This window comes from Oncorhynchus keta, chromosome 29 (assembly GCF_023373465.1).
Source record: "Oncorhynchus keta strain PuntledgeMale-10-30-2019 chromosome 29, Oket_V2, whole genome shotgun sequence".
In the NCBI taxonomy this organism is placed as follows: Eukaryota; Metazoa; Chordata; class Actinopteri; order Salmoniformes; family Salmonidae; genus Oncorhynchus; species Oncorhynchus keta.
This window is the reverse complement of record NC_068449.1, coordinates 14,859,186-15,003,364: the sequence shown is the minus strand read 5'-3', so window position 1 is coordinate 15,003,364 and position 144,179 is coordinate 14,859,186. Positions and strand designations below refer to the sequence as shown.

The window sequence follows — 144,179 nt, the reverse complement described above, 5'->3', positions numbered from 1 at the left end:
ATGTTTAACTTAAAAAAGTTCAAACTAAATAATAGGTTTATAAAATTGAATGCTCTATATAAGCATATAAAAGTTTTTCCAGGGACAAGATGACATTTTCCATGGTTTGCATACTCACCAACATTCATTTATCACAACAATTTTAAGTGCTCACACTTCACACGTTCCTCTTGATGTGCACAATCATTTTCCCTTTTCTGCCACAATCAACCACATACAATGTCACTCATTTGGAGATTGTAGGCATTTTAATGAAGTGCTTTGAATTTAAAATACACTGGGGAAACAGCACTGCCTGTGACCACATGTGACTTGGCATGGGTTGGTGGCTGTTTTTGGCCCAATTTAATCTGGAGAGCCAATCAATGATAGGCGCAGTGCTATTTATCTCCTGTGTGTTGTTTCACTCGTAGGCAACTCCTGGGTCTATTTTTGCTCTCGTCCCTCTTCACTTTTTCATGATAGAGGAGATGTCCAAGAATACACTCTGAAAGAGAGAGAACATGTGGGATTGAGAGAGGCTAGATAACACATTGACACTTGTCATCATGACTTTCTATCTGCAAGATTTCAAAAATATGTATGCAGTCTCTAAAAAGGTATCTATTGCAGCTTTACTGGGCAAATTTAGACAAAATATTCACAACGTTAGCATTCCCTGTCTCCCTTCTTCTCTCTTTCACTGTTTCTCCTAGTTACAGTGGTGAAATCTTCCCCCACCAGGTCAGATGCTGCCTGTCTCTTGGCTCTACTTGCCATTGACATTCTCCTTCCAGGGGGTGGCATCATTGGCATGTCCACCATGTCGCCCAGCTCGGAATCTGAGCTCCGTGGAGAGTTGCTACTGTAATCACTGATGGTGGACATGCTCTCAGAGGGCATACGAGATTTGAAGCTTTGCTTCCTTCCTGGGTTGGGGAAGATGAAGTCGCTGCCCATGGAGTCCCTCCTCTCCTCCTCCAGGTCTGTGTCCCTCAGAGCCAAGCTGGGTCTGTGTGTTGTCATGATGCTGGGTCTGTGCGTTGCCATAGACACTACTTCCATGTGGCTGGGCTGGTAGTGGTCTTGGGGGTGTAAGTTGGGGTCCTCATGGATCGACTGGCCCTGCAGGTTCCTGGGCCCACTATCCCCATTCAAGACAGCTCCTCTATTGGCTCGAGGGAGCTGGTCCACCATGACGTTGGTTTGTTTCTCTGGGGCTCCATGGAGGTGCAGGGTCTGGATCATCCCCTGGCTGGGCTCACATTGTTGAAGCTGCTGCTGGTGCTGCTGGTATTGCTGATGAGGCTGGAGGCCAGTGCAGTTGGCAAGATAATGGCCTGGAGCCATGCTGTTGTGCCTGGGCACCTCATGGTTAGGTATGTAGTGGGGAGGTGGGTCCGTTGGGTCCAGGTCCTTCTCAGGAATTACTTTGAAGATGGTCTGAGTCAGCGGCCCGTTGTGAGGAGACAGGTTCCTCATCACACACAGATGCTGTATCGTCGCATTCTTCCTCAGCTTGTAAATCAAATTGTCATTGTCTGCTGGGTACTTGTCTCCCTTCAGAGTCTGTTTGATTTTCCTGATGCCCAGGTGGGAAATCTCCATTAGGTTCAGGAAGAGAGACACCCCGGCTATGACGATCATGAACACCATGAACACTGTTTTCTCCGTGGGTCTGGACACATAACAGTCCACACTGTTGGGGCAAGGCATTCTCTCGCATTTATACAAAGGCTCCAGTCCAATGCCATACAGGATATACTGGCCCATGATGAAGCCCACCTCCACCACGGAGCGTGTTAGGATATGGATGACGTACGTCCGCAGCAGGGACCCTCTCAGTGGAGCCTTCTTCACCTTCCTCTGCTCCTCCAGCCTCTTCAACTCCTTCTCAATGCGCTTGTGCTCCTCCACCAGCGCCTCCATCTCCCCCAGCTCTGCCTTCAGCTGGACCTTCCGCCGGTGCCTCTCCTTCTCCAGGGCGCGCAGGCGGTAGAGCGCGTGGCCCATGTAGACGAGGGAAGGTGAGGACACGAAGATGACCTGCAGGACCCAAAATCGGATGAGGGAGATGGGGAAGGCCTGGTCGTAACAGACGGTCTTGCAGCCCGGCTGGTCCGTGTTGCAGATGAATTCGCTCTGCTCATCGTTCCACACGTCCTCAGCCGCCACTCCCAGCACCAGCATGCGGAAGATGAGGAGGATGGTGAGCCAGATCTTTCCTACGATGGTGGAGTGGACATGTACTTCCTCCAAGATGCTGCCCAGCAGGTTCCAGTCCCCCATGGTCTCACAGCTCACTGGTCTCTACTGCAACATGTCCTCACACTGGAGAGAGAGAGACCAGAGGGATTTATTATGCATTTATTTTCTGTTAACAGTTAGTTTATAACTACAATTGAAAACATACAATGTTTATAGTCATCATGCAATGGATGGCGGGCAGTGGAAGGATAGGGCAGTGGAAGGATAGGGCAGTGGAAGGATAGGGCAGTGGAAGGATAGGGCAGTGGAAGGATAGGGCAGTGGAAGGATAGGGCAGTGGAAGGATAGGGCAGTGGAAGGATAGGGCAGTGGAAGGATAGGGCAGTGGAAGGATAGGGCAGTGGAAGGATAGTGCAGTGGAAGGATAGGGCAGTGGAAGGATAGGGCAGTGGAAGGATAGTGCAGTGGAAGGATAGGGCAGTGGAAGGATAGGGCAGTGGAAGGATAGGGCAGTGGAAGGATAGGGCAGTGGAAGGATAGGGCAGTGGAAGGATAGGGCAGTGGAAGGATAGGGCAGTGGAAGGATAGGGCAGTGGAAGGATAGGGCAGTGGAAGGTCAGCACAGTGGAAGGATAGGGCAGTGGAAGGATAGGGCAGTGGAAGGATAGGGCAGTGGAAGGATAGGGCAGTGGAAGGATAGGGCAGTGGAAGGTCAGCACAGTGGAATGATAGGGCAGTGGAAGGATAGGGCAGTGGAAGGTCAGCACAGTGGAAGGTCAGCACAGTGGAAGGATAGGGCAGTGGAAGGTCAGCACAGTGGAAGGATAGGGCAGTGGAAGGATAGGGCAGTGGAAGGTGGGGGGTCAGTGGAATGTCAGGGTAGTGGAAGGTCAGGGCTTGGAAGATGGGGGCAGTGTAAGGTCATGGCAGTGTAAGGTAGGGGGCAGTGGAAGGTCAGGGCAGTGGAAAGTTAGCCGTTGAAGTTCAGGCAATGGAAGTTCGGGGCAGTGGAAGATGGGGGCAGTGGAAGGTAAGGACAGTGCAAGGTGGGGCAGTGGAAAGTGGGGGGCAGTGGAAGATCAGGGCAGTGGAAGGATAGGGCAGTGGAATGTCAGCAATGGAAGGTCGTGGAAGTGGAAGTTCGGGGCAGTGGAATGTCAGGGCAGTGAAAGGTGGGGGCAGTGGAAGGTAAGGACAGTCGAAGTTGGGCAGTGGAATGTCAGCCATGGAAGGTTGGGGCAGTGGAATGTCAGGGTATTGGAATGTTGGGGCAGTGGATGTTCGGGGCAGTGGAAGCTCAGGGAAGTGGAAGGTCAGGGCAGTGGACAGTTGGGGCAGTGGAAAGTCAGGGCAGTGGAAGGTGGGGGCAGTGGAAGGTCAAGGTAGTGGAAGGTCAAGGCAGTGGAAGGTCAAGGCAGTGGAAGATGGGGGCAGTGGAAGGTGGGGGCAGTGGAAGATCAGGACAGTGGAAGTTGAGGACAGTGGAAGATCAGGACAGTGGAAGGTGGGGGCAGTGGAAGTTGAGGGCAGTGGAAGGTGAGGGCAGTGGAAGATCCGGGCAGTGGAAGGTGAGGGCAGTGGAAGCTCAGGGCAGTGGAAAGTCAGGGCAGTTCAAGGCCAGGGCAGTGGAAGGTATGGGTAGTGGACGGTGGGGCTTTGGGAGGTGGGGGCAGTGGAAAGTCAGGGCAGTGGAAGGTCAAGGCAGTGGAAGTTGAGGACAGTGGAATATGGGGGCAGTGGAAGATGGGGGCAGTGGAAGTTGAGGACAGTCGAAGATCAGGACAGTGGAAGTTGAGGACAGTGGAAGATCAGGGCAGTGGAAGGTGGGGGCAGTGGAAGGTCAGGGCAGTGGAAGGTCAAGGCAGTGGATGATCAAGGCAGTGGACGATCAGGGCAGTGGAAGATCAGGGCAGTGGAAGTTGGGGCAGTGGAAGGTGGGGTAGTGGAAGATCAGGACAGTGGAAGGTGGGGGCAGTGGAAGTTGAGGACAGTGGAAGATCAGGGCAGTGGAAGTTGAGGACAGTGGAAGATCAGGGCAGTGGAAGGTGGGGGCAGTGGAAGGTGGGGGCAGTGGAAGGTCAAGGCAGTGGAAGGTCAGGGCAGTGGAAGGTCAGGGCAGTGGAAGTTCAGGGCAGTGGAAGGTGGGGAAAGTGGAAAATCAGAGCAGTGGAAGGTGGGGGAAGTTCAAGGCCAGGGCAGTGGAAGGTGGGGGCAGTGGAAGGTCAGGGCAGTGGAAGATGGGAGCAGTTGAAGTTAGGGACAGTGGAAGGTCAAGGCAGTGGAAGGTGGGGGCAGTGGAAGGTCAGGGCAGCGGAAGGTGGGGGCAGTGGAAGGTCAAGGCCGTGGAAGGTCGGGGCAGCAGAAGGTGAGGACAGTGGAAGGTCAAGGCAGTGGAAGTTGGGGGCAGTGGAAGGTGAGGACAGTGGAAAATCAGGGCAGTGGAAGGTGGGGGCAGTGGAAGATCAGGGCAGTGGAAGGTCAGGGAAGTGGAAAATCAAGACAGTGGAAAGTGGTGGCAGTGGAAGTTGAGGACAGTGGAAGGTGGGGGCAGTGGAAGGTCAGGGCAGCGGAAGGTGGGGGCAGTGGAATATCATGGCAGTGGAAGGTCAGGGAAGTGGAAAATCATGACAGTGGAAAGTGGTGGCAGTGGAAGTTGAGGACAGTGGAAGGACAGGGAAGTGGAAGGTCGGGGCAGTGGAAGATCAGAGTAGTGGAAGTTGGGGGCAGTGAAAGGTCAGGGTAGTGGAAGGTGGAGGCAGTGAAAGGTCAGGGTAGTGGAAGGTCGGGCAGTGGAAGGTCAGAGCAGGGGAAGGTGGGGGCAGTGAAAGGTGGGGGCAGTGAAAGGTGGGGGCAGTGAAAGGTCAGGGTAGTGAAAGGTCAGGGTAGTGGAAGGTCAGGGTAGTGGAAGGTCAGGGAAGTGGAAGGTGGGGGCAGTGGAAGGTCAGATCAGTGGAAGGTCAGGGCAGTGGAAGGTGAGGGCAGTGGAAGGTCGGGGCAGGGAAAGGTCAGGCAGTGGAAGGTGGGGGCAGTGAAAGGTGGGGGCAGTGAAAGGTCAGGGTCGTGGAAGGTCAGGGAAGTGGAAGGTGGGGGCAGTGAAAGGTCAGGGTAGTGGAGGTGGGGGCAGTGAAAGGTCATGGTAGTGGAAGGTGGGGGCAGTGAAAAGTCAGGGTAGTGGAAGGTGAGGGCAGTGAAAGGTCAGGGTAGTGGAAGGTGAGGGCAGTGAAAGGTCAAGGTAGTGGAAAGTGAGGGCAGTGAAAGGTCAGGGTAGTGGAATGTCAGGGTGGAATGTTGGGGCAGTGGATGTTGGGGCAGTGGAAGCTCAGGGAAGTGGAAGGTCAGGGCAGTGGACGGTGGGGGCAGTGGAAAGTCAGGGCAGTGGAAGGTGGGGGCAGTGGAAGGTCAAGGTAGTGGAAGGTCAAGGCAGTGGAAGTTGAGGACAGTGGAAGATGGGGGCAGTGGAAGGTGGGGGCAGTGGAAGATCAGGACAGTGGAAGTTGAGGACAGTGGAAGATCAGGACAGTGGAAGGTGGGGGCAGTGGAAGTTGAGGGCAGTGGAAGTTGAGGGCAGTGGAAGGTGAGGGCAGTGGAAGATCCGGGCAGTGGAAGGTGAGGGCAGTGGAAAATCGGGGCAGTGGACGGTGGGGGCAGTTCAAGGCCAGGGCAGTGGAAGGTATGGGTAGTGGACGGTGGGGCTTTGGGAGGTGGGGGCAGTGGAAAGTCAGGGCAGTGGAAGGTCAAGGCAGTGGAAGTTGAGGACAGTGGAAGATGGGGGCAGTGGAAGGTGGGGGCAGTGGAAGGAGGACAGTCGAAGATCAGGACAGTGGAAGTTGAGGACAGTGGAAGATCAGGGCAGTGGAAGATCAGGGCAGTGGAAGGTGGGGGCAGTGTGGAAAGGTCAAGGCAGTGGATGATCAAGGCAGTGGACGATCAGGGCAGTGGAAGATCAGGGCAGTGGAAGTTGGGGCAGTGGAAGGTGGGGTAGTGGAAGATCAGGACAGTGGAAGGTGGGGGCAGTGGAAGGAGGACAGTGGAAGATCAGGGCAGTGGAAGTTGAGGACAGTGGAAGATCAGGGCAGTGGAAGGTGGGGGCAGTGGAAGATCAGGGCAGTGGAAGGTCAAGGCAGTGGAAGGTCAGGGCAGTGGAAGGTCAGGGCAGTGGAAGTTCAGGGCAGTGGAAGGTGGGGAAAGTGGAAAATCAGAGCAGTGGAAGGTGGGGGAAGTTCAAGGCCAGGGCAGTGGAAGGTGGGGGCAGGGAAGGTCAGGGCAGGAAGGTGGGGGCAGTGGAAGGTCAAGGCCGTGGAAGGTCGGGGCAGCAGAAGGTGAGGACAGTGGAAGGTCAAGGCAGTGGAAGTTGGGGGCAGTGGAAGGTGAGGACAGTGGAAAATCAGGGCAGTGGAAGGTGGGGGCAGTGGAAGATCAGGGCAGTGGAAGGTCAGGGAAGTGGAAAATCACGTCAGTGGAAGGTAGGGTCAGTGGAAGGTCAGAGCAGTGGAAGGTCAGGGAAGTGGAATATCAAGACAGTGGAAAGTGGTGGCAGTGGAAGTTGAGGACAGTGGAAGGTGGGGGCAGTGGAAGGTCAGGGCAGCGGAAGGTGGGGGCAGTGGAATATCATGGCAGTGGAAGGTCAGGGAAGTGGAAAATCATGACAGTGGAAAGTGGTGGCAGTGGAAGTTGAGGACAGTGGAAGGTCAGATCAGTGGAAGGTCAGGGCAGTGGAAGGTAAGGGCAGTGGAAGGTCAGGGCAGTGGAAGGTCAGGGCAGTGGAAGGTGGGGAAAGTGGAAAATCAGAGCAGTGGAAGGTGGGGGAAGTTCAAGGCCAGGGCAGTGGAAGGTGGGGGCAGTGGAAGGTCAGGGCAGCGGAAGGTGGGGGCAGTGGAAGGTCAAGGCCGTGGAAGGTCGGGCAGCAGAAGGTGAGGACAGTGGAAGGTCAAGGCAGTGGAAGTTGGGGGCAGTGGAAGGTGAGGACAGTGGAAAATCAGGGCAGTGGAAGGTGGGGGCAGTGGAAGATCAGGGCAGTGGAAGGTCAGGGAAGTGGAAAATCACGTCAGTGGAAGGTAGGGTCAGTGGAAGGTCAGAGCAGTGGAAGGTCAGGGAAGTGGAATATCAAGACAGTGGAAAGTGGTGGCAGTGGAAGTTGAGGACAGTGGAAGGTGGGGGCAGTGGAAGGTCAGGGCAGCGGAAGGTGGGGGCAGTGGAATATCATGGCAGTGGAAGGTCAGGGAAGTGGAAAATCATGACAGTGGAAAGTGGTGGCAGTGGAAGTTGAGGACAGTGGAAGGACAGGGAAGTGGAAGGTCGGGGCAGTGGAAGATCAGAGTAGTGGAAGTTGGGGGCAGTGAAAGGTCAGGGTAGTGGAAGGTGGAGGCAGTGAAAGGTCAGGGTAGTGGAAGGTCGGGCAGTGGAAGGTCAGAGCAGTGGAAGGTGGGGGCAGTGAAAGGTGGGGGCAGTGAAAGGTCAGGGTAGTGGAAGGTCAGGGTAGTGGAAGGTCAGGGAAGTGGAAGGTGGGGGCAGTGGAAGGTCAGGGCAGTGGAAGGTCGGGGGGCAGTGGAAGGTCGGGGCAGGGAAAGGTCAGAGCAGTGGAAGGTGGGGGCAGTGGGGGCAAAAGGTGGGGGCAGTGAAAGGTGGGGGCAGTGAAAGGTCAGGGTAGTGGAGGTGGGGGCAGTGAAAGGTCATGGTAGTGGAAGGTGGGGGCAGTGAAAAGTCAGGGTAGTGGAAGGTGAGGGCAGTGAAAGGTCAGGGTAGTGGAAGGTGAGGGCAGTGAAAGGTCAGGGTAGTGGAAGGTGAGGGCAGTGAAAGGTCAAGGTAGTGGAAAGTGAGGGCAGTGAAAGGTCAGCGTAGTGGAAGGTCAGGGAAGTGGAAGGTGGGGGCAGTGAAAGGTCAGGGTAGTGGAGGTGGGGGCAGTGAAAGGTCAGGGTAGTGGAAGGTGGGGGCAGTGAAAGGTCAGGGTAGTGGAAGGTGGGGGCAGTGAAAGGTCAGGGTAGTGGAAGGTGGGGGCAGTGAAAGGTCAGGGTAGTGGAAGGTGGGGGCAGTGAAAGGTCAGGGTAGTGGAAGGTGGGGGCAGTGAAAGGTCAGGGTAGTGGAGGTGGGGGCAGGAAAGATCAGGGTAGTGGATTGGTGGGGGCAGGAAAGATCAGGGTAGTGGAAGGTGGGGGCAGTGAAAGATCAGGGTAGTGGAAAGTGAGGGCAGTGAAAGGTCAGGGTAGTGGAAGGTGGGTAGGGCAGTGAAAGGTCAGGGTAGTGGAAAGGTCAGGGTTGTGGAAGGGGGGCAGTGAAAGGTCAGGTAGTGGTCAGGGTAGTGGAAGGTGGGGGCAGTGAAAGGTCAGGGTAGTGGACGGTGGGGGCAGTGAAAGGTCAGGGTAGTGGACGGTTGGGGCAGTGAAAGGTCAGGGAAGGGGGGCAGTGAAAGGTTAGTGGGAAGGTGGGGGCAGTGAAAGGTCAGTGGAAGGTCAGGGAAGTGGAAGGTGGGTTAGTGTAATGTCAGGGAAGTGGAAGGTGGGGGCAGTGAAAGGTCAGGGTAGTGGAAGGTCAGGGGGAAAGGTCAGGGCAGTGAAAGGTCAGGGAATCAGGAAGTGGAAGTGGGGGGCAAAAGGTCAGGGTAGGGGCAGTGAAAGGTCAGGGTAGTGGAAGGTGGGGGCAGTGAAAGGTCAGGGTAGTGGAAGTGAAAGGTCAGGGTGGGGGCAGTGAAAGGTCAGGGTAGTGGAAGGTGGGGGCAGTGAAAGGTCAGGGTAGTGGAAGGTGGGGGCAGTGAAAGATCAGGGTAGTGGATTGTGGAAGATCAGGGTAGTGGGGCAGTCAGGGTAAAGTGTCAGGGTAGTGGAAGATGGGGGCAGTGAAAGGTCAGGGGTGGACAGTGAAAGGTCAGGGAAGTGGACGGTGGGGGCAGTGAAAGGTCAGGGTAGTGGAAGGTGGGGGCAGTGAAAGATCAGGGTAGTGGAAGGTGGGGGCAGTGAAAGATCAGGGTAGTGGAAAGTGAGGGTAGTGGTCAGGGTAGTGGAAGGTGGGGGCAGTGAAAGGTCAGGGTAGTGGACGGTTGGGGCAGTGAAAGGTCAGGGAAGTGGAAGGTGGGGGCAGTGAAAGGTCAGGGGTAGTGGAAGGTCAGGGAAGTGGAAGGTGGGGTTAGTGTAATGTCAGGGAAGTGGAAGGTGGGGGCAGTGAAAGGTCAGGGTAGTGGAAGGTCAGGGCAGTGAAAGGTCAGGGCAGTGAAAGGTCAGGGAAGTGAAAGGTCAGGAAGTGAAAGGTCATGGAAGTGGAAGGTCGGGGTAGTGGAAGGTCGAGGTAGTGGTAGGTCAGGGAAGTGGAAGGCCAGGGTAGTGGAAGGTCAGGGTAGTGGAAGGTCGGGGCAGTCAAAGGTCAGGGTAGTTGGCAGTTTTCTACATCGTACTGGCTGCCTACTTTTTTGTTTACAGAATCAGAATTTAACATATTTTATTTTGATAAGACAACTGCTTCAGAAATCAGCATCATGATGCAGCCAGTAAGAGCAGTATATATATAAATATATACAGTGGCAAGAAAAAGTATTTGAACCCTTTGGAATTACCTGGATTTCTGCATAAATTGGTATTCAAAGTTTTATCTGATCTTCATTTAAGTCACAACAACAGACAAACATAGTGTGCTTAAACTAATAACACAGAAATTATTGTATTTTTCTTGTCTATATTGAATACATTATTTAAACATTCACAGTGTAGGTTGGAAAAGGTATGTGAACCCCGAGGCTAATGACTTCTCCAAAAGATCATTGGAGTCAGGAGTCAGCTAACCTGGAGTCCAATCAATGAGACGAGATTGGAGATGTTGGTTAGAGCTGCCTTGCCCTACAAAAAACACTCACAAAATTTGAGTTTGCTATTCACAAGAAGAATTGCCTGATGTGAACCATGCCTCGAACAAAATAAATCTCAGAAGACCTACGATTAAGAATTGTTGACTTGCATAAAGCTGGAAAGGTTTACAAAAGCATCTCTAAAAGCTTTGATGTTCATCAGTCCACGGAAAGACAACTTGTCTATAAATGGAGAAAGTTAAGCACTGTTGCCTAGGAGTAGCCGTCCTGCAAAGATGTTCAATGAGGTTAAGAAGAATCCTAGAGTGTCAGCTAAAGACTTACAGAAATCTCTGGAACATGCAAATGTCTCTGTTGACGAGTCTACGATGCGTAAAACACTAAACAAGAATGGTGTTCATGGGAGGACACCACGGAAGAAGCCACTGCTGTCCAAAAAAACCATTGCTGCATATCTGAAGTTTGCAAAAGTGCACCTGGATGTTCCACAGCGCTACTGACAAAATATTATGTGGAGAGATGAAACTACAGTTGAGTTGTTTGGAAGGAACACACAACACTACGTGTGGAGAAAAAAAGGCACAGCACACCAACATCAAAACCTCATCCCAACTGTGAAGTATGGTGGAGGGAGCATCATGGTTTGGGGCTGCTTTGCTGCCTCAGGGCATAGACAGCTTGCTACCGTCAACAGAAAAATGAATTACCAAATTTATTAAGACATTTTGCAGGAGGATATTAGGCTATCTGTCCGCCAAGCTCAACAGAATCTGGGTGAATCAACAGGACAACGACCCAAAACACAGAAGTAAATCAACAACAGAATGGCTACAACAGAAGAAAATAAGTCTTCTGGAGTTCTGACCTCAACCTGATTGAGACGCTGTGGCATGACCTCAAGAGAGCAGTTCACACCAGACATCCAAAGAATATTGCTGAACTGAAACAGTTTTGTAAAGAAGAATGGTCCAAAATTACTCCTGACCGTTGGGCAGGTCTGATCCGCAACTACAGAAAATGTTTGGTTGAGGTTATTGCTGCAAAAGGAGGGTCAACCAGTTATTACATCCAAGGGTTCACAGACTTTTTCCACCCTGCACTGTGAATGTTTACACAGCGTGTTCAATAAAGACATGAAAACGCATCATTGTTTGTGTGTTATTAGTTTAAGCAGACTGTGTTTGTCTATTGTTGTGACTTAGATGAAGATCAGATCGAATTCTATGACTAATTTATGCAGAAATCCATGTTTTTCCAAAGGGTTCACATACTTTTTCTTGCCAATGTATATATATATATTTTTTTTTCAATTTCAAAGCAAAGAAAAACAAGCACTTACATATTAATGGTATGGGGTACTTTCTTTGCCTCTCGATGCGAATCATGTTTCCCAAATGGATTGGGACCCTATGGAGTTTGAGTCCTTTGCACCGGTCCCAAAAGCACATCTCTCTCTGTCAGTCAGTCCGGCACACAGAGTGACTGTTCTGTGTTTTCCTGTGCTGCAGTTGCACACAGGGTTCACAGGATGTGAGGATTGATCTGCCACCGATGGGAGGGACAATGCCCCATGGCACATCTTGCCAGGCAATTGTAAAGTGTTGCCTGCACCGCCATCCCCCTCCCCCGCCAGCTCCCACACCAACCAACAGTGCCAACCCAGCTAGTGCCCTCTAACCACAAACAATACCCCGTTCACTGGCAGAGATGATATATTTGTGAATAGTTTTTCTTTCCCACTTCGCCACTTTAGGTATAACAGCAACCCTCCTAATTAGGAGCTTCAGGTATTGCCATTTTGAGTCAAAGTTATGTAAGAGCAGCTATCCCTCATATCTGATTATGAGGGATGTATAATCTATCATAATCTAGAATAATCTTTAACGCCAGACACACTAGTTAAATTATTCATGTCTGGTTTCATATACTGAACAACAATATAAATGATACATGTAAAGTGTTGGTCCCATGTTTCATAAACTGGAATAAAAGATCCCAGAATTTTTTCAGACGCACAAAAAGCTTATTTCTCTCAATTTCTGTGCACAAATTTGTTTACATCCCTGTTAGTGAGCATTTATCCTTTGCCAAGATAACCCATCCACCTGACAGGTGTGGTATTTCAAGAAGCTGATTAAAAAGCATGATCATTACACAGGTGCACCTTGTTAGGGGGAAAATTAAATGCCACTCTAAAATGTGCAGTTTTGTCACACAACACAATGCCACAGATGTCTCATGGTTTGAGGGGGTGTGCAATTGGCATGCAGACTGCAGGAATGTCCTCCAGAGCTGTTGCCAAATAATTTAATGTAAATGGATCTACAATATACAGCCTCCAAAGTCATTTTAGAGAATTTGACCATGTGTACGGTGTTTGTGAGAGGTTTTCTGATGTCAACAATGTGAACAGAGCGCCCCATGGTAGCAGTGGGGTCATGGTATGGGCAGGCATAAGCTACAGACAACAAAATACAATTTTATCAATGTCAATTTGAATGCACAGAGATACTGCGACGACATCCTGAGGACCATTGTCGTGCCATTCATCCTCTGCCATCACCTCATGTTTCAGCATGATAATGCACTGCACCATGACGCAAGGACAAAATTCTGTACACGATTCCAGGAAGCTGAAAATGTCCCAGTTCTTCCATGGCCTGCATACTCACCAGACATGTCACCAATTGAGCATGTTTGGGATACTCTGAATCGACGTGTACGGCAGCGTGTTCCAGTTCCCGCCAATATCCTGCAACTTCGCACAGCCATTGAAGTGGAGTGGGACAACAGTCCACAGGCCACAATCAACAGCCTGATCAACTCTATGTGAAGGACGCTGCATGAGGCAAATGGTGGTCACACCAGATACGGAGTGTTTTCTGATCCACACCCATAACTTTTTTTTAAGGTATCTGTGACCAACAAATGCATCTCTGTATTCCCAGTCATGTGATATCCATAGATTAGGGCCTAATGAATGCATTTACATTGACTGATTTTCTGATAGGAACTGTAGCTCATGGAAATCTTTGAAATTGTTGCATGCTGCGTTTATACTTATTTTTCAGTCTCAGTTAGCTGCTTGGGGAGTTATTAGTTTTTGGAGTGTGTGTGTTCAACCCCCTTGATGGTTTGTATGTCGACAGAGAATACCATGGTGCAACATATTCTCAATCTATTCAATCCAACTCCTGAATACTTTTGTAGGCTTAGGTTATAGTATAATGAGTTAGTGGAATTTGTTCTGATTTGGTTGGTGTGATCTCTATATTGCTCTGCATTTCAAAGTATTGGTTTTGTGCCGTTGAGGTATTGTCTACCAAAAACAACACACCATGCAAACTGATTTGTATACAAATTTTGGGTTGCAGAGCAATATTTCTAAACTGGTTTTATCCACTGAAAATACACTACCGTTCAAAAGAAGGCCAGCCTCCCGGAGTCGCTCCTCACTTTTGACGTTGAGACTGGTGTTTTGCGGAGACTATTTAATGAAGCTGCCAGTTGAGGACTTGTAAGGCGTCTGTTTCTCAAACTAGACATTCTAATGTACTTGCTCAGTTGTGCACCGGGGCCTCCCACTCCTCTTTCTATTCTGTTTAGAGCCAGTTTGCGCTGTCCTGTGAATGGAGCAGTACACAGCGTTGTACGAGATCTTCAGTTTCTAGGAAATTTCTCGCATGGAATAGCCTTAATTTGTCAGAACAATAATATACTGATGAGTTTCAGAAGAAAGGTTTTTGTTTCTGGCCATTTTGAGCCTGTAATCAAACCCACAGATGCTGATGCTCCAGGTACTCAACTAATCTAAATAAGTCCAGTTTAATTGCTTCTTTAATCAGAACATGCTACCATAATTGCAAAAGGGTTTTCTAATGATCAATTAGCCTTTTAAAATGATAACTTGGATTAGCCTACACAATGTGCCATTGCAACACAGGAGTGATGGTTGCTCATAATGGGCCTCCTTGCACCTGTGTAGATATTCCATTCAAAATCAGCCATTTCCAGCTACAATAGTCATTTACAACAGTAACAATGTCTACACTGTATTTCTGATCAATTTGATGTAATTGTAATGGACACATTTTTTTGCTTTTCTTTCAAGAGCAAGGGCATTTCTAAGTGACCCCAAACTTTTGAATGGTATTGTAAATATATTTAACTCCCCTTCTATATTTTTGGGACTAATGGTGTTCTATACCACACAGCATAACCATGAAGACAAGCAGAGGATCACATACCCTTGTTCTGGAGTTGAACTGTGTAGTTCTGAATACCAAGCCATACCCATGCTAAGTAACAGTAGGCTACACAATAGTAGTTGAGTTGCTGCTAATGCTACTGCTGCTACTACTGCTGCTGCTGCTACTACAGCTGCTGCTACTGTTACTACTGCTGCTGCTACTACTGTTACTACTACTGCTGCTGCTACTACTGTTACTACTACTGCTGCTGCTACTACTGCTGCTGCTACTACTGTTACTACTACTGCTGCTACTACTGCTGCTGCTACTACAACTACTACTGCTGCTGCTGCTACTACTGCTACTCCTGCTGCTGCTGCTGCGGCTACTGCATAAAAAGACCAGCCAAGCCTCAAGGCTTTAATTAGCTTTCCATCGCACGCTGACAGAGTCAATGGTAGATTGATTTGGTTTTTACCTCGCAGAAGCTTCAACAGCAAATGCCAGATGTCACATCAGGGACCTTGCATTACATAACGGGTTTATCCAGTGCTTAACTAGCGATCCATAGTGGCTGAGCCTGGATCTGTTGTTGTCTATCTGTGTTGCCGATGCCCAGACCTGCACTCATGTTTTGATCTGATTAGCCTCTTCTCCGTGATTGGGGGGAGACTGATGGAACGACATGCGTTTAGACATTTGTTCTATTGTTCACTGTTAATGTTATTGACCCAACATAGATGTCAATATCGTGTGTTCATCATTAATTTTCAGATTGGTCAGAAAGTTATTAGACAAGGGTATTTGGCTATGGAGTTCATGATATGATTGTTGCAGTTCACGGGTACAGGTTGACCTTTAAACTTAAACAAGGTGATACATTTGGATGGTGACATTCAATATGTTACATCATACACTTACTTGCCTTAGAGAGGCAATCAGCAGTCGCTACATCAATTTTTGGACTTGTGATTGTGTAATATTGATTCTTGAAGAATATAACTTGTAAATTACTAATTTACTTAGTTTAACTATCGTACCCCATCAGAACCCAAAATATGAGCTTGTTTATCTCCAATGTTTCGTAAACAAAATAAACAAACACTGTATAGCCTCAAAACATGGTTAAAACTATCATTTTAATATCATGTATGGTCTGCCCTTACATCCGTAGCTGTCTATGAATTTGAGAGTGATTACATTTCTCCAGCCCCAACCCTCAGATGTTTTACCAAAACAGTGGTGGGGAGTGGCTCTGTTATTGTTTCAACTGTTGGTTGGCCCTTGAAGCAAAATTACATTGAAAATATGGATTCTATAAGTATTTTTCAGACGTTAACATCACATGCATTTGAGGTGCTGAATGAAAGGTAAAAATACGTATTTTCCGGACGTGGAAAATACATGTTTTCTGACATTGAAAATACGTATTTTTCGGTCATTGATTCTATGGCCAAATTTCAGCTACTATGTATTCTCAATGAGGTAAGCATTATATCACAATAATAATTGTCCACGCCTCTTAATAGGAAAGGAGTCAACTGGAGATTGCAACAAAATATGTATTATGTATTATTGCTCCCAACATGCACTTATGTTAGCTTTTCAAAAGCTTTAAAACTGGCAGCGACGATGTTCAACGTAGTCGAAACATTCAGAATAAACCAACAGACCACTTAAACTACAATAACATACTAAGTAGCAGTTATATATATTTTTTCAAGGTATGACTGTGATATGTTGTTGTTTATCTACCTTAGTTGAATGCACTGACTGTAAGTCACTCTACATAAGAGCTTCGGCTGAATGACCAAAATGTAAATGTGAAAAGCATGCTGGGTATTATTCGAATGAGCTCCGCTCCCAAACTAATTTGGTCGGTGCGGACCAGATACAAATCTGAACAAATCATAGAAATGTAGGCTATTTTACACAAGTTTGAAAATCACAGTACATTATGACACAGTTTAGTACAGTAGAGCACAGAGTACAGCAAAGTACAATATGGTACAGGACAGTAGAGTTTTATTCAGTAGAGTACAGTACGCTACAGTACAATACAGTAGAATTTAATTCAGTAGAGTACAGTACAGTATAGTTTAATTCAGTAGAGTACAGTTCAGTTTAGTTCAGTAAAGTAAATTAAGAGTAAAGTAGGGTACAATACAGCACACTATAATTTACTGTGCTGTAGTGGGCTCTACTGTATTGTACTGCACTGTGTACTGTAATGTACTGTACTCTGCTGCGCTCTACTGTGCTGCACTGTGCTGTACAAACTTGCGAAACAGAGATGTCTATGATTATAGACATCTATGTTTGGGCTAAATCAAGGCCAGTCCTGAACAGATGTCTGTGGACGTCTATGATTGATTCAGATTGTGTCTGGACCAGACCAAAACTCTACGTCCATGGATTCTGAAATCAAGGCCGGTCCGGACCACACACCAAAAAAAGACCCCAAAAAAGGAGGAGGACCCCAAAAAGTTGTCCAAAAGATATCGCCTGACATCAAATACTTAGTGGGAACACTCAGAAAGAACATTCACACGAACACTAGTTAGTGCCACTCAATATATTAAGCTAATTACCTCTTAAATCTCTGCCCCTACTAAGGTACTACAATAGACCTCTTTTATACTTACAATCTCCCTACTGCAACTTTTGTACTCACACATAGGATCTGGGCCATCCTAGTAGAATTGTGTATAATAGTGTTTGCTTAAAGGAAAACTCCACCCAAAAACTATCATTTGGCATTTGTTTCATTAGTCCATTGTTGATATAGTCACTAAATATTTTCCATGTCAGCAATCTTTTTTTTTAAGGTATATAACTTTCCGAATACAGAAATACAGCCGGGAAGATGCATTTTGCATCACATGATGCTGCCCTTTGTATCGTATGATATAGGTTCTGGGTCAAAGTCTTGATTAGGTGACCCCATACACTACAAAATGTTGTTACAAAACCCTCCACCACCATTTTGCTACCTTTAGGAATCATACATACACTAGCCCCTAATAGGGCTGACTATCTCTGACAGCGGCATTCCTAAAGGTCACGTGAGGATATTCTATGTTGTACCGTGGCGATCCGTCAATACTTGTAGAGAACACATGATGTACTGTAGGATCCCACAGAGTGGTTTATAAAACGTTAACGATACCCAGGGCCGTAGCAGCCCTCATTGAACCCTGTAATCAAAGACAGGATCAATAAAGAAAACACACAGGCAGGCAGCACTCACAGATAGACATGTACTCTACAGGAAAACATTAAAAAAGTAACAGCTTTCAGCAATTGACCTACACCTTAATTACCAATTGATTACTGGTTATTTTCTTACCCATACTTCCAGAAAACACAATTCAAAGAGAGAGAGAGAGAGCGAGAGACACAGAGAGACACAGAGAGAGGGACCACAGTGCATTCACTGCACATTAAATCATTACCGATATAGACAGATCATTATAGATCCATACCACATTGTACAGTACGATCTCATTTGCTGCTTACTGGCATGAGTGGCCTGTGCTCTGGCACGAGATAACAGCCTTTAGGCTTTAGGTGTTTGTCCGCTGGATGGCTGGGTGGCAGGTTGTACTCCCTGAATCAAGTAACTGTCACAACTCATGTTGTCAACCACAGTTGGCATCAAATCTCTGTGCTCCCATTGGTCCTGAGCAGTTTCAATTCCTCTTCCTGGCTGGTGATTCGCTGCAGGAGTTTGTTCCTATCCTGCTGTGCACTGACCTCCGACCGCATGACACTTGGCCCCCTGGGTCTTTCGTCTCGTACCAGCACTCCTACTGGCTGGAAACCATTGGGAACCTAGAAGAGAAGTGCATTTGATGGGCATGGTTTTTTCCTGTTCATTCTTCTACTTTTTATCTTCATCTAAATGAAGTTATATTATTTGATATGGGCAGTTTCTGTTGTTTTTTCATCTACTGTGTTCACATGGTACCCACATGGTATTTCAATTAAGTTCACCTGGTATGAGAGAACATGTACACATTACTATAACCCCAAAATTATTATTTTTTTTATTTATTTTATTTAACCTTTATTTAACCAGGTAGGTCAGTTGAGAACAAGTTCTCATTTACAAAGGCGACCTGGCCAAGATAGAGCAAAGCAGTACGACACAAACAACACAGAGTTACACATGGAATAAACAAACATACAATCAATAACACAACAGAAATGTTCATATACGGTGTATGCAAATGTAGTAAGATTAGGGAGGTAAATAGGCCATAGTGGCGAAAAATTTACAATTTAGTAATTAAAAACTGGAGTGATAGATGTGCAGAAGATTAAGAATGTGCAAGTAGAGATACTGGGGTGCAAAGGAGAAAAATAAAAAAAATAACAACATGGGGATTAGGTAGTTGGGTGGGCTATTTACAGATGGGCTATGTACAGGTGCAATGATCAGTAAGCTGCTCTGACAGCTGATGCTTAAAGTTAGTGAGGGAGATATGTCTCCAGCTTCAGTGATTTTTGCAATTCGTTCCAGTCATTGGCAGCAGAGAACTGGACGGAAAGGCGGCCAAAGGAGGAGTTGGCTTTGGGGGATGACCAGTGAAATATACCTGCTGGAGAGTGTTCTACGGGTGGGTGCTGCTATGGTGATCAGTTAGCTGAGATAAGGCGATACTTTACCTAGCATAGACTTATAGATGACCTGGAGCCAGTGGGTCTGGCGACGAATATGAAGCGAGGGCCAGCCAACGAGAGCATACAGGTCGCAGTGGTGGGTAGTATATGGGGCTTTGGTGACAAAACAGATGGCACTGTGATAGACTACATCCAATTTGCTGAGTAGAGTGTTGGAGGCTATTTTGTAAATGACATCGGTGAAGTCAAGGATCAGTAGGATAGTCAGTTTTACGAGAGTATGTTTGGCAGCATGAGTGAAGGATGCTTTGTTGCGAAATAGGAAGTAAATAGGAAGATTCTAGATTTAATTTTGGATTGGAGATGCTTAATGTGAGTCTGTAAGGAGAGTTTACAGTCTAGCCAGACACCTACAGTGAGGGGGGAAAGTATTTCATCCCCTGCTGATTTTGTACGTTTGCCCACTGAAAAGAAATGATCAATCTATCATTTTAATGGTAGGTTTATTTGAACAGTGAGAGACAGAATAACAACAAAAAAAATCCAGAACATGGGGGTGGAAACACTATGCTTTGGGGGTGTTTTTCTGCTAAGGGAACAGGACAACTTCACCGCATCAAAGGGACGATGGACGGGCCATGTACCGTCAAATCTTGGGTGAGAACATCCTTCCCTCAGCCAGGGCATTGAAAATGGGTCGTGGATGGGTATTCCAGCATAACAATGACCCAAACACACACGGCCAAGGCAACAAAGGAGTGGCTCAAGAAGAAGCACATTAAGGTGCTGGAGTGGCCTAGCCAGTCTCCAGACCTTTATCCCATAGAACATCTGTGAAGGGAGCTGAAGGTTCGATTTGCCAAATGTCAGCCTCAAAACCTTAATGACTTGGAGAAGATCTGCAAAGAGGAGTGGGACAAAATCCCTCCTGAGATGTGTGCAAACCTGGTGGCCAACTACAAGAAACGTCTGACCTCTGTGATTCCCAACAGGGGTTCTGCCACCAAGTACTAAGTCATGTTTTGCAGAGGGGTCAAATACTTAATTCCCCCATTAAAATGCAAATCAATTAATAACATTTTTGACATGCGTTTTTCTGGATTATTTTGTTGTTATTCTGTCTCTCACTGTTCAAATAAACCTACCATTAAAATTATAGACTGATCATTTCTTTGTCAGTGGGAAAATGTACAAAATCAGCGGGGGATCAAATAATTTTTTCACTCACTGTAGGTATTTATAGTTGTCCACATATTCTAAGTCAGAACCATCCAGACTAGTGATGCTAGACGGGTGGGCGGATGTGGGCAGCGATTGAGCATGCATTTAGTTTTGCTTGCATTTAGGAGCATTTGGAGGCTATGGAAGGAGTGTTGTATGTCATTGAAGCTCGTCTGAAGGGCATCTATCTGAGATTGTAGGACGGCTGGGGTGTTAAGCATATCCCAGCTTAGGTCACCTAACAGTACAAACTCTGAAGATAAATGGGGGGCAATTAATTCACATATGGTGTCCAGGGCACAGCTGAGGGGGGTCTATAACAAGCGGCAACAGTGAGAGACTTTCTGGAAAGGTGGATTTTTAAAAGTAGAAGCTCAAACTGTTTGGGCACTGACCTGGATAACATGACAGAACTTTGCAGGCTATCTCTGCAGTAGATTGCAACTTCAACCCCTTTGGCAGTTCTATCTTGGTGGGAAATGTAGTTGGGAATGGAAATTTCAGAATTTTTGGTGGCCTTCCTAAGCCAGGATTCAGACACGTCGAGGACATCATGGTTGGCAGAGTGTGCTAAAGCAGTGAATAAAACATAAAATATCAGGCTTCTGATATTAACATGCATGAAACCAAGGCTTTTGCGGTTACAGAAGTCAACAAATGATAGCGCCTGGGGAATAGGAGTGGAACTAGGGTCTACAGGGCCTGGGTTAACCTCTACATCACCAGAGGAACAGAGGAGGACTAGGATAAGGGTACGGCTAAAGGCTATAAGAACTGGTCGTCTAGTACGTTGGGGACAGAGAATAAAAGGAGGAGATTTCTGGGCGTGGTAGAATAGATTCAAGGCATAATGTACAGACAAGGAAGGGTATGGTAGGATGTGAGTGCAGTGTAGGTAAACCTTGTCGTTGAGTGACGATGAGAGTGGTTTCTTCTCTGCAGGGACAAGTTAAGCCAGGTGAGGTCTCTGCATGTATGTGGGGTGGGACGAAAGAGCTAACTAAGGCCTTTTGAGCTAGACTGAAGGCTCTACATTGAAATAAAACAGTAAAAACTAGCCAAGACAGCAGTAGACAAGGCATATTGACATTAGAGAGAGGCATAAAGCAATCACAGGTGTTGATCAGGAGAGCGAAGACAACAACGGGTAAATGGTGATGAATGGGCAGAGCGGGTCAGTTAGGTACATACAGGGCCTGTGTTCGAGGCTGGGGCTGACAGGTAAACAAAATGAGGTACCATGTTATTGAAACAGTCCAGGGGGCATCAGCTGTGTAGCCAAGTGATCATAGGGTCAGAAGAGAAACAATAGGTGAGTCATCTCAACAGCATGTAAATTATTCCTCTTCATGCTGAATTCAGGCTCAGTACTGGTTCCAAGGATTGGTCTCCTGTGGCTTTGGCCCTAGTCCCAGTTGCTTGGGGGGGACACGCTGCTGATGAATGCTGGAGCAGTTCTCCCCACTCTGCCGCAGAATGGCAGCCGTCATGTTATTCTTATGCAGTTCTGGATGATGCCGCTGGATGTCATCAGAGCTCAGGAGCCCTGAGAATGGAGCCTCTCCATTGGTCTCCATTAATTTAGCAACTACTAGATGAGTGCCCTCTGCTGGCAGAATTCTCGGAAGAAAATGGATGAAAGAAATGGGAAACTGCTGAGCTGGAGCTGTCTTACAGTTAGGACGCAGTATTTAGTATTTTAACAAGTTAGGATCGCTCAGATATCGGAATACTCATATGCAGCTGGCGTAGGATACAATGAAGATATATATTTAAAATGTAGGTATGTGATCACACTGGCAATATATAATTTGTTGCAATACTTGTGAGGCACAGCCAAATGGGCATAATAATTTGCTTTTTTTCTGGATTGCCACAGGATGGCATGCATCTGATGGTCAGTCTGAGGGAAGGGAGAGAGCAGCGGTGAGGCTGCCTCTTACCTGACTCACGGTCCATCCGCCTTCCATCCTCTCCAACTGATGGCGAAATTCAAATCGTACTGCATTATTTCTGCCTCACCCACAAATACATGTTGTTACTCCTATGACCAGAAAAATTGATATTCCTCGATACTAAAAAATACACAGGGCGCTAATAATATCGCAAGCTTATTGAAACGCTTAACAATAGGCCTACTCATTCATGTGGCTTAAAAAGCTTATATATTTTATGGCTTATAAAGGTGGGTGTTGAACAAAGTGTTGACAGTGCTAAATAACAACTTAAAAATTAACGTACACATAAAAACAGAAGCTACAGTTTTTAAATCTCAGTTTCAATCTTGCTGTGCGTTCGAGGCTTCTTTTTTACAGTCGGGCACCGTATTTTGAGCTATATGATTGGCCAGCGGTCAGTCGTGCAGGTGCACCTGATTTGCTCTCTGGGACTGGCGGGGAGGCGGAGTTCCACCTTCAGACACATGAAATGGTTCAAAATGGGAACACTTTTCCTTCACGGTGCTAGGGCTTCTGAATCAAATGCAACTACCGTCAACCGCGCGAAAAGAATAACAAATAGGACCGCAAGGCTTTATCTTTGGAGTTTTTAAAGAAATGTTTGGTGATCGACTAAGAATGCACTAGAGTGCGACCAGATGGTGACCACTGTCCTAAAGTAATACTCTGATGGGATAGAATTGGACTGGAAGTTAAATGTATACACAGAACACACACACCCCCAGGAATACTATCTACGGTCAGTGAGCAAACAACAGTGTACCATATCGCTACTGTCTGCAGCCATACCACAACACTGTTAAAGACTTGATATTGCAGACAGTTTCCTCATTCATCTCATATTTCCCCCTGGGCACAGACGTCAATTCAACGTCTATTCCACGTTGGTTCAATTAATTTTTATTGAAATTACGTGGAAAGAACATTGATTCAACCGGCGTGTGCCCAGTGGGTTGAATATAAATCATGCCATTATAAATCAGTAAGGTTCCTGAGACAGCTCGTGATGGCGACTCATTAATCTGCTGAGTGAAAAATGAACATCAAGTCAGTTTGGGTTACATTAACTTTATATTGCCATTGTTTGTGCAGCTACAGTGAAAATATTCCTCATTCAACATCATAGTTTTTCAGTGAGAGATTTGAACCCCCCTTGATTTTGCTCAGTTGACAACTACAACAGCTGGAACAGGTGTAGCCTGTTTTGGCCCTCTACCGCTTGTGCGCAGTGGGTGATATCTGTTTTGCAGAGTGCAAGACTGAATGAGGAAGTAACGTGAAAACTCCAAATACAAGGTTTGCTATGTAGGATCCTTAGGACGTTCCTACCCCATTGAAGTTGATATTTAAACGGGTTACGGTAAGGTTTAGGTTGTGAGTTAAGGTTTAGTGTTTATGGGCGTCCCAAGGATACCGGATTGCACTGACCATATATTTCTGCCAGGAAGAGAGACGGAATCAATGCGGAAGATAAAAGCGTGTGTCTTCGGTTAACACTGTCGACGAGATGTGAGCTAAGGAAAGGGGTTCCCCAAAACACCAGTCAGCAAATTGGACCGCCGATGACGACCGCCTGAAACGTCTCGTTTTTATCGGACAGTGGCCGAAACAGATGAAAACCTATTGCAGTATTGCACAATATTTAATACACTGAGACTTGGACTCAAAAATAGTAGGCCTACTGTATTGAGATGGCCACGTTTGATTAACAGCGGTTAAATTCAATCGTAGCGCCGTACAATTTTGATAACACCGCGTCGGTTGTGAACACGCTCACGTTCATCAGTCGAATGCCGAAGGAGAGAGAGAAGAGGAGAAAGGCCTCCAAGGAGGCAGGACTGTCTGGCGCTGGTATTAGTGATGGGTTCGTTAAAGAGCGCAGAACAAGCCGCAGAGCATCTGAGCTTCGCGATGAACTCTGCCAGGTGAAAGAAGTAAAGTTATCTGAGTTTAACACCACTCAAGTGCAAACTAGTATGATGGAGGCGCTCCGTGTACCGCAGGTGACAATAACCCCAGATGGAGGCTGCTCGCGGGAGATCCAGCAGGAGGATTGGGCTGATGTGGAAGGCTCTCTGCGACGGAAATTGTCAAACTCCTCGATCTCATCAACAGGTTCCTCCATCATGTTGGAAGAGTCAGAGGATGACATTCTGAGTGACAACGAGACAAAGAGCAAGGGCAATATCACTTTAGAACATTTGTGTGAGGACACGAGTGAAGTGAGTATAGACTATTCTTCATTCAAATACAGTAATATTGTTGTTACGTTGTAATTACACTCAATTACACCCAGAGCACTGTAACTCTGGGGGGAAATAGTTAGACTATTCTCTTATATTCTATTGGATTCTATTCTAACTGGGGGCAGACTGGATGGTCATTTGGGCTGGTCAATCTTTTGCTTAGTGGGCCTGTCTAACCTGTTATATTTTTTGTGCAAAATGATCATGATCTGGATAATAATGGGGGCCTCAAGGAAAAAATGGTCTGGTGCGTTAGAAATGCCAATACGGCCTGAGGCTACTATAAAACATGATTTACTGGTGAATGTTATACAAACTTTGTATTATTGGAGGACCGAAACAGCTGATACCGATTAATCGGCCAATTGGTTATTATTATTATTTTTTACATTTGTAATAATGACAATTACAACAATACTGAATTAACACTTATTTTAACTTAATATAAAACATCAGTAAAATCAATTTAGCCTCAAATAAATAATGAAACATGTTCAATTTGGTTTAAATAATGCTAAAACAAAGTGTTGGAGAAGAAAGTAAGATGTGCCATATAAAAATATGTGCCATATAAAAATATGTGCCATGTAAAAATATGTGCCATGTAAAAAAGCTAATGTTTAAGTTCCTTGCTCAGAACATGAGAACATATGAAAGTTGGTGGTTCCTTTTAACATGAGACTTCAATATTCCAAGGTAAGAGGTTTTAGGTTGTAGTTAATATTGTATTTATAGGACTATTTCTCTCTATACCATTTGTATTTCATATACCTTTGACTATTGGATGTTCTTATAGGCACTATAGTATTGCCAGTGTAACAGTATAGCTTCCGTCTCCCTCCTCGCCCCTCCCTGGGCTCGAACCAGGAACACATCGACAACAGCCACACTTGAAGCATCGTTACCCATCGCTCCACAAAAGCCGCGGACCTTGAAGCGCAAGGGGAATAACTACTCCAAATCTAAAAGCGAGTGACGTTTGAAACAGTATTAGCGCACACCCAGCTAACTAGCTAGCTATTTCACATTGGTTACACCAGCCATTAGGCTGATAGGCTTGAAGTCATAAACAGCGCTGTGCTTGCGAAGAGCTGCTGGCAAAACGCACGAAAGTGCTGTTTGAATGAATGATTACGGGCCTGCTGCTGCTCAGTCAGACTGCTCTATCAAATCAGACTTAATTATAACGTAATAACACACAGAAATATGAGCCTTTGGTCATTAATATGATCGAATCCGGAAACTATCATTTCGAAAACAAAACATTTATTATTTCAGTGAAATACGGAACCGTTCGGTATTTTATCTAACGGGTGGCATCCCTAAGTCTAAATATTCTTGTTACATTGCACAACCTTAAATCTATGTCATAATTATGTAAAAGTCTGGCAAATTAGTTCGCAATGAGCCAGGCAGCCCAAACTTGCATATACCCTGACTCTGCGTGCAATGAACGCAAGAGAAATGACACAATTTCACCTGGTTAATATTGCCTGCTAAACTGGATTAGTAGTTATAACTAGTGATTATGATTGATTGTTTTTTATAAGATCATTTTAATGCTAGCTAGCAATTTACCTTGGCTTCTACTGCCTTCGCGTAACAGGCAGATTACTCGTGGATTGCAATGGTTAGAGCATTGGACTTGTTAACTGTGCGGTTGCAAGATTGGAACCCCTGAGCTGACAAGGTGAAAATCTGTCGTTCTGCCCCTGAACAAGGCAGTTAACCCACAGTTCATAGGCAGTCATTGAAAACAAGAATGTGTTCTTAACTGACTTGTCTAGTTAAATAAAAGTTATAAAAAAATAACATTTAAATTTAAAAGATCATCGGAAATCAGCGCCCAAAAATACCAATTTCCGATTGTTATGAAAACTTGAAATTGGCCCTAATTAATCGGCCAATTTTGCACATTTTGCAATGGGATGGGGAGATTTTTTTGAGGTTTTACAAGCTAATTTTATGCAATTCTACACATTTTGTCATGACTTATGCCATGTTAATATGATATCTGAGTGAGAGTGACTAACAAAATGAATGGTGTCTCTCTGGAAGTCAGGGCCCCAGGGCAGGTGCCTAGTTGGTAATTACTACAAGTTTGGCAAGACTAAGTAGACTAATTAACCAATCTAACAAATGTTATCTGACATGGCCATGGGCTAATTGAGTGACTGTCATTGGGTGACATAACAAGAGGAAATCTGCTGATGCACTACCAAGTTTCAAAGTTGCACCTTGTGTATTCTACTATTCTAACTCTCAACAGTAAGTTGAGACCCGACTAAGTTCCCCAAAAAATAAATATATATATATTTATAAATTAAAATAATTACAGATGTCCGGACCTCGGTGTCCTTATACAGTTGAAGTCGGAAGTTTACATACACTTAGGTTGGAGTCATTAACTTCTTAGTGACAGGGGGGCAGTATTGAGTAGCTTGGATGAATAAGGTGCCCAGAGTAAACTGCCTGCTACTCTGTCCCAGATGCTAATATATGCATATTATTAGTAGTATTGGATCGAAAACACTCTGAAGTTTCTAAAACTGTCATATGGCAGGCGAAAACCTGAGACAAATCCAACCAGGAAGTAGGAAATCTGAGGTTTGTAGTTTCATTTAAGTGATTGCCTATCCAATATGCTGTGTCTATGGGGCCAGATTGCACTTCCCAAGGCTTCCAGCAGATGTCAACAGTCTTTAGAAAGTTGTTTGAGGCTTCTATTGTGGAAGGGTGTCGAATAAGAGCTGTTTCAACAAGTGGACTAGGCTGAGGCCAATCAGTTGTTTACTGCGCGGTCATGCGGGCACGCCATTCCTTCTTTTTCCTCTGTAATGAATACGCTATTGTCCGGTTGGAATATTATTGAAGATTTATTATAAAAAGATCCTAAGGATTGATTGTTAACATCGTTTGACATGTTTCTAAAAACTGTAATGGAACTCTTTTAACTGTTAGTCTGGATTTTGCGCTCTCGCATTGTGTCTTTAGAATTGTGAACTAAACTCGCGAACAAAACGGAGGTATATGGACATAAATATGGACGTAGTCGAACAAAACAAACATTTCTAGTGGAAGTGGGAGTCCTGGGAGTGCATTCTGACGAAGATCAGAAAAGGTAAGTGAAGATTTATAATGCTATTTATGACTTTTGTTGACTCCACAATTTGGCGGGTAACTTTATGGCTTGCTTTTGTGGCTGAACGCTGTTTTCAGATTATTGAATATTGTGCTTTTGCCGTAAAGCTTTTTTGAAATCTGACACATCGGTTGCATTAAGAACAAGTTTATTTTTAATTCTATGTGTAAACATGTATCTTTCATCAAAGTTTATGATGAGTATTTCTGTTATTTGATGTGGCTCTGCAATTTCTCCGGATGTTTTGGAGGAATTTCTGAACATGGCGCCAATGTAAACTGAGGTTTTGGGATATAAATATGAACTTGATCACACAAAACATACATGTATTGTGGAACATTGAGGCCTGGGAGTGTCATCTGATGAAGATCGTCAAAGGTTAGTGATTCATTTTATCTGTATTTATGCTTTTTGTGACACCTCTCTTTGGTTGGAAAATGGCTGAATGCTTTCTGTGACTAGTTGCTGACCTAACATAATGATATGTTCTGCTTTCGCCGAAAAGCCTTTTTGAAATCGGACACTGTGGTTGAATTAACGAGAAGTGTATCTTTAAAATGGTGTAAAATACTTGTATGGTTGAGGAATTTTAATTATGAGATTTCTGTTGTTTTGAATTTGGAGCCCTGCAATTTCACTGGCTGTTGGCGAGTTGGGACGCTAGCGTCCCGAAAAACTAGTTTTTCAACCACTCCACACATTTCTTGTTAACAAACTATAGTTTTGGCAAGTCGGTTAGGACATCTACTTCGTGCATGACACAAGTAATTTTTCCAACAATTGTTTACAGACAGATTATTTAACTTATAATTCACTGTATCACAATTCCAGTGGGTCAGAAGTTTACATACACTAAGTTGACTGTGCCTTTAAACAGCTTGGAAAGTTCCAGAAAATTATGTCATGGCTTAGAAGCTTCTGATAGGCTAATTGACATAATTTGATTGAATTGGAGGTGTACTTGTGGATGTATTTCAAGGACTACCTTCAAACCCAGTGCCCCTTTACTTGACATAATGAGAAAATCAAAAGAAATCAGCCAAGACCTCAAAAAGAAAATTGTAGACCTCCACAAGTCTGGTTCATCCTTCGGAGCAATTTCCAAACGCCTGAAGGTACCACGTTCATCTGTACAAACGATACTATGCAAGTATAAACACCATGGGACCTTGCAGCCATCATACCGCTCAGGAAGGAGATGTGTTCTGTCTCCTAGAGATGAACGTACTTTGGTGCGAAAAGTGCAAATCAATCCCAGAACAACAGCAAAGGACATTGTATAGATGCTGGAGGAAACAGGTACAAAAGTATCTATATCCACAGTAAAACGAGTCCTATATCGACATAACCTGAAAGGAAGCTCAGCAAGGTAGAAGCCACTGATCCAAAAACGCCATAAAAATGCCAGACTACGGTTTGCAATGGGGACAAAGATCATACTTTTTGGAGAAATGTCCTCTGCTCTGATGAAACAAAAATAGAATTGTTTGGTCATAATGACCATCGTTATGTTTGGAGGAAAAAGGGAGATACTTGCAAGCCGAAGAACACCATCCCAACCGTGAAGCACAGGGGTGGCAGCATCATGTTGCGGTGGTGCTTTGCTGCAGGAGGGACTGGAGCATTTCACAAAATAGATGGCATCATGAGGTAGGAAAATTATGTGGATATATTGAAGCAACATCTCAAGACATCAGTCAGGAAGTTAAAGCTTGGACGCAAATGGGTCTTCCAAATAGACAATGACCCCACGCATACTTCCAAAGTTGTTGCAAAATGGCTTAAGGACAACAACGTCAAGGTATTGGAGTGGCCATCACAAAGCCCTGACTGCAATCCCATAGAGAATTTGTGGGCAGAACTGAAAAAGCGTGTGCGAGCAAGGAGGCTTACAAACCTGACTCAGTTACACCAGCTCTGTCAGGAGGAATGAGCCAAAATTCCCCCAACTTATTGTGGGAAGCTTGTGGAAGGCTACCCGAAACGTTTGACCCAATTAAGCATTTTTAAAGGCATTTCTGCCAAATACTAATTGAGTGTATGTAAACTTCTGACCCACTGGGATTGTGATGAAAGAAATAAAAGCTGAAAGAAATAATTCTCTCTACTAATATTATTCTGACATTTTACATACTCTAATGGTTTATTTTGACTTGTTTGTGATCATGTCAGATAGCTAACTATTGGCCTATCTTAAAGGTAATCTTCAGACATGAATCGAGTTGTCTGTGAGACAACACAGAAGTGGAAAGGAATTAGATTACCCCCCATCTTAAATGAAAACTCCACCCAAAAACAATATTTTGGTATTTGTTCCATTAGTCCATTGTTGACATAGTCTCAAAATGTTTTCTTGTCGGTACTCAAGTTTTCAAGATATGTAACTTTCAAAATACAGAAATTAGCCCTGTATGATGGATTTTGCATCATGTGATGATTTTTTTTATTTTGAAAGTTACATATCTTGAAAACTTGAGTGCCAACAAGCAAAACATTTTGGGACAACAATGGACTAATGCAACTAATGAAACAAATGCCAAAAGTTAGTTTTTGGGTGGAATTTTCCTTTAATTGAGTATACCCCTTCATGTATGATGGTCTTCAAAAAGTTTGAAACCACCCTGGTCTCTCGTATGAGGCGGCCATCTTGTTTTAGCATTGTCTTTTAGCACAGAATACAGGTGCTGCTGTACACCTGACCTATGATTCAGGAGGACTGAGGGTGGTGCTGTATTTGACTTCAACACTTGACTGATGACTTGCATTGATAAAGTAGTGATACAGTTGTGATTTCAGGACAATACCATAGTTTTAAACCCTAGAACATAAAAGTAGCTGTGAATAACAACACAGCAAATTCTCCAGTGTTAAAAACAAACAAAAATGTGAGTGTTAAATCAACAGTATTGAGACACCGGAACATTTATTTTATTTTTTTGTATTTATTTAACCTTTATTTAACTAGGCAAGAGAGAGTCATGGTTGTTGCATTCATCCACTTTCAGTACTACGCACTTCACCAAGTGAGATCCTAAGCAAATATGTTGTCATAAAACATATTTTTTTAACACAGTACCATACGTATTTCATAAAGCCTTATTTTGAGGGCCTTGTTTTATCCTAATACAGGGGCCTGAAACTCATACATTACTTTGAACCAAAACCTTGACATCATTATCATATTTCCCGGCATGCTCTATTGTAGATAGATTTTTTGAATTGTTTGTATCAATATCTATGTTTTTGCATGTACATTGATTTATTAATCAATTAATCTTATGCTACTCAAATATAAATTACAACATTTTCTAAATGAATCAAATATGTTACTTAGAATTATTGCTGCACCCATTACTGAAATGGTTGTCCCAGTTTAGATGCTTTAGGTAGTCTCATAGCTTAGCCTTCCCAACCCTGGCAGTCATTTTGAATACAGGTTGTGTATGATACAAAATTCAAAAAGTTGGATATCCCCACACTGGCTGGATTCCTATAGGATTTTCACATCACCTTGCACCTTGCAATCTCTGATTCAGAAGGGTTGGGTTAAATGTGGAAGACACATTTCAGTTGAATGCATTCAGTTGTGCAACAGACTAGGTATCCCCTTTCCCTAAACCAGCATAATGTGACTTGCAGGCCTGATGTGGCCTATAAACCATGAATTTCAGGTCATTTTATTACACGCTCAGAAAAAAAGGTTCCGATTTTTTCCTAAAGGGGTACAAACACTTTTCACTGTAGTGGTACAAAGGTCAGTTATGAGTGCATAAAAGTTCATACCTCAGGCCGTACCTCAGGACTCGAAAGGTAAGGCACTCTGGGAAATATTTGGCTTTACACTAAGCAGTGTGTTAATTTAACATTGTTCCGATGTCTATAGGGGTCCACAGACTCAACACTTTCAGTGTTGATTTAACACACTCTGTGGGGTTTTTTAACACTGAAGATTTTGTTGTGTATATGATGATCCAACAAATTTTTCAAATAATGTCACTTGTGAACAGTAAAAACATGTACGACTTCTAAGGCCTCTGTATCTGCTTGTTGTCAGAAGCCATATTTGACTTTGTCTCCGACATCAGTGGCTTTGTACTAGAGGTCGACCGATTAATCGGAATGGCCAATTAATTAGGGCCGATTTCAAGTTTTCATAACAAACGGAAATCGGTATTTTTGTACGCCGATTTTGACAATTAAAAAAATATATGATATTTTTGTTACACCTTTATTTAACGAGGCAAGTCAGTTAAGAACACATTATTATTTTCAATGACGGCCTAGGAACGGTGGGGTAACTGCCTTGTTCAGGGGCAGAACGACAGATTTTTACCTTGTCAGCTCAGGGATTCAATCTTGCAAACTTTCGGATAACTAGTCCAACGCTCTAACCACCTGCCTCACAAGGAGCCCGCCTGTTACGCGAATGCAGTAAGAAGCCAAGGGAACTTGCTAGCAAGCATTAAACTTATCTTATAAAAAACAATCAATCAATCATAATCACTAGTTATAACTACACATGGTTGATGATATTACCAGTTTATCTAGCGTGTTCTGCGTTGCATATAATCGATGCGGTGCGCATTCGCGAAAAAGGACTGTCGTTGCTCCAACGTGTACCTAACCATAAACATCAATGCCTTTCTTAAAATCAATACACAGAAGTATATATTTGTTAACCTGCATTTTTAGCTAAAAAAAATCCAGGTTAGCAGGCAATATTAACCAGGTGAAATTGTGTCACTTCTCTTGCGTTCATTGCATGCAGAGTCAGGGTATATGCAACATTTTGGGCCGCCTGGCTCATTGCGGACAAATTTGCCAGAATTATGACATAACATTGAAGGTTGTGCAGTAACAGGAATATTTAGACTTATGGATGCCACCTACGGAACTGTTCCGTATTTCACTGAAAGAGTAAACGTTTTATTTTCGAGATAGTTTCCGGATTCGACCATATTAATGACCTAAGGCTCGTATTTCTGTGTGTTATTATGTTATAATTAAGTCTATGATTTAATAGAGCAGTCTGACTGAGCGATGGTAGGCACCAGCAGGCTCGTAAGCATTCATTCAAACAGCACTTTCGTGCGTTTTGCCAGCAGCTCTTCGCTGTGCTTCAAGCATTGCGCTGTTTATGACTTCAAGCCCATCAACTCCCGAGATTAGGCTGGTGTAACCGATGTGAAATGGCTAGCTAGTTAGCGGGTTGCACGCTAATAGCGTTTCAAAACCTGGAGTAGTTGTTCCCCTTGCTCTGCAAGAGCCGCGGCTTTTGTGGAGTGATGGGTAACGATGCTTCAAGGGTGGCTGTTGTCGATGTGTTCCTGGTTCGAGCCCAGGTAGCGGTGAGGAGAGGGATGGAAGCTATACTGTTACACTGGCAATACTAAAGTGCCTATAAGAACATCCAATAGTTAAAGGTATATGAAATACAAATCGTATAGAGAGAAATAGTCCTATAATTTCTATAATAACTACAACCTGAAACTTCTTACCTGAGAATATTGAAGACTCATGTTAAAAGGAACCACCAGCTTTCATATGTTCTCATGTTCTGAGCAAGGAACTTAAACGTTAGCTTTCTTACATGGCACATATTGCACTTTTACTTTCTTCTCCAACACTTTGTTTTTGCATTATTTAAACCAAATTGAACATGTTTCATTATTTATTTGAGACTAAATTGATTTCATTGATGTATTATATTAAGTTAAAATAAGTGTTCATTCAGTATTGTTGTAATTGTCATTATTACAAATTTTGGTCCTCCAATAATCGTTATTGGTATCGGCGTTGAAAAATCATAATCGGTCGACCTCTACTTTGTACCTCTGTGTAACTCTTCAGAACTATGCTCAGCCAGCTCCATAGAAGGCTCTAAGCTGTCAACTTCCTTTAAACACACTGAATACACATCGTCTGGCCCTGCTGGAAGGGAAGGTTGTGTACATTGTGGTGCTCACTGCTCAGTGGGGGCATGTCAGTATGACAGGCCACTTGAAAAGCTCTCAAACCCAACCCTTTTATTGATCTTTCTAGTCATTCAAAACAAACAATGGTAATGGAAAAAAGTGTCTCCCTGTTCTGAAAATAGAGTTTGCATTAACTCTCTACACCCTTTGTTTATAGCAGATAGAGTGTCCAGTCAGCCCCACACTTGCAGTACAAGCCACCCCCATTGTCCTATGAGTCTATGACAAATGGTTGTGTGCCAATTTCAGCCACATTGACATTTAGGATTTGACCTTTCATCACAGAAAGAATAGTCCTACTTTGTACACTAAGTTATCAGTTCTCTGTATTTCTAGTATGACAGTGACTTGTAGTGAAAAAGAGGCTTGAATTTTTATGACATCACATTTATCGATGCTAGCCATTTGTCAAATATGTGTATGCTAATGCTTGTTCATATTATAATGTGCCAGGTTGAGAAACCGAGTAAATCATACAGTATTGAGTGAATCAACAGCTTGAGTGAATCATACAGTATTGAGTGAATCAACAGCTTGAGCGAATCATACAGTATTGAGTGAATCAACAGCTTGAGTGAATCATACACAATTGTTACTCCCCTGTTCCTGTTCTTGTTACTGTTATGACATTGTAATTGGTCGAGTTCATTATGTAGTAGGCTCTATTTGCAGCTGATAGTAGACGCCTTATTTTCTGTCAGTCTGTCAACCACATTAGGCCCGGCTTTACAAAGTAAGGTGTGTCCCAGAACTAACCAGGAATGTATTATCTAGAGGGTTATAGAAATAAACATTTTTACAAACATTGCGTTGTATTGTAGTTTGTGAGAGAACACGCCTCATACAGTTAAAATGTAGCATTTATTTTCAGGAATTGAAACACGTTCCACAATGTTGAAATTCTACTTCATATTTTACACGACTTTTTTTAGAATAACTGTGTAGCCACAAATGGAGGGGCTATATGTTCATATTTCTTTCTCTTGACAGAGCACAGGGCTTTTTAAAAATACATGTTGATTAATAGGTTGTCACTATTATGTGTTTGAGAGAGTGTTGAAGGCCTGTGTGGAAATATGACACCCACACAGCCGACTATTATTACAATAACAATTCAACTTTATACACCACATCAACACCACCAGTGAGTGGAGCATACCACTTGACATTTCAGAGTGGCTGTGGGATCTGTTATTGGCTTTGAGTGTGTAGGCTCAACAGAATGAGTCGTTCTTTCATGAATCCAATGACCAGGGCTCTTCTTCCTTTTACTGTGATCTCAGCATACTGACATACCTCTGACCTCTGTCTTGGTCATAACCCTGAATCACTGTACATCTAGCTATGGTGAAATCTATCTCAAAAATAACATTATGTGTCATCTCTGTGTAATCAAGCACATGCTAAGTACTTTTCTGTCTGTGAAGCATGTCTGCTGTGAACATGATGTGTGACTCACTCAACATCTCATCACACATGGGGAAACAATGGCATCATTTCTATGCCTGAATCATCCAGATCTCGTTGAACAAGATCTCCATGACTGTGTCTTAATGCAAATGCACATGGCAACAGCAAGTCAGTCAAGTGCGACTATACACAGCGGCTGGTAGGGAAATGTGAGTTCCATAGAAATGACAACATGTAGCAAAGAGACTAATATGTTTGCGGATGAGGCCAGGGTTAAGGGTCAGGGTTAGATTTGAGGCTAGGATTCGAGTTGAGCCTGGATGAGGACATGAAGCTAGGGTTAATGACGTACAGTAACAAATGACCCAATTAACAGTGGCCAAGTGATTTAGACAGCTGTCTGTCATCAACTGAATTCAAAACATGATCATTATCGTTGTACAACTTCATTTACATACAGCCTACTGTTGAGCGCTGGCTTGAGGACAGTGTCTCTGCCTGGTTGATAATGACACAGATACTCCATAGAGGTAAAGCTGACTGTTCCTGTGCTTGGTCCTTCTTCAGCAGAGCAAACCCTGGTGGAAGATAAAGACTATTGTCAACTGGCCTTTTGTTTCCCCACAAAGAAGAAACCTGTCCTGGGTTCAACTAGCTGGACACAAAGGTAAAACACAGTCACCATGGACGTGATCCCTCACCTATCACAGCAGCATACCAAGAACCAAGCACTAATGTAAGATGATGTGTACTGTACATCTTCCACACAAAATAAAGCACATGACACAGACAGTACTGTATACTACTGGCCACTTTGATACAATACTAACCCATTACACACAATGTCAGATTCCATCGGAAAATGTCAGTCGTTAGTGGTTTGCTGTGGAATGTCAGTGCTTATCTTTTCCAGGTAATTTCAAAGCTGGCGGTGAAGGCACCATTCTGAAGAAGTTCTCTGAGAATGAGAAGCTGTGTTTTGAGAGGCTGCAGGGAGACGTTCTCCAGGACTTTGTACCAGGATATTATGGTGTGGTGGAGAGGGATGGTGATCCCTTCCTACATATGACTGATCTACTAGTCAACTTTGATAGACCCAGTGTCATGGACTGCAAGATGGGAGTGAGGTAAGAGAGCAGCAGTAGTGAGTAGGGAGCAGCAGTCGTGAGTAGAGAGCAGTAGTAAGTAGGGAGCAGCTAGGTGAGTAGGGATCAGCTAGGTGAGCAGGGAGCAGCTAGGTGAGTACGGAGCAGCAGTAGTGAGTAGGGAGCAGCTAGGTGAGTAGGGAGCAGCAGTAGTGAGCAGGGAGCAGCTAGGTGAGCAGGGAGCAGCTAGGTGAGTAGGGAGCAACTAGGTGAGCAGGGAGCAGCTAGGTGAGTATGGAGCAGCAGTAGTGAGTAGGGAGCAGCTAGGTGAGTAGGGAGCAGCTAGGTGAGCAGGGAGCAGCTAGGTGAGCAGGGAGCAGCAGTAGTGAGTAGAGAGCAGCAGTAGGGAGCAGCAGTAGTGAGTAGAGAGCAGCAGTAGTGAGCAGGAAGCAGCTAGGAGAATACGGAGCAGCAGTAGTGAGCAGGGAGCAGCTAGGTGAGCAGGGAGCAGCTAGGTGAGTACGGAGCAGCAGTAGTGAGTAGGGAGCAGCTAGGTGAGTAGGGAGCAGCAGTAGTGAGCAGAGAGCAGCTTGGTGAGCAGGGAGCAGCTAGGTGAGAAGGGAGCAGCAGTAGTGAGCAGGGAGCAGCTAGGTGAGTACGGAGCAGCAGTAGTGAGTAGGGAGCAGCTAGGTGAGCAGGGAGCAGCTAGGTGAGCAGGGAGCAGCTAGGTGAGTAGGGAGCAACTAGGTGAGCAGGGAGCAGCTAGGTGAGTATGGAGCAGCAGTAGTGAGTAGGGAGCAGCTAGGTGAGTACGGAGCAGCAGTAGTGAGTAGGGAGCAGCTAGGTGAGTAGGGAGCAGCAGTAGTGAGCAGAGAGCAGCTTGGTGAGCAGGGAGCAGCTAGGTGAGAAGGGAGCAGCAGTAGTGAGCAGGGAGCAGCTAGGTGAGTACGGAGCAGCAGTAGTGAGTAGGGAGCAGCTAGGTGAGCAGGGAGCAGCTAGGTGAGCAGGGAGCAGCTAGCTAGGCAGAGCAGCTAGGTGAGCAACTAGGGTGAGCAGGGAGCAGCTAGGTGAGTATGGAGCAGCAGTAGTGAGCAGGGGGGGGTAAGGAGCAGCTAGGTGAGTAGGTGTGAGTAGGGAGCAGCAGTAGTGAGTAGGGAGCAGCAGGTGAGCAGTGAGTAGGGAGCAGCAGTAGTGAGCAGCAGTAGTGAGTAGGGAGCAGCAGTAGTGAGTAGTGAGTAGGGAGCAGCAGCAGTCGTGAGTAGGGGAGCAGCAGTAGTGTAGAGTAGGGCAGCAGCTAGTGAGTATGGGCAGCAGTAGTGAGCAGGGAGCAGCTAGGTGTGAGCAGTAGTGAGGGGAGCAGCTAGGTGAGTAGGGAGCAGCTAGGTGAGCAGGAGCAGCTAGGTGAGTATGGAGCAGCAGTAGTGAGGAGCAGGGTGAGCAGCTAGGTGAGTAGGGAGCAGCAGTAGTGAGTAGGGAGCAGCTAGGTGAGTGAGTAGGAGCAGGAGCAGCTAGGTGAGTGGGAGCAGCTAGGTGAGGGAGCAGCAGTAGTGAGCAGGGAGCAGCAGTAGTGAGTAGTGAGTAGGGAGCAGCTAGGTGAGTAGGGAGCAGCAGGTGAGCAGGGAGCAGCAGTGAGCAGGGAGCAGCTAGGTGAGCAGGGAGCAGCAGTAGTGAGCAGGGAGCAGCTAGGTGAGCAGGGAGCAGCTAGGTGAGTATGGAGCAGCAGTAGTGAGTAGGGAGCAGCTAGGTGAGTAGGGAGCAGCTAGGTGAGTAGGGAGCAGCTAGGTGAGCAGTAGGGCAGCAGCAGTAGTGTGAGTAGTGAGCAGGAAGCAGCTAGGTGAATACGGGCAGGTAGTGAGGGGAGCAGCAGGTAGTGGGAGCAGCAGGTGAGTAGCAGCTAGGTGAGCAGCTAGGGAGCAGCAGTAGTGAGCAGGAGCAGCTTGGTAGGGAGCAGCTAGGTGAGAAGGGAGCAGGTGTGAGCAGGGAGCAGCTAGGTGAGTACGGAACAGCAGTAGTGAGTAGGGAGCAGCTAGGTGAGCAGGGAGCAGCTAGGTGAGCAGGGAGCAGCAGTGAGTAGGGAGCAACTAGGTGAGTAGGGAGCAGCTAGGGAGCAGCAGTGAGTAGGGAGCAGCTAGGTGAGGAGCAGCAGTAGGTGAGTAGGGAGCAGCGAGGTGAGCAGGGAGCAGGGAGCAGCTAGGTGAGTAGGAGCAGCAGTAGTGAGTAGGGATGGAGCAGCAGTAGTGAGTAGGGAGCAGCTAGGTGAGTAGGGACCAGCAATGAGCAGTGAGTAGGGAGCAGGGAGCAGCTAGGTGAGCAGGGAGCAGCAGTAGTGAGTCGGGACAGCTAGGTGAGTAGGGAGCAGCAGTAGTGAGTAGGGAGCAGCTAGGTGAGTAGGGAGTGAATAGGAGCAGCAGCAGTAGTGAGTAGGGAGCAGCAGTCGTGAGTAGGGAGCAGCAGTTGTGAGTAGGGAGCAGCTACGGGGGTAAGGAGCAGCAGTAGTGAGTAGAGAGCAGCTAGGTGAGCAGCAGTAGGAGCAGCAGCTAGGTGAGTATGGAGCAGCAGTAGTGAGCAGGAGCAGCTAGGTGAGTAGGGCAGCAGGTGAGTAGTGCAGCAGTAGTGAGTAGGGCAGCAGTAGTAGTGAGCAGGGAGCAGTAGTGAGTAGGGAGCAGCAGTAGTGAGGGAGCAGTAGTGAGTAGGGAGCAGCAGTAGTGAGCAGGGAGTAGGGAGCAGCAGTAGTGAGTAGCAGTGAGTCGGTAGTGACAGCAGCAGGTGAGTAGGGAGCAGCAGTTGTGAGTAGGGAGCAGCTACGGGGGGTAAGGAGCAGCAGTAGTGAGTAGGGAGCAGCTAGGTGAGTAGGGAGCAGCAGTAGTGAGTAGGGAGCAGCTCGGTGAGCAGGGAGCAGCTCGGTGAGTACGGAACAGCAGTTGTGAGTAGGGAGCAGCTACGGAGGGTAAGGAGCAGCAGTAGTGAGTAGGGAGCAGCTAGGTGAGTAGGGAGCAGCAGTAGTGAGTAGGGAGCAGCGAGGTGAGCAGGGAGAAGCTAGGTGAGTAGGGAGCAGCAGTAGTGAGTACGGATGGAGCAGCAATAGTGAGTAGGGACCAGCAATAGTGAGTAGGGAGCAGCAGTAGTGAGCAGGGAGCAGCAGTAGTGAGTCGGGACAGCTAGGTGAGTAGGGAGCAGCAGTAGTGAGTAGGGAGCAGCTAGGTGAGTAGGGAGCAGCAGTAGTGAGTACAGATGGAGCAGCAATAGTGCGTACGGAGAAGCAGTAGTGAGTAGGGAGCAGCAATAGTGAGTAGGGAGCAGCAGTAGTGAGTAGGGAGCAGCAGTAGTGAGTAGGGAGCAGCAGTAGTGAGTAGGGAGCAGCAGTATGTCTGTTCTATAATAATGTGTAGAACACTACATATGTCTGGCCCTATAGCAGGATTAAGCAATTTTGAGGAAATACTAACAAATCATTGTTGGACTACTGTAATTTATCTATATCCCTCTTACACGTCAGTGCTCCTGATAGTAGAACATACAGACTGTCAACCTGTTCTGTTTGCTCTTGATAAAACACCTGTTGTTACTGGTTCTCTGAGGACTTCCTGCCACACACAGCCGGTGGGGCGTCAAGGCACACAGAGAGGCCGTCACTACTGAGCCACATGTTTCCTGTACACAGCCAGAAAGAACCGCACGCACGCACGCACGCACGCACGCACGCACGCACCACGCGCACACACACACACACACACACACACACACACACACACACACACACACACACACACACACACACACACACACACACACACACACACACACACACACACACACACACACACACACACACACACACACACACACAGTGGGGAGATGGGGTGCAGGCACAGGGTGTCCCTGGTGACTCCCTTTTGACAAACACACACAACCACCCAAGCTCTCTCACCTACTGCTAACAAACACTCATACTATCAACCAGTTAAACAGTGATGCTGTGTACTTTGGAGTGTCCTCCTTGCTTCCTTTTTTTATACAGAGGAAGTTCAGAATGAAACTGAAATTCACTGAACATAGGACTCTACCAAGTAAGACGTAGGGTTCTATTGAATCCGCATAGCGGAAGTTCAGCGTTTCAGCATGATTTAAAAGTAAAGGCAATGTTCCCGCGTTAGCGGAGACTTCCATTACGGTAACCGCTGCATATGTCAGATCAATCCTACATTACCTTTACATTTCTATTGTGTAATCTGTAACACTTCAGTGATACAGGTTGAATAGAAACCTTAGAAAGTCAATTCTACCATCTAAAGCATACAAAGGTCACATTATAAACTGGGTGGTTCGAGCCCTGAATGCTGATTGGCTGACAGCCGTGGTATACCACTGGTATGACAAAACATTTATTTTTACTGCTCTAATTACGTTAGTAAGCAGTTTATAACAGCAATAAGGCACCTTACGGGTTTGTGGAATGTGGCCAATATACCAAGGCTAAGGGCTGTATCCAGGCACTCCTCTTTGCGTCAAGCAGAAGAACCACCCTTAGCCATGGTATATTGGCCATATACCACACCCCCCCGGGCCTTATTGCTTAAGTATAACATGCCATTGTCTGTAATGCCACTCAGCTATCATCATACACAACAAGACCAAATGAATTGTCACTTAGCCGTGATGGTGCTAAATAGTGTCATGGCCCCTCAGCGTGTCTCCCTGTTGTCCTCTCCTCAGGACGTATCTGGAGGAGGAGGTGGTGCGAGCCCGAGAGCGGCCTAAGCTCCGTAGGGACCTGTTTGACAAGATGCTGGAGGTGGACAGTGAGGCCCCCAGCCCCCAGGAGCAACTCCAGAGGGCCGTCACCAAACCCCGCTACATGCAGTGGAGAGAGACCCTCAGCTCCACACACACACTGGGCTTCCGCATCGAAGGAATCAAAGCAAGTACCCACGTATCAACCTGAGTGTCAACATGAAGGAAGCAATTCAGTCAGTGTTCACTCAAAACGCAACCACAGAGATCCCTTTTAAATTAAAACAGAACGTATACAAAAGGCTTATTCCTGGACTAAAACCTTTTTTCATGGTTCATTTGACAGTTTTTCATGTGAAGTTCATTACATACTGTATGCAATAAAGTAATGTCGGAGCCTTGACCCTGTTGCACGTGGACAGTGCTGCTTTTCAACATATTGACCGTTCCTTCTCTCAGAAAGCTGACGGGACGTGTCATACGGATTTCAAGAAGACCCGGTCTAAGGAGGATATCACTCAGATCTTCAGGGACTTTGCCACAAACAACACAAACATACTAGTAGGTTGACAGCTACTAGTCTTACCTGTTATTGTGTTGCATCCGCATTCATTTGCATGGTTTGCTGATTTTTGACAAGTAGAGACATACAGTACATATACCTGTCTTATGTCAAGTGAATACTTGAACAATCAAACAAATTGGTTTGACTTTACCTGTCTTTTGTAAAATCTCATGAAAAGTGATACACATTGGTAAATATTTGGATATGATGAGCAACCCAAATGGCATTATACACTACAGTAGATCCTGTTGGAATGACAGATAGCAAATAGAATTGAACGACCAAGACATATAACCTCTATTGGTTTAAGGAATTTATCAAGGGAGTTTCCCAAGTCTCAACTCTACAGCCAGAATAATCGTATTGCCTCTCTAATACAGAATTCCTACCTGAGTAAACTAGCAAAAATTCAACAAGCCCTGATGTCATCGGAGTTCTTCAAGAGACACGAGGTGAATATAGAAGCTTTAGTTCATCTGCACCTGTTTTCTGTTGACATTTGTTCATCCCACTAGATATATTAAACACATCTAAGAGCTTTTATGAGGTTTACCGGTAAATAATATAAATGATAATACACACTGGGCAAAAATGTCAATTCAACGTCTATTGCACATCCGTTCAATGTAATTTCATTGAAATGATGTGGAAACACTGATGATTCAACCAGTGTGTGCCCAGTGGTTATTGTAATGAGTACACATCTTCTCTCTCCAAGGTGATTGGGAGCTCCCTCCTCTTCATTCATGACCACACTGACCGAGCTGAGGTTTGGCTCATTGACTTCGGCAAGACTACAGCTTTACCAGAGGGACAGACTCTGGACCACTCCATACCCTGGCAGGAGGGCAACCGAGAGGACGGATACATGTGGGGACTGGACAACCTGATGAGGACACTGGGCTCTTTGACTAACAAAGGAACTAGTGAAGGAAGTAATGAGTACCTTTAAGCTATGACCACCTGGGAGGGATCGGACTACCCCATTCCAGTAGTTACAGGACCTTGGCAGTAATATACAGTCTCAAGGGTCCCCTCAATCACAAAGTATACATACTGTGTAAATCAAACTTCCAGCTTATTCAGCACAACAAATTGTATCTCAGCGTATTGTTGAAGCTATTGTAGCATGGAGATAAGGGATTGCGTTTTTTAAAGTATGTCTGTGCCTTGTGAACAAACTATACATTTTAGGGGAATTTTAATGAATGCAAATGAATGAACAGACACAAACCTGTGATTGTAATGCCTGTATATTCTAGAAAGCCATACAATACTATCGATGTAAGGGACAGTATTGCATAGAAATCCAACCCATTCCATATTCCAAGGTGTCATTAGATTTGATTGATTTCAGTTTTTGATAATCAAGCATGTTCTTATTTTATTTTTTTTGTTTTCAAACTTTATTGAAGACATTAGGCATACTGTATTCTAATACAGTTACTTACACCAGTGCGTCTTTAGGATCATCTCATTATCATGACGAAAGATGAATGAAAAATGAATCACGCAAGTATTGTAGCAAGTATTGTATTATGACAGTCCATGAGACTAACCTCAGAAAAACACTATTGCCTTGTCCCAATGAGTTAGAATATGGTTGTGTATTGGGAGTTTTTTCATATGTACAAGTAAAAATATGTCTTGCTGTATTATAAAACACTTATCAAAACACAAAGGAGAGAAATATTTAATTTATTTGGGGTAGAAGTATACAAGAACAAGTATATTGCATTGTTTCTAGCCTTTGTTCTTCTGTGTTGAGGCACTCAACTTTAGATCTGTGGAATTTAAGCCTTGACACAATATTCAAAGGAAACCATGTGAACTAAAATGCAATTGTTTACACAGACAAACATTTTTTTAGGAAATTTTACCTTACCAGGTAGAATCAGGATAGGGGGTTTTCTTCACTGTAATATATAGAGGATCCTAAAAGAAACACAATCCCTCAAGGTCTCAGCAGATTTACAAATCATGAGTAATAGTGAAGTTGTCAAGAGCATGACAAAACTTGTCCACCTTTAGGCTACAGTCAGAAATATCATCAGACTTTGAGGTGGCTACAAAGTGCATCATGGAACATTATCGTGACATACCATTATTGTAACCAGTGTGCTTTATTCCAGAGTAAAAAGCATACATGTATATCAGCAACCGTACTGCTTTAACAGCTCATAACAATAATAAATGTTATCTTGTGTCATAAATACTGAGAAATCAAAAAGTAAACAGCAAGCAAGCCCTCTAGTAGAAAACACACACAAACTGTTTGGTATTTCATGAGAGTGCTGCCCCCTATGGAGTGTAAGATGTACTGTAGAGTACTACATCACAAACACCAACTAGTGCTCTGGCAGACCCAATGGCAGTGATCAACTACAAGACACTTAAACATATACAAAAACACGTTATAAATTAAGTATAACTGCTACAAATGTAATGAGTTAGTACAGTTTAAATTCCAATGTCAAATAATAGCATTTCATCTTTTGGTGTAGCCAAGGTGAAAGTTAGTTGTATTAAAATGTTCTGTGTTGGAACAAGATGGACAAATGACAGAGGGGCTTCTACTATCACATTCTCTGCTCTTGGTGTCTCTAAAACCCTCTTCAGTAAGTATTAGTAGACAACGCGTATAATACGGTAGAACAGACTAAAGTATTAAGAAAATAAGTGTGGAATGACTAAATAAAATGTAAATGCTATCTACAAAATAACTATGACAATTCTAAACAAGAGATTAACTTTTGCTTATGAGCCAGATAGAGAACAGTAGATAGCACAAGTAATTATAATTGTGATCACAAGTTCATACACTCTCTCTGGTCTACTCAGTACCCATCACAGCACTTTCACACATACTTAAAATCTCCTTTCTGCTTTGTCCATCACCTGCATAGGCAACCATAGCTTCCTGTATGTTTTCACAGTATTGATTTAGCAGTCAATTCCAGTCATTCATTCCAGTGTAAACCTTACAAGGCAATGTTATAAACACAGAAAGGAATGGATTAACAAAAAATCCCCGAACCAGAGGAGCTTCAACAACATTTGAATGGATGCCAGACATTGCAGATGACTCCAGCTAGGGCCTATAAATCCTCTGAGGCTTGGATGTGCTTTTGTGCCAGTGACGACCTTCTTGGGCTGTGTCACATTCCACCTCAGGAATAGAACATGCTACCTGTCTCCTGGCAAAGCAGCATCTCCTTCTGTCTTTAACCTGTTGTGTTTTCTTGCTACTGTTGGACTTTCATATAAATCTCTCACCGTCTACACTAACTACAAAGCATCATCAGTAATACCAAAGCTACACAATAGTGTGTTCCTGTGCATGGCCAGTGAGGTGTGGGGTCTGTTCCAGTGTTCTGCTCCGCTCCCCCAGGGGCCAGGGTTAGACAGGGGTGACACTGAGGTCCTCAGACAGAGAGAAGCCTGAGTCTCTGTCCCGGGTGGGTTTCTCAGGCTTGGTGTGTCTCCTCACATCCTCGTGTCCGTAGCTGGCGTGGCGCTTCAGTAGCAGTTTGGGCATACAGGAAGAGGCCGCACCCAGGCCTGCCCCTGAGCAGGAGGAGAAGCAGGAGGAGAAAGAGGTGCTGGGGGCACAGCTGGTGCTGGCACTGGTGCTGGGGCATTGCTCTGGGCCTTTGGGCACCACCAGGGGCAGGCTCTCTGCCTCATAGCTCTGCTCATCGTAGGCATAGTTGACATTGCCACAGGGGAAGCTCTGCAGCTTAGCCAAGTCCATACCCAGGGCTTGGCCCCCACTGGCTCCCCCTGCTTGGCCCTTCCGGGAGGACGCCAGGCTGAGGCTGGGCGCACCCTGGGGCTGTGGAGCAGAGAGGGCCTGGCAGGCTGGGAAGGGGGACGAGGAGCACAGACTGCTGGGGACAGGGAGGCCGCTACTGCCATCGCACCCAGAGTCGGTGCAGTCAGAGGTAGGGGTACCTGCCTGGGGGGCGGAGTAGCTGCTGGACAGGGGCATGGACTTGGTATGAGATAGGGCTGCCTTCCCCCGACCAAAGCTCTCCAGCACCCAGGAGCCATAGGTTGGGTTCCACAGGTTCTTTGTCTTGTTTTTTAGCCTCTGGCTGCCTGCGAAGGAGCTGTCCCTGGAGCAGGGCCAGTTGAGGGGCTCGGGGTGGAGCCAGGCTCCAGGGCAGACACCTGGACCCGGAGCAGGAACAGGCTCGGCCCAGCAGGGCTCCAGGGCCTCTCGGTAGGAGGCTACCTCCTGAGGTAGCTGCTGGGGCCGCAGCAGACAGGGATTGTGGGGCTGGGGCAGCGACGTGGGACCCATGCCCAGGCCCAGACCCAGACTGCTCATTTGAGGAGAGAACTCCTGGGAGGCAGTGTGGCCCAGCAGCAGAGGGGTCAGACTGCCTGGGGTGTCAGGGCGGATCACAGTGCTCAACTCCTCCTCCACTGTAGGACCGTACTCCACAGGCAGGGGCGTGTTGATCACATCAGGGTCCTGGGCAAAAGAAAAGAGAGAGAATAGAAAACAGTGAATATGTATGGTGAGTCTTGTGAAGAAAATGCATCCCTGGCTGCCAGTGGGTCAGTACCTGAGTGCAGTAGTTGATCCTCTCCAGAATGGTGGAGAAATTGGGTCTGTGTTCAGGGCAGTGCTGCCAGCACTGAGTCATGATCCTGTACCTACAGAAGAGAGTTGGAGAAAAGCCAACTGAATCACGGATTTAAGTCTAAAACTGCATATTGGCCTTGCAACGGACCTAAATCCATTATAAACTCCCGTCAAGAGAATTAACTCTCCATTAGCTCAATCTGATTTACGCACACAGGCCCGGGACAGCTCTTAGGGGGGTTCATCCTCCCCCCACTTGTCACAAACTCCAGAACCTCCTGGTTGGTTTTGCAGGGATAAGGCATGTAGCCTAGAGAGAAAATCTCCCAGAGCAGTACACCAAACGACCTGCAGAGGGAGAGCAGAGGTCAGAAAAAATAGTTGATATGAGAAATCAGCTGCTTCAGAAAGTATTGATACCCCTCGACTTATTCCACATATTGTTATGTTACAGCCTGAATAAACAATGGATTTCCCATAATGACAAAGTGAAAACATGTTTTTAGACATTTTTCCAAATCTATTGAAAATGAAATACAGAAATATCTCATTTACATAAGTATTCACATCCCGAGTCAATACTTTCTAGAAGCATCTTTGGCGGCGATTACAGCTTTGAGTCGTCTTGGGTATGTCTGTATTGGCTTTGCACATCTGGATTTGGGGATTTTTTTGAAGGGAGAGGGGAGTCTTTCAATGGCATTGAAGTCTGGCCTTTGTGGCTGGGCCACTCAAGGTCTTTCACATTCTTGGTCTGAAGCAATTCCAGTGTTGCTTTGGATGTATGCTTGTGGTTATTATCCAGATGGAACCTAAATCATTGTATTCACTCTGTATTTGTCCGTATTTGTCTCCATGCATTGTTCCCTCTATCCTTACCAGTCTCCCGGTCCCTGCCTCTGAAAGGCATCCCCATAGCATGATGCTGCCACCACCATGCTTCAGGGTAGGGATGGTGTTAGACCGGAAATAAGCTGTGCCTTGTTTTCGCCAGACAAAGCACTTTGCATTCAGGCCAAAGAGTTCAATTTTTTTCTCATCAGAACACAGAATCTTTTGCCTTATGATCTCAGAGTCTTTCATGTACCTTTTTGCAAACTCCAGGCGTGTTGTCATGTGCTTCCGTCTGGCCAGTCTCCCATAAAGCACAGATTGGTGAAGTGCTGTAGAGACTGTTGTCCTTCTGGCAGGTTCTCCCATCTCAGCCAATGAACTCTGTAGTTCTGTCATAGTGGTCATTAGCTTCTTGGTCACCTCCCTGACCAAGGTCCTTCTTGCCCGGTTGCTCAGTTTTTTTGGACAGCCAGCTGTAGGCAGAGTCTGGGTAGTTCTATATTTCTTCCATTTCCCAATGATGGAGACCACTCTTCTCTTGGAAACTTTCAACACTAGACATTGTTTTATACCCTTTCCCAGATATTACTCATCACAATTATATCTCTGAGATCTACAGACAGTTATTGGACTTCATGGTATAGTTTCTGCTCTGACATGCACTGTCAACTGTGGGACCTTATATAAACAGGCGTGTTTCTTTCTAAATCATGTTCAAACAATTTGAGTTGGCCACAGGAAACGGGATGCACCTGAGCACCATTTGGAGTGTCATTGCAAATGGTTGTTAATACTTATGTCAATGAGATACATCTGTATTTCATTTTCAATCAATTAGAAAAAATGTCTAAAAACCTGTTTTCACTGTCATTGTGTGTAGATGGCTAAATAAACAAATTCTGTCTGTAACACAACAAAATGTGGAATACTTCAAGGGGTATGAATACTTTCTGAAGGAACTGTATGTACTGCTACTGGTCATTCAACTACAGTTTGGATACATCATGTAATAGAGTGAATGGGTTACCAGGTGTCAGTCTTGCAGGTGAAGATGCCCTCCATGAAGGCCTCTGGCGGCATCCACTTGACGGGCAGCATGGCACGGCCACCCTTTCTGTAGTAGCTGGCCCTGTGGAGGAGAATGAGTCATGGTTAGTGTCTGAAACGCCTCTATAACTAAATGTGAATAGTACGCTCAAGTCTTCACTGCGTGGAGACGAGACTGATCCAACAGATATGTTGAGATATTAGCTGGGAAAAACACAGAATGGAGAAATGAAACATCACAAGGCGTTAAGATCCTTTTTGGGGGATGCTGAACTGAAGCAACAAGCAGCATGGTACTGGGACAGAGAGAACTGGTGGTTAAGTATACCTGTATATGTCACGCGCCATTCCAAAGTCTCCTATCTTAGCCACTCGGTCTGGTCCAGGGCAGGTCAGCAAACAATTCCTGGCAGCTATATCTCTGAAACACATAACAAACAACATTGAATACCTCTTTATGTAGTATGAATACTGTATACAAAAGGCTAATGGTTTGGTAGGAGGACATGGTAACCTGTGGATGAAGTGGTTCTCTTCTAGGTAGCGGCAGCCGAAGGCGATGTCTCTGGCCACATGTAGCAGCTCCAGCATGGTGAGGGAGGAGCTCTGACTCTGAAAAAACACCACACACACAAAACCATTACTACTAACAGACCCATAGGGCTGTTGAACACTTCAGGCAGCTGAGAGACACTCTGCTACCGACCGTTTTGGGTCGGTTCTGTCTCAGGAAGCTCTTCATATCGCCTCCAGTCATCAGCTCCAGGAGGATACAACGGGGCAGGATCTGCAGACTCACCCCGATGCAGCGCACTATGTTCTGGTGGCTGAACTTACTGTGGACACACAAGAACAGTGGTGGTGAATACACTTCTGTACCTCAGGCTAGGAGAGTTGGCCAGACACCAGCTGTAATGGCTTTAGGGTACAGGACTGTTTTTTACAAGTTGTGTGTGATATGGTGTGGTGGCATCAACATATTAATGAATGTGTCTGTGTTTATGTCTAGGCTGTGTCTAGTATTATTAAATCACCAGGAAACACTCCAGGGCCCAATTTACCCCAGGCTACTCATTATATACTCTGTTGTGCCTGTCTTAGACCGACAGCGTCTGCTCGACAGAGATGCTTTTTAATGCTTTCAGCAGAGCTCCATTTGGAGGTGAGACAGATGAATTACCTGACTCTCTATGATAAACAACAGCTGGTAAGATTTTTGCCAAAATAAGCAGTGAATGAGGAGAGTCACAAAACAAAACATGGCATCAGATTAGACTGCCAAGAGCTAAGTGATGGTATGACAGTATGACAGTGTCTGGGTGTCGTCCGCCCCACTCATATGCTACACTATGTTACTGTGTGTGTGTGTGTGTGTGTGTGTGTGTGTGTGTGTGTGTGTGTGTGTGTGTGTGTGTGTGTGTGTGTGTGTGTGTGTGTGTGTGTGTGTGTGTGTGTGTGTGTGTGTGTGTGTGTGTGTGTGTGTGTGTGTGTGTGTGTGTGTGTGTGAGAGAGAGAGTGTGAGAGTGTGTGAGAGTGAGAGTGTGTGAGAGTGAGAGAGAGAGTGAGTGAGTGAGTGAGTGAGTGAGTGAGTGAGTGAGTGAGTGAGTGAGTGAGTGAGTGAGTGAGTGAGTGAGTGAGTGAGAGAGTAGAAGTGGATGAGGCCCTGTGTGTTCCAGCCTAGTCCACCTCATAATCAGCGCCTCCATCAGGAAATCCATTTCGTCCTGTTCGGAGCAGATCTCCGGAAGAGTCTGTGGAGCAGAAAGGTAATAACAGTCAGTCAGGCCCTATTCAGAACAGAACACATGCAGAGAGAGACACCCCATGGCATGCACTCATCAGCTGATTCACACAAGGAAATTACAGTTGATTTTCATAGCAGACTTTTCTAGAGAAATCTATGAATGAATGAATATATGCAGCAGAAAGACTAAAGAAATGAATTGTGTTCTGTTCAATGTTAATGTCTACAGTATGTATATACAGTGATGTTACATTTTAAACCTACTATTATATTATAATGTAATCAGTCATTGTTTGAGTTGCATCCTGCATTTTTCCCAGCAGAAGTGATACAAACTGACATGTCGTGTCAGAGTGAAACACAGAAGGACCTTTAGATCAGTGTTGGAGTCTTTTTAAAGGGCACCAGCGTGATCTCCTTTGTTAGGTTATAGGTCTGTACGTCACTGTTACTTACAACACAGAGCTAGAGCCTTTCTTAAGGCAGGTGTAAATACACCTGACCAGCAGTACACATAATGAAGGAAGTGCAGAGGGAAACTGCCATAGAGGAGGAACACTCTTAGTTACTCTTAGCATTTTAGTCAAAAGGTTATCAATATTAGTTTTTCCCAATTGTTTACACACTAAAACTGGCCCATGAGGCACAATGACCCAAACCTGTAACTAATTTATAGGTTTGGGTCATTGTGCCAGACACCACATCTGTAATACTAGTGGCACATGTTTTGCTTTACACCCAGACTACAATTTTATAACAAACATTTGGCAAAACACAACACACAATGCTCTACCTTTGGCACAACCTTCACAACTAAAATATCTTGTGTGCAAATGAAAAGCAACTCAGTTCAACAAGCTAAGCTCAATTACCAATTGATCACTTTCTCTCTTCACATGTGCAAACACTAATTGCATAAATGTTCCCTTTGCAATCAGACCTTTGGTATGGATAAAAAGCACACAGGTGAGAACTGTGTTTGGAGAACAATGGAAGCAAACTTGGCAGAGAGTGGTGGAGGAGAGGTTGAGGTGGGGGTGGAGGTAGAGATAGAGGTCGAGGTGGAGATAGAGGTAGAGATAGAGGTGGAGGTAGAGGTAGAGGTGGGGGTAGAGGTAGAGGTAGAGGTAGAGATAGAGGTGGAGGTGGAAGAGGTGGGGGTAGAGGTAGAGGTAGAGGTGGGGATAGAGGTAGAGGTAGAGGTAGAGGTAGAGATAGAGGTGGGGGTAGAGGTAGAGGTGGGGGTAGAGGTAGAGGTAGAGATAGAGGTGGAGGTGGGGGGTAGAGGTAGAGGTAGAGGTGGGGGTAGAGGTAGAGGTGGAGGTAGAGGAATATGTTATTTGTCTTATGCAGCTGTATGACCCAGTGGGTGAATAAACTTAGTTTGAGCATTACTAAGCATCCGTGAGTTCTACTCTTATTTAGAACCTTACAAAGGCGAAACAAGTAAATGTTTCATGTATTACTGTATGAAATTGGGAGCTATATTGCTTTGCAACATGTTTATCTTGTATACTGTATTACTGTAGTGTTTACTGTACTGCATGCTATTTTGTTTTTGTAGAACTGAAAGACGAACACCACGTACGTGATGGTAAAACGCATCTATTTACAGACGAACAGGAGGCTGCCATTGTGCAAATGGTAGTTGAAAATAATGCCATAAGACTGCGGGAAATCCAACACCAGATTATTGAAAACCCTGACATCTTCAATATCAGAGTGAGTTTATCATGAAAATCAGCCAAGACCTCAGAAAAGGAATTGTAGACCTCCACAAGTCTTGTTCATCCTTGGGAGCAATTTCCAAATGCCTGAAGGTATCACGTTCATCTATACAAACAATAGTATGCAAGTATAAACACCATGGGACCACGCAGCCGTCGTACTGCTCAGGAAGGAGATACGTTCTGTCTCCTAGAGATGAACGTACTTTGGTGCGAAAGGTGCAAATCAATCCCAGAACAACAGCAAAGGATGTTGTGAAGATGCTGGAGGAAACATGTGCAAAAGTATCTATATCCACACTAAAACGAGTCCTATATCGACATAACCTGAAAGGAAGCTCAGCAAGGAAGAAGCCACTGCTCCAAAACCACCATTAAAAATCAAGACTACGGTTTGCGACTGCACATGTGGACAAAGATCATACTTTTTGGAGAAATGCCCTCTGGTCTGATGAAACAAAAATAGAACTGTTTGGTCATAATGACCATTATTATTTTTGGAGGAAAAAGGGGGAGACTTGCAAGCCGAAGAACACCATCCCAACAATGAAGCACGGGGTGGCAGCATCATGTTGTTGGGGTGCTTTGCTGCAGGTGGGACTGGTGCACTTCACAAAATAGATGGCATCATGAGGAAGGGAAAATGATGTGGATATATTGAAGCAACATCTCAAGACATCAGTCAGGAAGTTAAAAGGCGTGCCGCTAGTGGGACACCTTGACAACATCCGGTGAAATTGCAGAGTGCCAAATTCAAATTAAATTACTATAAATATTTAGCATTCATGAAAATACAAGTGTAATACATGAAAATAAAGCTTAACTTGTTGTTAATCCAGCCAAGGTGTCAGATTTCAAAAAGGCTTTACGGTAAAAGCAAACCATGCGATTATCTGAGGACAGCGCCCCGCATACCAACACATGAAAAACATATTTCAACCAGACAGGTGCGACACAAAGTCAGAAATAGCAATATAAAAAACGCGTTACCTTTGATGATCTTCTTCGGTTGGCACTCCAAAAGGTCCCAGTTACATCACAAATGGTCCTTTTCTTCGATAATGTCCTTCTTTATATCCATAAAACTCCATTTAGCTAGCGCACTTCAGTCAATAATCCATCCAGTTTCCCTCCATCAAAATGCATACAAAATGAATCCCAAACATTACATATAAACTTTTCCAAACAAGTCAAACAACGTTTATAATCAAACCTTAGGTATCCTAATACGCAAATAAATGATAAAATTGAAGTTCATTACTGGAGATAAATAAGAAAGAACGCGCTTTCCTCCACGTGCTTGGAAACACTACAGCCAAAATGGGAGCCACCTAGAAGAACTACAATATTTGGGTCATTTTCCAAAAACCAGCCTGAAACTCTTTCTAAAGTCTGTTGACATCTTGTGGAAGCCCTAGGAACTGCAATTTGGGAGGACTTGGGCTTATAATTACAGTACTAGCCATTGAAAACAGTGGTAAGCTGAAAAAAATAAAACAATTAATTGGGATGGTTTGTCATCGGGGTTTCACCTGCCATATCAGTTCTGTTATACTCACAGACATCATTTTAACAGTTTTAGAAACTTTAGAGTGTTTTCTATCACTTATATGCATATCCTAGCTTCTGGGCCTGAGTGACAGGCAGTTTACTTTGGGCACGCTTTTCATCCGGACGTGAAAATACTGCCCCCTAGCTCAAAGAAGTGTTAATGCTTGGTCGCAAATGGGTTTTCCAAATGGACAATGACCCCAAGCATACTTAAATTGTGGCAAAATGGCTTAAGGACAACAAAGTCAAGGTATTGGAGTGGCCATCACAAAGCCCTGACCTCAATCCAACAGAAAATTTGTGGGCAGAACTGAAAAAGCATGTGCAAGCAAGGAGGCCTACACACCTGACTCAGTTACACGAGCTGTGTCGGGAGGAATGGGCCAAAGTTAACCCAACTTATTGTGGAAAGCTTGTGGAAGGCTACCCACAACGTTTGACCCAAGTTAAACTATTTAAAGGCAATGCTACCAAATACTAATTGAGTGTATGTTAACTTCTGACCCACTGGGAATGTGATGAAAGAAATAAAAGCTGAAATAAATAATTTTCTCTACTATTATTCTGACATGTCACTTTCTTAAAATAAAGTGGTGATCCTAACTGACCTAAAACAGGGATTTGTTACTAGGATTAAATGTCAGGAATTGTGAAAAACTGAGTTGAAATGTATTTGGCTAAGGTGTACATAAACTTCCCGACTTCAACTGTATGTGTGCTTACAGTATGCTGTTTGACATGTATTGAGTCATGTTGAAATATAAAACAAAACATGTTGCATTTGTGTTCCTTTCTTGTTTGAGTACACACAAACAATATACAGTATAACAACAAAATCTTAGTCTTTACACTGAAATAGGTTCTGATGGTAGTGTTTTGAATTTGTCACATTGGTGTGATCTCGGTTGTCACTAAGTTTGATTAATTTGATTTGTGTGTGTGTCTCATTTGTATGCAGAGTTTAATTTTGAGCAGGGAGTACATGATTTTGATTGCTGTGTTTTATTTTGCAAGATGTCTGTGGGGTTTCGGGAAATTGGCTAACTGTTTTGTGTTTTGTGCTTACAATTTTGAGTACATGAGATGTAGTTTCAGCAAACGTGTGTTAACAACTTGGAAAAACTGTAAACATCATCTTCTACTCTTTGTTTTTGGCTATTCATGTATATGCAATGCCCAAGAGGAATTATATAATTTAAACTGTTCTGTGCTGATATATTCTTAGTCATGGAGGAGCTATGGAGCCAAAAGAAGAGGAACTGACCTTTATGGCCACTTGCATGGCTGTGTTCTCTCCATTCATCCCTAGAACCTGGCCTTCATACACCTCCCCAAATGCTCCATGGCCCAATGCCCTGCAAACACACACCAAGCCAGACAGGTGACAAAGAGCTTCACTCCAGAGCTTCACACCATCATGTAATGCATGTTGTTACTTATAGTTCAGTGCTCAGTCAGCTGTACTGTGTGTGTGGACTACCTGAGGAGGGTGATGTTCTTGCGTGGTACTTCATTCAGCTCACTCAGCGAAGCAGCCTTGCCAGCAAAGCAGTAGTTTGGATTGTAATCTGTCATGATGGTGGATGACCGGATCTTACTCAGCTTGTATTCTGGGCTCTGGAGACGCAGCCTGACCGCGTGCAACTGGTTCTTCTTACGGTAGTATACTGCAGGAGAGAGAGACCAGGAAGACAGTGTTGGTTACTGTCATACAGTCCTTGGCTTCAAACTGTTGTTATACTGTACCTATCAGAGACATAACAACACACTATCCCTGCATCAGACACACTACCCTAATGTCTGTCTGTCCTCTAACCTCTGGCCTCTGACCTCTGGCCCTGGTCCAGTCAGTGACTAGCTGTGAGTCTGTGAGTTGAGGACCGAGGACTCACCCTCCGTGGAGGCGGCCCGCGGCCCCGATGCAGGTTGGTAGTCTGCCTGGGGGGCTGGGTGGGGGCCCTGGGGGGCGATGCGTGGTTGTGAGAGGTGCCCTCTGCCGTGACGTCGAGCTGCAGGTGCAGACAGACGCGACGCTCGGGGGGAGGAGTGGGGGGGCCGTGACAGACTACCAACCTACTTGGGGGAGAGCTCAGGTGAAGAGACAATGTTAACTGTCTGAGGTCTGTCTCCACCTGGATGGGCCCTCACCATGGACTACAGTGGGGCTGCTTGACCATCTGGCTTTTGGGTTCAGTTGAGTGTGTGTGTTGTATTGTTCCATTTGGCGTTTTACTACAGTATTGTGTTGTGTGTGTGTGTGTGTGTGTGTGTGTGTGTGTGTGTGTGTGTGTGTGTGTGTGTGTGTGTGTGTGTGTGTGTGTGTGTGTGTGTGTGTGTGTGTGTGTGTGTGTGTTGTGTTGAGTTGAGTGTGTGTATGTTGTGTTGTGTGTGTTATGCATGTTGTGTGTTAGGATATAGAGAAACTATATATTGATACTGTACAGTATGCCTTTTGAATTGACAGTGCTTAGAGACAGGAAGCAGCTCTGATATCACTTCCTCTGAGGCTTATGGGAAAGTTCTGTGGTCTTATGCAAAGAGACTTTCACTCCACAGTGAAGCTTTGTGTTAATGACAGGTTTTAATGATTTAGCATTGGAAAAAAGTACAGTTCCACTTCAGTCATAGCACAGTGTGTTACAGTTAGTGCACAAGTCAAACTCTAAATATGAGGATCTCATACCGACATAGAGGGAATGTTGATATTTGGTGATATCAGTTTGTCTGAAAAAATGATACCATCCCACTGGGCACACACTGGTTGAACCAATGTGGAATAGATGTTGAATTGACATTCTGTCATGGTAAGACACTCTATGATTAGACACTCCATAATCAGCACTGTCAAGGAAGTAAGAGTCCTACACTGCCAGAATCCCCTCCCCTCATACTGCAGCACACGGTCGTCAAAAAGGGAGCAATTAAAGAGAAACAGAAAATTATCCCTCACTGTTAAACATTTCTGTCCCAAAAATGAAAAAGACAATCAGTCAATTTTTGAGCACATATAAAGTACACATATAACACAGTAGCAGCATTCATTATGATATGAATCATTGATCGCTCATTGGCAAGACGAGGTTAGACACTAATATTAGTATAATAGATTATTATTCTTTTGTTCACTCCTCAATGTTTCCAAAGCAGAATAATCAGAGGTACAACTTAAAAGTTAATAGCAGTCATTTCCCTCATTCCCTAATCATTCCTTTTAACAGGCTTATTGTGCAATCATTAGCATTAAGCGATTAAACCATGTTTTACTTTGAATTCAAATAAACCCATGTGATTATAAAACAAGTATAGAAGGTAAGAATTGTTACTGGTGTGGTGATTTGTCCAATGTGCACTTTTAAGCATGACTAGATAAACAGTACATGTATGTTATTGCACATACTTGGGACCATCAATCCGAATGTGCCAGACCACTAAATGAATACTTAGCCAGCCCCTTCACTCTGATAGAAACATCTTAGGTTTTGTGGAAGTAAAGTGCAAGAGTGAAAGGTGGCTAGACAGTAATCCCTTCAGCCCCTCCTAAAGTATGTGTATCACAGTTCAAATCAGTTCAGTCTCTACCAGTCTTGATATCTGGAAGAAATATAATGCCCAAGGGCTGACAAGATAAAAACCCATTTTTGTCAATGTGGATTTCCCAAAAGAGGATTACAAGCAACAATTCCTAAAAGGCCGTTGGTACTATTTTCTACAAGTATCTTCCTGACTGTTAAATGCAGTGTTGAAGCGTGGACTTCCACCATTCACTCACATCCAGCGTCACATTTCCCTCAAAGAGAATACATTAAACCACAGCTTGGTTTACAATGCCAAGCTCCTGCCTTTTCATGATGCTTTCATTGTCAGAAAGTTAAATACAGTATCATTGGCATGGAAAGAAACAGCTCACAGACGGTGAAAGGTGGAGGGCACAGAATCAACACAGAATTGGAAGAGGCTCTTACTGAGGGTGAGGCTGGCGCAGGTCAGGACGATGACCGTCACCACGATGGTTGCCACCACAGCTAGGATGAGGGACAAGGACAGCTGGCCTTCTGGAGCGAGGCCCTGATGGGCTGCTGGGGGGTCACAGGTCAGGATTAACAGAGAAAGATGGAGATCCACTCAGATCATAACAATGCATCAAAGACAATAGGATTACTCGAGAGGTAGTTCCTTCCGTAACATTTATCAATTTCTCTCCTTTTATGAGTGTCCCATTCCAAGATAAACACAGTAGTAGATCTGTGAAATTCTAAAGGACAGAGTTTTAAATTTAGTATATATGATCCCAAAACACATCTAGTAAAATGAGGGTTTTTACTTGACTGTTACCTGTGCAGGTGACGTTGTCACTGGCCAGTACCTCCTCGTTGTGACAGAGGCAGATGATGAGTTGAGTGTCCTCGTCCCATTTGCAGCTCTGGGTCTGGCAGTGACCGCAGTTGAGCTGCACCTTGATCTCACATTCTCCATGGCTCTCCATGGCTGAGTGGGGAGGATGACAGAGGAAGTTCACCACATGAATCTCACAAGAATAATGCTGGAGCAGAAGCACTGGTCAACTTATATCTATGGCTAAAAAGAGAAGCTGTTTTGCAATCAGTTTTCTTTCTCTTCTTCATAACGTTGTCAAACACTGGACTTCAATTCTTAACTATGGTCAACTAAAACAAATCATGGTTTCACTGTAAAGTCGGTACTGCCTGGCCATGGGTCAGTTAACTGTTTTAGTTTGTGTCTTTTTCTTGTCTGTCACTACACAGAGAACTGCTTTGTATTCTATCCTGCATTGGCGGCACATGCATTGGACTCAAATGACATTGTCGTGCCGTAAAGAATTGAGGGGCTGTCTGTTCCTCTACATCATTGAAAAAAGAGAAGGTTGCATGGCGCCAGGATCAACAGGATCCGTGAGGCCCTGAATTAGTTAACTAGTGTCTGAGGGATGAGGAGCCCATCCCTTCTTCTCCCACTGAATCAGAATCAGGTGGTAGAGACACACAAACCTCTGTGTTACGGCCTTGGCTCGCTCTCTGCTCTCCCCCTCCTCTCTTCTGGCCCCCAGTGACACTGATGAAGGAGGAGAAAGCCTTACCTGCCAGCGGATGGAGAAATATTTCCCCCATGGGATTAACAAAGGAGATGCCATCCTGACCGCCCGCTGTGATGTCATCAATCAGCGCAGCATCGCCACCTTAATTTAGATGAAACACGATATCAAAGATAAGTGAATGTAGAGATATTGTAAAAGTCTATGTTTGAGCTAATAATAACAATGCTCACATATGCTCACATTATAAATGGCAATCTTTATTTTGATCAAAGACGGTCTGGGTAGAGGGAGTATGTGTGGTATATTAACGATGTTGAAAGAAATCACGTTTTTCTCAGTCTGTACACATCTCCTCCCAGTGTGTGCCATGTTTTTCAGAGGAGCCAAACGGACCTCCAATCTTATCAGTCAATTAAGTAGAACTTTCTTCCCCAGACAACACAAAAAGCAGGGTCTTTCATGATCTCAGTATGAGTTTAACCTGTATCATAATATCACAACAGTCAGAGAGGGATGTTTATTCTGTCACCAATCCAGACTAGTAAATCATACCAGATAAAGGAAGAAAAGCAGTGAATGTTATCAACCTTCCCCTTTCCTTGGGGCCAATAAAAATTCTCCAGCATAAATGTATTTGTCAGATTCATCACAGCTAGAAAAGAGCTGGAGGCTACAGAGGGAGGATCTTAAATCCTATTATAACACCCCTAGCAGTACAGTATGGCACATAAGGAAAGCAGTAAATATTATTATGAGTGTGTGTTAGATTACCTCTGTATCCGCCTCCTCCTCCTCCAGCAGTGCAGGCTCCCCCTCCCCCTCCAAACCCCCCGAAGGTGGCCCAGGACAGTTTGGATAAGGCTTGGGGGCAGGAAGAACCCCCCTCTGCTCCCTCCAGGAGAGACTTCCCTGCCCACAGGTGGCTGGAGGAGTCCTTCCAGCCTCCACCTCCCCCTGAAGCACACACACACACACACCTCATTTAGTCATCACTCTCTCCAAACACTTCTTCTATTGATGTTTGCATAAGATAGGTCGATAAATTCTCCATAAGAACTTGCTGGTCAAGGAGGATTTACAGGGAATGTTCCATGAGTCTTTTCCAAGTACATTAATACAGTATTGCCATATACACTATGTCTTTTCTTCCTTTTCAATGGTTGCATAAGTCAAAAGGCTGCAACCAAGATTATAAGCAGACCCATAGGATAACCAGGGGTCAGGGCCAGCTTCTTGATATAAACACATGCACTCCTGCCCTTTCTCTGACACCTTCTACTGAAGACGCTCAAGTAGGAGCTTTAGCAGTCAGAGAAATGAAAGCCATTTTTTTTTTTAAGGAGCAGATAGCTAGCTCTGTGAAGAGAATCTCAGAGGGAAGGGAAAAGTGGAGGGGGTGAAGTGAGGGGGGAAACCCAACCAACCTGCTGCTCCAGTCTTGCCATTAGAGCTGGAGGCCACTGTGTCGTTCTCATACTGCTCCAGAGGGATCTGGTCCAAGCTGCTCTCTGGGTCTTCCAGGTAGGCCTTCCCTCCACCACCAGCCGCTATCAGTAGAGGCACCAGCACCCCACCCTCCATCTGGCAGGGGTCACAGGGGTCACAGGGGTCACAGTCAAACACAAGAGCAGCTTAAAAGGTCCAATGCAGCCATTTTTATGTCAATGTCAAGTTATTTCTGCCCAACAATTAAGTATCTTACTGTGATTGTTTTCAATGGTAAAAAAAATAAACAAAAATAGCTTCTTAGCAAAGAGCAGTTTCTTAAGCAATCATTTTGCTAGGACTGTCTGGAAGTGGTCTGAGTGGGTTATTGGCAGAGAGGATTGGAACTGTAATTTATCGCCCGGTGACGTCACTAGGCAGACAAAAACTCCATCCCACCAAAACAGGCTGAAAAAAAAAGCTTACACTAGGGGGCTTTATTTTAACAAACCTAACACAATGGTAAATCTAAGCGCAGGCGGTAGAGCTATAGTTTCAGGAGGGTGTCAGAAATATTTTTGCTATTGTCACTATCACAATTATCAGCACATTTGCTGGCGTTGGCGTGAAAGGGCTGAGTTTTGATGAATAAAGAAGTTGTGGGTGTGTCTAGGCTTGGCCCCTCACTGGCCAATCAGAACGTGCTCCATAGTGAAATATTGTATGTGGTTGCTTCAAGTTGTGTATTTATGGTCTTTATGTACTGCCTTTGTATCAGTTCCAATGTTAGTCCATTATAGTTTGTTAAATAGCTTACAGAAACCCCCCAAAAATGTAGACCTATTTTTGATAAATACATTCACGTCAACCCATTTGCAGTCCATATTGTTCTAAGTAATTGCACGGCTTCAACAGCATTCTAGCAGGGGCTAGTCCTACTGTAAATTGCATTATGGCTTAGCATTGTGGCTTAGCATTGTGGCTTAGCATTGACATTATATTTATTATTGATAAGGCCTAAAAAGAGATTGAATAATTCAAATCAAATTCTAAACAAAACAACAACTTATTTTAATATTAAAACAAAGCAGATCCGGCAGCACATCCAAATCTTTTCACAGTGGCTGGACAAAGATCCTGAATAAATAGAAAGGGAGAATGTCCACTCACCGTTGTACTGCTCCCAAATAGGCCTATGTTTTATGAACATAGTCGGGACCATCTTACAGATCAGATCGCCTTCACACATCTCTACAAGTTGCATTATAAGTGTCCCATGTACATTGTCACCTTAAAACCAGGTAGGTTAATAATTCTAATAAGTTTGGTTGTAATACAATTTTATGAAAAACAAGCAATCAGTTTTTTTTTTAACAACAACAATAATAAATAAATGTCAAATGTAATGACATCATAAAATCTCCAGGATGAAAGACACTGTTGAACCAGCCTTCGTTATAGTAGAGGCCCGACGGAGGGCTTTCGGAAATTAGCACATTGGATTATGTTTTTAAGGACACACCTTAAATATTTCCAGCCACCCATCTGAGTGCAAGCAAAATGATATTAGACAGGTAAATAGCTGAACCTGGCGTTAGGGCTGGACATGCCAGTTTTTAAATGATGAAATTGCAAACTAACGTGCATTTGACACTAGCACCGCCTTAACACCAGCCAAAAATAGAATCCTAAAAGTCCATTATCATAATTTTCACAATTTCACAGTATTGTTCCAACCTCATAGTGTGGAAATATATATAAAACACAGGAAAATCCCATTTTTAACTGCACTCAGCTTTTACGAGGACCACTCTACCCTCTGCCATAGTCCATAGTGCAACTGAGGGTCCAGTCCAGCGTTTCAAAGAGATAAAACCTCTAGATTAAAGGGTTCTTGTCATACAAACCAGTTAACATAAACTCTGTCCTCTACTGCTTGTAACACTACATCTGTAGATAAAATACCATGATAAATAATATTTTAGAATGGCTTCAGAAGATCTTCTAAGCTCATCCATCGGTTCATATCTAACAGCTACATGTGCTTCCGATGGACACCATCATGGCTTTCAAGTTAGGTCTTACCTTGTAGATATAGGTGGCTCCTCCGCCTCCCCCTCCTCCTCCTGCCCACTCTTCACCAGTCAACTCATCTTCTATCACCGACGATTCCCCCAGGCAGATCTTCTGTGTCAGGGGATTTCTCTACAGAGAACATTTGAATGTGGTTAGATCAGAGAGAGAAGTGGCTGCAAGTCTGAGATGTTCTTTTCATACCATCAGGAGATACATACTTCAGAATGGCACCCAAGATAGCAGAAAGTTGAAAGGAAAGTAAACGCTCACTAAGATGAATCAGACATATTTGAACAGCAGGTTATCAGGTAACACTTTATTTGGATAGTCCATCTGTAGACGCTCTATAGACTATTTACAGACTCAGTAACATGTCGACTAACTATCTACTAACCCAAACCCTAGCTCTAACTCTAACCTTAAACCTTATTCTAACCCTAAACTTAACCCTTACCCTTACCCTAACCCTAACCCTAACTTTAAAATGTATCTTAACCTAACTCTAACCCTAACCGTAGCAATCAGTTGCTTTTCAACAAATAGTCTGTTGATAGTATGACCATCTGTAGAGCATCTACAGATGAAAAATCCGGACTATCCAAATAAAGTGTGACTGTTTATCCACCCATAATGTCACCCGAGGTAACCTAACTCTCCCCTCTACGACTCACCCCTGGACAGGCATCCTCCCCCTGATGTCCCACCAGTATATACATGATGTCTCCCTTCTCAAGAGGGAAGATGGCTGAGATGAAGACCCCGTGGGAGCGCTTGTTATGGTTCTTTGCTCCTTTGCCACCTGCGGCTCCATAGGCTGAGATCCTAAGGATTGCACAGTAAACCATAGAAATGAAATTAATAGAAAGTGTGTCTTCATTCAAGTCAATGTGGCATAATGGGTGGACTGGCAGCCATTTTGAGTGCACCCATGTCAGGAAATAAAAGCAAGAAGTGTACCCTTCAATCTGTGTTGTGATTTGTTGACATTACAAAAAATACACTCCATTGTTTGATCCACATAAGTTAGCATCATTTGAATGAACATTCTACATGACCATGGAAATCCAGCATCAGCTGATAGACCATTCCAAAATACAATGGAAATGATTGCATCACAATACCAGGCAGCAATTGCGAGTGTACCTATGAGTTACCAGATTGCCAGGGTTAGAGCTTCCAAGCCCATTCTATTCATTATATTTCTATGCAGTAAACTATGGTGGCAAAATGACAAATTTTGTTATGTACATGCTCTGTATGAGACTTAAAACCTGTACATTTCCACTGGCTGTTTCTCTCATGTAAGAAGAAGCACGTGTTTTTCCTCTATTTTCTGAGCAACTTGGTCACTCGGCCAAAGACAAAGAGCCTCTGAGAGTGACCACAGGTTTTGGTTCATCCAGTTCTTTTCGTATCTTTCAAGGGCACAGCTGTGTGGAGATAAGAGAACAGAGACTAGCTTGAGCATCAGCGACAATTCTATCAGCAGAAAGGAGTAACACAACTGGTGTTTTCACTTGTTTGTGCGCAATGTTCCCACCATGATCTCACACACCTGCTAAACTGCCACATAAACAGAGGTTGTAATGTCCTATAAAGGCTGAGACTCAACTCGTTTGTTGGGCTCTTAACTCTGATCTGTTGTTGAGTGGATTGATAACCAGCTCCAGATTTGCAAATCTTATAATAAAAAGTTGTTGTTTTGAAAAATCTGCCGTCTCTCTTCCTTTTGATGAGAAATTCCACAACAATTCTTGTCGATGAGAATGGGATGGCTCACTCCGTTCGCTGATCGCTCCTGGGACTCCAAGGTTAACTACACGCAGGGGCTGCATTAGATGTGGCTTGGGGAGCCCACACTCCGCCTGAGTGGAGCAGAAGGGACCCGCCTCGGACCCTCCAGTCAGCGTCAGTGGACAGATACGCCATTCCAAACAATAAAATTAAGGTTGAGACTGACGTCTCTAAAGTGCATGTTCAAATATAGATATTGTTATAGTCACAGAAGACTACTGTGTGTAGAGGAAAATTCACTGTGTGTGAGTTTCACTGTGTGTGAGTTTCACTGTGTGTGAAGAAGACCTTGTCTTAGTGACAAGTAGGGCTCTACTGTGTGTGGAGAAAACCTTGTCTTAGTGACAAGGAGGGCTCTAATGTGTGTGGAGAAAACCTTGTCTTAGTGACAAGGAGGGCTCTACTGTGTGTGGAGAAAACCTTGTCTTAGTGACAAGGAGGGCTCTACTGTGTGTGGAGAAAACCTTGTCTTAGTGACAAGGAGGGCTCTACTGTGTGTGGAGAAAACCTTGTCTTAGTGACAAGGAGGGCTCTACTGTGTATGAAGAAAACCTTGTCTTAGTGACAAGGAGGGCTCTAAAAAACCTTGTCTTAGTGACAAGTAGGGCTCTACTGTGTGTGGAGAAAACCTTGTCTTAGTGACAAGTAGGGCTCTACTGTGTGTGGAGAAAACCTTGTCTTAGTGACAAGGAGGGCTCTACTGTGTGTGAAGAAAACCTTGTCTTAGTGACAAGGAGGGCTCTACTGTGTGTGGAGAAAACCTTGTCTTAGTGACAAGGAGGGCTCTACTGTGTGTGGAGAAAACCTTGTCTTAGTGACAAGGAGGGCTCTACTGTGTGTGGAGAAAACCTTGTCTTAGTGACAAGGCGGGCTCTACTGTGTGTGGAGAAAACCTTGTCTTAGTGACAAGGAGGGCTCTACTGTGTGTGGAGAAAACCTTGTCTTAGTGACAAGGAGGGCTCTACTGTATGTGGAGAAAACCTTGTCTTAGTGACAAGGAGGGCTCTACTGTGTGTGGAGAAAACCTTGTCTTAGTGACAAGGAGGGCTCTACTGTGTGTGGAGAAAACCTTGTCTTAGTGACAAGGAGGGCTCTACTGTGTGTGGAGAAAACCTTGTCTTAGTGACAAGGAGGGCTCTACTGTGTGTGGAGAAGACCTTGTCTTAGTGACAAGGAGGGCTCTACTGTGTGTGGAGAAAACCTTGTCTTAGTGACAAGGAGGGCTCTACTGTGTGTGGAGAAAACCTTGTCTTAGTGACAAGGAGGGCTCTACTGTGTGTGGAGAAAACCTTGTCTTAGTGACAAGGAGGGCTCTACTGTGTGTGGAGAAAACCTTGTCTTAGTGACAAGGAGGGCTCTACTGTGTGTGGAGAAAACCTTGTCTTAGTGACAAGGAGGGCTCTACTGTGTGTGGAGAAAACCTTGTCTTAGTGACAAGGAGGGCTCTACTGTGTGTGGAGAAAACCTTGTCTTAGTGACAAGGAGGGTTCTACTGTGTGTGGAGAAAACCTTGTCTTAGTGACAAGGAGGGCTCTACTGTGTGTGGAGAAAACCTTGTCTTAGTGACAAGTAGGGCTCTACTGTGTGTGGAGAAAACCGTGTCTTAGTGACAAGGAGGGCTATACTGTGTGTGGAGAAAACCTTGTCTTAGTGACAAGGAGGGCTCTACTGTGTGTGGAGAAAACCTTGTCTTAGTGACAAGTAGGGCTCTACTGTGTGTGGAGAAAACCTTGTCTTAGTGACAAGTAGGGCTCTACTGTGTGTGAAGAAAACCTTGTCTTAGTGACAAGGAGGGCTCTACTGTGTGTGGAGAAAACCTTGTCTTAGTGACAAGGAGGGCTCTACTGTGTGTGGAGAAAACCTTGTCTTAGTGACAAGGCGGGCTCTACTGTGTGTGGAGAAAACCTTGTCTTAGTGACAAGGCGGGCTCTACTGTGTGTGAAGAAAACCTTGTCTTAGTGACAAGGAGGGCTCTACTGTGTGTGAAGAAAACCTTGTCTTAGTGACAAGGCGGGCTCTACTGTGTGTGGAGAAAACCTTGTCTTAGTGACAAGGAGGGCTCTACTGTGTGTGGAGAAAACCTTGTCTTAGTGACAAGGAGGGCTCTACTGTGTGTGGAGAAAACCTTGTCTTAGTGACAAGGAGGGCTCTACTGTGTGTGGAGAAAACCTTGTCTTAGTGACAAGTAGGGCTCTACTGTGTGTGGAGAAAACCTTGTCTTAGTGACAAGGAGGGCTATACTGTGTGTGGAGAAAACCTTGTCTTAGTGACAAGGAGGGCTCTACTGTGTGTGGAGAAAACCTTGTCTTAGTGACAAGGAGGGCTCTACTGTGTGTGAAGAAAACCTTGTCTTAGTGACAAGGAGGGCTCTACTGTGTGTGGAGAAAACCTTGTCTTAGTGACAAGGAGGGCTCTACTGTGTGTGGAGAAAACCTTGTCTTAGTGACAAGGAGGGCTCTACTGTGTGTGAAGAAAACCTTGTCTTAGTGACAAGGAGGGCTCTACTGTGTGTGGAGAAAACCTTGTCTTAGTGACAAGGAGGGCTCTACTGTGTGTGAAGAAAACCTTGTCTTAGTGACAAGGAGGCCTCTACTGTGTGTGGAGGAAACCTTGTCTTAGTGACAAGGCGGGCTCTACTGTGTGTGGAGAAAACCTTGTCTTAGTGACAAGGCGGGCTCTACTGTGTGTGAAGAAAACCTTGTCTTAGTGACAAGGAGGGCTCTACTGTGTGTGAAGAAAACCTTGTCTTAGTGACAAGGCGGGCTCTACTGTGTGTGGAGAAAACCTTGTCTTAGTGACAAGGAGGGCTCTACTGTGTGTGGAGAAAACCTTGTCTTAGTGACAAGGCGGGCTCTACTGTGTGTGAAGAAAACCTTGTCTTAGTGACAAGGAGGGCTCTACTGTGTGTGAAGAAAACCTTGTCTTAGTGACAAGGCGGGCTCTACTGTGTGTGGAGAAAACCTTGTCTTAGTGACAAGGCGGGCTCTACTGTGTGTGGAGAAAACCTTGTCTTAGTGACAAGGAGGGCTCTACTGTGTGTGGAGAAAACCTTGTCTTAGTGACAAGGAGGGCTCTACTGTGTGTGTAGAAAACCTTGTCTTAGTGACAAGGAGGGCTCTACTGTGTGTGGAGAAAACCTTGTCTTAGTGACAAGTAGGGCTCTACTGTGTGTGGAGAAAACCTTGTCTTAGTGACAAGTAGGGCTCTACTGTGTGTGAAGAAAACCTTGTCTTAGTGACAAGGAGGGCTCTACTGTGTGTGGAGAAAACCTTGTCTTAGTGACAAGGAGGGCTCTACTGTGTGTGAAGAAAACCTTGTCTTAGTGACAAGGAGGGCTCTACTGTGTGTGGAGAAAACCTTGTCTTAGTGACAAGGAGGGCTCTACTGTGTGTGAAGAAAACCTTGTCTTAGTGACAAGGAGGGCTCTACTTGTCTTAGTGACAAGGGGGCTCTACTGTGTGAAAAACCTTGTCTTAGTGACAAGGCGGGCTCTACTGTGTGTGGAGAAAACCTTGTCTTAGTGACAAGGCGGGCTCTACTGTGTGTGAAGAAAACCTTGTCTTAGTGACAAGGAGGGCTCTACTGTGTGTGAAGAAAACCTTGTCTTAGTGACAAGGCGGGCTCTACTGTGTGTGAAGAAAACCTTGTCTTAGTGACAAGGCGGGCTCTACTGTGTGTGGAGAAAACCTTGTCTTAGTGACAAGGAGGGCTCTACTGTGTGTGGAGAAAACCTTGTCTTAGTGACAAGGCGGGCTCTACTGTGTGTGAAGAAAACCTTGTCTTAGTGACAAGGAGGGCTCTACTGTGTGTGAAGAAAACCTTGTCTTAGTGACAAGGCGGGCTCTACTGTGTGTGGAGAAAACCTTGTCTTAGTGACAAGGCGGGCTCTACTGTGTGTGGAGAAAACCTTGTCTTAGTGACAAGGAGGGCTCTACTGTGTGTGGAGAAAACCTTGTCTTAGTGACAAGGAGGGCTCTACTGTGTGTGGAGAAAACCTTGTCTTAGTGACAAGGAGGGCTCTACTGTGTGTGGAGAAAACCTTGTCTTAGTGACAAGTAGGGCTCTACTGTGTGTGGAGAAAACCTTGTCTTAGTGACAAGTAGGGCTCTACTGTGTGTGAAGAAAACCTTGTCTTAGTGACAAGGAGGGCTCTACTGTGTGTGGAGAAAACCTTGTCTTAGTGACAAGGAGGGCTCTACTGTGTGTGGAGAAAACCTTGTCTTAGTGACAAGGAGGGGCTCTACTGTGTGTGAAGAAAACCTTGTCTTAGTGACAAGGAGGGCTCTACTGTGTGTGGAGAAAACCTTGTCTTAGTGACAAGGAGGGCTCTACTGTGTGTGAAGAAAACCTTGTCTTAGTGACAAGGAGGGCTCTACTGTGTGTGAAGAAAACCTTGTCTTAGTGACAAGGAGGGCTCTACTGTGTGTGGAGAAAACCTTGTCTTAGTGACAAGGCGGGCTCTACTGTGTGACAAGGCGGGCTGAAGAAAACCTTGTCTTAGTGACAAGGCGGGCTCTACTGTGTGTGAAGAAAACCTTGTCTTAGTGACAAGGAGGGCTCTACTGTGTGTGAAGAAAACCTTGTCTTAGTGACAAGGCTTGCTCTTGTGTGTGAAGAAAACCTGTCTTAGTGACAAGGAGGGCTCTACTGTGTGTGAAGAAAACCTTGTCTTAGTGACAAGGCGGGCTCTACTGTGTGTGGAGAAAACCTTGTCTTAGTGACAAGGCGGGCTCTACTGTGTGTGGAGAAAACCTTGTCTTAGTGACAAGGAGGGCTCTACTGTGTGTGGAGAAAACCTTGTCTTAGTGACAAGGAGGGCTCTACTGTGTGTGGAGAAAACCTTGTCTTAGTGACAAGGAGGGCTCTACTGTGTGTGGAGAAAACCTTGTCTTAGTGACAAGGAAGGCTCTACTGTGTGTGAAGAAAACCTTGTCTTAGTGACAAGGAGGGCTCTACTGTGTGTGGAGAAAACCTTGTCTTAGTGACAAGGAGGGCTCTACTGTGTGTGAAGAAAACCTTGTCTTAGTGACAAGGAGTGCTCTACTGTGTTTGGAGAAAACCTTGTCTTAGTGACAAGGAGGGCTCTACTGTGTGTGGAGAAAACCTTGTCTTAGTGACAAGGAGGGCTCTACTGTGTGTGGAGAAAACCTTGTCTTAGTGACAAGGAGGGCTCTACTGTGTGTGGAGAAAACCTTGTCTTAGTGACAAGGAGGGCTCTACTGTGTGTGGAGAAAACCTTGTCTTAGTGACAAGTAGGGCTCTACTGTGTGTGGAGAAAACCTTGTCTTAGTGACAAGGAGGGCTCTACTGTGTGTGGAGAAAACCTTGTCTTAGTGACAAGGAGGGCTCTACTGTGTGTGGAGAAAACCTTGTCTTAGTGACAAGTAGGGCTCTACTGTGTGTGGAGAAAACCCTGCTTTATAACACATTATTTGGCAAAGTACTAAATTAATATGAATTAATATGCCATGGTTTGTAAAAGTCAGATGTAAATCCATGAGTTATGTGATTCCAGGACAGGGTCCTGAGATAGAAGTAAGAAACTATTCCTGCAGGTTAGCACATTATTTTGGAAGGAGCAATTTGACCAATGGAGCCGTAGGTGAATTGGTTATACTTGGGATAAAACACAGGGGGAAATAGGGGGAAATACTGTATGGGTACAGAATTCTAAATCACATAAAGAAATGACAAAATATTTTGATGGTGAAGAAACAAACCCTTTTGAGTTAACCTATGATGCATTTATTTTTGAGTTAACCCATATTTCATTTGAAGAAAGAATGAGGTCCCTAACTAAATATTGCTTGTTTTGTGTGTTTGTTTTTGAGTGTGTGTGTATAGATAGAGTTTCCAAATGGGAGCCAAGAGCAGCAGGGGAGAACCCTGTCGGCCCAACCCGCAGACTGGACCAGGTGAAGGTAATGGTGGATAAGTGGGGCAGGAACATTCGGGAACAGGTACCGCTCTGGCACAAGGTAGAAGACTTTCCCTTGAAAGGCACATTAAGTGAAATTTTGTTAGCAGAATGTAGAAAGAAGTTACAGGACTTTGAGAGATTAACCAAGAAAGGCGAGGCGAGTAGAATAGACTGGGATGATTTTAAGAAGTGGGAAAAAGAAGCAGAGAAGGGCAGATAAGAACATTAAAGGAATAATGGTAAATGATTAGAAAAGAAGGAGAAACAATGACTTTCCACCTCCCTATTATACCCTTGTATCCACTGCACCAGCACCTGCCCTTGTTGTCCAACAACGGTCTGCTCAGCCCCCCTCCCCCGCCGCAGCTCTACCCCCAACAAGACCTGCTAGGACTGCAGGACCATCAGACCCCTCACAGGCAGCCCCAGAGCAGTATGAACCATTCTACACATCACCTACAATGACTCCAGTTTCACTGGAGGACTACAGGCATAGATTGGAGAACTGTTTCCGCAAACACAATGGCATCAGACCAGCTGAAAATGGCCACAAAGTTTCTAAGAAAAAAAGCTGGAGCTTGGGTCTAAAACTGTTAAGTATCTAGGAATTGATATTACACTTTGGCAGGAAATTGGCTCTAGAGCGTGTGGCTGTGATTCTATCTGTACCACAGCCAGTACCACAGCCAGTTACAAAACGACATATGTTGACACTCACAGGAATGGCAGGCTATTGTCGAGCCTGGCAGCCTGAATATGCTGAGGTTGTACAGCTACTCTCTGACCACAAGGTGGCGATGAATGACAAGATACAATGGAATCCAGGGGGACTCAAGGAGAACCATTAGTGGTTTATGCAATGACTACTAGGTTGCCACTAAGATAAAGCTCTAACAGACAACACAGAGTGCAATTTAAAGTTACCACAGTCTATATACAATGTGTGCAAAAGGCATGAGGAGGTAGGCAATAATACAATTTTGCAGATTAACACTGGTGAGATCTGGGCATAATAGAGATATTGTTTGCAAAAGAGCAATTTTATGCACTAGAGGATGCATTTTCAGGCTTAATTGTTTGCGCTCACTAGAGGATGCATTGAATTTAAGGGAACAAAATGTAATAAAAAATATGTCTGGAATTAGTTAACTGATTGATCTAAGAGTTGACTGCTGTTAAGAAATGTAACTGTTAAAGAACTAAACAAATAAGGAGGTCTATCCCATGAATGAATGTGTGGACGCACACAAGGATGAATGGGTTCAACTGAAGAAAATACGCCTTCTGCAGTGGTCCAGTCCTGAGTCCTGACCTCAACCTGATTGAGATGCTGTGGCCTGACCTCAAGAGAGCAGTTCACACCAGACATCCCAAGAATATTGCTGAACTGAAACAGTTTTGTAAAGAAGAATGGTCCAAAATTACTCCTGACCATTTGCAGGTCTGATACGCAACTACAGAAAACGTTTGGTTGAGGTTATTGCTGCCAAAGGAGGGTCAACCAGTTATTAAATCCAAGGTTTATGTACTTTTCCCACCCTACACTGTGAATGTTTACACGGTGTGTTCAATAAAGACATTACTTTTTTTTTAATTGTTTGTGTGTTATTAGTGTAAGCAGACTGTGTTTGTCTATTGTTGTGACCTAGATGAAGATCAGATCAAATTGTATTTATGCAGAAATCCAGGTATTTCCAAAGGGTTCACATACTTTTTCTTGCCACTGTAGCTATAGATTTACTGTAATCAGAGCTCAGCTGAGCCCCCAGACTACTCCGCTGTCCCCATAGATTAACCCCTTTTGGCTGCAGGTAAGAACCCTTTTGAATTCCATGTAGAACACTGTGGGAATGGTTCTACATGGAACCAAAAGGAGTTTTACCTGGAACCAAACGGGTTTTACCTGGAACCAATAAGGGTTCTTCAAAGGTCATCCTATGGGGACAGCCGAAGAATCCATTTAGGTTCTAGATAGCAGTGTAAGATAGACAACAACATACCAATGCTAATAAAGACGTGCAGAGAAGCTCCCCATATCTTCTCATTGCCTATCCTTACAACTATTAACCAGTGGTGTACCACAGTCTCTGAGAGGCTGAGAGAAATTGCATTTTTTAAATAACATTTCCTGCTATTCGACACAGAGACAATGTAGCAATTTTACAGCTAATTTCCTGTATTCTTTAGATGGTTTATGACGTGTTCATATTCTGTCTGGGGAGGGGAGGGGGCACCAGAGAGATCTTAAATTATTAGAGGGCCTATGTCATAAACCCTCAAAGTTCCAGAAAGGGGTGAAAATGGCAGTCATATTGGTGTCTAACTGGAATTAATGGCAGCCGTAACCAGACTAATTGGAATGAATAGCATTAGGGGCATAATCCTGATTTTACTTATGCAGATAAATAAAACAAAGTCATGTGAAATATCAGAAATGTTGTAATATAATTATTACCAACCTTAAATATTGTAATATAATCATAAATACTGTTTATACAGGTTTTATACACATTTTCTGTATAATTAGCCTGGATCCCGAGCGGCACAGGCACTGCATCTCAGTGCAAGAGGCGTCACTATAGTACCTGGTTTGAATCCAGGTATCACATCCTGCCGTGATTGGGAGTCCCATAGGGCGGCGCACAATTGGCCCAGTAATGTCGGGGTTTGGCTTAAGTAGGCTGTCATTGTAAATAAGAATTTGTTCTTAACTTGCTAGTTAAATAAAGGTTCAATAAAAAATATAATAAATATATGTAAACAGAGCATGAATGTCTAAACATTTAGAGTGATTTGTACTGATTTCAGCCAGTATATGGCTGTGGATTAACCACATTGTTTTAAAGGAATGTTGGCATATTGCCGGTTAATTTGAAACATTTATGGAATCATTCCCCTAAAACTGTCTCGCTAGCTAGCTAACAAACATACATACAGTGCAGATAAATTCTTCAAATTAATTATTTAACACAATATCTTATCACTTGACTGGCAAACCATAGTTGACCAATTCCCTGACCCAATTGGCTGACCTTTATCCCATTTTAAGAAAGTTCATGTCCATTCTAGTATTCTAATTCCTAATTCTATGGGGGCGAACTCCTAGGGTCCCCCAAGAGCCCCTGGGCCCCCAGCCTTGTGGGGGATGCGGCGGTGTATGGCAAGCCAGTGCTTTTAGCATCTAGTGTTGTAATAAGGCCGCGTGACTAGGACAGCAAACCAAAAAAATTAGTTCAAAGCCTCGGTTTGGCAGGGGCCAGATTAGGGAGAGAGTGAGCACAGATAGACTAATCTAAGTATCTATCCGGTGAGTCATGCTTCTCACTCTGCCCCAGTCTTTCTATCTCTCACACACACGCACACACACGCACACACACACACACACACACACACACACACACACACACACACACACACACACACACACACACACACACACACACACACACACACACACACACACACACACACACACCACACACACACACACACACACACACACACAGCGCAGGAAGGCAGGCAGGCAGGCAGGCAGGGGCTGAGCCCACATCTTACTCTTCCTCCCCTAACTTGGATGATGTGAAAATCAATCCTGATACTCCAGAGACTTGCCTATATTGATCGGTCTAGCAGATCCGTGACACTTAGTAGTATAGAAAATGTATTTAATCAGTTGACTGATTTTTCAGGTTGTGCTGCTTCCTGCCAGCTGTCAATACTGATGTACAGATGCAATCATTGGTCAAGGGGCTTGTTTCAAGCATCTTCTGCACCGCTCCCGAGTATACTACTCGCCAATGTCCAACCTCTTGACACCAAGGTAAACAAAATTAGAGCAAGGGTTGCCTTCCAGAGAGACATCAGAGATTGTAACATTCTCTGTTTCACGAAAACATGGCTCACTGGGGAAATTTTATCAGAGTCGGTACAGCCAATCGGTTTCTTCACGCATCGCAGCGACAGAAACAAACATCTCATTATCTACCAAGATAATTATCCCCCCCCCAAGCAGACACCTCGACGGCCCTGAAAGACCTTCACTGGACTCTATGTAAACTGGAAACCATTTATCCTGAGGCTGCATTTATTGTAGCTGGGGATTTTAACAAAGCTAATCTGAAAACAAGCCTCCCTAAATTGTATCAGCATATCGAATGCGCGACCCGGGCTGGGAAAATTCTGGATCATTGCTACTCTAACTTCTGTGACGCACACAAAGCCCTCCCTCGCCCTCCTTTCGGCAAATCTGACCACGATTCCATTTTTGTGGCTCCCAGCCTATAGACAGAAACTAAAACAGGAAACGTCCAGGCTCAGGTCTATTCAACCCTGGTCCGACCAATCGGATTCCACGCTTCAAGATTGCTTTGATCATGTTGACTGGGATATGATCCAGAGAGCCTCAGACAACAACATTGATGTATACGCTGATTTGGTGAGCGAGTTTATTAGCAAATGCATCAGTGAGGTTGTACCAACGGTGACTATTAATACCTTCCCCAATCAGAAATGGATTGATGGCAGTATTCGCGCAAAACTGAAAGCGCGAACCACTGCTTTTAATCATGGCAAGGCGACCGGAAACATGACTGAATACAAACAGTGTAGCTATTCCCCCTGCAAGGCGATCAAACAAGCTAAGCGTCAGTATAGAGACAAAAAGGAGTCGCAATTCAACGGCTCAGACACAAGACGTATGTGGCAGGGTCAACAGTCAATCATGGATTACAAAAGTAAAACAAGCCCACATTGCCGACACTGACGTCTTGCTCCCAGAAAAATTATACAACTTCTTTGCTTGTTTTGAGGACAATACAGTGCCACTGACACAGCCCGTTACTAAAACCTGCGGGCTCTCCTTCACCGCGGCCAACATGAGTAAAACATTTAAACATTTTAACCCTCGCAAGGCTGTCGGCCCAGATGGCATCCCAAGCCGCGTCCTCAGAGCATGCACAGACCAGCTGGCTAGTCTATCCCAGTCTCCTGTTCCCACATGCTTCAAGAGGTCCACCATTGTTCTTGTTGCCAAGAAAGCTAAGGTAACTGAGCTAAACAATTATTGCCCCGTAGCACTCACTTCCATCATCATGAAGTGCTTTGAGAGACTAGTCAAGGATCATATCACCTCCACCCTACCTGACACCCTAGACCCACTCCAACTTGCTTAGCTCCCCAATAGGCCACAGATGACGCAATCACAATCACACTGCACACTGCACTAACCCATCTGGACAAGAGGAATACCTATGTAATCTCAACCCTGCCCTGTGCAACCGGGTCTTGGACTTTCTGACGGGCCACCCCTTGGTGGTGAGGGTAGGAAACAACATATCCACCCCGCTGATCCTCAACACTGGGGTTCCACAAGGGTGCGTTTTCAGCCCTCTCCTGTACTCCCTGTTCACCCACGACTGTGTGGCCATGCACGCCTCCAACTCAATCATCAAGTTTGCAGACAACGATACAGTGGTAGGCTTGATTACCAACAATGAAGAGACGGCCTACAGGGAGGAGGTGAGGGCCCACGGAGTGTGGTGTCAGGAAAATAACCTCATACTCAACGTCAACAAAACAAAGGAGATGATTGTGGACTTCAGGAAACAGTAGAGGGAGCACCCCCCTATCCACATCGATGGGACAGTAGTGGAGAAGGTGGAAAGTTTAAGTTCCGCGGCGTACACATCACGGACAAACTAAAATGGTCCACCCACACAGACAGCGTGGGGAAGAAGGCACAACAGCGCCTCTTCAACCTCAGGAGGCTGAAGAAATCCTGTCGGGCTGTATCACCGCATGGTTCGGCAACTGCTCTGCCCACAACCGTAAGGCTCTCCAGAGAGTAGTGAGGTCTGCACAACGCATCACCGGAGGCAAACTACCTGCCCTCCAGGACACCTACAGCACCCGATGTCACAGGACGGCCAAAAAACAACCACTCGAACTGCCTGTTCACCCCGCTATCATCCAGAAGGCGAGGTCAGTACAGGTGCATCAAAGCTGGAACCGAGAGACTGAAAAACAGCTTCTATCTCAAGGCCATCAGACTGTTAAACAACCATCACTAACATTGAGTGGCTGCTGCCAACATACTGACTCAATCTCTAGCCACTTTAATAATTAAAAATTGGATGTAATAAATGTATCATTAGTCACTTTAAACAATGTCATTTTATATAATCTTTACATACCCTACATTACTCATCTCATATGTATATACAGTACTGTACTCTATACCATCTACTATGCCGCACGGCTATTGCTCATCCATATATTTATATGTACATGTTCTTATTCATTCCTTTACAATTGTGTGTATAAGGCAGTTGTTGTGAAATTGTTAGATTACTTGTTAGATATTACTGTACAGTCAGAACTAGAAGCACAAGCATTTCGCTACACTCGTATTAATATCTGCTAACCATGTGTATGTGAACAATACAATTTGATTTGATTTGATATGGTTTAGTCTAGTGCAAAAGTGCTCCGATTGCAGAAACAGTTGCTGCCTGTAGCGTTCATGTTTCTACAACATTAGAAGAACATATCAAGACTTGTACCCACATGTATCTGTTGGTGGCTGGTACCCTCCAGGTCTGCACTCCTTTGAATGGGCCGTCCTTACCAACAGTCACATTGAAGTTGGTGTTGCGGTACGCGCTGTCACACTGGGCCTGGGTGGGGCCTCGGGGGCCACTGGCCCCACAGGATGTGAACCACCAGGTCATCAGGGACACCTCTGAAGAGAGGAGACAGACACGTCAGTCAACAAACAAACTCCCTGTGCTGCACAGAAAGAAGACAGACAAACAGACATATGGTAGAACAGCTGCTGAGGAAATCAAAGGAAATTATGTTAATGGAGCACCTTGTTTATTATGAAAAATGGCCAGGAAAAACCACTGTGAAAATCAAACAGCAAAGGCCATTAGTGATATAAATGCTAAATATATTCATTTGGAACAGCTGGTAGTGTACCTGAGGCAGAGGGCTCTGGAAGGGGGCTGAGGAAATCTAGCTCACTGATGGAGTCCATTTCATGGAAGAATCTGTGTCCGAGCAGCAGGGAGTTGAGATCTGAGAGGAGGGAGACAGACACATTCATTGCTACAAAACATTCTCTTTCATACATTTTCCATTAATCATGGTCAAATCAAAGACAGAGACAGAGATAGAATTTAGAATGTAGATTTGTTTTAGTGAGCAGCTTAAGGTCCAAATCTTAGTAGATAAAAAGACATACACTAAGAAAAAAAGGTTATATCTAGAGGCTAAAAGGGCTCTCTGGCTGTCCCCATAGTAGAACCTTTTGAAGAACCCTTTTTGGTGCCAGGTAGAACCATTTTGGTTCCAAGGTAGAATCATTTTGGGTTCCATGTAGAACCCTTTCCAAAGGGTTCTGCCTGGTACCAAAAATGGATCTGTCTGGGACAGGGTTCTCCTACGGGGACAGTCGAAAAACCCTTTCTAAGCATGTATGAGCTGCATGCATGTATGAGCTGATGGGACTTGGGGTGATGGAGAAAGACAGACAGACAGACAGACAGACAGACAGACAGACAGACAGACAGACAGACAGACAGACAGACAGACAGACAGACAGACAGACAGACAGACAGACAGACAGACAGACAGACAGACAGACAGACAGACAGACAGACAGACAGACAGACAGACAGACAGACAGACAGACAGACAGACAGACAGACAGACAGACAGACAGACAGAGACTTATGGAAAAAGTGGAGAAAGACGAAGGGCTTTAGGAGATAAGTAATAATTGTGAGGGAAGACATCGTGAAAGTGTTAGCAGGAGACAAGATAAGGGCGGGATTGATTTAGTAGCTGCAACTAGATGTGGAATTTTGGAGGGTCTGGAGATGTGCTCCAGTAAAACGTAATAGGGACGATAAATCTGCATACTGATCATATCCCGCCCAATTGGCGGCTGTCTGGCGTCGCCAACTTGCATGCCTTGCACGAAACCGGGCATACCTCTGCAAGCCCCCCTCCTCCCTTCCTTACAATATTTACTTAACCACATCTGGGTACAATGCCTATCAAATAAAACTAATGTTGGCAGGCTTCCCCCCAAATGTCTGACCAAAGAGCTTTATGGTAGATAACAATGGATGAAGTGAAGAAGATCTGTGCTCCAGTGTGATAACGTATGTGACACTGGAACCTGCTGATTTTATTGTCAGATTGTGGATTCAATCCCAGGGAGAAGTATTCGACGGTCGGTTTCCCCCATTCAGAAGCATTCAGGCAGTGTGTTGTCTTCCAGCCCTCCAGCTGATTTTGGAGATGGTGGTTAGCCGACGCATCTGTGTGCATCATTTCGGTTCCTCTCTTTCTTTGACTCTTCCTCAAAAGCACTATTGTTTCCAGTCTTAAGGCATGCTCTATTTACGCTCTCATCTGCAACTCCATGGGGGTGGACCAGAAGTTGTTATGGGGCGTTGCTCTCCACTGAATGTACTGTGTCTAAATAGAATCTATTCAGTTCCTCCTACACAAACGTCATGGCATCACTCAGGAGAAGGGTGTGATTCAGTGATATAAGCCATGTGAGCTAATAGCCATCATCTAGTGGTTCTTTAAGGAATCTATTTCAAATCAAATCAAATTGTATTTGTCTCATGCGCCGAATACAACAGCAGACCTTAACAGTGAAATGCTTACTTACAAGCCCTTAACCAACCATACAGTTTTAAGAAAAATCCAAAAAAGAAAATAAATAAAGTAACAAATAATTAAAGAGCAGCAGTAAAATAACAATAGTCGGGCTATATACAGGGTATACCGGTACAGAGTCAACGTGCAGGGGGCACCGGTTAGTCGGTTAGTCGAGGTGATTGAGGTAATATATACGTATGGTAGAGTTATTAAAGTGATTTAAGCATAGATAATAACAGGGGGGCAATGCAAGTAGTCAAGGCAGCCATTTGATTAAATGTTCAGGAGTCTTATGGCTTGGTGGTAGAAGCTGTTTAGAAGCCTCTTGGACCTAGACTTGGTACTCTAGTACCGCTTGCCGTGCGGTAGCAGAGAGAGCAGTCTATGACTGGGGTGGCTGGAGTATTTGACCATTCTTAGGGCCTTCGTCTGACATCGCCTGGTATAGAGGTCCTGGATGGTAGGAAAATTGGCCCCAGTGATGTACTGGGCCATATGCACTATCCTCTGCAGTGCCTTGCGGTCGAAGGCCGAGCAGTTGCCATACCAGGCAGTGATGCAACCAGTCAGGATGCTCTCGAACCCCAGGCTGTAGTGACGCCTCAGCACTGCGATGCAGTGCCTTAGACTGCTGTGCTACTCAGGAGGCCGAAAGCGTCCCCTCTCAATCAGTAAATATAACCTTAAAATATTTAGGGAGTTTTACCTGAGAAATTATTCAATGGTGTGTTTGGAGCCCTCCAAATAGTCGCTCACTGTACTCGAGCCATACAGTATGTTATAGTATCTACATTGAGACCTGACTGTTTGTGTTGTGTACAGATTGTGTTGCATGGAGGGCTACCTGTGTCAAAGCATGCTGCTCCCAGGGTGATGTCATCTAGGGCGATGTCAGCCTTGGAGCCTGGTCCCCACAGAGCCTTCACCTTGAGGTGGAACCTGGAGGAACACAGATCACAATGAATGGAGAGAAACACAGTATGGCATTCAATCTAGATTTCACATTAGTTTTTGTTTTATTAAAATACCCTAAATTCTTTCACATTCTTTCACGGCAATCATCTATCAAACTACAATCACTCAAGAAACTCTAACTCTGAACTTTATGTAATGTTATGTTATATGTGTTGACACCTCAGGTCAGTAATTAAGCAGTACATTAGGGCACCATACCCACTGAGGAGGGCAGGTAGCTGTAGAGTGATGTCCTGCCAGTTATCTTTCCACTGTCCAGACCTCTCCCACACCAACCGGGACAAGGTAGTACTATTTTCCTCTAGTGACAGCAGCACGGTGCCATTAAACTCCCCATAGAGATACAGGGAGAAATGCAACTGCAGACAGAGACAGGAAAGGATGTGAATTAGTGAATTTCATGACATACTTTTTGAAAACTTTAACATGACTTAATTAAAACTATATGAAGTTTGATATTCTGTGTAGTACCAGATGACGGCTCTCTGTTATGATAGACCAGCTGTCTGGGGGGGAAATCGGACTAATTACAAAAAATGCTAATCAATAGACAGGCCTTGGCTATGGCTAGCATCTCTTGAAGGTGGTTCTAAAACTCCCATAATGAGGATGTCTAGAACTCATCAGTGAGTCATCAGTGAACATGTTGTTGGAAGGGGAGATTGTCTCATCATTAAGGAAGCCATTGGGTTGGTGGATAGATATGCCCATTTACGCCTCTCACCTGACAGGCTGTGGTAGAGACCGGTTGTGGGAAGGAGTAACTCCGGACAGACACCTCATGACTGGAACTACTCGTTCTCACGGCCAGGAACAGGAAGTGCCCTGAGTGAAAAGACAATACCCACAACAAAGAGTGGAGTTGACACTGACGTAGTGCACCAGTCAACAGGGCATGGCTGATAGAGCTCTGACGAAAACAGTCTTTCAGTCCTCATCTCAAAAACAATACATGCTGCTGGGCTTCATAATACTCAAGTGTTATAACTGATTGTAAATCATCGACAAACTGTCCAAAGGAATGTAATTCTATTCAGTGATAACCCAATAGGGCATTCCTCCTTTAGGCCAACAAAGCCTTTAGGTTCCAAATGTTTTGAAAACTTGAATTGGAATGAAAATCAAATCAAATTGTATTAGTCACATGCGCCGAATACAACAGGTATATAGACCTTATAGTGAAATGCTTACTTACAAACCCCTAACCAACAATGCAGTTTAAAATACATTAAAAAAACAGAATAAGAACAAGAAATAAAAGTAACAAGTAAATAAAGAGCAGCAGTATAAAAACAACAGCGAGACTATATACAGGGGGGTACCGGTAGAGTCAATGTGCAGACTATATACAGGGGGGTACCGGTAGAGTCAATGTGCAGACTATATACAGGGGGGTACCGGTAGAGTCAATGTGCAGACTATATACAGGGGGGTACCGGTAGAGTCAATGTGCAGACTATATACAGGGGGGTACCGGTAGAGTCAATGTGCAGACTATATACAGGGGGGTACCGGTAGAGTCAATGTGCAGACTATATACAGGGGGGTACCGGTAGAGTCAATGTGCAGACTATATACAGGGGGGTACCGGTAGAGTCAATGTGCAGACTATATACAGGGGGACTATATACAGGGGGGTACGGTAGAGTCAATGTGCAGACTATATACAGGGGGGTACCGGTAGAGTCAATGTGCAGACTATATACAGGGGGGTACCGGTAGAGTCAATGTGCAGACTATATACAGGGGGGTACCGGTAGAGTCAATGTGCAGACTATATACAGGGGGGTACCGGTAGAGTCAATGTGCAGACTATATACAGGGGGGTACCGGTAGAGTCAATGTGCGGGGGCACCGGTTAGTCTAGGTAATTGAGGTAATATGTAAATGTAGGTAGAGTTATTAAAGTGACTATGAATAGAAGATAACAACAGAGAGTAGCCGCGGTGTAAAAGTGTGTGTGTGTGTGTGTGTGTGGGGGGGGTGGCACTGCAAATAGTCTAGGTAGCCATATGATTAGATGTGCAGGAGACTTATGGCTTGGGGGGCAGAAGCAGTTTAAAAGCCTCTTGGGCCTAGACTTGGCGCTCTGGTACCTCTTGCCATGTGGTATCATAGAGAAAAGTCTATGACTAGGGTGGCTGGAGTCTTTGGCAATTTTTAGGGCTTTCCTCTGACACCGCCTGGTATAGAGGTCCTGGATGGCAGGAAGCTTGGCCCCAGTGATGTATTACCCTCTGCAGTGCCTTGGGGTAGGAGGCCGAGCAGTTTCTGATGTCCAGAAGTTATTTTCGGTCATAAGAGATAGTAGCAGCAACGTTACGTATAAAATAAGTTTCAAAAATAAGTTACAAACATTGCAAAGAAACAATAAAAAAAACACAATTAGTTAGGAACACGTAAAACGTCAGCCTTCTTCTCCGGCGCCATCTACAGACTTGAGTGCTACCGGTCGGTAGTCATTTAGGCAGGTTACCTTAGTGTTCTTGGACACAGGGACAATGGTGGTCTGCTTAATACATGTTGGTATTACAGACTCGGACAGGGGGAGGTTTAAAATCCCATTGGAGTCATAAATACCCAAATGGATTTCCAGTCTCTGTGTAATATGAGAAAGAAACCTGAAGGATCATCTTTGCCTATACAGTGTTCTCATTCTGTAGTTCCCCTCTTAGCTCCAGGACCTGATAGAGAGGAGACTCAACAGCAACTGAAAACCAATTCTCAATTCGAACACAATTGACCTGTTGTGTTTTGCACCATTTACCTTGTGTATTTTGCAGAGCTGTCCCCAGCATGTCTTCACTGTCTTCCAGTTCCTCCCCACTGACCCTCCTCCAAGAAGACAGTTCATTGGACGTTGACCAGCCACAGGACCCAGGCTCAAAGGAACAGTGGGCTCCATAGGGCAGAGAATCTCCATAGGGACACAGTGGACCAAAACATACTCACTTCACCGGCTCATTCAGTGATCTGTACACTTATAAATACGGATACAGCTTATAAAAATGAAAGCTTTAAGGAAATGATCAAATAGGGCATGGTGACAAGATCTATTGATTAGCCTTTTTAAAGAGCACCTTGTATTGTACACTAACTTGAGCACTCCAGCACATTATATTTTCTTCTCAAAATGTAGTGTCTTTTGAATGTGCAAAAGAAAGGCTATCCTATTGTGCTGAAGCCATGTCATCTCTCCAGGGTTCCACTATTCAATAAACATGTCATTACTTACTGGAGGGATCAGTTTTATTCTCCATGTGGGAACTATTCTTTGCATTGAATGATGAATGTTTTGATTGAGTGTTGAGCAGGTTAGTGTTCTTCGTCATGAATCTTGTTCTGGAGGCAGCTCTGCAAGAGTGCTTAACCCTAACCTTAACCACACTGCTAATCATAATGCCTAACCTTAAATTAAGACCAAAAACCACATTTCTGTTTAAATTCATTTGTACAACATAGCAAATTTTGACTAAATATTAAACAGAATTTGCTCAGTTCTGCCTCCAGGACAAGACTGATGACAATACATGTCACCCTGTGAATATTGAGAAGGCTTGTATGACTAATGATGTTGTTGTGAGCATTGATGCAAGGGCTGCAAGCACTGAGTGTACCTTCGTGTTTTCACTAAATGCTAAATTCACTGTATAATTTCACAAAGCTGCAGTTTAAAGGAGCATTTCAATTCAAATGACAGTTGAATAATGGTATTTCAGTTTCAAGGGGTGCCTCGGAGAAACAGTAACCTTAACAAACCCACAGATAATGGTCCAAAGAAACATATTAGCCTTAGTGGGAGGACTCTAGCTGGCACTTTTGTTTCTTAATGCAATGTCCATCTAGTGGTTGTTATACTTTGCTCTTTGCGTAAGTGACTGAGATAGAGAGGATGAGAGCACTTACTGTTGGCTTACTGCTTCCAGTGAAAGGATGAAGTATTTATCGTGGTCATTAAACTTTAATATAGTTTATGCAAGCGGCTTGCACCCTGCCAGTAGCACCACACTCAACAAAAACAGTGTGATTTAAAGATGGGGAAACTCTTTTCCCCAGAGATTTTTCAAACATAATCTGATCCAACGTTATAAAACTTACTTTGAAATAATATTGTTTTTAGTGAGTAACATTTTTTATCTAAGTGTAACAGTATAACTTTAGACCGTCCCCTCGCCCATACCCGGGACCCTCTGCACACATCAACAACAGTCACCCACGAAGCATCGTTACCCATCGCTCCACAAAAGCCACGGCTTTTTCGTTTTACATATTTTTCTTCGCATATCTTTAAAAACATTTTGCTAAACCTAAGCTTCCAAATACTCTCCTGCAACCCGCCTCACCCAATGTAGCTACTTTTTCCTAAAGTATTTATATTTACTTCGGAACCGGAACCCCTCAACTGAAGCTAGCCAGCTAACCACCAGCTATGCTAGCGGTCTTCAGCTAACCGGTCATCAGCTAACCTTTAGCTCGGAAAGCTCTCGCCAGTTCGAACAACGCGACGCTAACTAGAGCATAACGGACCTATTTTTTTATCCCCGGATTCCCACCGCAAACGGAACATTTTTCAGCTGGATCTTCACAACTAGCTATCGATCTAAACCGCAACCCTGGTTGATTACTCCTGGCTAGCGTTTCCACCCACGTAGCTTGAAGCTAGCCCGGCCAGAGCCCCTGTGCTGCCACCGTAGCATACTCCTGGGCTACAATACCCGGACCCACGACCGGTCTATCGATGTCACCGCATGAAGAGGAATAAACAGACTCACCCCATCGCGACGTCCCCCAAAGGCTAACTCTCTAGCCCTCGCTATCTCCTTGCTTGCTAATTTGGCCTGCTAACTGCTAGCTTGTTTAGCCCAGGTCCGCTAACTACTACCTTGTTTACCCTGGCCTGCTAATCTGTTAGCTTGTTAGCACAGGCCTGCTAACCATCTGCATCGCCGCGTCCCAAACACTCAGTGGCCCATATGTACTTTCTATCTCTTCCCGATTTTTAAAAATTTGTTTATACCTTCCGGAAACCTGCCTCACCCAATGTGATACGGAATCGCTATTATTTTTAATTTTTAGAACACACTCAAGAACCTCCAGAAGAACCAGCTAACTAGCTACAAGCTATTTAGTCATTGTTAGTTTTTTAACCTGGATAACACTCGCCAGTCCAGCTCCCCTGCACCATCCACCGCTGCCCCCTGGACACTGATCACTTGGCTACATAGCTGATGCACGCTGGACTGTCCATTAATCACGGTACTCCATTCTGCTTGTTTGTTTTATCTGTCGGCCCCGATGCCTAGTCAACGCCATTTTACCTGCTGTTGTTGTGCTAGCTGATGTCTCACCCACTGTTTTAGCTAGCTTTCCCAATTCAACACCTGTGATTACTGTATGCCTCGCTGTATGTCTCTCTCAAATGTCAATATGCCTTGTATACTGTTGCTCAGGTTAGTTATCATTGTTTTAGTTCACAATGGAGCCCCTAGTCCCACTCCTCATACCCCTGATACCTCCTTTGTCCCACCTCCCACATATGCGGTGACCTCACCCATTACAACCAGCATGTCCAGAGATACAACCTCTCTCATCATCACCCAGTGCCTGGGCTTACCTCCGCCGTACCCGCACCCCACCATACCCCTGTCTGTGCATTATGCCCTGAATATATTCTACCATGCCCAGAAACCTGCTCCTCTTATTCTCTGTCCCCAACGCTCTAGGCGACCAGTTTTGATAGCCTTTAGCCGCACCCTCATACTACTCCTTCTCTGTTCCGCGGGTGATGTGGAGGTAAACCCAGGCCCTGCAAGTCCCCAGGCACCCTCATTTGTTGACTTCTGTGATCGAAAAAGCCTTGGTTTCATGCATGTCAACATCAGAAGCCTCCTCCCTCAGTTTGTTTTACTCACTGCTTTAGCACACTCTGCTAACCCTGATGTCCTTGCCGTGTCTGAATCTTGGCTCAGGAAGGCCACCAAAAATTCAGAGATTTCCATACCCAACTATAACATCTTCCGTCAAGATAGAACTGCCAAAGGGAGAGGATTTGCAGTCTACTGCAGAGATAGCCTGCAAAGTAATGTCATACTTTCCAGGTCCATACCCAAACAGTTCGAACTACTAATTCTGAAAATTCATCTCTCCAGAAATAAGTCCCTCACTGTTGCCGCCTGCTACCGACCCCCCTCAGCTCCCAGCTGTGCCCTGGACACCATTTGTGAATTGATTGCCCCCCATCTAGCTTCAGAGTTTGTTCTGTTAGGTGACCTAAACTGAGATATGCTTAACACCCCGGCAGTCCTACAATCTAAGCTAGATGCCCTCAATCTCACACAAATCATCAAGGAACACACCAGGTACAACCCTAACTCTGTAAGCAAGGGCACCCTCATAGACGTCATCCTGACCAACTGGCCCTCCAAATACACCTCCGCTGTCTTCAACCAGGATCTCAGCGATCACTGCCTCATTGCCTGTATCCACTACGGTGCCGCAGTCAAACGACCACCCCTCATTACTGTCAAACGCTCCCTAAAACACTTCTGTGAGCAGGCCTTTCTAATCGACCTGGCCCGGGTATCCTGGAAGGACATTGACCTCATCCCGTTAGTTGAGGATGCCTGGTCATTCTTTAAGAGTAACTTCCTCACCATTTTAGATAAGCATGCTCCGTTCAAAAAATGCAGAACTAAGAGCAGATACAGCCCTTGGTTCACTCCAGACCTGACTGCCCTCGACCAGCACAAAAACATCCTGTGGCGGACTGCAATAGCATCGAACAGTCCCCGCGATATGCAACTGTTCAGGGAAGTCAGGAACCAATACACGCAGTCAGTCAGGAAAGCTAAGGCCAGCTTCTTCAGGCAGAAGTTTGCATCCTGTAGCTCCAACTCCAAAAAGTTCTGGGACACTGTGAAGTCCATGGAGAACAAGAGCACCTCTTCCCAGCTGCCCACTGCACTGAGGCTAGGGAACACGGTCACCACCGATAAATCCATGATTATCGAAAACTTCAACAAGCATTTCTCAAAGGCTGGCCATGCCTTCCGCCTGGCTACTCCTACCTCGGCCAACAGCTCCGCCCCCCCCTCGCAGCTCCTCGCCCAAGCCTCTCCAGGTTCTCCTTTACCCAAATCCAGATAGCAGATGTTCTGAAAGAGCTGCAAAACCTGGACCCGTATAAATCAGCTGGGCTTGACAATCTGGACCCTCTATTTCTGAAACTATCCGCCGCCATTGTCGCAACCCCTATTACCAGCCTGTTCAACCTCTCTTTCATATCGTCTGAGATCCCCAAGGATTGGAAAGCTGCCGCAGTTATCCCCCTCTTCAAAGGGGGAGACACCCTGGACCCAAACTGTTACAGACCTATATCCATTCTGCCCTGCCTATCTAAGGTCTTCGAAAGCCAAGTCAACAAACAGGTCACTGACCATCTCGAATCCCACCGTACCTTCTCCGCTATGCAATCTGGTTTCCGAGCCGGTCACGGGTGCACCTCAGCCACACTCAAGGTACTAAACGATATCATAACCGGCATCGATAAAAGACGGTACTGTGCAGCCGTCTTCATCGACCTTGCCAAGGCTTTCGACTCTGTCAATCACCATATTCTTATCGGCAGACTCAGTAGCCTCGGTTTTTCGGATGACTGCCTTGCCTGGTTCACCAATTACTTTGCTGACAGAGTTCAGTGTGTCAAATCGGAGGGCATGCTGTCCGGTCCTCTGGCAGTCTCTATGGGGGTGCCACAGGGTTCAATTCTCGGGCCGACTCTTTTCTCTGTATATATCAATGATGTTGCTCTTGCTGCGGGCGATTCCCTGATCCACCTCTACGCAGACGACACCATTCTATATACTTTCGGCCCGTCATTGGACACTGTGCTATCTAACCTCCAAACGAGCTTCAATGCCATACAACACTCCTTCCGTGGCCTCCAACTGCTCTTAAACGCTAGTAAAACCAAATGCATGCTTTTCAACCGATCGCTGCCTGCACCCGCATGCCCGACTAGCATCACCACACTGGATGGTTCCGACCTTGAATATGTGGACACCTATAAGTACCTAGGTGTCTGGCTAGACTGCAAACTCTCCTTCCAGACTCATATCAAACATCTCCAATCGAAAATCAAATCAAGAGTCGGCTTTCTATTCCGCAACAAAGCCTCCTTCACTCACGCTGCCAAGCTTACCCTAGTAAAACTGACTATCCTACCGATCCTCGACTTCGGCGATGTCATCTACAAAATTGCTTCCAACACTCTACTCAGCAAACTGGATGCAGTTTATCACAGTGCCATCCGTTTTGTCACTAAAGCACCTTATACCACCCACCACTGCGACTTGTATGCTCTAGTCGGCTGGCCCTCGCTACATATTCGTTGCCAGACCCACTGGCTCCAGGTCATCTACAAGGCCATGCTAGGTAAAGCTCTGCCTTATCTCAGTTCACTGGTCATGATGGCAACACCCATCCATAGCACGCGCTCCAGCAGGTGTATCTCACTGATCATCCCTAAAGCCAACACCTCATTCGGTCGCCTTTCGTTCCAGTACTCTGTTGCCTGTGACTGGAACGAATTGCAAAAATCGCTGAAGTTGGAGACTTTTATCTCCCTCACCAACTTCAAACATCAGCTATCTGAGCAGCTAACCGATCGCTGCAGCTGTACATAATCTATTGGTAAATAGCCCACCCATTTTCACCTACCTCATCCCCACAGTTTTTATTTATTTACTTTTCTGCTCTTTTGCACACCAATATCTCTACCTGTACATGATCATCTGATCATTTATCACTCCAGTCAATATGACTTATTTGTTCAGCACTTTTGAAATGTACAGCGACAGAATTCAGAACATGGGCCGTTCTTACGGTGTTCTCCAAGTCAGAACCGTAGGATAAATAAAGGGGGCATATAAGCAGACAATGAAAGCAGTGGGCAAAATTAAGAGGGGAAAATAGATCAAATTATTAGGGTGAGGCACATGGCTACTAACAGCTTACTACACAACATACATTTAGTAGTACTTTCTTAGATACAGTATACATATCTCCCTGGCATATTACATAATTTATGCAGCAATATACAATACATTTTTGGACTCAACTTGTTGTGATGTGCTCACTTGAACAGGAAGGTGGCGCAGCAATCCTTCGTGGGAAAATTTTGTCACCAAACATTGTCATCAAAGTCTGGCATTCTCTGCATTTATGGTGCTTTCAAGACAACTGTGAACTCAAGGTTGAGTCATGATGACGTCAGTGATCTTAATGTCGTAGCTCTAGAAAGAAGCCAGAGTTCTGGATTTACAATTCCGAATTAGACGACCGTTCAAAACTTCCCAGTCAGAACTTGCTTTTCCCCCGAGTTCCCAGTTGTCTTAAACTCACTGAAGTCATATTTCACAGTTCCGAGTTAACAGCTGTTTTGAGCTTGGCACAAATCATGGCCAACTTTGAATGTTTATCATTTTAAGCTTGGAAAAGACACATTTAATCCCAGAGTTGGGACCACACAGCCACTCCACTGAATAGCAGGTCAGTGATTGCTTTGCAATGCTTGCAGTTAGCCACTGATTTCTTCCAAACTACTCATTGTTGAATTTGCAATTTTCAACTTGTTGTGTAATGTTTATGTCCACTGGCCGATGAGCAGCGAAATGTTTTATCTATGATTTCTCTTCATTATTTCTCTTCATATGATAAGGATTAAAAAGGATTTGCCAGTAGAAAGTCAACCTGATTCATGATAATGACTGATAGCTAAGATTTAGAAAGTATAATGTTGACATGATCAGTCCAATCAAAGCTACTGTAGATTTGATCTGTAGCCAATGAGCCTTCTTGGATGGGCACTTCTAATGTAACTCTATGGCAGCACCCAACGGTTTTGAATTTTTGAGCTCTACCCTTAGACTTGTCGGTGACGTAGTGTCCCCTTGAGTGACAGAACACTAAGCCAATCACACCGCAACTAGCGAACATTACCAACATCTACACTGGCTGCCCAACCACCACAGAAAGCATTGAGCTAGGCTGAAACACCTGCATTTTGGAGCTGCCTTACTCAAGAAAGCAAAAAAGAGACCATGTTTGTATGCGGCTTTATTAACTCAATAATTTTTTCAATCATTTGAAATCTATGTGAAATCCATAAATTAGTGCCTAATGAATTTATATAAATTGACTGATTTCCTGATATCAACTGTAACTCAGTAAAATCATTGAAATTGTGTGGCGTTTTATATTTTTGTTCCGTGTCTAATACAAGCATTTCGCTATACTGCCAACAGATGCTAAATATGTGTGTGACCAATAAAATTTGATTTGATATATACACATACACACACACACATACACACACACACATACACACACACAGTGGTGGAAAAGTATTCAATTGTCATACTTGAGTTGATGACAGAGCTGGTGTAACCGAGTCAGGATTATAGGCCTCCTTGCTCGCACACGCTTTTTCAGTTCTCACCATACATTTTCTATAGGATTGAAGTCAGGGCTTTGTGATGGCCACTCCAATACCTTGACTTTGTTGTCCTTAAGACATTTTGCCACAACTTTGGAAGTATGCTTGGGATCAATGTCCATTTGGAAGAACCATTTGCGACCAAGCTTTAACTGATGTCTTGAGATGTTGCTTCAATATATCCACATAATTTTCCTGCCTCATGGTGCCATCTATTTTGTGAAGTGCACCAGTCCCTCCTGCAGCAAAGCACCCCCACAACATGATGCTACCACCCCCGTGCATCACGGTTGAGATGGTGTTCTTCAGCTTGAAAGCATCCCCGTTTTCCCCCAAACATAACAATGGTCATTATGGCCAAACAGTTTTATTTTTGTTTCATCAGACCAGAGGACAATTCTCCAAAAAGTACCATCTTTGTCCCCATATGCAGTTGCAAACCGTAGTCTGGCTTTTTTTGGCGGTTTTGGAGCAGTGGCTTCTTCCTTGCTGAGCGGCCTTTCAGGTTATGTCGATATAGGACTTGTTTGGCTGTGGATATAGATACTTTTGTACCTGTTTCCTCCAGAATCTTCACAAGGTCCTTTGCTGTTGTTCTGGGATTGATTTGCACTTTTTGCTCCAAAGTATGTTAATCTCCGAACGCGTCTCCTTCCTGAGCGGTATGATGACTGCGTGGTCCCATGGTGTTTATACTTGCATACTATTGTTTGTACAGATGAACGTGGTACCTTCAGGCATTTGGAAATTGCCAAAATACAGTCAATTCTAAATCATAAGTCAAGAAACAAAAACTCCATTGCGGAAACAAAATCAATCATATGTTGTTTTTGTCCGGCCACAGAGTTTCATCAACATCACAGGCGATATTCTCCTTGGTCAGACAGTGGAGAAATATCTTCTGGCATGACGCATCCACCCCTGAAAAGACTGGAATGTTACCATATGCCTCCTCCATTGCCTGGATTACGGCCATACGTTCATGGGGTTTGCGATCATACACCTTCATACACCTTGTGTCATGCACAAAGTAGATGTCCTAACCGACTTGCCAAAACTATAGTTTGTTAATTAACAAGAAAGTTGTGGAGTGGTTGAAAAACAAGTTTTAATGACTCCAACCTGAGTGTATGTAAACTTCTGACTTCAACTGCATGTACTGTGCATTAATTGACGAGGGCACTAGAACAATCTGACATCAAATGTCAGCTGTTTTCTGATGATCGGGTCCTTCTGTCCCAAACGTAGGAAGGCCTACAGCAGCACCTAGATCTTCTGCACAGATTCTGTCAGACCTGGGCCCAGACAGTAAATCTCAGTAAGACAAAAATAATGGTGTCCAAAAAAGGTCAATTTGCCAGGACCACGAATACAAATTCCATCTAGACAACGTTGCCATAGAGCACACAAAACACTGTACAAACCTCGGCCTAAACATCAGCACCACAGGTAACTTCCACAAAGCTGTGAACAATCTGAGAGACAAGGCAAGAAGGGCCTTCTATGCCATCAAAAGGAACATAAAATTTGACATACCAATTAGGATCTGGCTAAAAATAATTGAATCAGTTATAGAACCCATTGCCCTTTATGGTTGTGAGGTCTGGGGTCTGCCCACCAACCAAGAATTCACAAAATGGGACCATCACCAAATTGAGACTACTGTATGCATGCAGAATTCTGCAAAACTATCCTCTGTGTACAACGTAAAACACCAAATAATGCACGCAGAACAGAATTAGGACGACACCCGCTAATGATCTAAATCTAGAAAAAAAGCCATTAAGTTCTACAACCACCTAAAAGGAAGCAAATCCCAAATCTTCCATAGCAAAGCCATCACCTACAGAGAGATTAACTGGAGAAGAGCCCCCTAAACAAGCTGTTCCTGTCCAGGACAGCAACACAATTAGACCCAAACAAACCATGAGAAAACAAAAAGATAAGGAAATCTTTGACTTTGTACAGTCTCAGTGAGCATAGCCTTGATATTGAGAAAAGCCGCCGAAGGCCGACCTGGTTCTCAAGAGAAGAAAGGCTATGTGCACCCTGCCTACAAAAATGAGGTGGAAACTGAGCTGCACTTCCTAACCTCCTGCCAAATGTATGACCATATTAGAGACACAAATTTCCCTCAGATTACACAGATCCACAAAGAATTCGCAAAAACAAATCCAATTTTGATAATCTACCATATCTATTCGTTTAAAAATTCCACACTGTGCCATCACAGCAGAAATATTTGTGACCTGTTGCCACAAGAAAAGGGCAACCAGTGAAGAACAAACACCATTGTTAATACAAAGCCTATTTCTGTTTATTTCTTTTCCCTTTTGTACTCTATTTGCACATCGTTACAACACTCTATATAGACATAATATGACATTTGAAATGTCTTTATTCTTTTGGAACTTTTGTGAGTGTAATATTTAGTGTACATTTATAGTTTATTTCACTTCTGTTTACTGTCTATTTCACTTGCTTTGACAATGTAAACATGTTTCCCATGCCAATAAAGACCCTTAAACTGAAATAGAGATGTATAGGAATCCACCGAATGAAGGAAAGTATAACGCCACACTGTCGACCAATAACGTTCAGTTTATCATGCTGCATCACACGGATGCCAAGCATCTTGTCACACAACCCCTTCTCAAAGTCAATGTATGTGTAGAGAAGCATACCTATTTTCCTGGAAAGTATGTAATGTCATGATTCCAAAGCATATTTGATATTACAGATAGAAAGTTAGTTATCTCACATCTCGGAAAAGATGTGTAATGTTGTACTTCTTGTTTGCGAAATTCGTGCTAATGTTGGGTTTTTCTGCCTGCGCCCAATAGACTCCCATTCACTGCTTGTTCCAGAATCGCACACCAACACTCAGATATCATTTACAAATGCAGGATTTGTGTTTAGTGAGTCTGCCAGATCAGATGCAGTAGGAATGATTACCCGTTACATTGATAGGTGCGTGAATTTGACCATCATTCTGTCCCGTCTGAGCATTCTAAATGTAACAAGTACTTTTTGGTGTCAGGAAAAATGTATGGGAGTAAAAAGTTAATATTTTCTTTAGGAATGTAGTGGAGTAAAACTAAAAAAATAGAAATAGTAAAGTACAGGTACCCCAAGAAACGACTTAAGTAAAAATGTTTTAAAAAGTACTATTTAAGTACTTTACACCACTGTATAAAGTACCACTGTATAAAGTACCACTATATAAAGTACTTTAGTGAATTTCATCATAATGAAGCATCTTATTTGTGAACAGCTATGTATAGCTATGAAGCCACCTAGCGGAGTGTTCTTGCCACAGCATTTTCTTGATAGGATTGTTCTGGACTTTTTTGTCGTTGTTGAATATTTAACTTATATTTGAAAAACAAGTGTCAGGGATAAAGATAACCACCATTGCACATTTTGAACAATTTGGAGGGATATAGCTGCTCTAAGGATTATTAATTATTAATTAATGTTATTCTAAAAACAGTATTGTCACCTCCTGCTGCATGATAATATTGCAAGACAGTCGATTTTGGTCAGTTTGTCTTGTCTGCTGAAATGACCTCTGCCTTTGCTTTACTGTGTTGTGAGTATTTAAGCAAGTTTTATTTTCAAAAGCTGTTTTCTATGCAGTTATCCACATCCACACCCCAGGAAGATCAGAGGAAGCAGACCAGAGTTAGACCAGAGGAAGATGAAGGACTCGCAGTATTGAAGTAGAGTGGATTCACACTGGTAACAAGGACACCAAACAAGTCAGAGCAAAGCAAGGAGGAGGCACCAGAAAGGTTGGTTTGGACTGCAGTGCAGGAGTTACTGAGATCCTGAAAGAGGGAAAGGATATTTTCTTCCGCACTGGACAATCCAGCAAAGGCCTTGAGACTGGCTTTGAGTTGTGGGACTTCAAACAGACTTCCAGGTGATTTGTCCACTGGTACAATATATGAGACAGTCAAGATACCCAAGTTGAGTTTCTATATTGTAACTAAGCCATTGCAAGAGAATTGAAGACACTTCCATCTCTGAGCCTTTGAGTGATGTGTCTCACGATGATGATGAATATGACAGCACTGAGTTCATTGTCTAGGATGAAGACCAAGTATCAGAGGTCAGTCAGCATGGGCCAAGCATCACTGATTCCTGTCACTTCACCCTCTGTTCCTGTCTCTCGATTGTTCCTGTTTTCTAGTTTTCACGGTTTTTGACCTTTTCTGCATGCCCTAACCCTGATCCTGCCTGCCGTCCTGTACCTTTGCCCCACCTATCTGGATTACGGACCCCTGCCTGCCCTTGACCTGTCTTTTGCCTGCTCCTGTTGGATTAATAAACTGTTGTTAATTTGATTTCGTCTGCATCTGGGTCTTACCTCAAATGTGATAATTATAGTTTTACCACGTTATCTAACTCCGGCCTTTCTATGGTGGCTTGCACAGCAACAGGAAGCCAGGAATCATGCAATTAACCAAATCCCCTACTTTAAACTTGAAATATAACTGCCACATTATTCAGAAAATAATGGCACTTTGTATTCAATTTTTTCTTTCAAATTTATTCTTGAAATATTGCCACTTTATTCTTGAAATATTGCCACTTTATTCACAAAATATTGCTACTTTATCCTCGTAATATTGTCACTTTATTCTTGAAATATTGCCACTTTTCACAAAATTTTATTTTTAATTTATTGTCGAAATATTGCCACTTTATTATCGAAATATTGGCACTTAGAAAAAATATTCTCAGTGCAAAAATAAATAAAAATAACTCATAGTTTTTGTTTTCTCTCTTGAATTGGCCCTAATACTCTTCCGTACCTATCTGAAAGGTCAGAATATTACACAACTTAATCGTATTTCTCAAAGTATGAAGTTTAGATAAAATATAAACAACATGTTTCTTGGAAAGATTAGATACAATGTACACATACAGTACACAGGGCCCAGAGTTTTTCCTGGCCCATGAGTAATGTTGTTGCACTGTTGATGCACTCACAGACTCACCACAGATAAATCCCTCATCTTCCCCTAGGGGGCAGTCACCGTGGAAGTCACACACACTCGTCTTGTCAATGCAGCTGCCCAAGTCACAGTGGAAAGACTTGCTCTCATCACAGTCTGTGCCTAGCTCTAAGTCATGGTGACCTGGAACAAGAAAGAGCTCACATTTAACTTCTGGTTTAGTCCACCATAATACGCTAAAGTAAAAATAGCATTGCATTTAGATTTTTCTATTGACGTTTGGATATGTAGATCAGAACATACCCATGTCACAGTCTCTGAGGTCCAAGGAGTCGAGGGCCAGAGAAGCCTTTTCCTTCCCCAGGCAGGTGGAGTAGAGTAGGGTCACCTGGAAGGGCTCATCCACCTCTCCAATAACCGCCTCCAGCACCTCCCACTGGGCCCTATTCATAGCAAACAGAGGGTTAAGTGTGTGTGTTTGTAGTATGTATGTGTGTTTCTGCGTGTTTGTTTGTGTGTCTGGATGGCAAAATGTTGAAAGGACTTTCTGTTCAAATAAGTATCTAAACAGCCTTGTCTATTGTCCCAAACAGTATTTGGCCATCTGTGCAGTAAGTAGATAAACAACTTTACTTTAATGAGAGAAGTGTGTTGCATCTACACTACCGTTCAAACGTTTTGGGTCACTAAGAAATGTCCTTGTTTTTTAAAGAAAATCACATTTTTTGTCCATTAAAATAACATCAAATTGATCAGAAATACTGTGTAGACATTGTTAATGTTGTAAATGACTATTGTAGCTGGAATCGTCAGATTTTTTTATGGTTTATTTTTTTACATAGGTGTACAGAGGCCCATTATCAGCAACCAACACTCCTGTGTTCCAATGGCACGTTGGCACTGGCCTTCTTTAGACTAGTTGAGTATCTGGAGCATTAGCATTTGTGGGTTCGATTTTCGGCTCAAAATGGCCAGAAACAAAGTCCTTTCTTCTGAAACTCGTCAGTCTATTCTTGTTCTGAGAAATGAAGGCTATTCCATTCAAGAAATTGGCAAGAAACTGAAGATATCGTACCAAGCAGTGTACTACTCCCTTTACAGAACAGCGCAAACTGGTTCTAACCAGAATAGAAAGAGGAGTGGGAAGCCCCGGTGCACAACTGAGTAAGAGGACAAGTACATTAGTGTCTAATATGAGAAACAGGTGCCTCACAAGTCCTCAACTGGCAGCTTCATTAAATAGTACCAGCAAAACACCAGTCTCAACATGAACAGTGAAGAGGTGACTGGCCTTCTAGTCAGAGTTCCTCTGTCCAGTGTCTGTGTTCTATTGCCCATCTTAATATTTTATTTTTTATTGGCCAGTCTAATATATGGCTTTTTCTTTGCAACTCTGCCTAGAAGGCCAGCATCCCAGAGTTGACTCTTCACTGTTAACGTTGAGACTGGTGTTTTTCGTGTACAATTTAATGAAGCTGCCAGTTGAGGACTTGCGAGTCATTTGTTTCTCAAACTAGACACTCTAAGTCCCTAAGAGCTTTGCACACCTGGATAGTCCAATATTTGCACATTATTCTTTAAAAAACTCTTCAAGCTCTGTCAAGTTGGTTGTTGATCATTCAAGTCTTTCAAGTCTTGCCGTAGATTTTCAAGACGATTAATGTCAAAACTGTAACTAGGCCACTCAGGAACATTCATTGTCGTCTTGGTAAGCAACTCCAGTGAATATTTGGCCTTATGTTTTACGTAATTATCCTGGTGAAAGGTGAATTTGTTACACAGTGTCTGAACCAAGTTTTCCTCTATGATTTTGCCTGTGTTTAGCTCTATTCTGTTTATTTTTATCCTAAAAACTCTCTAGTCCTTGCCGATATCAAGCATACACATAACATGATGCAGCCACCACCATACTTGAAAATATGAAGAGTGCTACTCAGTGATGTGTTGGACTTGCCCAAAACATAATGCATGTGGCAAAGAAATTAACTTTTTGTCCTGAATACAAATATTCAGGACAAAAAGTTAATTTCTTTGCCACATGTTTTACAGTTTTACTTCTGTGCCTTATTGCTAACAGGATGCATGTTTTAAAATATTTGTGGCCTCCCGGGTGGTGCAGTGGTCAAAGGCACTGCATTGCAATGTTAGCTGTGCCACTAGAGAACCTGGGTTCGAGTCCAGGCTCTGTCGCAGCCTGCAGTGACTGGGAGACCCATGGTGCAGGGTACAATAGACCCACTGTTGTCTTGGTTAGGGGAGGATTTGGCCAGCAGGGATGTTCTTGTCCCATCGCATACTCCTGTGGCGGGCCATGCACAGGGCATGCTGACATGGTCACCAGGTGTACAGTATTTCCTCTGACACATTGGTGCGGCTGGCTTCTGGGTTATGTGGGCATTGTGTCAAAGAATCAGTGCGGCTTGGTTGGGTTGTGTTTCGGAGGATGCACAGCTCTCGACCATCACCTCTCCCGAGTCTGTACGGGAGTTGCAGTGATGAGACAAGACTGTAACTACCAATTGGGGAGAAAAAGGGCTAAAAAATAAAATAAATACCATTTTTAAAATGTAAACAATTTATTTTCTCACTGTCAGTATTGTGACGTAACTTTAATGTTGTTGATCCTCTGTTATCTCTTATTAATCTCTGCAACTGTTTCCTTCCTCTCCGGCAACTTAGTTAGGAAGGGCGCCTGTACCTTTGTAGTGACTATGTGCAGTGATATACCATCCAAAGTGTAATTAGTAACTGCACCATGCTCAAAGGGATATTCAATTTCTGCTTTTTTTACCCATCTACCAATATGTGCCCTTCTTTGCAAACCATTGGAAAAAAACCTGGTCTTTGCGGTTGAATATGTGCTTGAAGCCCACTGGGCACACACTAGTTGAATTAATGTTGTTTCCACATCATTTCAATGAAATTATGTTGAACCAACGTGGAAAAGACATTGAATTGACATCTTTGCCCAGTGGGAATATTGATTTCCCATTGGCTCTAATGCTGTTTCTGCTCCTGCAGTACCATACAATAACCATCTAACTGAGATTCCCTGAGCTCAACGACAACACAGGAGGTATGAGACCCCACTACATGGCATCTTAAACCACTTTCATTTGGAACCGAGAAATCCAGTAATTCTCTAATCCTTTTGTCTGAGACCTGAGACCTGTCAGAGAACCTAGCAGCATATGGCCCACCGATGGATATTTAGAGATTAGCTAGCTCATGTTAGAAGAGGACTCCCAAACCAATTTAGGTAGTGTGGATTGACTAAGATATGAGAAGAGCTAAATGAAATACGTGTACATCACCTTTCAAATCCAAGATTAAACCCTGATTAGTTTGTTTTTTTCATGACGTGTATGCCTTTATTCAAGAGATGCTCTTAACTGTCCACTTCTATTAATACCTCAGCTCTGTTCATAACTACTATGTACAAATGTACCTATATATATCAATGTTATACTCTGACATTTTCAACCTCTCCCTCACCGAGTCTGTAATACCTACATGTTTCAAACAGACAGCCCTGGTCCCTGTGCCCAAGGAAGCGAATGTAACCTGCCTAAATGATTACCACCCCCGTAGCACTCACGTCGGTAGCCATGAAGTGCTTTGAAAGGCTGGTCATGGCTCACATCAACAGCATCCTCCTGGATACCCTTGACCCACGCCAATTTGCATACCACCCCAACAGATCCACAGATGACACAATTTCACTCGCACTCCACACTATCCTTTCCCACCTGGACAAAAGGAACACCTATGTGAGAATGCTGTTCATTGACTACAGCTCAGCGTTCAACACTGTAGTGCCCACGAAGCTTATCCTTAAGCTAAGGATCCTGGGACTAAACACCTCCCTTTGCAACTGGATCCTGGACTTCCTGACAGGCTGCCCCCAGGTGGTAAGGGTAGGCAACAACACGTCTGCCACGCTGATCCTCAACGCTGGGGCCCCTCAGGGGTGTGTACTTAGTCCCCTCCTGTACTCCCTGTTCACCCACGACTGTGTGGCCAAACACGACTCCAACACCAACAATAAGTTTGCTGACAACACAACAGTGGTAGGCCTGATCACCGACAACGGTGAGACAGCCTATAGGGAGGAGGTCAGAGACCTGGCAGTGTGATGCCAGGACAACAACCTCTCCCTCAATGTCAGCAAGACAAAGGAGCTGATCGTGGACTACAGGAAAAGGCGGGCCGAACAGGCATTAACGGGGCTGTAGTGGAGCAGGTCGAGAGTTTCAAGTTCCTTGGTGTCCACATCACCAACGATCTATCATAACATTTAAAATATATATATATTTAACCTTCATTTAACTAGGCAAGTCAATTAAGAACAAATTGTTATTTACAATGACGGCCTACCAAAAGGCAAAAGACCTCCTGCGGGGACGGGGGCTGAGATTACATTTTTTTTTTTTAAATAACAGAAATATAGGACAAAATACATCACGACAAGAGAGACAACACAACACTACATAAATAAAGACCTAAGACAACAACATAGCAAGGCAGCAACATATGACAACACAGCCTGGTAGCAACACAACATGGTAGAAGCACAAAACATGGTACAAACATAATTGGGCACAGACAACAGCACAAAGGGCAAGAAGGAAGAGACAACAAAACATCACGCAAAAGCAGCCACAACTGTCAGTAAGAGTGTCCATGTTTGAGTCTTTGAATGAAGAGAGTGAGATAAAACTGTCCAGTTTGAGTGTTTGTTGCAGCTCGTTCCAGTCACTATCATGGTCTAAGCACACCAAGACAGTCGTGAAGAGGGCACGACAAAGCCTATTCCCCCTCAGGAAACTAAAAGATTGGGCAATTGGTCCCCAGATCCTCAAAACGTTATACAGCTGCACCATCGAGAGCATCCTGACAGGTTGCATCACAGCCTGGTATGGCAAGTGCTTGGCATCTGACTGTAAGGCGCTAGAGAAGGTAGTGCGTACGGACCAGTATATCATTGGGGCCAAGCTTCCTGCCATCCAGGATCTACAATAATAGGCGGTGTCAGAGGAAAGACCATAAAATTGTCAGAGACTCCAGTCACCCAAGTCATAGTCGGTTTTCTCTGCTAACGCACGGTAAGCGGTACCAGAGCACCAAGTCTAGGACCAAAAGGCTCCTTAACAGCTTCTATCCCCAAGCCATAAGACTGCTGAACAATTAATCAAATGGCCACCGGACTATTTACATGAATCCCCCTATTTGTTTTGTACACTGCTGCTACTCGCTGTTTAATATCTACCCCCGCACAGACTCGGTAGCCCTTGTATATAGCCTCGTTATTGTTATTTTTATTTTGTTACTTTAGTTTATTTGGTAAATATTTTCTTAACTCTTCTTGAACTGCACTGTTGGTTAAGGGCTTGTAAGTAAGCATTTCACAGTAAGATCTACACTTGTTGTATTCAGCGCATGTGACAAATAAAGTTTGATTTGATTTGCTACGAACTTACTCAAGATGCAAGGTAGAGTACCGCAAGTGAGATACACATGGTCGCACTAAAAATCTCGTTGAGCAAATGCTACTACTGTAAGAATACAAAAGAGAGATTGTTGAGAAGTTGTGTAGAATGTTAAAGTGAACAAGCATAAAATCAAAACATGCTAACCTGGTGCCATCTTGGTCTCTGCCACTGAGAGCTGTTGTGCTGATGACAGATGCTGACTCGACTGCTTTCACTAAGACTGAGAGGTTTCCAGCGGTGGGCCCCAGCTCAAAGCGGGCCAGCTGCAGATGGCACAGTGGGCCACTACTGTAGACCACTGGACTAGTGATGTAGTATTCACACTTCCTAGATGCCCTGGAGGAAGCGGAGGGACTCAAAAGCAGGAAGTGACCTGGAATGGGGGGGGGGCAGACAATAATTTCCACAAAGTCAACTGAAGTGTTTGGACGAAAAACCCAACCCATAGCGAAATATTTGTATTGTTCTGACTGAAAGCAGTATTTTCAGTTAATTATGAAGCAAAACAACACATCAAAATGATTAGGGTAAAAATGCTGCATTATCCTACTGCACATAGACCTCCTTACAGTGTTACACACCGTAGCTCTGTTTCTCTTGGCCGGGTCCCCCCCAGGCGCTCAACACACGTCACCATCTCTCTAACAATTCCATTACATCTCCCTGAATACAGCTGTCATGACGTGGACCTTTCTGGATATAGATTGTGCCTTTCCCCTCTCTCTCACTCTCTCCTAAACCCAGGTTCTGTTATCTCAGGCCGTAAATTCCTGGCGGAGACTCTCTCCCCCGACCATGCAGTATAGAGAGAGAGAGAGTTTCACAGTAGAACAAAGGAACTTCTACTACATCACAGAATTTGAGAACTGAACAATATCCATGTTTTGGAGAATGTGTAAACAGTCAGTGGAGAAGCCAGCTACGACCGGTCAGTTTTCTTTTTCATGTTTGTGACCAAATGAAAGACAATACAGCCACATTACATTACTCTGTTTATACATGTGCCTCCGTTATGAGGTTTGCATCTAATTATTGTATTAAATGAATGGGTAAAGATTAAACTATTTGTGAAATGATGTAATGTGATAGTAAACCTTTAATGTGAGAGTTTATATTTCCTTTAAAGTTTAAAGTCATTGGCCCTCCCCCATGACCTCCCCCATGACCTCCCCCATGACCTCACCCGGCATCATGGAACAGCCCTTTCCTATTGTTACGAATAAAAACCCCTCCTGAGGAAATCCTCTTCAGACCATGAATACCTCGGTGTCAGCTGAGCTGGCACAGGTTAGAGTACCAAGACTGAGCAATCCCACAGCGTGAGCTGTGATTATGAATAGTTTAGACTAAGCAAACCCACAGTGTGAGCTGTGATTGCGAATAGTTTAGACTGAGCAATCCCACAGCGTGAGCTGTGATTATGAATAGTTTAGACTAAGCAAACCCACAGCGTGAGCTGTGATTGCGAATAGTTTAGACTAAGCAAACCCACAGCGTGAGCTGTGATTATGAATAGTTTAGACTAAGCAAACCCACAGCGTGAGCTGTGATTATGAATAGTTTAGACTAAGCAAACCCACAGCGTGAGCTGTGATTATGAATAGTTTAGACTAAGCAAACCCACAGCGTGAGCTGTGATTGCGAATAGTTTAGACTAAGCAAACCCACAGCGTGAGCTGTGATTATGAATAGTTTAGACTAAGCAAACCCACAGCGTGAGTTGTGATTGCGAATAGTTTAGACTAAGCAAACCCACAGCGTGAGCTGTGATTATGAATAGTTTAGACTAAGCAAACCCACAGCGTGAGCTGTGATTGCGAATAGTTTAGACTAAGCAAACCCACAGCGTGAGCTGTGATTATGAATAGTTTAGACTAAGCAAACCCACAGCGTGAGCTGTGATTGCGAATAGTTTAGACTAAGCAAACCCACAGCGTGAGCTGTGATTGCGAATAGTTTAGACTAAGCAAACCCACAGCGTGAGCTGTGATTGCGAATAGTTATTGAATTCCTGACCATACCACGTGGAGCATTGGCTACACGGCTGGAAACGGTTCAACTCTGAGACTATCGAACCCTACCGAATAAGAGAAAATCTTAGATACTAATTACTAGTCTGCAGCTAGAAATTATGTAAACCTGAGATGTGAATACCGACAACCGCTGAAACATCTATTCTATGAGAATATTTCTGAATGGTACCCTGAAGTATCCATCTAACCACGAAAGAATTTGATCTTCAGGGAAACAGAAAGAGAGAGAGAGAGACTTGGAACTCTCCAGCAGACGGACCGGACTCCAACAGAGAAGATCACGACACATGGGTGTAAATATATATTGATTGCAATTATTCCAGAATGAGTGAGCGTTCATGTGCAAAGGATTAGTATTTCAATGAATATAATTATCAACTGTGTGTAGTGATCCCTTTTTCTCTTTCCCGCTCTCTCTCAGTCCACACCCACTTCCCTTCGTCCATCAAAGCCGTCATATCGGCTTAGCCCACTAGGGAATCTTCCCTATCACTTTTTAGTAACATATCTACTGTTTGTTTGTTTATGCATTTCTGTGATTATTTAGTTAGTTATTAAATAAATAATTACGCAAATTGGTGTATGGATGATTCATACGAAAGGCTGGGTTTGTGCAAATAACCAACAATTTACGACGTTTGGAATGAGACTGACGGGAGGTAAAGAATAATTCATTAATGGAAGACTAATTGATCAGATATTAAAATATCTTTGTACAAAATGTTTAAAAAATATATAACTTTGTAATCTGAAGATTTTCCATGGTGCCCCGACTTCCTAGTTAATTACATTTACATGATTCGTTTAATCACGATTAGTTTAATTACAGAGAATTGATTTGAGAATTGATTTGATAAAATAACAGTCTTCACTTTTAATGATGCCAAAGACACAACACAGTATACTACACTATGCTCTCAGTGAGATGAAAGGAGTAGCACATTTAAAGGTGTGAGTGAAACACACATAGAGTATTCTCTTTGTGACTGTGCTTCCTCCCTTACCGTCAGAGTTCCCCTCTGAATGGTCGCTGACTGGCTTCATGGCCTGTGTGCTGGATCTTTGTTGCTGTGGTGACATGGCCCTCCAGTCATTTCTGACACTGTGATTGGAGAAGGTCCAAGAGCAAGGCGATTCAAAATCACAAGAGGTAGCTGCAGGAGTGAGGAAAAAGAGATCCATTATGTCTGAGACTGACTCTATGTTCCGTTCACACATTCTTGCTAAACATTGGCCACTGTATGATGTCATTTCTATTGTACTGTGTTCAGTACTGTATTCATTCACGTCAACATGGAAATCAAGAGGGAAACTGCACCTGATTGTAATTAAATTAGTTTAAATTAATTATACAAATGAATGACAGAAATGCATGGAACTAATGATCCTCATCTGATGCCAAATTAGGCCAACATTGCAGCTTGCTTCAGAAATATGATGAAATGAGGACATCACAAAGCCTACCAACTCCACTCTCCCAACAGCTCCTAACAGAAGTAAACACTCCAGATGCCCATGGGTGAAATTAGTAGAAGTGAACCAAATCTCAGGGCAATTATCAGTTGAAACCATTATGGTTCCAGTAAATTGGCTAAAATAGAAACAGTGTCCTTGGTACTGTTACCACAGTTTGAAGGCTTTACTGTTTCTACTGTCAACATATTCAGACAAGTGATGCAGAGTGATCTACATAATTGGTAGCCTCACAACAGTCACCAACAGTTTTCACTTGTACCAAAGGAGCTTTCTGACATGGATATTTTGTATTTTATTTAACCAGGCAGGTCAGTTAAGAACAAGTTCTTATTTACAATAACGGCCTAGGAACAGTGGGTTGTTCAGGGGCAGAACGACTGAATTTTACCTTGTTAGTTTAGGGATTCAATCTAGCAACCTTTCAGGTTACTGGCCCAACACCCAACAGGCTACCTGCTGCCCCATTACCTGAGAGCACATTTACCAGACTCAGACAGTGGCAATAAGTAGACCACTCTGACTATCTCCAAGAACAGCAGACGCCAAACCAGATACAGGCATACAGCATAATTAGTTGAAATTGTCTTTTTAGTTTAACATTGAAAACCCATTATAAAGCATATCAGAGCCTTAACAAAAAGCCATAATTTAACATAATGCTACTAGACACACACACTCACGTTCAAATGACTCATGTCAGTACATATTCAGTACACTTTCTTCTCATCAACTAAGCTCGATTAAAATGACCTTAGAAACCCTGCTTAGTGTTCTGAGCTGTTTCAGACGGATTCCATTAGCGCTTTAACTTTCCCAATGTTCAGTGCAAGAGATATGAGTCTCCAAATCGACACCGACAAGACAATTCAAAATTGCTTTATAGTGCAGACTAAGAACGTTCCTTGGTGTCTGAAGAAGCGTACTGTAGCACCAACTAGTGATTTGTGAATGATCAAACATAAAAACAACTCCAATATAATCAAAGAAGAGCAGGGAATGTCAGTCTGGAAAAGGAAAATATACATTTTTAAGGGCTCCATAATTGGCATGTTGAGTCTAACAATCCTAATCTAATCCAAGTGAATGAGGAGGGAGTCATGTGATGTGTCCTGAAGGAGTGAAACCACTAATAAGACAACCACATCTCTTCCCTCTGGGACACAGAAATACTAGAATGTAAGCGGTTAGGTGAAAAATTTAAGACACGTTTTGGTCGTAAATAAAACATGCAGATGAGGATTTTTGTGTGAAGCTCAATTTCATCAGGGTCTTCATTTAATGCGCAAAGACTCATTTAGAACAAACGCGACTGCCAACGTGAGCTTTGAACACATTACAATGTTGTAACAGCTATGACAAACACTATTAGATTAATGCTTTCTATAGTTTAAATGACATTGATTCACTCTCTGCAGACCACACATAAGAGAAACGGCAGCCCTATTGGGCAACACATTTATAGGTAACAGAAACCCGGAACCCCATTGTCCCTGACACACATTATCATTAATGAAACTAAACAGGTTGGGTTTCATACAGATGTAGGAACTTAAATTTGAGCCAGTTTTCTACAGCAGGAAAATAATCTGCACAAACAGGAAATGTGAATTATTATGTGGATTATAATTCATGGCTATTTTTGTCGGGGTTGATACAACTCAAATACACTACAATTTTGTATTTCCTTCTGTGCAGCAAAATGATCAGCAACAAAGGGTGATTAAATGAAGATCTGTAGACACTGAATATTTCATACTAACGATATGGGAGCGAGTTCTATGTGATTGATTTACTAAGTAAATCATGCTTCTTCCCTAGGTCTCCAAATGACAAACAGCTTGGTGTGGATGATTCTTACCTTGGCTCTTGTCCTTACGACTCAAGTGATGGGGAAACATGAAGCTCTCCTCCAGGGACATGTCCAGTAGAGCATGACTGGAGCTGCCAGCTGAAAGCGAGAGAGCGAAAGAGAGAGACAAGTGGTTACATGATTGTTTTTATTGACTGTGTGTCCCTAGTGTTTCCACACAACATGGTTGACAGCAGAGGACTATTAGACAGTGGGACACCAGGCTGTCCTTCCATTTTAAAGTTCAAATGAGATATTGTCTACCCTGGGGCCTGTAGATCAACACAGCTGCATGAACAGCCAGTTCAATCAAGACAAGTAGATTACTGAAGACGCCACTGACGCAAAATAGTATAATGACAAACAGATCCATCAAACTTAAGTAGAGTTAGCTTACGGCAGGTAGCCTAGTGGTTGGAGTGTAGGGGCGGCAGGTAGCCTAGTGGTTGGAGTGTAGGGGCGGCAGGTAGCCTAGTGGTTAGAGTGTTGGGCCAGTAACCGAAAGGTTGCTTGATTGAATCCCCGAGCTGACAAAGTAAAAATCTGTTGTTCTGACCCTGAGCAAGGCAGTTAACCCACTGTTCCCCAGGTGCTGTGAATGTTGATTAAGGCAGCCCACCGCACCTCTGATTCAGAGGGGTTGGGTTAAATGGGGAAGACACATTGCAGATGAAGGCACTCAGTTGTACAACTGACTAGGTATCACCCTTTCCCTTACTCAATGTTCCCTGACGAGGCCTTTAAATACAAGTCATTTTCATGGTACCCATTTATTGAATATCCCAATTTAGTTTTCATGAAAAACCGGGACAATAAGTTCCATACAAGGTAACCATAACACAACAGCTCATAACCTTCTCTCTGGATTGACATATAGCATATTAAGTCCTCTTGTTGACATAAATTAACAACACAGATCAAACACAAAAGATTGGGCATGTCTTTTAGACTTGGCAATAAAACCTTTAGCTTATTTATAGAGGATGGGACATTAAGATCTTTCTCTTATTCGTAGTAGTTAGGAATGCCTCCTCCCTGAATCTGTCCTTACATTTCAATAGCATCAGCTGAACTTAATTATTAAGTAAACCCTTGAGCTACAACTTGTCCACACTTACTCCGTTAAATGAGGGTGGAGGGGATCATGCTGCCATCCTGGTCAGTGAGTTTTACATTAAAATAAACCACTTGGATAAACAAATTCTGGAAATCATATTTCACTGCCTGTTTATTTTATACCACAGGAGGCATCCAACGTCATCTGGGATCTCAAGGAAGCTTTCCGAATGTGTTAACAATAAAATATATATATAAATAAAGTATTCACAGAAGAGCCATAAACAAGACCATACAGCAGAGAATATTGCAAGTGTGAGTGCTCTGTTTAACAGAGGCTTAGGGATTCTAAAGCATGAAACACATCTAGAATCTCACTGCGGATTGGTACTTATCACTGTGGGAAACCTGTACGTAAATCCAAGACACTCCATTTAGTATGATACAGTGCCTTCAGAAAGTATTCATACCCCTTGACTTATTCCTCATTTGGTGTTACAGCCTGAATAAAGAATGGATTAAATACAGTGGGGCAAAAAAGTATTTAGTCAGCCACCAATTGGGCAAGTTCTCCCACTTAAAAAGATGAGAGAGGCCTGTAATTTTCATCATAGGTACCCTTCAACTAATCACATTGTAAGATTTTTAATGAATTTATTTGCAAATTATGGTGGAAAATAAGTATTTGGTCACCTACAAACAAGCAAGATTTCTGGCTCTCACAGACCTGTATCTTCTTCTTTAAGAGGCTCTTCTGTCCTCCACTCGTTACCTGTATTATAGGCACCTGTTTGAACTTGTTATCAGTATAAAATACACCTGTCCACAACCTGAAACAGTAACACTCCAAACTCCACTATGGCCAAGACCAAAGAGCTGTCAAAGGACACCAGAAACAAAATTTTAGACCTGCACCAGGCTGGGAAGACTGAATCTGCAATAGGTAAGCAGCTTGGTTTGAAGAAATCAACTGTGGGAGCAATTATTAGGAAATGGAAGACATACAAGACCACTGATTATCTCCCTCGATCTGGGGCACCATGCAAGATCTCACCCCGTGGGGTCAAAATGATCACAAGAACATGATCTAGTGACCTAGTGAATGACCTGCAGAGAGCCGGGACCAAAGTAACAAAGCCTACCATCAGTAACACACTACGCCGCCAGGGACTCAAATCCTGCAGTGCCAGACGTGTCCCCCTGCTTAAGCCAGTACATGTCCAGGCCCGTCTGAAGTTTGCTAGAGAGCATTTGGATGATCCAGAAGAAGATTGGGAGAATGTCATATGGTCAGATGAAACCAAAATATAACTTTTTGGTAAAAACTCAACTCGTCGTGTTTGGAGGACAAAGAATGCTTTGTTGCATCCAAAGAACACCATACCTACTGTGAAGCATGGGGATGGAAACATCATGCTTTGGGGCTGTTTTTCTGCAAAGGGACCAGGACGACTGAACCGTGTAAAGGAAAGAATGAATGGGGCCATGTATCGTGAGATTTTGAGTGAAAACCTCCTTCCATCAGCAAGGTCATTGAAGATGAAACGTGGCTGGGTCTTTCAGCATGACAATGATCAAAACATGACAAAACACACCGCCTGGGAAACGAAGGAGTGGCTTCAAGGTCCTGGAGTGTCCTAGCCAGTCTCCTGATCTCAACCCCATAGAAAATCTTTGGAGGGAGTTGAAAGTCCGTGATGCCCAGCAACAGCCCCAAAAGATCACTGCTCTAGAGGAGATCTGCATGGAGGAATGGGCCAAAATACCAGCAACAGTGTGTGAAAACCTTGTGAAGACTTACAGAAAACATTTGACCTCTGTCATTGCCAACAAAGGGTATATAACAAAGTATTGAGATAAACTTTTGTTATTGACCAAATACTTATTTTCCACCATAATTTGCAAATAAATTCATTAAAAATCCTACAATGTGATTTTCTGGATTTATTTTCTCATTTTGTCTGTCATAGTTGAAGTGTACCTATGAGGAAAATTACAGGCCTCTCTCATCTTTTTAAGTGGGAGAACTTGCACAATTGGTGGCTGACTAAATACTTTTTTGCCCCACTGTATCAGTTTTTTTCTCACCCATCTATACACCATACCCTATAATACAAAGTCTATAAGAGCTTAGCACACCTGGATTGTACAACATTTTAACATTATTATTTTAAGAATTCTTCAAGCTCTGTGAAATGTGTTGTTGATCATGGCTAGACAGCCATTTTGAAGTCTTGCCATAGATTTTCAAACAGATTTAAGTCAAAACTGTAACTCGGCCACTCAGGAACATTCACTGTCTTCTTGGTAAGCAACTCCAGTGTAGATTTGCCCTTGTGTTTTAGATTATTGTCCTGCTGAAAGGTGAATTCATCTTCCAGTATCTGATGGAAAGCAGACTGAATGTCACGTCCTGACCATATAGAGTCCTTATTTTCTATGGTGGAGTAGGTCAGGATGTGACTGGGGGGTTAGTCTAGTTTATTATTTATATGTGGGTGTTCTAGTTTTCATGTTTCTATGTTGGTGATTTGTATGATTCCCAATTAGAGGCAGCTGGTAATCGTTGTCTGTAATTGGGGATCATATTTAAGTAGTGTTTGTTCCCACCTGTGTTTGTGGGATATTGTTTATGGGTAGTTGTATGTCAGCACTTCATTGTCATCACGTTTCGTTATTAGTTTATTGTTTCACTATTAAAAAATTATGTGGAACTCAACATTCGCTGCGCCTTGGTCCGTTTCTACAAACGATCGTGACACTGAAACAGGTTGTCCTATAGGATTTTGCCTGTGCTTCGCTCCATTCTGTGTCTTTTTTATTCTGAAAAACTCCCCAGTTCTTAACGATTACAAGCATACCCATAACATGAAGCAGCCACCACTTGAGTGGTACTCAGAAATGTGTTTTATTGGATTTGACCCAAACATAACACTCTGTATTCAGGACAAAAAGTGAATTGCTTTGACACATTTTTTACAGTGTTACTTTAGTGCCTTGTTGCAAACAGGATGCATGTTTTGGAATATTTTTATTCTGTACACACTTCCTTCTTTTCACTCTGTCAATTAGGTTAGTATTGTGGCGTAACTACAATGTCGTTGATCAATCATCAGTTCTATCCCATCACAGCCATTATACTCTGTAACTGTTTTAAAGTCACCATTGGCCTCATAGTGAAATCCCTGAGCAGTTTCATTCATCTCCAGCAAGTTAGGAAGGATGCCTGTATCTGTGTCATGACTAAGTGTATTGATACACCATCCAAAGTGTAATTAATAACTTCACCAAGCTCAAAGGGTTATTCAATGTCTGCTTTTTTAAAATGTGTGATAGCAATAGGTGCCCTTCTTTGCGAGGCATTGGAAAACCTCCCTGGTCTTTGTGGTTGAATTTGTGGTTGAAATTCACTACTCGACTGTCGGACCTTACACACAGAGTGAGTCCATACAACTTATTAGGTGACTTGTTAAGCAACTTTTTACTCCTGAACTTATTTAGGCTTTCCATAACCTAGAGTTTAAATACACGGATTCAAGACATTTCAGCTTTTCTTTTTTAATTTATTTGTTATATATATATTTTAAAAAACATAATTCCACTTTGACATTATGGGGTATTGTGTGTAGGTGTAGTGATAAAAACAATCTACATTTAATCCAGTTTAAATTCAGGCTATAACACAACAAAATGTGGAAAAATTCCAGTGGTGTAAATACTTTCTGATGGCAATGTATTTTACATTTTGTATGGTATGTATTAGTTTGTGGATGTCCATCATCCATTTCGTATGGTATGTATTAGTTTGTGGATGTCCATCATCCATTTCATATGGTATGTATTAGTTTGTGGATGTCCATCATCCATTTCGTATGGTATGTATTAGTTTGTGGATGTCCATCATCCATTTTGTATGGTATGTATTAGTTTGTGGATGTCCATCATCCATTTTGTATGGTATGTATTAGTTTGTGGAAGTCCATCATCCATTTCGTATGGTATGTATTAGTTTGTGGATGTCCATCATCCATTTTGTATGGTATGTATTAGTTTGTGGATGTCCATCATCCATTTCGTATGATATGTATTAGTTTGTGGATGTCCATCATCCATTTCGTATGATATGTATTAATTTGTGGATGTCCATCATCCATTTCGTATGATATGTATTAGTTTGTTGATGTCCATCATCCATTTCGTATGATATGTATTAGTTTGTGGATGTCCATCATCCATTTCGTATGATATGTATTAGTTTGTGGATGTCCATCATCCATTTCGTATGGTATGTATTAGTTTGTGGATGTCCATCATCCATTTCGTATGATATGTATTAGTTTGTGGATGTCCATCATCCATTTCGTATGATATGTATTAGTTTGTGGATGTCCATCATCCATTTCGTATGATATGTATTAGTTTGTGGATGTCCATCATCCATTTCGTATGGTATGTATTAGTTTGTGGATGTCCATCATCCATTTCGTATGATATGTATTAGTTTGTGGATGTCCATCATCCATTTCGTATGATATGTATTAGTTTGTGGATGTCCATCATCCATTTCGTATGGTATGTATTAGTTTGTGGATGTCCATCATCCATTTCGTATGATATGTATTAGTTTGTGGATGTCCATCATCCATTTCGTATGGTATGTATTAGTTTGTGGATGTCCATCATCCATTTCGTATGGTATGTATTAGTTTGTGGATGTCCATCATCCATTTCGTATGGTATGTATTAGTTTGTGGATGTCCATCATCCATTTCGTATGGTATGTATTAGTTTGTGGATGTCCATCATCCATTTCGTATGGTATGTATTAGTTTGTGGATGTCCATCATCCATTTCGTATGGTATGTATTAGTTTGTGGATGTCCATCATCCATTTCGTATGGTATGTATTAGTTTGTGGATGTCCATCATCCATTTTGTATGGTATGTATTAGTTTGTGGATGTCCATCATCCATTTCGTATGGTATGTATTAGTTTGTGGATGTCCATCATCCATTTCGTATGGTATGTATTAGTTTGTGGATGTCCATCATCCATTTCGTATGGTATGTATTAGTTTGTGGATGTCCATCATCCATTTCGTATGATATGTATTAGTTTGTGGATGTCCATCATCCATTTCGTATGGTATGTATTAGTTTGTGGATGTCCATCATCCATTTCGTATGATATGTATTAGTTTGTGGATGTCCATCATCCATTTCGTATGGTATGTATTAGTTTGTGGATGTCCATCATCCATTTCGTATGGTATGTATTAGTTTGTGGATGTCCATCATCCATTTCGTATGATATGTATTAGTTTGTGGATGTCCATCATCCATTTCGTATGGTATGTATTAGTTTGTGGATGTCCATCATCCATTTCGTATGATATGTATTAGTTTGTGGATGTCCATCATCCATTTCGTATGATATGTATTAGTTTGTGGATGTCCATCATCCATTTCGTATGGTATGTATTAGTTTGTGGATGTCCATCATCCATTTCGTATGATATGTATTAGTTTGTGGATGTCCATCATCCATTTCGTATGGTATGTATTAGTTTGTGGATGTCCATCATCCATTTCGTATGATATGTATTAGTTTGTGGATGTCCATCATCCATTTCGTATGGTATGTATTAGTTTGTGGATGTCCATCATCCATTTCGTATGGTATGTATTAGTTTGTGGATGTCCATCATCCATTTCGTATGATATGTATTAGTTTGTGGATGTCCATCATCCATTTCGTATGGTATGTATTAGTTTGTGGATGTCCATCATCCATTTCGTATGATATGTATTAGTTTGTGGATGTCCATCATCCATTTCGTATGGTATGTATTAGTTTGTGGATGTCCATCATCCATTTCGTATGATATGTATTAGTTTGTGGATGTCCATCATCCATTTCGTATGATATGTATTAGTTTGTGGATGTCCATCATCCATTTCGTATGGTATGTATTAGTTTGTGGATGTCCATCATCCATTTCGTATGATATGTATTAGTTTGTGGATGTCCATCATCCATTTCGTATGGTATGTATTAGTTTGTGGATGTCCATCATCCATTTCGTATGATATGTATTAGTTTGTGGATGTCCATCATCCATTTCGTATGATATGTATGTTTGTTTGGATGTCCATCATCCATTTCGTATGGTATGTATTAGTTTGTGGAAGTCCATCATCCATTTCGTATGATATGTATTAGTTTGTGGAAGTCCATCATCCATTTCGTATGATATGTATTAGTTTGTGGATGTCCATCATCCATTTCGTATGGTATGTATTAGTTTGTGGAAGTCCATCATCCATTTCGTATGATATGTATTAGTTTGTGGATGTCCATCATCCATTTCGTATGGTATGTATTAGTTTGTGGATGTCCATCATCCATTTCGTATGATATGTATTAGTTTGTGGATGTCCATCATCCATTTCGTATGGTATGTATTAGTTTGTGGATGTCCATCATCCATTTCGTATGATATGTATTAGTTTGTGGATGTCCATCATCCATTTCGTATGGTATGTATTAGTTTGTGGATGTCCATCATCCATTTCGTATGATATGTATTAGTTTGTGGATGTCCATCATCCATTTCGTATGATATGTATTAGTTTGTGGATGTCCATCATCCATTTCGTATGGTATGTATTAGTTTGTGGAAGTCCATCATCCATTTCGTATGATATGTATTAGTTTGTGGATGTCCATCATCCATTTCGTATGGTATGTATTAGTTTGTGGATGTCCATCATCCATTTCGTATGATATGTATTAGTTTGTGGATGTCCATCATCCATTTCGTATGGTATGTATTAGTTTGTGGATGTCCATCATCCATTTCGTATGATATGTATTAGTTTGTGGATGTCCATCATCCATTTCGTATGGTATGTATTAGTTTGTGGATGTCCATCATCCATTTCGTATGGTATGTATTAGTTTGTGGAAGTCCATCATCCATTTCGTATGATATGTATTAGTTTGTGGATGTCCATCATCCATTTCGTATGGTATGTATTAGTTTGTGGATGTCCATCATCCATTTCGTATGATATGTATTAGTTTGTGGATGTCCATCATCCATTTCGTATGGTATGTATTAGTTTGTGGAAGTCCATCATCCATTTCGTATGATATGTATTAGTTTGTGGATGTCCATCATCCATTTCGTATGATATGTATTAGTTTGTGGAAGTCCATCATCCATTTCGTATGATATGTATTAGTTTGTGGATGTCCATCATCCATTTCGTATGATATGTATTAGTTTGTGGAAGTCCATCATCCATTTCGTATGATATGTATTAGTTTGTGGATGTCCATCATCCATTTCGTATGATATGTATTAGTTTGTGGATGTCCATCATCCATTTCGTATGGTATGTATTAGTTTGTGGAAGTCCATCATCCATTTCGTATGATATGTATTAGTTTGTGGATGTCCATCATCCATTTCGTATGGTATGTATTAGTTTGTGGATGTCCATCATCCATTTCGTATGATATGTATTAGTTTGTGGATGTCCATCATCCATTTCGTATGGTATGTATTAGTTTGTGGAAGTCCATCATCCATTTCGTATGATATGTATTAGTTTGTGGATGTCCATCATCCATTTCGTATGGTATGTATTAGTTTGTGGAAGTCCATCATCCATTTCGTATGATATGTATTAGTTTGTGGATGTCCATCATCCATTTCGTATGATATGTATTAGTTTGTGGAAGTCCATCATCCATTTCGTATGATATGTATTAGTTTGTGGATGTCCATCATCCATTTCGTATGATATGTATTAGTTTGTGGAAGTCCATCATCCATTTCGTATGATATGTATTAGTTTGTGAATGTCAATCATCCATTTCGTATGATATGTATTAGTTTGTGGATGTCCATCATCCATTTCGTATGGTATGTATTAGTTTGTGGAAGTCCATCATCCATTTCGTATGATATGTATTAGTTTGTGGATGTCCATCATCCATTTCGTATGGTATGTATTAGTTTGTGGATGTCCATCATCCATTTCGTATGATATGTATTAGTTTGTGGATGTCCATCATCCATTTCGTATGGTATGTATTAGTTTGTGGAAGTCCATCATCCATTTCGTATGATATGTATTAGTTTGTGGATGTCCATCATCCATTTCGTATGGTATGTATTAGTTTGTGGATGTCCATCATCCATTTCGTATGATATGTATTAGTTTGTGGATGTCCATCATCCATTTCGTATGGTATGTATTAGTTTGTGGATGTCCATCATCCATTTCGTATGATATGTATTAGTTTGTGGATGTCCATCATCCATTTCATATGGTATGTATTAGTTTGTGGATGTCCATCATCCATTTCGTATGATATGTATTAGTTTGTGGATGTCCATCATCCATTTCGTATGATATGTATTAGTTTGTGGATGTCCATCATCCATTTCGTATGGTATGTATTAGTTTGTGGAAGTCCATCATCCATTTCGTATGATATGTATTAGTTTGTGGAAGTCCATCATCCATTTCGTATGATATGTATTAGTTTGTGGATGTCCATCATCCATTTCGTATGGTATGTATTAGTTTGTGGAAGTCCATCATCCATTTCGTATGATATGTATTAGTTTGTGGATGTCCATCATCCATTTCGTATGGTATGTATTAGTTTGTGGATGTCCATCATCCATTTCGTATGATATGTATTAGTTTGTGGATGTCCATCATCCATTTCATATGGTATGTATTAGTTTGTGGATGTCCATCATCCATTTCGTATGATATGTATTAGTTTGTGGATGTCCATCATCCATTTCGTATGATATGTATTAGTTTGTGGATGTCCATCACTTCGTATGGTATGTATTAGTTTGTGGATGTCCATCATCCATTTCGTATGATATGTATTAGTTTGTGGATGTCCATCATCCATTTCGTATGATATGTATTAGTTTGTGGATGTCCATCACTTCGTATGGTATGTATTAGTTTGTGGATGTCCATCACTTCGTATGGTATGTATTAGTTTGTGGATGTCCATCACTTCGTATGATATGTATTAGTTTGTGGATGTCCATCACCATTTCGTATGGTATGTATTAGTTTGTGGATGTCCATCACTTCGTATGGTATGTATTAGTTTGTGGATGTCCATCACTTCGTATGGTATGTATTAGTTTGTGGATGTCCATCACTTCGTATGGTATGTATTAGTTTGTGGATGTCCATCATCCCATCACTTCGTATGGTATGTATTAGTTTGTGGATGTCCATCACCATTCGTATGGTATGTATTAGTTTGTGGATGTCCATCACTTCGTATGGTATGTATTAGTTTGTGGATGTCCATCACCATCGTATGGTATGTATTAGTTTGTGGATGTCCATCACTTCGTATGGTATGTATTAGTTTGTGGATGTCCATCATCCATTTCGTATGGTATGTATTAGTTTGTGGATGTCCATCATCCATTTCGTATGGTATGTATTAGTTTGTGGATGTCCATCATCCATTTCGTATGGTATGTATTAGTTTGTGGATGTCCATCATTTCGTATGGTATGTATTAGTTTGTGGATGTCCATCATCCATTTCGTATGGTATGTATTAGTTTGTGGATGTCCATCATCCATTTCGTATGGTATGTATTAGTTTGTGGATGTCCATCATCCATTTCGTATGGTATGTATTAGTTTGTGGATGTCCATCATCCATTTCGTATGGTATGTATTAGTTTGTGGATGTCCATCATCCATTTCGTATGGTATGTATTAGTTTGTGGATGTCCATCATCCATTTCGTATGGTATGTATTAGTTTGTGGATGTCCATCATCCATTTCGTATGGTATGTATTAGTTTGTGGATGTCCATCATCCATTTCGTATGGTATGTATTAGTTTGTGGATGTCCATCATCCATTTCGTATGGTATGTATTAGTTTGTGGATGTCCATCATCCATTTCGTATGGTATGTATTAGTTTGTGGATGTCCATCATCCATTTCGTATGGTATGTATTAGTTTGTGGATGTCCATCATCCATTTCGTATGGTATGTATTAGTTTGTGGATGTCCATCATCCATTTCGTATGGTATGTATTAGTTTGTGGATGTCCATCATCCATTTCGTATGGTATGTATTAGTTTGTGGATGTCCATCATCCATTTCGTATGGTATGTATTAGTTTGTGGATGTCCATCATCCATTTCGTATGGTATGTATTAGTTTGTGGATGTCCATCATCCATTTCGTATGGTATGTATTAGTTTGTGGATGTCCATCATCCATTTCGTATGGTATGTATTAGTTTGTGGATGTCCATCATCCATTTCGTATGGTATGTATTAGTTTGTGGATGTCCATCATCCATTTCGTATGGTATGTATTAGTTTGTGGATGTCCATCATCCATTTCGTATGGTATGTATTAGTTTGTGGATGTCCATCATCCATTTCGTATGGTATGTATTAGTTTGTGGAAGTCCATCATCCATTTCGTATGGTATGTATTAGTTTGTGGATGTCCATCATCCATTTCGTATGGTATGTATTAGTTTGTGGATGTCCATCATCCATTTCGTATGATATGTATTAGTTTGTGGATGTCCATCATCCATTTCGTATGATATGTATTAGTTTGTGGATGTCCATCATCCATTTCGTATGATATGTATTAGTTTGTGGATGTCCATCATCCATTTCGTATGGTATGTATTAGTTTGTGGATGTCCATCATCCATTTCGTATGGTATGTATTAGTTTGTGGATGTCCATCATCCATTTCGTATGGTATGTATTAGTTTGTGGATGTCCATCATCCATTTCGTATGGTATGTATTAGTTTGTGGATGTCCATCATCCATTTCGTATGGTATGTATTAGTTTGTGGATGTCCATCATCCATTTCGTATGGTATGTATTAGTTTGTGGATGTCCATCACTTCGTATGATATGTTCCGAATTAAAATTCGTATGACAGGTTACGAATTTGCAAAACGTACGATATGTTATGAATTTGCAAAACAAATTATGTGCTAACAATTCAAATTTGCTAAGGTTAACTAGGCTAGGGGTTAGGGTTTGAGGTTAAAGTTTAAGGTTAGGAGTTAGGTTAAATGGTTAAGGTTAGGGGAGGAGTTAGCTAAAAAGGGTTATGGATATGGTTAGGGGAAGGGTTATCTAACATGCAAAGTAGTAAAAAAACTGCTAATTAGTTGAAATGCTAAAGTTGTCCGTGAAGAGATTCGAACATGCAACCTTTGCATTGTTATACCTTTGCTTTATACGCGTGACCGACCACCCTCCTTATGTTTTGACTTAACCTTTTACTACAGTATGCTAAATCAGGGTCACACAGGCTGCTTCTTAGTAGTCTTAAACAAATCTAATTGGAAACAAAATCATTTTAAAAAATAAAGACACCTGCACCATGTCAGATATACAGTATATTTGAAGTGTATTCAATTTTGAGTTTGCATCCCAATATTACACTTTATATACAGTGCCAAAGGGGTTGGGTTAAGTGTGTAAGATACATTTCAGTTGAATGCATTCAGTTGTACAACTGACTAGGTATCCCCCTTTCACTTTCCCAGCCAAAAGTTTGGACACACCAACTCATTCAAGGGTTTTTCTTTATATTTACTCATTTCTACATTGTAGAATAATAGTGAAAACATCAAAACTATGAAATAACGCATATGGAATCACGTAGTAACCCAAAAAAGTGTGAAACACTTAGGGCTACAACCAAATAGGGCTATCTTTTTTTAACAATCTTTATTAATGATTAAATTATGAAAAATATTAATAATAATCCACCCATGAGACCAAAGGGGGCGCTTTTGGTCATTGACTGCAGGAAAGGGAAGGAACCTTCTGTCTTATGTAACCATACCAAACGTAACATATCATACTACAAATTGACTTTGAGCCAATCAGAGAGCATGAACATCCACATGGGGGAGCCAACAAAAAAATGAAAAAAATAAGGCATTTTCTCCATACATCCAGGGATGAGCCAGTCACACGTCATATCTAATGTAAGCTATGGGATGGTAGCTAGCCAAGTGCACAGACACAATTCACACAACACTAAATATTTCCTCCAGGCTTGCTAACCACTGTAGCTTGTATTGACATTATAATTAAATCACAATGGTTTAGCTAGTTTCCATGAAACAGCTGCCTGTGTTAGCTGCCGAGTTAGTTCAGTGTCCTTAATTAGCTAATTAGCTATATTGTGCTAGCTAGCGAATATGCTAAAGTTAGCTAGCTAGCTAAACATTTGGCTATGGGCTGGCACTGGTAATATGGGATTATGGAGAGTGAATTAAACAGTTTCTTCATCATCTTGATAGATAGTTATCTGGCTGTGGCCATCTGGCTAGTATTAACAAGAGATTTCTATAAAATAGCAACATTATTACAGCTAGCTACTGCCACCTTCTGGCTTGGAGTATTTTAACAAGGCTGAGTGGCTGACGACTTCCAAGTTCTTCGTTTTAACACAAAGACCTCTATAAAACACTACTCATGTTTCCTGATCCCTCTGACTCAACCATTACGGAGAAAACACATGGATTTCACGTGACCACGTGATCTTATGTGAAATTAGGGTGATAACATGAAATTACACATGTGAAAATGTGATCACATGAAATTTCATGTTAAATCACATGGTTTTCCAAGTGCAATTATGTGGTTGTTCTGTGGGGGAAGGCTCCAGGCTACTGACACGCTTTACATCTCTGACTCCCCAAACAAGAACTCAGCAGAAAGGACTGATATAGATCAAATGTGAATAAACAGATTAATTATAGAAAGCAAGCCGAATTAGAAACAACCATCACCAAATTGTGACTACAACACAGTCACTCAAAAATAAACTGTACATGGCAGTTTTAGCTCTATGGAGTGGAGGGCCGGAAACAGGACACAAGGCCAACAATCAGAGCCCTGGGGGTTAATGGAACAATCATGTGACACACCCCCACGGTCCAGTTTGGATCAATACACACTAACAGGGACAGGGGGTTTCACAGTGGGTCGGCATAACTCAACAGCACTGGACAAAAGAGACAATTAAAATTAGACTATACTAGTATTGTATGAAAAGCTCACATGACAATGGACAGTCTGTATGTTGCCAGATGCCCAATGAAAACATAAGAGACAAGGTCACATTGGCCATGCTTGAGAAATGTTGTTATTAAAAACAGTTTGCTAAATGAGGTCAGACTGTAAATACAGTATTTAGAGTAAGATGCCACAGTTTCACTGCAAACACCAATATATTTTCTCAGTTTATATGCCCATTTCACAGAGACCGCATGGGATTCAAAAGCTATAAAAAGGCCCTTGGCTTCAGAATAAAGCAATTGTGGGTTCAAAAACATGCTGAAGAAAACACTAAAACTCATAAATGTATATTTACTTTGGGTGTGTTGGCTTGTTGGCTAGCTACTGGCTACCAAATATGGCAAAGCATAAGGAATTGTTTGACTGTGTAGCCCTTTCCTGTAGTACATTGAGCTAGTGGCCTCGTGTGGAATTGTATTAATATTTTTCAAAACAAAACAAAAACAGATGAAAATCAGATGTTTCTATGTCAAATGGTTTTGTTATATTTCAGTATTCTGTAATGTATATAAAGTGTAATATTGGGATGCAAACTTAAGATTGAATACATTTCAACTCTATGTCTGACATGGTACAGGTGTGTTCTTTTTTTAATCCCGTAACCAAAGATGGTACCTGGAATATGACTTTCCCAACGCGGATCCTTTGTCTGCACCGCCCAGGGCATTTGAACTGATTCCAGAGGCCGACCCAAAACAACGCAGTGGGAGGAGAGGGTGCTGGAGCGGTCTTCTAGCTTCCGTGTATATTACTCATTAAATCTCCAGTCCCTAGTTAACAATGTTGACGAAATTAAGGCAAGAGTTCCTTTCCAAAGAGATATCCGGGATTGTAACATACTCTGTTTCACGGAGACATGGCTAGCTGGGGACATGCTGTCGGAGTCCGTACAGCCAACGGGATTTTCAGTGCATCGCGCCGACTGGTAAGAAGAAGGGCGGGGTGTAACAACATACGAGAACTCAAGTCCTTTTGTTCACCTGAGCTAGAATTCGTCCAAATCAAATGGTGACCATATTACCTCGCAAGAGAACTCTCCTCGGTTATCCTCACAGCCGTGCATAACGCCCAGCAAGCAGATACCACGACCGCCATCACGGAACTTCAATGGACTTGATGCAAATTGGAAACCATATATCCTAAGGCTGCATTTATTGTAGCTGGGGATTTTAACAAAGCTAATCTGAGAACAAGGCTACCTAAATTCTATCAGCATATCTATTGCAGTACACAAGCAAGTAACACACTCAACCAATGCTACTCTAATTTCTGCGATACATACAAGGCCTTCCCCCGCCTTCCTTTTGGCAAATCTGACCATGACTCCATCTTGTTGGTCCGCTTCTATAGGCAGAAACTAAAACAGGAAACGCCTGTGCTTAGGTCTATCCAATGCTGGTCTGACCAATGGGATTCCACGCTTCAAGATTGCTTCGATCACGTAGACTGGGATATGACGTATACGCTTACTCGGTGAGTGAGTTTATAAGGAAGTGTATAGGAGATGTTGTACCCACTGTGACAATTAAAACCTTCCCTAACCAGAAATTGGATTGGATTGATGGCAGCTTTTGCACAAAATTTAAAGCACGTACCACCACATTTAATCATGGCAAGACGACTGGAAACATGACCGAATGCAAACAGTGTAGTTATTCTCTCCATAAGGCAATCAAACAAGCAAAGTGTCAGTATAGAGACAAAGAGGAGTCCCAATTCAACGGCTCAAACACGAGATGTATGTGGCAGGGTCTACAATCACGGATTACAAAAAGAAAACCAGCCCCGTCGCGGACATCGACGTCTTGCTCCCAAACAAATTAAACAACTTCTTTGCGCGCTTTGAGGACAATACAGTGCCACCGACACGGCCCGCTACCAAGGACTGTGGGCTCTCCTTCTCCGTGGCCGACGTGTGTAAAACATTTAAACGTGTTAACCCTCGCAAGGCTGCTGGCCCAGATGGCATCCCTAGCTGTGTCCGCAGAGCATGCGTAGACCAGCTGGCTGGTGTGTTTACGGACAAAATTTTATTTGATTTTGACTGTATTTCAGCTCCATCACATAAGCCTGGGTTCATAACCCCCCTGCCGTGCTGCACATCTAATCAAACTTCAAAGGTTATTCCTGGTGTACCAGGCACACACTACAAAAACCCCACACTTGGTAACAATGTGGAATGTCTACTCTTGATAAGAGCATTTTGGGTACGATTGAGTGATTTTAATTGTTTGCATGACTTAAATTTCACCTCACACCTTCCATGCTCTGACGAAGTCTGATAAACAGAAGAAACATTTAAATTTAAATTGCCACACAAAATGGACTTGAAAGATTTTCAGGGAAAACTGTAGCCCACAGTTCTCACACTGGAGTGTTTTCCTCATTATATTTTCAAAGTCCATTTTTCTTCCAAGGGTAACAGTACTTACTGGGTTAGTTTCAAGTTTCAAGTTGTAATGTCACGTGCACAAGTACAGTGAAATGCCTTTCTTGCAAGCTCCAAACCCAACAATGCCGTAATCAATATCAATGTAGTACTCAAAATAACACAAGGTAGAACAAAAACAAACGTGGTAGAACAAGGTAGGTAGAAGGTAGAACAAAAACAAGCGTGAAATAGAAATAAGAAGAGCACGAGAATGTAAGTATTCTATATACAGGCTCAGTCAGTTCCAGTACCATATTTACAATGTGAAGGGATACTGGAGTGATAGAGGTACAGGGCCTTCAGGAAGTATTCACACCCCTTGACCTTTTCCACATTTTGTTGTGTTACAGTCTGAATTTAAAATTGATCCGATTCTTTTGTCACTACGACTACACATAATACCCCATAATGTCTAAGTGGAAATAAGTTTTTCAAAATGAAAAGATGAAATGAAAAGCTGAAATGTCTTGAGTCTATAAGTATTCAACCCCATTCTGATGGCAAGCCTAAATGAGTTCAGGAATAAAGATATGCTTTACAAGTCACATAATAAGTTGCATGGAATCAATCTGTGTGCAATAATAGTGTTTACTGACTACCTAATGTCTGTACCCCACACATACAGTTATCTGAGAGGTCCCTCAGTCAAGCAGTGAATTTCAAACACAGACTCAACTACAAAGACCAGGGAGGTTTTGGCTTAAATGTACTTGAACATTTATGGCAAGACCTGAAAATTGTTGTCTAGCAATGATCAACAAACAATTTGACAGAGCTTGAAGAATTGTGAAAAGAATAACAGACTATTGTTGCACAATCTGGTGTGGAAAACTCTTAGAGACTTACCTGGAAAGATGCACGCTGCAAAAGGTGCTTTTATATAAAGCATTGACTCAGGGCTGTAAACACTTACCTAATTCAAATATTTCTGTATTGAATTGTTTATAAGTTTGCAAACATTTCCAAAACATGTTTTCACTTTGTGATTATGGGATGTTGTGTGTAAATGGGTGTGTAAAAAATGTATGAATCCATTTTGAATTCCGGCTGTAACACAACAAAATGTGGAATAAGTCAAAGGGTGTGAATACTTTCTGACAGCACTGTAGATATGTATAGGGGTAAGGTGACTAGGCATCAGGATATATGATAAACAGAATAGCAGCAGCATATATGATGATTGTATGTGAGTGTGTATAGAGTCAGTATAAATATATCTTCATATTATGTGTTTGACCAAATGAAGCGAGCGTTTGTGTGTGTGTGTTGGAGTGTCAGTGTGCATGAATGTGTACAGCACTGTGAGTGCACGTAGAGAATTAGAGACGTAGAGAAAATGTATAAATACAATGGTCAACTCAGATAGTCTGTGTAGTCATTTTGAGCTCGGCCACAGTGATGCATTGGCTGTCCACATCACCATCTGTAGCGCCATGCGATCGAGGGCAGTGCTATTTCCATATCAAACAGTGATGCAGCCAGTCAAGATGCTCTCAATGGTACAACTGTATAACTTTTTGAGGATTTGAGGGCCCATGCCAAACCTTTTCAACCTCCTGAGGGGAAAGAGGCGTTGTAGTGCGTTCTTCATGACTGTGCGCCTGTGTGGACCATTTTAGAGATTTGAAGACCAAGGAACTTGATGCTCTCGACACGCTTGGTAATAAAGCTATACTGAGCTATTTCAGGTATTTCCAAACTGTATTCTGACCAAAAGAGTGCCCAAAATGTATAATACTTTATCTCATCTGCAAGAAAATTAAGTCATTCAACAGAAAAGATCTTTGGAAGGGAGCCATTTATTTCCAATCTTGTTTTAATGAAAACCATATCCAAATCCTGAGGCATGATTCGTTATAGAGACACATCAAAAACAATCAGTGGTCTGCATAATTCCCAGCTGACACTAGTTTACACTGCAAACAATAATGAGTCGGTAAGACCACCCCGGGACATGGCAGAATGGTTGACTAACGTCATCAGGACAGCCTGTTTGCTGGGTTTATACTGTTTGAGTCATCCACTGTCTATTCATTCAGAAAAGGCTACACATATCACACATGTTGGTGTTAGAAGCTCTACAGGATGTCAAGAAAGAATGATGCTGTGCTCACTGAGAGGGGATGTCCAGAGGGATATACTAATAATGGAGCTTTGACAGTGCATGGGCAATTTACTGGAGCTAAAAGGCCTAGACCATGGTGCTGTTCTTCCAATGCACCATTAAATGCCTGTACAACTCACTCCTTTCAATCTTTCATAGGTCATTAGAAAATGAACAAAGCTTTAAAGTTCTTTACTGACTATAAACAACCGGAACTGAATAAGACTGGAAACTGAAAGCAGCACAACAAAAAACTCTCAAGACAGTCAATTTACTCTCAAGACAGTTACAGAAAGATCCCAGAATCATATCAAAATGTTCTGAGCATCAGTGTTATTACCTTTTATAGCCTTTTCCTATTAGCTGAAGGTCCAAGTAGTATAATTCATTTAACCAATGACTACTGTCAACAACACATGCTTTGATGAATGTAACAAGACCTGCCAAAAGGAATCATCATTATTCTTTATTCACAAAGGATTTTTTTTGTGGTGATATGACCTGGACAATTTATCCTGACAAATGAGCTTGGTGCTGATCAAACCCTCTACCTTCAAACACATTTAACCACAGGGGTATACTTTATCACCATTTGAAGAAAACATGGAGGAATAACACTTAAAATAGAAGTAACTTATGGACATTGGGTTCCATTGGGTTGTCAAAGGAGATCATTTTTTAAATGTACTCCCCTTTTCTCCCCAATTATGTGATATCCAATTGCGATTCAATTACAACCTTGTCTCATCACGGCAAATCCCAGATGGGCTCGGGAGAGGCGAAGGTTGATTCAAGTGCCTTAACACCCGATCGCTTAACCCGGAAGCCTGCCGCACCAATGTGTCGCAAGAAACACAGTTCAACTGACGACCGTAGTCAGCCCCAGCCAAACCCTCCTCTAGCCAGGACGATGCTGGGCCAATTGTGCGCCGCCCTATAGGACTCCCAGTTATGGGATCGAACCCCAGGCTGTAGTGACGTCGCAATAATCGGGAGGCCAAGAGTGCCTCTTTTTAAATCCCACATTTATAAAAAACTGATTTTAATGTGTGATTTTATTTAGGTATTTTGTTTAAATTCTGTCTCTGTATCTTTGTAGTGCTTTTATTTATTTATATGATTTAACTTTGATCATTTGTTGTTGAAAAGCACTCTAGAAATAGTTATTATTATTACTGTTAAAAAATAGCATAGTGAATTTTCTCATAGTTTGTGCGTCCGTCCATAGTGACTGTAAAATACAGCCTCAACATCCGTATAATAACTTGACAATATCACCTGACCTTAGTGAGTAAAGCAGTTGTGTTTGACCTTTGACCTTGAATACAAACCAGATCTCTGAGGCTAAGGAGTATTTTTTTTATTTTCCTAGGCAAGTCAGTTAAGAACAAATTCTTATTTTCAATGACAGCCTAGGAACAGTGGGTTAACTGCCTGTTCAGGGGCAGAACGACAGATGTGTACCTTGTCAGCTCGGGGATTTGAACTTGCAACCTTTCGGTTACTAGTCCAACGCTCTAACCACTAGGGTACCCTGCCGCCCCAATAAAGTACAGCCACATCCAAAATGATTGGCACCTTTGATGAACATGAGAAAAAAATTATGTATAAAATAAATAATACAAATACTGAGCTATAATGTAATACTTTCTGCACCCTCCTCTTGCGAGGATAACAACACAGCCTTTTTAATGTTTTATGATATTGGAGAACGCAATGGTAGGGTAGGGGTCTTAGACCATTACTCCATACAGAATCTTTCCCGATCCTTGAGATCCTCCAGTCTGCACTTATGGACTGCCCTCTTCAATTCAAACCACAGGTTTTCAATGCGGTTCATGTCCGGAGACTGAGATGACCATCGCAAAATGTTGATTTTTGGTCAATTAACCATACCTTTGTAGATTTTGATTTGTGCTTGTGGTCATTGTCTTGGAAGATCAACTTGCGGCCAAGTTTCATCCACCTGGCAGAGGCAACCAGATTTTTTGCTAAAATGTCCTGGTACTTGGTAGTTCATGATGTGAGTAAGACGTTGATACAGGTCAACATTCACAAGGCCGCAGGGCTAGACGGATTACCAGGAAGTGTACTCTGCGAGCTTGCACTGACACACTGGCAAGTGTCTTCACTGACATTTCAACCTCTCCCTGTCCGAGTTTGTAATAGACCTCGTGCCTAAATGACTACCGACCCGTAGCACTCATGTCTATAGCCATGAAGTACTTTGAAAGGCTGGTCATGGTTCACATCAACACCATTATCCCAGAAAGTCTAGACCCACGCCAATTTGCATACCGCCCTAACAGATCCAGAGATGATGCAATCTCTATTGCACTCCACACTGCCCTTTCCCACCTGGACAAAAGGAACACCTATGTGAGAATGCTGTTCATTGACTACAGCTCAGCGTTGAACACCACAGTGCACAAAGCTCATCAATAAGCTAAGTACCCTGGGACTAAACACCTCCCTCTGCAACTGGATCCTGGACTTCCTGACGAGCTGCCCCCAGGTGGAAAGGGTAGGTAACAACACATACGCTACACTGATCTACAGCACAGGGGACCCTCACGGGGGTGCCTGCTCAGTCCCCTCCTGTACTCCCTGTTCACTCATGACTGCACGGCCAGGCACGACTCCAACACCATCATTAAGTTTGCTGATGACACAACAGTGCAGGCCTGATCACCAACAACAACGAGACAGAGACCTGGCCGAGTGGTGCCAGGACAACAACCTCTCCCTCAACGTGATCAAGACAAAGGAGATGTTGTGGACTACAGGGAAAGGAGGACCGAGCACGCTCCCATTCTCATCGACAGGGCTGTAGTGGAGCAGGTTGAGAGCTTCAAGTTCCTTGGTGTTCACATCACCAACAAACTATCAGGGTCCAAGCACACCAAGACAGTCATGAAGAAGGCACAATAAAACCTATTCAACCTCAGGAGACTGAAAAGATTTGGCATGGGTCCTGAGATCCTCAAAAGGTTCTACAGCTGCATCATCGAGAGCATCCTGACTAGTTGCATCACTGCCTGATATGGCAACTACTCGGCCTCCGACCGCAAGGAACAACAGAGGGTAGTGCATACGGCCCAGTACATCACTGGGGCAAAGCTTCCTGCCATCCAGGACCTCTATACCAGGCGGTGTCAGAGGAAGGCCCTAGAAATGGTCAAAGACTCCAGCCACCCTAGTCATATACTCTCTCTGCTTCTGCATGGCAAGAGGTACCGGAGCACCAAGTCTAGGTCCAAGAGGCTTCTAAACAGCTTCTACCCTCAAGCCATAAGACTCCTGAACATCTTATCAAAGGGCTACCCAGACCACTCTTTTTATGCTGCTTACTCTCTGTTTATAATCTATGCATGGTCACTTTAACACTACCTACATGTACATATTACGTCAATTACCTCGACTAACCGCTGCTCCCACACATTGACTGTACTGGTACCCCCTGTATATAGTCTCGCTATTGCTATTTTCCTGCTGCTCTTTAACTACTTTTTACTTTTATTTCTTATTCTTATTCATATTTTTTAAACTGCATTGTTGGTTAGGGGCTTGTAAGTAAGCGTTTCACTGTAAGTTCTACACCATCGAGAGCATCCTGATCGGTTGCCTCACCGCCTGGTATGGCAACTGCTCGGCATCTGACCGTATTTTGTTTGATTTTAGAATAATATATAATAATGTATAATAATCTTTATTGTTGCACCTTACAGAACTGTTAGTTTCTTGTTTTTATTCTGGTATTCATCTTCATTAAAAGTATTATGAATACATACCACGCTGCACTTTGGTCCTCTTCTCCTTCTCCTGTCGACAATCGTTACAATTGGTGTCCTTTAGTAGTGATTTCTTTGCAGTTATTCGACCATGAAGGCTTTATTCACGCAGTCTCCTCTGAACACACAACAGTGGTAGGCCTGATCACCGACAACGACAAGTCAGCCTATAGGGAGGAGGTCAGAGACCTGGCCGCGTGGTGCCAGGACAAAAAGCTCTCCCTCAATGTGATTGAGACAAAGGAGATGATTGTGGACTATACAGGAAAAGGAGGACCGAGCACACCCTCATTCTTATCGACAGGGCTGTGGTGGAGCAGATTGAGAGCTTCAAGTTCCTTGGTGTCCATATCACCAACCAACTTGAATGGTCCAAACACACCACGACAAACCCTATTCAACTAAGGAAACTAAAAAGATTTGGCATGGGTCCTGAGATCCTCAAAAGGTTCTACAGCTGCAACATCGAGAGGATCCTGACTGGTTGCATCACTGCCTGCTACGGCAACTGTTCGACCTCCGACCACAAGGCACTACAGAGGGTAGTGATTTGTTTTGATTTGATGCAAAATACTTCAATGATCCTCATCTAGGGAAAATTCTGCCACAATATATAGCAATAACGATTTCATAAAACTATAAAGAAATAAGCCACTATAAAACAGAGTAAAACCACCTACTATAATTTGGACACTTTTTTTTATATAATTTATCCTTTTTCTTCTTAAAAAGTTGAGAGATAATTATGCAAGTACTTTATTTTTTAGCCAAATGAAAACAACATTTACTAAATTATTCTGATTAAATTTACAGTTGAACTTCATGAATCTTACATGAGTGTTTTCTTGTCATACTTACATAAAACTAATTGAGAAAACGCTGACTTGTTGCTAATGCTAAATCATAAGGTACAACGTGTGTGGTAGTGTGTGTACATTTACAGTGTGCCCATCTTCAAAAGAATCCCTATATGCAGAAATGTAAGCTCCAGTTCAAACAGACATGTACCAGCAGGATCCCCAGGAACTCTCTGATTGAGACATTACTGATTGTGGAGATTGAGAGGATTTGTATAATGTATGGCCAATAAAGGCTTATTCTAGTTTAGAAGGTTATGCAAGTAAATCAAGGACATAACCTACAGTACGAAAAAAGTATGAGGCACAGTTAAGTGGGCTACATATTGACAACATGGACATCTATCCATTTTGGATATCGTGTTCTGATATAATCCAGCACCGTTCCAAACATGCAGGGTTTCAAACGTACAATAATCACGGTGTATGTCAAATAACAATGTTCTAGAAGCAACTCAGTTGAAAATGACTCTAAGGGAGCAATTCAATCTGTGTCTCGGAAATTCAGCGTTACAGCATCATTTAAATTTAAAGGCGATGTTCCCGCGGAGGCTGCATTCACCGTAAACGCTGCTTAAATCAGATCAATCGGAAATGACCTTTACATTTCTAGCACGCAATCTGTAACACTTCAGTGATACAGCTTTGATAAAACCTTAAATAACTATATAGGTATGTTTACCTTAATGAAATTCGTTCGGGAATGTGTAACAATTGCCCAATAAAGTTAATTGATGTATATGCCTATCATAGGAGTAGACGAATCTCATAACCGTGAGGGGAACTGATGTTGAAACTTCGAATAAAGTTGACTCAGTTTAGTAATCCTACTACACCAAACTAAAGTGATGAAGAAAATATTACTGAAATTGATTTAATATAAGTGCCCAAATATAGCTAAGTAGATTATCAATGAATGACTAGACAGTAGGTTACTTACCTATCAAAACACTGAGCGCAATATTAATAAAAATGTGTCTTCCTATATAATCCATGGCTCTTTTTGGAAGGATCCTGGAAAGAGTTGTCTCTATTTTGCACTTTTGCCACTTTATTTATTAATGTAAACTAATGCTAAACTAAAAACACGTTTTAAAGATCACCAAGTCCCAAGGACGCGCAGCCTCTTTGCAAGTGGAGTTTCTTCACCCGCTTGCAGTAGTCTAATAATACATTCTGATGAAGATGCCGCGGCGATTGGGTCTGAACTCGCGACAGACTCAAACTCTCTCACTCTCTCTCTCTCTCTCTCTCTCCCCTCTTTCTTTGGGTTACTACCTCTGCCAAGTAAGAAACGTGGTCCTAACGCCAGCTGTTATTTTTTTATCGAGCAGTTATTGCACCATACTGTATACTGCCTTGCAGAGGCTTGTATGTAGCGGTTGGTATGGTCCTGCAATGGTGTACTGTTTGCGTTAAGAAATCGTAACCTTCCAATGTTTTCAAATTTGTATGAAATATGACCAATAATTAATGACAATATGAGTGAAAAACCTTTCCTTTCAAAACATGTAATTAAGCATTTTACAAGCAGCTTCTCCGTGTTGGAATGGTGTGGGTATACCCCAGAAACAGAATGGTGTGGGTATACCCCAGAAACAGAATGGTGTGGGTATACCCCAGAAACAGAATGGTGTGGGTATACCCCAGAAACAGAATGGTGTGGAATTATACTGTCAATTCAAATATTGACGTAAGTAGACCACTGATTGGTCAGCTCAGCCAATTAGGCAAGATGATATCATTCTCTATGTGGAAATAACCAGTGTTGTTTTCTCAAATGTATGCCAAATGTATGCCAAATACATGTATAAAACAAGTCAACAACAGACTATTAACTTTCAAATGCGTTGTTTACACTGGACAGTTACTTTAAAGCAATATAGAAAGAAAATATACAGTATAAGTTGATTTGAAGACCTTTGGTCAGATTCCATTAAATATTGCATTGCAGAAATCAGAGGTTTTATTTATTTTACTTTAAAAATACTGCCTGTTACACATAATCTAAAGTTGAAGGTTTACAGAGGTTTACATAAACCTTAGCCAAATACACTTAAACTCAGTTTTTCACAATTCCTGACATTTAATCTTAGTAAAAATTCCCTGTCTTAGGTCAGTTAGGATAACAACTTTATTATAAGGATGAGAAATTTCAGAATAATAGTAGAGAGAATGATTTATTTCAGACTTTTTTCTTTCATCACATTCCCAGTGGGTCAGAAGTTTACATACACTCAATTAGTATTTGGTAGCATTGCCTTCAAATTGTTTAACTTTGGTCAAACATTTCAAGTAGCCTTCCACAAGCTTTGCACATAAGTTGGGTGAATTTTGTCCCATTCCTCCTGACAGAGCTGGTGTAACTGAGTCAGGTTTGTAGGCCTCATTGCTCACACATGCTTTTTCAGATCTGCCCACAAATGTTCTATGGGATTGAGGTCAGGGCTTTGTGATGGACACTCCAATACATTGACTTTGTTGTCCTTACCTTGACTTTGTTGACATTTTGCCACAACTTTGGAAGTATGCTTGGGGTTACTTGCAAGCATCCCCCTTTTTCCCCCAAACATACAGATGGTCATTATGGCCAAACAGTTATATTTTTGTTTCATCAGACCAGAGGACATTTCTCAAAAAAGTACGATCTTTGTCCCCATGTGCAGTTGCAAACCGTAGTCTGTCTTTTTTTTATGGCGGTTTTGGAGCAGTGGCTTCTTCCTTGCTGAGCGGCCTTTCAGGTTATGTCGATATAGGACTTATTTTACTGTGGATATAGATACTTTTGTACCCATTCCCTCCAGCATCTTCACAAGGATTGATTTGCACTTTTCACACCAAAGTACGTTCATCTCTGGGAGACAGAACGCTTCTCCTTCTTGAGCAGTATGACGGCTGCGTGGTCCCATGGTGTTTAAACTTGTGAACTATTGTTTGTACAGATGAACGTGGTACCTTCAGGCGTTTGGAAATTGCTCCCAAGGATGAACCAGACTTGTAGAGGTCAACAATCTTTTTCTGAGATCTTGGCTGATTTCTTTTGATTTTCCCATGATGTCAAGCAAAGAGGCACTGAGTTTGAAGGTAAGCCTTGAAATACATTCACAGGTACACCTCCAATTGCTTCTAAAGCCATAACATAATTTTCTGGGATTTTCCAAGCTGTTTAAAGGCACAGTCAACTTAGTGTATGTACATTTCTGACCCACTGGAATTATGATACAGTGAATTATAAGTGAAATAATCTGTCTGTAAACAATTGTTGGAAAAAGAACTTGCACAAAGTAGATGTCCTAACCAACTTGCCAAAATGATAGTTTGTTTAACAAGACATTTGCAAAGTGGTTGAAAAACAAGTTGTTTTCAATTTAAAGTTTTATTAAGTTTTCTTGTTTTTCAATCAACCAACAAAACACATTCCACATTCAACGATGTGACGAAAAATATAAATAAAAAATAAGAATACTAAATTTAAAAAATATATTTAAAAAATATATATATATATATATATAATTATTTAAAAAATTAAAATAAATATATATATATAAAACTTGCAGCAGCACTATCAAGGTTCTTATTAGCTTTTTCCAGCCTTAGCTGAGACGACAAGCAAATAATTCGTTTTTAGATTTTACAGCACCTTACACAATGTATCTGCTCATTTCCCTAATCACCCCATTCACTCTGTCCAATTTGAAATATAGTTGAGTTGTGGAGACCAGAGTCTATCAAAATTGGGCTGTCTCTTGCGGAGGTCATAAGTGAGCTTTTCAAGAGGGAGAAAGTCAACAATCTGGTCAATCCACATTTTAAATGTAGGAGGGGTATTAGAGGCCCACAATAAAAGACTACATTTCTTAGCAAAGTATGTAATAGTCATAAGCAAATTTTCTCTGTCAGGATCAAGAACAAAGTCCTGCTGGGCATCAAGAAGATATATACACGGGGTCATACCAAACTGGACATCTAGTATTTTCTGTGCAGCAGTATGTATATCAGAATCTGGCAATCTCTCTACAGTTCCAAAATACATGCATATAGGTTCCACTTTCAGAGGTACGAAAAACAAGTTTTGATGACTCCAATCTAAGTGTATGTAAACTTCCGACTTCAACTGTACGTGCTTTTTCCACAGTAGAGCTTTCCAATTGTACTTGTTTGTAGTATTAGTAGGAAACAGTGATGAGCCTACAGTATTGTTACCTCGAATTTGTCTTACATAGAGGGTCAGTATCTACTCAGCCAAAGGTGCCTAGTTATGCAATTAAAGGTTACAAGCACAAGAACTCACAGTTTCCCTTCTCATGTTTGGACTGAATGACAACCGACATATGATTCAGTTTGACATAAATAAATAGGAAGTAATCCGTTAGGTCTCACAAGACCAAATTAATGTTTACTTGAAAAACATTGCACACCTGAAGTACAGTCTCTATTGCAAAGTGCAAAAGTTAATTCCTCTAGTCCAGTGTTTCCCAAAATTGTTATAGCCCCGTACCCTTCAAACATTCAACCTCCAGCTGCGTACCCCCGTTAGCACCAGGGTCAGCGCACTATCAAATGTTGTTTTTTTGCCATCATTTTAAGCCTGTCACACACACACTATACGATGCATTTATTAAACATAAGAATTAGTGTGAGTTTCTGTTACAACCCGGCTCTTAGGAAGTGACAAAGAGCTCTTATAGGACCAGGGCACCGATAATAATATAATAATAACCAATAATTTTGCTCTTTATTTAGCCAGCTTGCATATAAAACATTATTTGATCATCAAAAATGGTGAATAACTCACCACAGGTTAATGAGAAGGGTGTGCTTGAAGGATGAACATAACTCTGCGATGTTGGGTTGTATTGGAGAGTCTCAGTCTTAAATCATTTTCCACACACAGTCTGTGCCTGTATTTAGTTTTTATGCTTGTGAGGGCCGAGAATCCATTCTCACATGGGTACGTGGTTGCAAAGGGCATCAGTGTCTTAACAGCGCAATTTTCCAAGGCAAGAAACTCTGAGCACAGTCCAATCCAGAAATCTGGCAGTGGCTTCTGATTAAATTACATTTTCACAGAACCGCTTGTTGCAATTTCGATGAGGCTCTCTTGTTCAGATATCGGTAAGTGGACTGGAGGCAGGGCATGAAAGGGATAACGAATCCAGTTGTTTGTGTCATGCGTTTTGGGAAAGTACCTGCGTAATTGTTCACCCAGCTCACTCAGGTGCTTCGCTATATCACATTTGACATTGTCCGTAAGCGTGAGTTCATTTGCACACAAAAAAAATCAAACAATGATGGAAAGACCTGTGTGTTGTCCTTGTTAATACAGGCTGAAAAGAGCTCCAACTTCTTGATCATAGCCTCAATTTTGTCCCGCACATTGAATATATTTGCAAGAGAGTCCCTGTAATCCTAGATTCAGATCATTCAAGCGAGAAAAAACATCACCCCGATAGGCCAGTCGTGTGAGAAACTCATCATTGTGCAAGATGTCAAGTGACAATTATGGTCAGTAAAGAAAACTTTAAGCTTGTCTCTCAATTTAAAAAAAATGTGTCAATACTTTGCCCCTTGATAACCAGCCAACTTCTGTATGTTGTAAAATCATTACATGGTCGCTGCCCATATCATTGCATAATGCAGAAAATACACGAGAGTTCAGAGGCCTTGCTTTAACAAAGTTAACCATTTTCACTGTAGTGTCCAAAACATATTTCAAGCTGTCAGGCATTCCCTTGGCAGCAAGAGACTCTCGGTGGATGATGCAGTGTACCCAAGTGGCGTCGGGAGCAACTGCTTGCATGTGAGTTACCACTCCACTATGTCTCCCTGTCATGGCTTTGGTGCCATCAGTACAGATATCAACACATCTTGACCACCAAAGTCCATTTGATGTCAGAAATGCAAAGCAGTAATTGTTTCAAAACATCTCCTGCCATGTCACTGATGCATCGTGAAACAGTGTTGTTTGATGAAGGTTTTGTCTGTATAGTTTTTTTGGTCTTTTCCCCCAGCATTGTCCCAGCCATATCCGCGGCAGCAGGAAGAATTAAGTCCTCCACAATAATAGGGGGCTTGCCTGTCCTAGCCACTTGGTAGCTCACCATATAAGATGTTTCTAGCCCCTTCTTATTAATGGTATCTATTGCTTTTATACATGTCTTACTACTCGAAAGTTGTCTTTATTCTTGCTCACAAAACTCCAGTGGCTTATTTTTCTTATTGTCATGTTTCGTTTCTGAATGTCTGTGCAAGAGTGAAGGTTTCCCGCGAGAGAGTAACGGTTAATGTGATTGGATGTTAATTATTTGACTAGGCTACCTGTATTTGACATTGTGTTGTTATTTCGCTGAACACTAGATGGTTCTATTTTATTTTTGGCAGTGAAACAAGACTACTCAGGCAACAACAAAAACACACCCAAATGTATAGCCCCATTGGAAAATATAAATGTACTGTTTGAAAATGTGAAGAAGAAAAAGTGTTGATGGAGACAAGCGAAGATTAAAAGCCAGAACTATATTAGCTCCACACTTATAAGGGGTGCCCTTACAAAAATCTCCTACAGGATGCTCCTGCAGGAGTATGAATTGTCCTGCAGAAATGTTGAATATCCTGGACAAACGTGACAATTCCTGCTGGATTCCAAGTAATTCCAGGTTGAATTCTGCAGGACCAAAACCAATTCCTGCAGGAATCATGCAGGACTGAAACCTTCAGGTTTTTGATATTCGTACAGGAATCAAATCAAACTTTATTTGTCACATGCGCCAAATACTGTGAAATTATTACCGTGAAATGCTTACTTACAAGTCCTTAACCAACAATGCAGTTCAAGAAAGAGTTAAGAAAAAGTTTACGAAATAAAACAAAGTAAAAAATGATCAAAACAGGTTAGTCGTGTGGTAAGTTTGTGCATGAAGTTAGGGGGAAAGTGACTATGCATAGATATGGCAATACAGTACCTGCAGGAATCCTGCAGGACCAAAACCTGCAGAATTTTGTTATTAAGTACAGGATAAGTTAGAAAAGAGACTTTAGACAACAGAGAAAAGAGACTAAAAACAATTAATATCAGACATTTCAACTCAGCATTTGTAATGTAATCATTGACAATGTCCACGTGTAATAAATAATTTATATTTGATAGATACCAACACAGTTGATAATGGTTTCAGTAGGCCCACACTTCAGTGAATGTAATAATGATTTATATATCATGCCGTCATTTTAAGAAACACCTTCATTCATACATACTCAAAATAAATCAATACAATGTAAAAAAAAAAGTTGTGTACAGTGAAGAGTCTACCTCCCATTTGTTGGGCTGTAAACAGATGTAGTTCCCTTGTACACCTGGGATGTCTTCCAGGTAAACTAGAGTATCCTAGCCTTCACATTTCTTCAACAAACCTTTTGTTCGCTTGGTTTGATAAATGTACGAAACAGAGCGATGTACAAAAGTGCATTAGCCGTCGTTATTTCTCTTCCAATAGACCAGGACCTACGATGGTATTTGGACTCAAACCACAGTTTAGTCATTCGCCGACACATACAAGTAAGATGCCGTGCATGTCATCAAAAGCAAACATTAAAGGAGATGGGCCCTTAACACCATGTATGATGTTCCCTGACTCTATCACCAAGGCAACCTCTCTGTGGTGTTTAGTGTGTGTGCGTGGCTCTGGCTCACTCTATCACCAAGCCAACCTCTCTGCAGTGTTTAGTGTGTGTGCGTGGCTCTGGCTCACTCTATCACCAAGGCAATCTATCTGCAGTGTTTTGTATCTGTGGGTGGCTCTGGCTCACTCTATCACCAAGGCAACCTCTCTGCTGTGTTTTGTATCTGTGAGTGGCTCTAGCTTACTCTATCACCAAGGCAACCTCTCTGCTGTGTTTTGTATCTGTAGGTGGCTCTGGCTCACTCTATCACCAAGGCAACCTCTCTGCGGTGTTTTGTATCTGTGGGTGGCTCTGGCTCACTCTATCACCAAGGCAATCTCTCTGCAGTGTTTTGTATCTGTGGGTGGCTCTGGCTCACTCTATCACCAAGGCAACCTATCTGCGGTGTTTTGTATCTGTGGGTGGCTCTGGCTCACTCTATCACCAAGGCAACCTCTCTGCGGTGTTTTGTATCTGTGGGCGGCTCTGGCTCACTCTATCACCAAGGCAACCTGTCTGCGGTGTTTTGTATCTGTGGGTGGCTCTGGCTCACTCTATCACCAAGGCAACCTCTCTGCGGTGTTTTGTATCTGTGGGTGGCTCTGGCTCACTCTATCACCAAGGCAACCTCTCTGCGGTGTTTTGTATCTGTAGGTGGCTCTGGCTCACTCTATCACCAAGGCAACCTCTGCGGTGTTTTGTATCTGTAGGTGGCCCTGGCTCATTCTCTATCACTCTGCGGTGTTTTGTATCTGTGGGTGGCTCTGGCTCACTCTATCACCAAGGCAACCTCTCTGCGGTGTTTTGTATCTGTGGGTGGCTCTGGCTCACTCTATCACCAAGGCAACCTCTCTGCGGTGTTTTGTATCTGTGGGTGGCTCTGGCTCACTCTATCACCAAGGCAACCTCTCTGCAGTGTTTTGTATCTGTGGGTGGCTCTGGCTCACTCTATCACCAAGGCAACCTCTCTGCGGTGTTTTGTATCTGTGGGTGGCTCTGGCTCACTCTATCACCAAGGCAGCCTCTCTGCGGTGTTTTGTATCTGTGGGTGGCTCTGGCTCACTCTCAAGCGGATACACTCTAGTGAACCCATTTCCCTTTTCTAACAAATATACTGCGTAACCGGGGACACCATGTGTAAGGCTGGTGCCATGTAAACCGGCCCGATGAGACGCACTGGAGACCAGATGCGCTGAGCCGGCTTCATGGCACCTGGCTCGATGCCCACTCTAGCCCGGCCGATACGAGACGCTGGGATGTACCGCACCGGGCTATGCACACGCACCGGGGACACTGTGCACCTCACGGCATACCACGGTGCCTGCCCGGTCCCTCTCTCTCTCCAGTTGGCGCAGGTCTCCTACCTGCCTTCACCACACTCCCCATGTGCTCCCCCCAATACATTTTTGGGGCTGCCTCTTGGGCTTCCAGCCGCGCTGCCGTGCTGCCTCCTCATACCACCGCCTCTCGGCTTTCGCTGCCGCCTGCTCAGCCCTGTGCCCATGGTCCCTTACCGTCCAGAATCTCCTCCCAAGTCCATGAGTCCTGCGATCGCTGCTGCCCTTTACCACGCTAGAAGGATCGGAGGACCAAAACCAAGCAAGAAGGATCGGAGGACCAAAACGCAGCGTGGTAAGTGTCCATAATTTAATGAAGCAAAATGAACACTGAACAAAAACAATAAGCAACAAACGAACATTCCCGTAAGGTGAATTACAAACACTAAACAGGAAATAAACACCCATGAAACCCAGGTGGAAAAAGGCTACCTAAGTATGATTCTCAATCAGAGACAACTAACGACACCTGCCTCTGATTGAGAACCATACTAGCATAGAAAAAAACAAACATAGACTGCCCACCCCAACTCACGCCCTGACCATACTAAAACAAAGACAAAACAAAGGAACTAAGGTCAGAACGTGACAGGAATAAGCTTTGTCGTGCCCTCTTCACGACTGTCTTGGTGTGTTTGGGCCAATCTAATTTGTTGTTGATGTGAACACCAAGGAATTTTAAGCTCTCAACCTGCTCCACTACAGCCCCGTCGATGAGAATGGGGGCGTGCTCGGTTCTCCTTTTCCTGTCGTCCACAATCATCTCCTTAGTCTTGGTTACGTTGAGGGATAGGTTGTTATTCTGGCACCACCTGGCCAGGTCTCTGACCTCCTCCCTATAGGCTGTCTCGTCGTTGTCGGTGATCAGGCCTACCACTGTTGTGTCGTCAGCAAACTTAATGATGGTGTTGGAGTCGTGCCTGGCCATGCAGTTGTGGGTGAACAGGGAGTACAGGAGGGGACTGAGCACCTAACCCTGGGGAGCTCCTGTGTTGATGATCAGTGTGACAGATGTGTTGCTATCTACCCTCACCACCTGGGGGCGGCCCGTCATGAAGTCCAGGATCCAATTTCAGAGGGAGTCCCAGGTTCCTTAGCTTAGTGACGAGCTTTGAGGGCACTATGGTTTTGTACGCTGAGCTGTAGTCAATGAATGGCATTTTCATATAGGTGTTCCTTTTGTCCAGGTGGGAAAGGGCAGTGTGGTGTGCAATAGAGATTGCATCATCTGTGGATCTGTTTGGGCGGTATGCAATTTGGAGTGGGTCTAGGGTTTCTGGGATAATGGTGTTGATGTGAGCCATGACCAGCCTTTCAAAGCACTTCATGGCTACGGACGTGAGTGCTACGGGTCTGTAGTCATTTAGGCAGGTTGCCTTTGTGTTCTTGGGCACAGGGACTATGGTGGTCTGCTTGAAGCACTTTGGTATTACAGACTCAATCAGGGACATGTTGAAAATGTCAGTGAAGACATCTGCCAGTTGGTCAGCACATGCCCGGAGCACACGTCCTGGTGTGTTTTACCTGTACTTTGGTATTGTTCCCATTTACTGAGCCTACCACGTAGTCTTGTGGTAAGAGTTTATTTTTTGAAGTCAGAAGGTTGGGTGTTCGATCCTGGCCAAGCCATACCAAGTTTTAAGAAAATGTGACCGTATAATCTCTGTTAGGCACTCAGCATTCAATATATTGCACAGTGGATATTTTAAACACCATCCCGAAAATATCTGACCTGTTGAGGAACTACATTCTCATTTGACCTAAAAACCTGCCAACTTCTAGAGGCCCTCTTCACCGCAGAGACAACAAATTTGCTATTTTAAAGCACATTTCCTGCCATTCTACACATTTTCCAATGGCTTACATCATGTTCTTATGCTATTTACATTTTTGTTTTAAAAAATGACAGAGATTCTTATCCAGAGCGACTGGAGTAGTGAGTGCATACATTTTTTAAATGTTTTCATGCTGAGTAATTCAAACATTATAATGGTGGCCCCCATGCCATTTTTTACATTTTTGATTCTTCTTGACTGTGTAGTTTTTATTATGGTTGTTCTAAGTTCTCAAACATGATCTAATTTTAAAATATATTTCTCCATTATAATGTCAATATGCTTTACATCTGGATTTAGTCAATTAAGTTTACACTAAAAATGTTTTACCATGATGCTTTTTTTGTATTTATTTTAAATCAATATACATACACATACATATATTCATAGATACACACACACACATACACTACCATTCAAAAGTTTGGGGTAACTTAGAAATGTCCTTGTTTTTGAAAGAAAAGCTCATTTTTTGTCCATTACAATAACATCAAATTGATTCGAAATACAGTGTAGACATTGTTAATGTTGTAAATTACTATTGTAGCTAGAAACTGCAGATTTTTTATGGAATATCTACATAGACATAGAGGCCCATTATTAGCAACCATCACTCCTGTGTTCCAATGGTACGTTGTGTTAGCTAATCCAAGTTGATCATTTTAAAAGGCTAATTGATCATTAGAAAACCCTTTTGCAATTATGTTAGCACAGCTAAAAACTGGTGTCCTGATTAGAGAAGCAATAAAACGGGCCTTCTTTAGACTAGTTGAGTATCTGGAGCATCCGCATTTGTGGGTTCGATTACAGCCTCAAATTGGCCAGAAACAAATAACTTTCTTCTGAAACTCTTCTTGTTCTAAGAAATTAAGGCTATTCCATGTGAGAAATTGGAAAGTGTCACGTTCTGACCTGTTCCTTTGTTTTGTCTTTTGTTTTAGTATGGTCAGGGCGTGAGTTGGGTGGGTTGTCTATGTTAGTTTGTCTATGATTTTCTATTTCTGTGTTTGGCCTGGTATGGTTCTCAATCAGAGGCATCTGTCAATTGTTGTCCCTGATTGAGAACCATATTTAGGTAGCCTGTTTTCCATCGTGTTTTGTGGGTGTTTATTTTCAGTCGTTGTGTGTCTACACCAGACAGAACTGTTTCGGTTGTTTCTTTGTTGTTTTGTTATTCAGTGTTCCGTTTTTTCATGAAATAAGATGAACACTTACCACGCTGCGCTTTGGTCCTCTCCTTCATCCAACAGCCGTTACAGCAAGAAACATCTAGTCCTACCAGAACATTTGGTTGAGCCTTTGAAAGAAGTCCAAGTCCAAATAAATATTTGTAATCCAAGAAAATACAGACAGTAATCCCAATGGAACCCCAAGTATAAAGTCCAACAGAAAATGTAAAGGTCCAATAGAAGTGCTGGCTCCAAACTATTCTCAGGCAATTTTTCCAATAAAGTAGTGTGGAATCTGGAGTAAAGAGGCCTGACGACCCTCTTTGTAACAAACAATACTAGGCTCTCCTGGATAAATTAGCCTGCAGTCTAATTCAAGATGGCACCTTTTGATGGCCAATATAGTTATAGTGTGTAAAAACTGTCTTGGCCAAGTACGTACAGTGCATTTGGAAAGTATTAAGACCCCTTGACTTTTTCCACATTTTTTTTACCTCATCAATCTACACACAATACCTCACAATGAAGAAGGAAAAACATATTTTTAGACATTTTTGCAAATGTATTAAAAATAGAAAAACGGAAATAGCACAATTAAACAAGTATTCAGACCCTTTACCCAGTACTTTGTTGAAACACCTTTGGCAGTAATTACAGCCTTGAGTCTTATTGGTTATGACGCTACAAGCTTGACACACCTGTATTTGGGGAATTTCTCTCATTCTTCTCTGCATATCTTCTCAAGCTCTGTCAGGTTGGATGGGAAGCGTTGCTGCACAGCTATTTTCAGGTCTCTCCAGAGATGTTAGATCGGGTTCAAGTACGGGCTCTAGCTGGGTCACTCAAGGACATTCAGAGACTTGTCCCGAAGCCACTCCTACATTGTCTTGGCTGTGTGCTTAGGGTCGTTGTCCTGTTGGAAGGTGAACCTTCACCCCAGTCTGAGGTCCTGAACGGTGTGAAGCAGGTTTTCATAAAGTATGTCTCTGTACTTTGCTCCGTTTATCTTTCCCTCAATCCTGACTAGTCTCCAAGTCCCTGCCACTGAAATACATCCTCACAGCATAATGCTGCCACCACCATGCTTCCCAGTAGGGATGGTGCCAGATTTCCTCCAGACGTGACCCTTTGCCTTCAGGCCAAAGTGTTACATTTTGGTTTGTCAGACCAGAGAATCTTGTTTCTCATGGCCTGGGAGTCTTTAGGTGCCTATTGGCAAACTCCAAGCAGGCTGACATGTGCCTTTTACTGAGTGGCTTCCGTCTGGCTTTCTCCACCATAAAGGCCTGATTTGTGGCGTGCTGCAGAGATGGTTGTCCTTCTGGAAGGTTCTCACATCTCCACAGAGGAACTCTGGAGCTCTGTCAGAGTGACCATTTGCAAAAATGTCTTTCCTTCTTCATTGTGAGGTATTGTGTGTAGATGGTCACCTCACTGACCAAGGCCCTTCTCCACTGATTGCTCAGTTTGGCCGGACGGCCAGCTCTAGGAAGAGTCTTCTTCCATTTAAGAATGATGAAGGCCACTGTGATCTTGGGGATCTTCAATGCTGCAGACATTTTTTGGTACATTTTCCTAGATCTGTGGCTCAGCACAATCCTGTCTCAGAGCTCTACGTACAATTCCTTCGACCTCATAGCTTTGTTTTTTCTTTAACAATATTATTATTTTTACCCCTCTTTCTCCCAAATTTCGTGGTATCCAATTGGTAGTTACAGTCTTGTCTCACCGCTGCAACTCCCGTAAGGACTCGGGAGAGGCGAACGTCGAGAGCCGTGCAACCTCCGAAACACAACCCAACCAAGCAGCACTGCTTCTTGACACAATACCCAGCCGCACCAATGTGTGGAGGAAGGAGACACCGTACACTTGGCGCCTGGCTCGCCACAGGAGTCGCTAGTGCGCGATTGGACAAGGACATCCCTGCTAGCCAAACCCTCCCCTAAACCGGACGACGCTGGGCCAATTGTGCGCCGCCCCATGGGTCTCCCATTCGCTGCCGGCTGCGACAGAGCCTGGACTCGAACCCAGAATCTCTAGAAGCACAGCCTTAGACCACTCTGGAGACCGGCTTGATTATTTTCTATGACACTGTCAACTGTGGAGACTTATAGACAGGTGTGTGCCTTTCCAAATAAAGTCCAATCAATTGAATTGACCACAGGTGGACTCCAATCAGGTTCTAGAAACATCTCAAGGATGATCAATGGAAACAGGATGCACCTGAGCTCAATTTCGAGTCTCATAGCAAAGGGTCTGAATACTTATATTAATAAAGAATCTGTTTATTATTTTTAATACATTTGCAAAAATGTATTAAACGTTTATTTTTCTCGCTATGTTTTCATGATAACACGTTACAACGATACAGTACTCAACATGTGTCACAGTTACAGGACCTTATTGATATGTACAGTGATTGCACATTGTATATGAAAACAACTCAGTTGATGCATATGGAATGCAAAGGACAGATGGTTAATTTGCTGGCTGGTCAATTCTCTCTCCCTGTGGGATGATGTGTGAACAGCTTGTATTTTCGAATCTGTTCCTGGCTCAGTGAATGCCAAAGAGATCAGGTTCCCCATCTTCACAAGGTGCATCTGAACTGACTGCGCTTAGACTACATTGGAGTTAGACCTATCAAATTTCCCAGCTGATTATACAACAGAGGAGTTCAAAGGACATGTCCAATTTAGTTGCTTAAGAGAACTTCAGACTTGATTTTCCCTTATGCAAAATGAATCATCCCCTACAAAAATGGCCATTAATTATAATCCACATTTCCTGTTGCTGCAGGATTCTTTTCCTACTGTAGCAAACTGGCTCAAATGAAGATCCTACATCTGTAGCAGGTTTGGATAGAAGCCACATTAAAATGCTGTTTATGAATTCAGAAGTTGGATTGTTTCAGAGAAATGAAAAAGCTGCACATTTCAATGGGTTGTTGGGATGATGATTTTGCTTCTACAAATGCTGCTGGTGCTCTTAATTTTTTGTTTGATTTGTTTGTAAATTGTTTGATAATATAGACACGCAGAGATATATGAAAATAGTAAAAATAGTTGAGTTCTCCATATGCCTTATTTCAAACAACAATAAAATAAGTTCAGATTTGCTTTATCAGAACAAGCTATTACCCCTCAAATATGATCTAAATCCAAAAGAAGGAAGTTTTTCAACTTGAGATAGTGTTCTTCATGGGGAAATTATTTAGAAATATATGGCAAATGAAAATGACAGGATTTAATTTCCTTCTGGCTACACACAGAACTTGTTTTGTTACACGCTAAAGTCTAACCTGAAGCAAATTCAGTGAAATGTAGTACTAAATCCAATCTTGTTAGATTGAAATATTGCAATGGAAAGATACATTTCCCCACTTATGCGGAGCCCTTGAACAAAACACCAATGTAGGATATCTTTTTCCAAAAACCACGCCTCCAAACCAAAAGTAGTGTGATCATACAAGAGAGAGTAAGAGTGCCTAGGCCTTAGGGCAGTTAGAGGGAAAGTTGTTTTGGAGGACAGATAGTCTCTTGACAGTGATTGAAAGTACTGTGTCACTTATTTGGGCTTGGAGGGGTTCACAGTGCCTAAGGCAAGTCCATACAGCAGCCTCCCCAAACCCTGTCTCAAATGATCTCTGTTATTCAAGTCTGGTAGACTAGAGAGACAGACAGTAAGATAAAGGGTGAGTGTGTTCGTGTGCAAAAACAGCCTTTGTGACCACACAGACCACCAGAGCCAACCGATCATTCTGAATATTCCTTCTGGCCACAGCTTCCAGCCGAGGGTTATATAACTGCTTGCTGTGAGGTGCAGATAAGATCTTGACACTGTAATTGAATATATATATATAAATATAACTACAGCTACATTACTGCAGAAAAGCCAATGGAGAGCAAAGAAATGTCAAACTACAGCGCAGT

The 144,179-nt window shown here is 43.1% G+C and overlaps 3 protein-coding genes and 2 long non-coding RNA genes across 6 annotated transcripts in view; 2 read left to right on the top strand and 3 right to left on the bottom strand.

Annotated features, from left to right (window-relative positions):
• The window catches only part of LOC118372818 (gap junction alpha-10 protein-like), a 14,861-nt gene extending 70 nt beyond the window's left edge, over positions 1–14,791 (bottom strand). The window contains exons 1-4 of the mRNA XM_035758833.2: positions 14,645–14,791; positions 11,316–11,478; positions 757–2,310; positions 1–487 (exon numbers count right to left, since the gene is read on the bottom strand). The exon at positions 1–487 is cut by the window's left edge and continues 70 nt beyond it. Of these exons, the coding sequence (XP_035614726.1) occupies positions 449–487; positions 757–2,268 (1,551 nt within the window). The 5' untranslated portion in view covers positions 2,269–2,310; positions 11,316–11,478; positions 14,645–14,791 and the 3' untranslated portion in view covers positions 1–448. The remainder of the gene's footprint in view (positions 488–756; positions 2,311–11,315; positions 11,479–14,644) is intronic.
• An 8,408-nt stretch (positions 14,792–23,199) lies between these two features.
• Positions 23,200–42,806, top strand: LOC118372814 (inositol-trisphosphate 3-kinase A-like). Its single transcript, XM_035758816.2, has 7 exons — positions 23,200–24,193; positions 35,315–35,411; positions 35,658–35,871; positions 40,543–40,747; positions 41,020–41,121; positions 41,506–41,577; positions 41,844–42,806. Exons 1-7 carry the CDS (start codon positions 23,762–23,764, stop codon positions 42,075–42,077), a joined length of 1,356 nt encoding a protein of 451 aa, XP_035614709.1. The 5' UTR covers positions 23,200–23,761; the 3' UTR covers positions 42,078–42,806.
• On the top strand, positions 36,034–37,512 carry LOC127913606 (uncharacterized). The gene is made up of 3 exons (XR_008086157.1): positions 36,034–36,615; positions 36,810–36,828; positions 37,477–37,512. It is a non-coding gene; the product is annotated as an uncharacterized LOC127913606 (long non-coding RNA).
• On the bottom strand, positions 42,807–129,471 carry LOC118372812 (tyrosine-protein kinase receptor-like). Of its 2 annotated transcripts, none has more exons than XM_035758814.2 (29): positions 129,188–129,471; positions 104,863–104,952; positions 102,533–102,682; positions 99,640–99,868; positions 94,307–94,446; positions 94,046–94,186; positions 81,312–81,461; positions 79,269–79,369; positions 78,743–78,903; positions 78,414–78,508; positions 75,869–75,967; positions 75,455–75,629; positions 61,848–61,998; positions 61,186–61,305; positions 59,100–59,256; positions 58,447–58,629; positions 57,718–57,816; positions 56,955–57,107; positions 56,585–56,695; positions 54,103–54,289; positions 53,887–53,977; positions 49,287–49,351; positions 48,307–48,436; positions 48,115–48,212; positions 47,929–48,021; positions 47,581–47,682; positions 45,933–46,067; positions 45,700–45,790; positions 42,807–45,605 (listed from the first exon to the last, which is right to left on the bottom strand). In XM_035758814.2, exons 1-29 carry the CDS (start codon positions 129,240–129,242, stop codon positions 44,526–44,528), a joined length of 4,632 nt encoding a protein of 1,543 aa, XP_035614707.1. In that variant the 5' UTR covers positions 129,243–129,471; the 3' UTR covers positions 42,807–44,525. The 2 variants fall into 2 exon arrangements, with proteins under 2 accessions (XP_035614707.1, XP_035614706.1); XM_035758813.2 differs by having other exon boundaries at positions 56,585–56,698; positions 129,188–129,470.
• LOC127913607 (uncharacterized) lies at positions 63,238–69,197 on the bottom strand. The gene is made up of 4 exons (XR_008086158.1): positions 68,207–69,197; positions 65,624–66,151; positions 64,612–64,963; positions 63,238–63,522 (listed from the first exon to the last, which is right to left on the bottom strand). It is a non-coding gene; the product is annotated as an uncharacterized LOC127913607 (long non-coding RNA).
• Positions 129,472–144,179: the final 14,708 nt, after the last annotated feature.

Coding starts and splice junctions, on each gene's coding strand:
- LOC118372814 (XM_035758816.2), top strand. CDS start 23,762: ATGCCGAAGGAGAGAGAGAAGAGGAGAAAGGCCTCCAAGGAGGCAGGA. Junction 35,412..35,657: donor TCAACTAGCTGGACACAAAG/GTAAAACACAGT, acceptor TATCTTTTCCAG/GTAATTTCAAAGCTGGCGGT. Junction 41,578..41,843: donor AGTTCTTCAAGAGACACGAG/GTGAATATAGAA, acceptor TCTCTCTCCAAG/GTGATTGGGAGCTCCCTCCT.
- LOC118372812 (XM_035758813.2), bottom strand. CDS start 129,242: ATGGATTATATAGGAAGACACATTTTTATTAATATTGCGCTCAGTGTT. Junction 58,630..59,099: donor TGGCAAGACTGGAGCAGCAG/GTTGGTTGGGTT, acceptor TGTGTGCTTCAG/GGGGAGGTGGAGGCTGGAAG. Junction 48,022..48,114: donor GAGAACCACTTCATCCACAG/GTTACCATGTCC, acceptor TATGTGTTTCAG/AGATATAGCTGCCAGGAATT.